The sequence below is a fragment of the Pseudorasbora parva genome, chromosome 1 (assembly GCF_024679245.1).
Source record: "Pseudorasbora parva isolate DD20220531a chromosome 1, ASM2467924v1, whole genome shotgun sequence".
Taxonomy (NCBI): domain Eukaryota; kingdom Metazoa; phylum Chordata; class Actinopteri; order Cypriniformes; family Gobionidae; genus Pseudorasbora; species Pseudorasbora parva.
Window position 1 is genome coordinate 63,741,462 of NC_090172.1, and position 144,179 is coordinate 63,885,640.

Consider the following 144,179-nt stretch of genomic DNA (forward strand, 5'->3'; position numbering starts at 1 on the left):
CCCGGTCTAGGGTGCAGGATAGCTTTTACTCCCCCGGGGGCAAACTCCAGGCAAGTCGGCGTAATAGCCAAGGCCTGAAGATCCCCCACTCTCCTCAGAGATGTAATAGCCAAAAGGAAAGCTACCTTAAGGGTCAGAAACTCAGGTTCAACTGTTTCGAGTGGCTCAAATGGAGCCTCAGCCAATCCTTCGAGAACCACCGCCAGATCCCAGGAAGGAACCCTGGTCCTAACTACAGGCCTCATCCTCCTAGTCCCGCAGAGGAATCGTACAACCAATTGGTGCCTACCCAACTGCCCATCACCCAGAGGAGTGTGGAAAGCCCCAATGGCAGCCACATACACCTTGAGTGTAGACGGGGTAAGCCCTGCAGAGAAACGATCTTGGAGGAACTCCAGCACTGAAGCCACCGGGCAGTTAACTGGATCCACCTCACGTTCTCTACACCAAGTGACGAAGACATTCCACTTGAGGCTGTACAATCTCCTAGTTGATGGAGCCCTAGAGCTGAGTAAGGTCTCTATAATGTCTGCTGGTAGCCCCGCCTCCTGGTACCCACAGGCTCCATATTTCTGGCCGGGGGTGAAATATTGTGCCCCCCGCCTGTGACAGAAGGTCCCTCCTCAGAGGGACCTGCCACGGGTGACCCACCAGCAGAGCTATGATGTCTGAGAACCATACTCGAGTCGGCCAACGAGGAGCCACCAAAAGAAGACTGACTCCCTGCTGCCGAACTCTCTCCAGGACTCCGGGGAGCAGAGCGATAGGGGGAAATGCATACAGACGCAGCCTCGGCCACGTCTGTACCATGGCGTCCAGCCCCAATGGGGCTGGATGAGTGAGGGAGAACCACAGCGGACAGTGGGACGTCTCTCGAGACGCGAAGAGATCCACTTCCACTGGGCCGAACCTTTCGCATATCTGCTCCACCACCTCCGGGTGGAGCCACCATTCCCCCGGCCTCAGCCCCTGCCTCGACAGTATGTCTGCCCCCTGATTTTGTATCCCTGGGATGTACATAGCCCTGAGTGATAACAATTTCTCCTGTGACCAGAGGAGGATGAGATGCGCCAGTCTGCACAGAGGGCGCGACCTCAACCCCCCCTGGCGGTTCAAATACGCCACGACTGCCATATTGTCTGAGCGGACCAGAACGTGGTGTCCGCGGAGATCCGGGAAAAAACTCCTCAGAGCTTTGTAGACCGCCATCATCTCCAGACAGTTTATGTGCCAGGAGGAATGACGGTCCTCCCACGGACCTCTCGCAAAGCGGCCTTCCATGACCGCGCCCCAACCAGTGAGGGATGCATCTGTTGAAACGGTCTTCCGGCAACACGATGCTCCCAGCACTGGTCCCTGGGACAGAAACCAGACTTTCTTCCATATGACTAGAGCCCGAAGGCATTTGCGCGTAACTCTGATCATACGAAAAGGGTTTCCCCTGGGGGAGAACCCCCTGGTCTTTAGCCACCACTGTAAAGCACTCATGTGTAACAGGCCGAAGGGAATCACATTGGATGCTGCCGCTAGGTACCCTAATACTCTTTGAAAGTGCTTTACAGTGATATTCTGCCCTAGCTTTATTTTTGAGACTATCGCTAGAGTGGTCTCGATTCGTGCTGGAGATAGATGTGCCCGCATCGAAACCGAGTCCCATATTACCCCCAGAAAACTCGTTTTCTGGGCCGGCTGTAACACACTCTTTTTCGAATTGAGTCTCAACCCCAAGCACTGGATGTGTGACAGAACTACATCTCTATGTTGAACTGCCATCTCGTACGACTGCGCCAGGATTAGCCAGTCGTCGATATAATTCAGCACACGGATGCCCTGAAGTCTCAATGGAGCCAGAGCTGCATCCATGCACTTTGTGAACGTGCGAGGGGAAAGAGCTAGACCGAACGGAAGTACACGATATTGGTATGCTTCGCCCCCAAAAGCGAACCTCAGAAACTTCCTGTGGCATGGAAGGATGGATATATGGAAATAGGCGTCTTTTAAATCTATCGTGACGAACCAGTCCTTGGGCTGGATCTGACTCACGATGGCAGAGATAGTCAACATTTTGAACCTGAATCTCCTCAGAGACCGGTTCAGATACCTCAGATCTAAAATCGGCCGTAGCCCTCCATCCTTTTTTGGAACTATAAAGTACCAGCTGTAGAACCCGGCATCCCTCTCCGACATCGGAACCTTTTCTATGGCTCCTCTCGCCAGCAAGGATTTTACTTCTAGTTCCATTACCCGAACCCGCTGTGGCACCACTGCAGTCCATGTCACCTCATTGAATTTTGGAGGGGGGTGATCGAACTGCAGTCTGTACCCTGTCTCTACAGTACGCAGGACCCATTTTGATATTTTCGGAAGGCATTTCCATGCGCCGAGATAATCTACTAAGGGAATCAGCCTCTCGAGGCTGACCTCGGGTGTTATTTGAATCTCGTCCCCAGCCCCTGAAGCGGAGCCCCGGCAGGGAGCAGCTGGAGTCGATATTCGGTGTGTGGGGACAAGCGCTGTTCCATCGCAGGTCTTTTTTGAGGCGACTGGGACAGCACCTGTCCCAGGGAAAACGATGTGGCCCGAAGCGTCAGTGACGGCGGGATTACCACATCGTTTTCCCCCGAGCGCCGCACGGAGAACAACCTCGGTTGCGTCCGCGTGGGGGGGACCGCTCTTAAAGGTCCAGCCGATGCTAGGACCTCTTTGCAGCAGCCTTCTTAGCCAGAATGACGTTCCTCAGATCGCCCTTCGGCCTCGAAGGCTGCTGCTGCTGTTGTTGAGAGCGCCGCCTTTGTTGCCAGGCTCCCGGAGGAGGGGCTCGAAAAGCGACGCTCTCCTTCTGCACCTGCCTGTGCGAGGAGCTAGTGGACGGCTGAGGCTGCCCACTTTGGGCAGCCTTCCCCTTAGAGCGACGAGGGAGAAACTGCCGAAAAGCTGCCGACTGTTTTTTCGCCTCCTGAAATCTGTCGACGACGTTTTTAACGGCGTCGCCGAACAGACCAGAAGGCGAAATCGGGGCATCAAGGAGAAAGGTTTTATCCCTCTCCTTCATCCCCGATAAATTCAACCATAAATGTCTCTCCACAGTCACCATAGATGGCATGGAGCGGCCGATGGCACGGGCCATCTCCTTGGTGATGCGGAGAGACAAGTCAGCAGCTTTACGGAGTTCTAAAATGTCTTCAGGGGAGGGACCCTCTCCCTCATCTAGCTCTTTGAGGAGGTCGGCCTGGTATGCCTGCAAAATAGATAGTGTATGCAGGGAACTACCAGCCCGCCCAGCCGCCATATATGCCCTGCCCACCAATGCAGATGTATCACGGCATGGCTTGGTGGGCAGTCGCCATTATATAACTCTATATATATTTATTTACTTTGCTAGAAAGACGTACAACAATAAATAGACAGGACAATATACACAGAGTGTTACTGCTGAAGAGCGATAACTAACGCTACTATGCGCCGGACATCCCTTTATAGCTTCCGGTGATGCCGTCACATCTACGTCATGACGTTGCACCAATTAGGATTGGACAAGTTTCATTCATACTTCAGATGCGGTTATGCTTAGGGAGCATCCCCAATTCGTCGTTTCGACGCAGTGCGAAGTTCCCTCGATATAGGGAACTAAAACAATACTAAATCTATGGCTTCAAAGAGACATTTCCATTTTAGGAAGAATTCTTTTAACTAAAGCTGAAGGGATTTCAAGATTTGTCCACCCTGCCCTCTCTCTTAAGGTCCATGATTCAATAATCAAAGACATAAATACCATATTTATGAATTTTGTGTGGAAAAACAGACACCATCACGTTAAAAAAGCAGTGCTCTCCGGATCGAAGGATGAAGGTGGATTTGAACTTTTGGACTTTTGGGACTTGAATTATACCTTTAAGGTGAAATGGTTAAAGGAATGTTTGAGAGCACCAGAGTCCTTGTGGTACTTTATCCCCAACAACATTTTTAAGAGAGTAGGAGGCCTAACATTTTTTACTGAAATGTAATTACAATATTACAAAATTGCATCTGAAACCATCCCAATTTTATCAACAAGCTATTTTGGCTTGGAAGCTTTGTCATTCTCACAACTTTTCTCCACACAAATCTATATTATGGAATAATGAATGCATCACTAAAGGGAACAAGTCATTATATTTGCAGAAATGGATTGATGGAGATATAATTCTTTTAAAAGACCTTTTTGATTGTAATAATCATTTACTTAGCTATGAATCTTTTCTCAGAGAGAAGGCATTCCCAATAACTTTCAAAGAATATAACTCAGTTTTCAAATCTATACCTAATGGCAAAAACAAAATGAAGCTCCTGAATTTAACTGGACTCTTTATATAAATGGAATGGATATTATGAGTTGCAATTGCACTAATAAACATATTAGAAAATGTTTTCTAAATTTAAAGAAAATAATTCTCATTTTACTGAGATTAATTGGCATGCGATTTGGTTTGTTCCTTTTAAATTTTGTATTACAAACAAAGTCAGAGAATCACATCTGAAAATACTACATAATATATATCCCACAAATCTATGTATCTCTCAATTCAAGCCTATTGATAATAATTGTAGCTTTTGTAAGACCGAACAAGAATCGTTAATTCACTCTTTTATGGTTGTTTGTATTGTGTAACATTCTGGAAAAGTGTTGAAAATGATCTAGCATCTAAAACAACACTGGAGGAAAACAGATTATTACATACTTTGATTATAAAGACAGAAATTTATGTAATATTGTAAATCTCTTTATTTTATTAGGAAAGTTCCATATTCATAAAGCAAAATTTTCCAAATCAAGACCAATTTTCAAATTATTCCAAATTGAAATCGACATGTATTTTGAGTCTCTTAAATTGATTAAAAAAAAAAAAACAAGAAATCTTTGACAATAACTGATATATTCTCAAAATGTCAATAATTAATTTCCTTTATCTTTATTAACAATTTGTAAGTCTGTTTTTTTAATTATTTTTTATTTTTATTTTTTATTATTATTATTTTATTTACTTTAATTTGTTATATGTAATCATGTGATGTATTAATGTTGTTTACTACTGTGATGGCTGAATGTTTGTAATTTAATCTCTATAATAAAAAAATAAAAATTAAAAATTTAAAAATTTAAAAAAAAATCCTACAGATGATGCCATACCTGCATTATATCCTGACCAAGCCTGCAGTCTCCCTCTCATTTACTGAAGCTTTCGCGCCTCGATCGCCCCCCGGTGACCGGTCACAGTATAGCCGCCCTCTGTGTTTTCTAATGGACGCGAGACAAACTAAACAATAAAATTACATTTCAAATATTTTTTAACCAAAGTTAGTTTATGTCACTGAAGGCAGTTATCATCACGATGATTTCATTTCAAGTGTTCTTTTTTAAAATAAGTTTACTTTGAGTTAGTTATCTGACGCTTTAAAAACGGGGGGTGTGCCGTCATGATTGACAGCTGAGACTGACGGCTTCTCGGAGTGAAGCTGTCACTGAGGCACTAACGGACTTTTTTCGAAATTTTTGGGAGCAGATTAGAGCTTTAGCTTTAATTTCTACATTTCCATAACTGTTTATTTCACACCAACATAATTAATTGTTCTGCATCTGCGAGAGTGTGGGCGGGCTTTTGATATCGCAGTTGTACTTCCTGCTCTACTTCCTGCGCTCTACTGCGCAACTCCGGTCCCGAAATCGCTACTGCGCAGACTCGGTCCCAAGATGTCAGCGCCGTGCAAGGCCGTCTGAAAGCTTCAAATATGGCAAGCGGAAACGGATGATGACGAGTCGTCCATATTTTTTTACGGTCTATGATCCTGACTGTAGACAGCGCCATCTACTGGTCAGAACAGGCAGATCAAGAACACAGAGGACAGACTGGACACATATATCAGTTTAATTTAGTTTTTAACACCAGTTTTTGATGTAATTATTACAATTGACAAGAAAACTATGTTCTAGATTTATAATTGAATTTATAGTGTTTTCCTCATGAAGAAGCTTTGAGTTCCTGACAGTGATCTGCAATGCTTTTCAATATTTCCTTCTGTTTCTCAGTGAAACCTGTAGTGAAGGTGAAGCCGGATCAGCGAGTGTTCAGTGGAGAGACAGTCACTCTCACATGTGTCATACCGGGAGGAGGAGACACTCAGTGGGCATACAGATGGTTTAGAGATGGAGAACCTGTCTATCCATATCCATCACCAACAGCAGAGATAAGTTTCACAGCTTATGTGTATCTCAGTGTTGAATTCAGCTGTAGAGGAGAGAGATCAGACTCACAGACAGACATCAGTGATGCTCTTACACTGACTGTATCAGGTGAGTCTTCATATTCACATCTGTCTAATGATCATCTAAATCCATATTTTAACTCTTATTAACCACATCTGTTAGAATAGACTGAAGAGATTCACTTTTAGTCATTATTCAGTCACTGCACGTCTTGTGTGTGTCGAGCCATTCTTACTATTCTGTGGCTTTTCAGCATGGTTAACTTTATATAAAAAATGACATTACCATGATTTAATAATTTAATCTGAAGGTCTTGTTGCACAACAAGAAAAACAAATTGGTCTCAGGATATTATTCTTTAATAATTATGATCAAATATTTCACATGCAAATGTCCATCCTCTTAAAACACATTCTCATCTCATGAATATGTGTTTTGAATAGAGTTATTATAATATTTACATTTTCTAAGAGCTCAAATGTGCATTAAACATCACAAGGTAGACCCACTTTTTTAGCAACACAAAGATAATAGATTCGTACTTTCATAATCATGTACTTAATGTGGGCGTCCCATGACGGATCGGAAGAGATATGGACACCGAGCAGTTTAAAGGATAAAACTCTACTAAATACATGTCTGGAAATAACAGAGGAATAAGGACAAGGACTGTTTTGCTCATTCCTAACACTGATGACCATGTCCACTGTCTTAGTTTCATTCATTGCCAATGTAAAGTCCTCTATAAACTATAATACTGATCTGCCAACATTGTCGCTCTGATAAATTAAAATAAGCTGATAACATCACTGTTTTCTCCAGAGCGACTGTACAGCCGAATCTAATTTTGTTGCAGTATTGTCCTGTTTGACACTGTGAAGCTGCTTTGACACAATCGGCATTGTAAAAGCGCGATATAAATAAAGTTGATTGATTGATTGATAGTATAGGTGTAAAGTCGAAATTCACCTTGTAAATATATTTTTCTTATATCACCTTAATATTCGTAGAAAAGCAGTCAATGGGTTTAATGTTTTCACATTAAGATACAAGGTGGACAGAGTTATGATGACGTTGTTAATACTTTGTGAATTTCTAGTCAGATCCATTTTGCGGGTGAACCTGCTGTTCTAAAATTTGTATTTAAAACCATTTTTTTTTAATGTTGGATTCTTCTTTTTAAAAAGTTCACACTTTTTGCAGTTTGATAAGACAAGGATTAAAAAAAGTCACCAGAGGATATGAGGACATCTTCCCAGGTCTCAGTCTTTTGGTGATGGTGGAATCAAATGAAGTAGGAGATGAATTGATCGTTGCACCATTCTAGATAACAGAAGTGACAACTTCAGCAACAAATGCATAAATATGTACAGATGATCTTCTTCTGAACTATAGTGGAACCTGAATCATTGGTTTCATCCTCTTTCACAGCAGATTTCCGTCAGTCAGGTCCTTGAAAGTCTTACAGGGCGATAGAAAATATGGAATGTCCCCACATTTCACAAAAACAAACGTGTGTGTGTGATATCCTCAAGCCTTAACCCTCTGTTTCTGTTTATTTGAGGCTCACACTCGCCACATTTGTGGTCATGACAGAATTGTTTTTGATGAAATGAATGAACTATATTTCTCTTTATTTTGATGAATATTTACCATGTATTGCTTAAATGTATTTCCATTATTGTTCTCTTTTTAAGTGTCAATGAACTGAGTTTAATGTCCACATGAAATAAAAATGGAAGTGTTTTGTCTTTTAGTATGAATATGGTCGTCTTACTGTTATCTATAAGCCAGTGTTGATCCACAACAATGACACAATTCACATTTAGAAGATAACAGTTCAAAACTCACAGTCTCTCACGCCAGCCAATAAGGATCAGTGATTTTGATGACATCACTCTTCAGCTTCTCATCAGATTTTCTGTCCAATCAAACGCTCTCTAGAATCTGTTCTTTAAAATATCTTCTTTTGTGCGGTGACATTTATGAAGAGTTTAGGACAGATCGAGTCAATTCACTTCATTTGATTTGGTGAGATGTTTAATCAGGGCCGTTTCTAGCCTTTCTGGCACCCTAGGCGAGATTCATATGTTGCACCCCATCCCACCCCCCCCCACCCCCCCCCCCCCCACCACCGCTTTTTTTTTTTTAACTACAACTTATTAAGTAAATATGACTCTTATTTCATGGGCATATTGTACATGCATTAATCCAGTAATGTAGCTAGGTTTATTATCACTGAGATCACAGATGTTGGGGGGGGGGGGGGATTTTCCCCCGAGAAAATTTTGATTTCTATGATCTACATATGTGTATTTTAAGATGTTCTGAAGCCCAAAAAATTAGATAACAATAGCTTGAAAACCATGTCACTCGGCGCCGCTGCGGATTGAAGAACACAGCGACACAAAGACTAAAAGCCGGGACGAAGCAGTAGCCGAAGCCTCGCGCCAGTTTCATATGTTTTAAAGGTTAATCACATATTTTTTTTTGGGGGGGGGGTTGCATAAATTCATAAAAAAGGGCCCAGTGAGGCCCATGGTTATGACAGTATTAGCCTACTTGATCAATTTACACTAAACAGCTATCTCTGATGTAAAAAAATATATATATATATTCAAATGAACTGCTATAATGTTCTGCACCTGAAATGAGCATGGCGTGTGGTCCGTCCAGTACTAATATTCATTGTAATGTTTTGCTCAGCGTTATGATAGAGAGACCAGATTAGTAGAGAACAAATAACCAATAATGGCTAACATACCTGTATATTTCACTTTCTTTTTTTTATATTTCCTCTTTTTTCTTTTTACAATACTGAGCCCCTGATGGCTTTGACCTTTTCATGATGAAGAAACTAAAGCACGCTGTAACGAGTAGAAATATAGTGTGGCCCCTTTAAGAGTTGCGCGCGCTCCCTGCAAACGAAGTCTGCATTTTGTGTATGTGCGCAGTCTTGAGCTCCCATGTGTGGGGATTATTTTCTCTTTTCTGTTGCTAACAGTCAGTTAGTTTGTTTTATTAAGTAATGCTGTGGACGAAAAGGGAGTTTGTGATGAGAGTTCAGCGGGGAATAAAGTGCGATCTGTTTGATGTTAATCGCCTCCGTGTTTGCATCCACTCCAGTTACATTAAGTGAGCTATCCGCATTTTTCACTCGGACACAAGCGTTATAACGCCACGGATGACGACGTTCCCTGCCGCCCTCTACATGATTTCATTACAGCAGCGCCACTATCACCATGGCGACTTCACTCCAATAATCGCAACTAGTCATAATGCCTTGAAATAGCAAAAGTACGAAATATTAATAATAAAATATATATGAAATAACTAAAAAATCTTGTTGGGGCGGGGGCTCACTGGCGCCCCCCAGCTGTTGGCGCCCTAGGCGACCGCCTAGTTTGCCTATGCCTAGAAACGGCACTGTGTTTAATCATAACTTCTGTTTGTGCAGTTCTTACAGAGATACCTAAAGCTGTTCTGACTGTAAAGCCTGAACCATCACAGATATTCAGAGGAGAGACTGTCACTCTCACATGTGACGTACAGGGGGAAGGATGGACATACAGATGGCGGTGTGATGATGGTAAAGATCAGCGCTCTAAAGAGAAAGAGTTCAAGATCACTGCAGATCACACACAGAGGTGCAGGTGTTACGGCTGTAGAGGATCAGGATCAGGATCAGGATCAGGATCAGGATCAGGATCAGGATCAGGATCAGGATCAGGATTATTCTGCTCTCACGCGAGTGATGTAGTGACTCTGACTGTGACGGGTGAGTGATCATCACTGACATCACATCAACAGAATTACTAAACTAATAATAAATAAATACATAAATACATACATATCCTCTTGAACACCAGGACCATTTTTTGGGATTTCCGCCTGGATTTGGCCGACCCAAATTGAAAAGCCTCCCATACACACATACAGGGGTCTAGGGTCAAATTCATTTCATTAATTTTGCCGTCATTCAACATTAAACCCTTTAAAGTTACATAAAACACTGCTAAAAGTGATGAACCTGTAAGAATATGTTGTCTAAGCTGTAATAACCCCCCCAAAAGTATTTTTTTTGTTTTGTTTTTGATAAATAATTTTTTGTGTGTAACTCAGGCCCTGTGAGCTCTAGGACCCTGCAGACAGTTTGGGCTGTTTCCAATAAATTACAGAAAATAGTGGAAAAAAGAAGTTTGTCTGTGTCATGTTGTATGACAGATTTACTCAAATGGGTCTGAAGGGATGACTCCCCCCCCCCCCCAACCCTGCTACCCCCCTCCTCCACCATATACAGTGATATAAATGCAATATCCCAGTGTCATTAAATTAATTATACATGCTGGAAACAGCCCAAAGTGTCTGCAGGGTCCTAGAGCACACAGGGCCTGAGTTACACACTTTCAAACATTCATTTATATAAAAAAGAAATCAAAAAGTGCCTACTTATTTATTTATTTATTTATTTAATTTTTTTATTTTTTATTTATTTATTTTTTTTATTTATTTTTTATTTTTTTGGGGGGGGGGTATTACAGCTTAGACAACATATACTTAGAGGTTTATCACTTTTAGCAGTGTTTTATGTAACTTTAAAGGGTTTCCTGTAAAATGACGACAAAATGCTGAATTTATGTAACGCTTGTGTGCACAAGACTCAGTGCGCACATACACAAAATGCAGACCTTGTTTGCTGGGAGCGCGCAGCTCTTAAAGGGGCCACACTATATTTTTACTCGTTACACTTAGATTTGGGTAGGCCAAATCCACCAGAGTAATTTAGTGTAAATACATTACTTTGTGTAAAACAAATGCCAAAGTGATGCCTATCTCCAGAAAGTAGAGACTCTAAGCTTTCAAATGGTACCACATACATCACAGCTTCTCCACAGACATTTAAAATTAAAAGTATATGACAATACCACTCCCGACCCTGTACAGGGTCCTCGGAGTTTAAGAGGATAAATAAATATACAAAGAAAATAAATGCGTATTTTTATTTCCTTTTTATGTATAGATGTATTTCTCCACATTTATTTATTTCCACATTAATTTAGATTTTTTATTTTATTTATTTCATCATTTATTTATTTCCACATTCATTTAGATTTTTTTCTTTTATTTATTTCAACATTTATTTATTTCCACATTTCTTGGTCCGTATGCTAATAAGTGAGTGCTTCACCTCAGACATATCAGTCGAGCTCAGAGTGGCAGAGCTGAAGCTTTGACCACAGCGACCCCTCGTGGTCAAATCCAAACACAAGCCTCTGGAAAAGTCACACAGGGAATGAATGGCCAATATGGGCAATATGGCCAAAATCTTATATCCCGGTTTTAGTCATTTAATATCGCCATACTTGTATTATTGTATATTGGGTCACCACACACTCTTTATCCTGGACAAGGCAGTAAACATTGCCCTGTCTGGATTTCCTAAAATGTCTTAGCATGAACAGAATCTGCATCTTCAACAGATCTGATAATAACAGACCCTTTGACATGGAAGAACGAGAAACATGTAATTAATTGCTCTGGATGGAGATGATAAGAGCTTGTGTTTATTGACGATGAGACTCGCACACCAGTTCAGAACGCGGAGAGAAACCAGCGCACATTTCACTGAAGTCTACAAACATACTAATTTTGAACATATAACACGCCTTAAAGTTGCTGCTCTTAGATAATGATTAAACACAGCACAAGTCATGAATTATTCAGGATTCAATAAAAGAAAAGCTGCTCATGTACATGCAGTGTTAGTCAAACACAATCTCACGTCAGAGGCATCGTGTCCAAACAGCTCCTGTCCTGACCTCTCTGTTGGTTTTGGAAGTTACTTAGTGTGTGTGTTGAGTGCAGTGCTTATGGTGGAGTGAAAGTAATAAAGCTAACAGCAACAGAGCAGTCTGGGGAGGGAAAGTGAAGAATTGCTACTTGTTGGGGATTGCTCCACTGAATGCCAGTTCTTTAATGGTGTTCACCACTTCAGGACTCTGATCAGAGAGGAGGAGGCATCTGATTCAAAAGTTTGAAGGTGCCCTAGAATGAAAAATTGAATTAACCTTGCTATAGTGAAATAATAAGAGTTCAGTACATGGACATCACATACTGTGAGTCTCAAACACCATTGCCTCCTCCTTCTTATGTAAATCTCGTGCATGAAAAACATCACGGAAAAATAAGTGATTCTCAACAAAACGCCAGATGTGACGCAATCGCTGGGGATCATTTATTTGTACGCCCCCAACATTTACATATGTCCGATCATGTGCATTGTCAGGCGGGACTGACGGAGCCGAATCATCAGGATCTGCAGGTAAACAAGACACTCGAGGATAGCAAAAACGGCAGCTCTCATGACACGTCATGCTCCAGGCTGTGCAGGGGACGTGAGGACTTTTCTACCCTTCCCACAGATAAAAAATGTCAACAGTCATGGTTGAGGTTTATTATAATTGAATATCACAACAATTGAATTCAAGATCGTTTGTTTGTTCGGCTCATTTCAAGCAAGCTTCGCTGAACGTCTTAAACTGAAGAAAGGGGCAACTGTATTCCTGCAAGCAGAAAGTAGTGATTTATACACTTATTGACTGTTTAAACAATTTCTGATTAAACTGAAAGTTTCTTAGAGAGACCACATTGCCTAGATCAGGAGTTTTCAATCTTTATGATGCCAAGGACCCTCAAATACGATGAACCTTTATGAGGGACCCCCTTCCTAAAATCTATTTTTATGTAAAAAAAAAAAAAAAAAAAAAAAAAAAAAAAAATATATATATATATATATATATATATATATATATATATATATATATATATATATATATATATATATATATATATATATATATATATATATATATATATATATATATATATTTAAACTGTTAAATAGTAAGTGTGACATTACAATTACAACATTGTTTCCAAACTTAAATTGGCTATTAATGATGGATGTATAAACCTAAAGAAGAATAAGCAACTTTCACAATAAATGTATGTAAGCCTCTTGCGTAAGAATACTGCCTTACAACCCCAGTGAGCGCGATAAAGGGACCTATGGTGAGTAAAACCCACTAAAGATACTGAGCAAACATATACAATTCTGCAATGTATATGGCAGAGAAACATTTACAAATGTAACACATCTAGAATAATAAGTAGCCTTCATTTTTTTTCTCTGTCTTTTAATTCTCTAAAAGTTTCTGGGACCCCTTAGAACCTTCTGGAGGACCCCTGGGAGTCCCCGGACCCCAGTTTGAAAACCCCTGGTCTAGATAACGAAAGATGCTAGTACAGTAACAATAGGACACACCAAGTACCATACAAAACTAAATAGTGTGTCTAATGACAAAGGGTAATATTATTTTGTATTACAAAATACAACCGTATACTTCCCTTCCAGATCGTTCACTCGATCCTTCTAGCAAGCGTCACCTTCTCCACCATATAAGTTAAAACGACAGTCATTTGACAAGGCCATTCATTTTGTAATATATATATATATATATTTTTTTTTTGAGAACTTAAAGGTAGGATAGGTAGGAATTGGTTAAAAAAACATTTTTTCCAAATTTGTGGAAAATAAAGAAAGTATAAAATTTGAGTGTGTGTAGACCTCTCACGACTGTTTTAAAGACAGCTAATTATTTCCATTCACTCTTTCCACAGCCACGCCCCCAAAACACATGAACACGCCTCACCGACCAATCAGCTGGAAGACGCTTTATTGACCTGAGCCGCATGTAGTGACATCATGTCAGAATCACATGTAATAAAACATCTAACTTTATCAGTATTAATATAAACAGATAAGATGTCTTTTAGTCCTCACTATCAAGCTAGAATACCGATACTGGAAAAGTTTAAAGTATATTTTTGTTTGATTCGGTAACGAGCTAGTTATATTTACAAGGCAAAGAAAACGGGTAGAATCATGTTTTTTCCAATAACATCAGTTATACTGTGATGAAGATGAATTTCGTGTAAGATTCATAACTGTGCTTTTCATGTAAGAGTTTTCATGATGAAAGCATTGTTGATTAGCAGCAGCTAAAGCTAACTTAGCTCTAAATAAACGTTCCTGCATGCGGTGTACTAGCTTTCACACATGCATTTTGTTATCTAAAGTTAAATTTGATACATGCTTCATGAAAACATAAACCAAAAAACTGTATAATCAAAATGAAAGATTACCTGTCCAGCAGAAATACATCCAGCAATGAGTCGTTTTTCAGGTCAAAGTTTTTTTTCAAAGTAGAAGTTTTTAACCTTAAGAGCAAACTTAAAAACACAACACTCATGAAGTGATGATGAAACAGAAAAACGACACTAGAGCTGAAGACGTCTGTCTGACACGTGAACACACACCTGAGCAACAGATGAAAACAGTTCTGTGTGAATGATGATAATTACACTTCAGTTTCATCACTTCAATAACATTAAACATCTTTCTGTATGAAATTACTTAATTGCTGCTTGCACGTTCTGTGACTCTGAGTCTTTATACAAATGCAGCTTTGCTTTGCTTTTCAGACGATCTTGTCGCCGTTTTGTAATATTATGATTTACAGTTCTTCAAACAGTCGATTTAAGATTTATATTATTTTATACTCAGTGATGTAGCGCAGCTGAACTCTGACTCTTGAGGATCTGAATCTGTTCTTGTTCTCCTGCAGATCTAAAGCCGAAGCCTGAACTCACATCAGATCCTGCAGGAGCTGCACTGACAGGAAACACAGTGACTTTGACCTGTGGCATGGATCCGTCCACTGGACACTGGGACTTTTACTGGTACAAACACACAGTGAACTCTGAGACAAAGAAGACAGAAACAAACCCCTACAGCCTGAAGATTGATTCAGTGTCTGATGGAGGCCAGTACTGGTGTAGAGCTGGAAGAGGGAAACCAGTCTATTACACACAATACAGTGATGCACTGTGGGTAAATGCTACAGGTGAGAGAGAATGTGTGTGTGATGCAACCATAGACCGTAAAAAAATATGGACGACTCGACATCATCCGTTTCCGCTTGCCATATTTGAAGCTTTCAGGCGGCCTTGCACGGCGCGGACATCTTGGGACCGAGTCTGCGCAGTAGCGATTTTGGGACCGGAGTTGCGCAGTAGAGCGCAGGAAGTAGAGCAGGAAGTACAGCCGCTATATCAAAAGCCCGCCCACACTCTCGCAGATGCAGAACAATTAATTATGTTGGTGTGAAATAAACAGTTATGGAAATGTAGAAATTAAAGCTAAAGCTCTAATCTGCTCCCAAAAATTCCGAAAAAAGTCCGTTAGTGCCTCAGTGACAACTTCACTCAGAGAAGACGTCAGTCTCAGCTGTCAATCATGACGTCACACCACCCGTTTTTATTGCATCAAATAACTAACTCAAACTAAACTTATTTTAAAAACGAACACCTGAAATGAAATCATCGTGATGATAACTGCCTTCAGTGACATAAACTAACTTTGGGGAAAACATTTTGAAGTGTAATTTTATTATTTAGTTTGCCTCGCGTCCATTAGAAATCACAGAGGGGCGGCTATACTGGGACCTGTCACCGGGGGGCGATCGAGGCGCGAAAGCTTCAGTAAATGAGAGGGAGACTGCAGGCTTGGATGCAACATATACAGATCAGAGACCATATCTACACAACATCTTAAACTATAAATGCAATAATCTGTGTTTGTACAGAGAGTCCTAAAGCTTTGGTGACGGTACGACCTGATGAACGAGTGTTTAGAGGAGAAACAGTCACTCTCAGATGTGATATAAAGTGGGGAGGAGACACTGAGTGGACATACAGATGGGAAATAGAGGAAAACAACAGCTGGTATAAAAACACTGTCAGCCGAACCTCAACACAAGAGTTGATCATCAGCGGAGTTGAAGACTCTCACAGCGGTAAATACACCTGTACAGGACAGATGAAGACTCAACGCTCTCAGCGCAGTGATGCTGTTACACTGACTGTATCAGGTGAGTTTGTGTTTGTTGTGATCCGCTTCTCCATCAGTTTCTCTACGGCTCTGTAACTCATGATGTTTTGTTCAGCTGAAGCTCAGGCAGTCGTGCGAGTGTCTCCACAGCCGTGGCTGACTGAAGGAGAATCAGCGACTCTGATCTGTGAGGTTTCAGGCTCCTCTACAGGCTGGACGTTCAGCTGGTTCAGAGATCATGATCATCTGTCAGACAGCAGCAGAGGAGCTGGAGGATCTTACACTCTCAGTCCTGCGTCTCCACCGCACACAGGAGTTTATACGTGCAGAGCAGAGAGAGGACGACCAGCCTATCACACACACACCAGCAGCACACAGCCACTGTGGGTCACCGGTGAGGATTTGTGTTTGTGCTCGTCCGTATTTCTGTTTCATTGCAGTCTCTGTGTGTCAGTTTAGATTGAGATTTTGCTTTTTTCAGGAGTTTCTGCTTCAGTGTCTCTGGTCATCAATCCCAGCAGAAGTCAACACTTCTCATCTGAGTCTCTCGCTCTGAGCTGTGAGGATCAGAGTAACTCTGCTGGATTGACAGTGAGAAGATACACAGACAAAGGCACACAAACTTGTTCAAATCAAACAGGATCTTCATGTGTAATGGACTCTCTCAGCACATCTGACACTGGAGTGTACTGGTGTGAGTCTGAATCTGGAGAGAAACGCCGTCCTCGAAACATCACTGTACACGGTGAGTCCAATCACAAGCACAAATATAAAACATAATAAATAACAAAATATAATTATTTCCTGGTCTTTATATATTAAACAAACTGAAAATGTCAGAATTTGTATTGTATTTTTTTCAAATTGAGTTATGGTTAACACAATATTAAAAAAAACTTGCATCTTATATGAATTCACACTAACAGTTAAACCACGCCTTCTTTTGATTTGATTGGCCATCTCACTCATCCCAACCTAAAAATGTAACATTCTACTTTTGTCATCATATCAATATACAGAGAGGTGTGTGATGGAGTAATCAAGAAAATCTAACATTGGGGGAGACAATTTGGCCTTTTATAATTATTCGGGGGGATATTATAAACATTATTTTTGATCAGGATATTTTGTAATAACTGAATATGGCTCTGATTAAGTTCAGCCTGTATGATCACTGCCGTCTGTTGGTGTGTGTCTTGTGTTTGTAGATGGTGAAGTGATTCTGAGTTCTGTTGATCATGTGATTGAGGGAGAGACTCTGACTCTACACTGTTTACATCGATCTACAAACCCCTCGATCCTCAGCGCTGGTTTCTATAAAGACGGATCACTGATCCAGAATCAGACGACAGGAGAGATGAACATCACTACTGTCTCAAAGTCACATGAGGGTTTCTACTACTGTAAAACAGAGAGAGGAGCGTCACCCCACAGCTGGATCTCAGTCAGAGGTGAGAGTCAATGAATGAGTCAAAGAAAACAGGGCAAGGCTGAGACGTGCCGCAAATCAAAGGAAGCGGGCCCTTCACATTTTATAAAGGGTTGTTTTTGCCTACATAAGACACAAAAACTTGTTAGAATTAGTGCAAAGATACTTAGGGTGCTTTCACACTAGCACTTTTGGTGCGCACCCGGGTTCGATTGACATCAGAGTTCGGTTGGTTTGGATGATGTGAACGCCGTCTTCCGAACTCGGGTGTGCTGATGTTGAACGCAATCGTACTAAATCGCAGAAGTGAACGGCTATTAATGACATATGAGGAGAAGGGTCCAGCTGCGGCTTGGGCGTGTAAGGCCGCCCAAATCGTCCCAATGGAGGCTAACGATCGGCGGGTGAAGGTCGCTGCGCGTTCGGTCTTTTCAGCGGGGGAAAAGGGGATTTTATTCCAATTCCTCGTTATCTGACTCCATTTAATGATAATTTAGATTTTGGGTTAGAATGCCAATTGTTTATTTGGTCATTCATTTTTAATAGTTTAAGTACACATTTAATTATTCCGTTTAACCCTTTGTTGAAATTATACCCAACCTGAATAATTCCAGAGCAAGTCAGAATCAATCAAAGTGTAACAATTTATTAACAGTCAGGTAAATGTAAAAAGCCAATTACATAGTCAATTCAAAGGTAATCCATATAAAACATCAAATACTCTGAAGTAAAGAATGAAATGTATACCTGACTTCTGAAAACTACATAATGCTGGCTATCTTGAGACATCCAACATTACGGGCTGACCGGTTTAAAGTGTCAAGCCCTGAGCTCTTTGCAACATTTCCTTAAATACCCAGAAACAAATGCACAAACTCTTTCAAATGTAAACACAAGCTCACAATGGGAATTTGCATTGATCAAGACTTGTATTGATGCAAAGGCCAAATGGTTGAAAGCCACACCCACCAAACTAAGACAAGATATCTTTAAACTCTTAAAACATTAATTATCTTTTGGTTAACTTCTGTGGAGTTGAGATATTTGTACCAGTCGCACTGAAACATTTCAAATGATATCAAACACATATAATACTGTATCGTGTGGATTGACATTGTAATATAGAGATTTTGTGTGTATTTTCAGGTGATCTCAGCATGAGACAGGGAAGGAATTGGGGGAGAGTGGGTCAAAAGGGAAAGATGTAGATTAGCTGATAGTGAGGTGAGACTTGCGTCTCCAGTGGTGTGTGAGGGACAGTTCAGATGTTAATTTCCTTTATTTTCTCAGAGAGTCCTTGTTCCTCATTCAGACAATTCGGCATCTACTAGTTTTTTCAGTCTTACAGGCGTTCCCATCATGAAACAAGAATGCCTATTGCGTTCCTGGTAGCGTCTCATCGACCAATCGTGATGAGTTTCTCAAGCCACACTGGGTACGATCAGGGGTGGTAAGTAATCAAGTAAAAATACTTTGATACTTTACTTAAGTATTTTTTTCGGGGATCTGTACTTTACTTGAGTATATTTTATTTGCATCTACTTTTACTCTTACTCCACTACAATATTAAAGGCAAAGTTTACTTTTTACTCCAATACATTTCCCCATGCCCGCTCCAAGTATTAAGTATTTATTACACTTGATTTCCAAACCGGTCTGGTCGGTCATGGATGATCCAGTCGGGTATAGACTTGGAAAAGCAGACAAGTCAGGTTTGCCACACTAACGTTAGCTCAGTGTTTCCCCAACTTTTTTATTTTGCGGCACACTATTTACTATGAAAACATCAGTAACATTTTACAATACAGGTGCACTATTATAATTCATGCCTAATGCACAGATAATCATGAGTTAATGTATTACTAATGAAGAACTAAACCATTTATTAATGATCACTGCATCAGCAATTAATGAACATTCTCTATGATTAATAGATTAAGTAATATATGAATTGCTATTGACATCATTAATTCCCTAATAACATATTACATGAACTAATAATGTAAATTCACGTATTCAAAGCCATGCATTCCGACTCTCAGTTGTCTGTTTAATTAATCATTAATCATAGCAATTGGCAAAATTATATTATAACTTTACTTGTTGAGGCACATGAATATTAACTAATTGTTACGTAATATGTCATTGTGGTTATGGCTTTTGAATTAATATTGAATTAGTTAATAGTATCTTGCTCCTCATCTGTTTTATGGAGCTAATGTTATGGAACATGTCTATTTTAAGTTTAACCCCTATACTGCGTTAAGGTGCTTTATTGTCTCCTATTAATTGCAAATCTAACAAATTCTTAATTGCAGTATCTAATCTTATCATTTGTTCAATTAAAGCATTGCATATCAGTCCCAAAAGATTTTATCTGCTTAATTATTGATATTTACAGTTAATTTGAATATTTACTTTTGACTTTCGGTACTTGAGTACGTTTTAAATCTGATACTTTTGTACTTTTACTCAAGTGATGTTTGAATGGAGGACTTTCTACTTTTACTGGAGTATTTTTTTATTTAGGTATATATACTTTCACTCGAGTATAACCTTTGAGTACTTTTACCACCTCTGGGTACGATGTAATTTCCTCTTCCATATGCGTGAATTTTTTCCCGAACCAGTTCAGCGGAAATGCCCTGCAACCGATTCTAAACATTTCATTGGCCATGTCAATCCCAATAACGATTGCCTCCACCCAACCCTGATCTCTAAACCTACCCATCACAAGACACATTCTGCATTTTTACATTTTCAAAAAAACATAATTTAGTATGTTTCATTGTGGACACACACACACACACACACACACACACACACACACACACACACACACACACACATAATGATTCGGTTAGGCGTAGACATTCACGCGGATAGCTCAAAAGGCGTACAGATAACATGCCACTTGGCTATAACGTCATGCTGTCATGTTACAAGATGCTAGATCTTATTTTGAAGCTTCTGTTTGAGAAAAACTAACTAGCGAATGTTGAACAAATGAATCCGGATGTTGACAGCTAGCAGTTCAGCAGAAGAGGTGAAGAAGAAGAAGACGAAGACGAAGACGAAGACGAAGAAGAAGAAGAAGAAGAAGAAGAAGAAGAAGAAGAAGAAGAAGAAGAAGAAGAAGAAGAAATTCTAGTCTGAGAAAGCGGTAACCTTCACCAGCAAGAAAACACCCATTTGTGGCCGCAGTTGGATGATATTGCATATGAGCAGATAAAAATGTGTGTTTTGTATGTGTTTCAGTCATTTACCTGACGAGCCTCACTGACATGCCTCAAGCAGAGAGCTGTAGATCTCGTTTCTGCTCGTCTTCAGCATTCTTCAGAGCATTTGCAGGGCATTCGCGGCCTTCATTTAAGGCACATTTCGCCTCCTTCACGCTCACTGTCGTTACTAAGCAACCGGGTAAACAGCTGCTGCTTTGATGACGCAAACGAACCCCGGTTCGGACCCAAATAATATAATATGACCACAGTCCAGCAGGGGCAGGAGGAGGGGGGAGCAATTGAACTCAGGTTCGTTCCAGGCAATCGAACCAAGTGTGAAAGCACCCTTAGTGTTTTATACAATCCCGATCCCAAAAAAGTTGGGACATTGTACAAATTGTGAATAAAAACAGAATGCAATTCTGAACAAATTTCAGAATACAACATGAGAACACAAGATGACATATTAAATGTTTAAACTGAGAAAATGTATCATTTTAAGGGAAAAATAAGTTGATTATAAATTCCATGCCATCATATCTCAAAAAAGTTGGGAAAAGTTTACCCCTGTGTGGCATCCCCTCTTCTTTTTATGACAGTCTGCAAACGTCTGGGCACTGAGGAGACAAGTTGCTCAAGTTTAGGAATATGAATGTTGTCCCATTCTTGTCTAATGCAGGCTTCTAGTTGCTCAGCTGTCTTAGGTCTTCTTTGTCGCAGCTTCCTCTTTATGATGTGACAAATGTTTTCTATGAGTGAAAGATCTGGACTGCAGGCTGGACATTTCAGTGCCCAGATCCTTCTTCTATGCAGCCATGATGTTGTAATTGATGCAGTATGTGGTGCAGTATCTTGTCATGTTGGAAAATGCAAGGGCTTCCCTGAAAAAGACGACGTCTGGATGGAGCATATGTTACCTTTCTGCATTGATAGCGCCTATCCAGATGTGTAAGCTGCCCATGCCACACCATAGACTGTAAAAAAATATTGGACGTAGTGTCCGTGACGTCACTCATAGGATTCCTATAAGCTGTTCTGAAGCTTAAAGGTGCACTATGTAGTATTTTTGCAGTAAATATACAAAAAACACTAGGCCAGTGTTATATATTTTGTTCAGTTGTGTACCTGCAATATTCCACATGTTTCCAACTATTTGTGCATTGTGAGAAAATTGCTATTTTAACTAAGGACTGGGACGTTTCAGCATAGCGTTTGAGGGAGTCGCCTGTCAATTGCGTCATATCTGCGCTACCCTCGGTTTCGGCTTTTATTTGGCAGGAGCGCTTTACTCTTAGCAGTGTGAACAAGTGAACGCACAGAGTAACGTCATAACATAATTTTCAACACACTTAAATGTATCTTATATGATAAACAGAGCTGCTTTACCTCATAATCATGGCTGGAAGAGCAGAAAGAGTGTGTGCGCCCGGCGACTGTGTCCCATCCAGTCATAATAAAAGTCCCGGTGTTCACGAGCCGGGTACTTGTGTAAATATCGCTCCAGCAGCCGTGTTCAGCTTCACAACACTCGGTCCGGCTCTGCTTCATACTACAGTAACTTTAATAACCGCATCCATCAACATAATCTCCACGTCCCAAGATACTGCGCTCAAACTTTGCGTCATCAAACTACGTATTTGTTTTAAATAGGCGCCCTCCAGTGGACGGAAAGTTGCATAGTGCACCTTTAAAGTAGGGGCGAGCTTGGCCTTGTCATCTTGCGAGCGAGTCATCGCGTGTCACTCCCGGATAACAGAAAATGGGCAAAAAAGGCGAGATGTGGGTGGAGCTTAGGTGACGCAATGACTATAGACTGCGGACAAATGGCTATCTACCTGTCACTCAAAGTAACCATGCCTTAATTATGCAGAACTTTAAGGCTTTATATAACGTAAGCGAATGAGTTATAAAAAAAATTCACCTCCTCACAGTTGTTATGAAGGGCAAAATTAGCCGTATAGGCCAAAACCACAGTTTGTACCAGGCTGTAAACATTTTTTTTTTTTTTTTTTTGCTGTAAAGTTGGGAATTTTAACATGGGGCTCAATGAGATTCTGCTCCTTTTGGAACCAGTTTAGGAATTGCAGTTTGCATTACTTCCGTATTGGCTTCAAGAGAGATTGCGGGAGGTTGCAGGCTTCTGAACTGAGTGCTGATAACAACTTGGGTTGTCCTTGTCCTCTTTAGTCCCGATGAAATGGTGTCCCAGTTTTCCAAAAAGAACTTCACATTTTGATTCGTCTGACCACAGAACAGTTTTGCACTTTGCCACATTTTAGATTAGCCTTGGCCCAGAGAAAACGCCTGTGCTTCTGGATCATGTTTAGATATGGCTTCTTTGGATGATATTATGCACTTTAGATGATGATAACTTCAAACTCCTTGCAATTTTTCTCTGAGAAACTCCTTTCTGATATTGCTCCACTATGTTTCGCCGCAGTATTGGGGGAATTGGTGATCCTCTGCCCATCTTGACTTCTAAAAGAGACACTGCCACTCTGAGAGGCTCTTTTATACCCAATGTTGCCAATTGACCTAATAAGTTGCAAATTAGTCCTTCAGCTGTTCCTTATATGTGCATTTAACTTTTCCGGCCTCTTATTTCTACCTGTCCCAACTTTTTTGGAATATATAGCTTTCATGAAATCCAAAATGAGCCAATATTTGGCATGACATTTCAAAATCTCTCACTTTAGACATTTGATATGTTATCTATATTCTATTGTGAATAAAATATAAGTTTTTTAGATTTGTAAATTATTGCATTCCTTTTGTATTCACATTTTGTGCAGTGTCACACATTTTTGAGAGTCGAGTTTGCTTATATAAAGGTGTCCTGACCTCGGAGAATGTTTCTCTTTCCACGCAATGTTCGCACCTTTTTTCACCCATTTCCATCCCTAAAAATCAGGTCAAACATGTTAGAGACTATTATTATTTTCTTTTGAAAGCAGGAAGGAATGAATCTGATTGAGCTCATGTGTGTTCAGTGTCAAACATTGAGTTTTGATGAAAATAAAAGGGAAACGGTGGAGGAATAATACGAGACCGGAGGAAAAACCTTTAAAAGCTTTTATATTCACTGACAATAACTTTAGGTTCCTCGAGAAACTTTCTGAATGGCCTTCAGATCTCCGTAATGTTGCTGAATAATGTTCTTGTGTTTGTGTTTCAGTGTCAGCTCAGATTTCTGGACTCAAAATCCTCAGTTTTCTTCTGGCAGCTTGTCAGTATCTGATGGCCACAGTCGTGCTGCTTTACAAATGTTACAGAGCGAGAGGTAACACTTCAGTCTGATCTCTCTCTCTCTCTCTCTCTCTCTCTCTCTCTCTCTCTCTCTCTCTCTCTCTCTCTCTCTCTCTCTCTCTCTCTCTCTCTCTCTCTCTCTCTCTCTCTCTCTCTCTCTCTCTCTCTCTGACAGACGCCATTGCTGTTTCTCTTTTTATATTATATAGATCAATATTTTCACCACCTGATGGTCATTCACTGAGTCAATAATGTGTGTATTTCAGTTTCATCTGCTGAAGATCAAAGTCAGTTCGCCGTAACAGAGGAAGAAACTTCAATCTGATATTAACATCTTTAAAAAGACTCACACTGTTCATTCTGTCCACATGCTTAAATCTTCTGTCAGCATTTATTATCCTTGTTGGAAATATTGTAGTTTTTTCTTGTTTTATGAGCTTCATATTTAATTGAAGTTTTATAAACTAATTTCGAGAGAAGCACGCGCAGACAAATCTAATTAAATGGAGCAGGCTCAGATAATTAAACCTGGGGGGGGGGGGGTATTCATACATGGGTTTTTTTTGTATCAAATGTTCTGTATAAACGAATAACTGTTTAATTGATTAGCGTGTATTAGTGTTTCTTAGTTTTTCACCTTTATCATATCAGATATCTTTTCGTGTGTGTGTATGTGTGCCTGTGTGTGTGTGTGTTTTCTTCTTGTTTTAAAAGCCTAACCAGGGACTGGGGCTGTAAATTAGTCTTTGGCTATAAGCCTATGTGGAGTGGTCTGTGCGCGTCCACGAGCTCCTCACGCTTGCGTTTTCTTCTCGTACATTTAAGAAAAAACTGAAGCAAGTGGTAAAATAGTTTGTCACAGTCTAATCAAAGTGAACACCAAGCAGAGGTTCTGGCCTTTCATCAGAGACTCAAATACGCGAAGAGGAAATGTTACTTTTGCCTTCGTCAGGTCAAATCCAAGGCGAGCATCAGCCACGGCGAAACTCTACGTGTAAACCCGATGGATAATTTGAATGAAAACGTTAATAAAATCCTAAACCCGTCCTCTGTGTGTCCAGCAAACAGTCTGAAAGAGACTTTAGTGAAAGCAGCATCAGTGAGGGTGTGAGGAGGCTTTCATACAGCTGTTGATTTGGGCAGCTTGAAGCACACAAACATCATCCGGAGTCTCGAGTCTGTCTGTGACTCTCATGTCCGGCCAGCAGAGTATCCATGGTTTAACTCCTTAACATTGTTGATGTACATCATGATATAATCATGTTAACTGGAATAAAGGATTTTGTCTCCTGATTCGTCATTCATCTCATATATTGAACATTGTGAATAGAAACCATGGAAATTTTTGCTCATCATAAAGCAAGAGACAGCACAGGTCATAATGTCCTTTAATCACTGCACATGCGAATCCACAACACAGTCATGACAACTGCCCATTATGTTTGATATGTTTATTCAGGCAGAAAGCTATAGGATTCGAACAATAGGGCGAGTGACAGATTTATTGGTGAAGCGACTGTATTAGCCTATATTTGATATACGCTACAAATAAGCCTTTAAATAATAAACCTGTTGCACATAATCTACTACATGCTTTCTGTCATTTTATAGTTTAGACTATAGTTCAGAAAACGTCAAGATGGGATGTAACACACGCTCTCATACAAACAAACATTGAATTATGATTCCAGCTTCTGAAGAATGACAGATCATCTGTGGAGCTAATATGAGACACACACACACACACACACACACACACACACACACACACACACACACACACACACACACACACACACACACACACACACACACACACACACACACACACGTGTTAATGTTCATGTGCTTCAAACTGCACAAAACAAAACTACACCTGTATATGAACGCCATAATAAAGAGCAAAACTCTTCAAAGAAGTGGCCAATCTTTGACTGTAAAAAAAAACAAAACAAAAAAAACAACGCTTTTTAGCTGTATTCAGAGTTAGTGTGTTTTTGGTAGTTTTCGTTTTTCAATGTATCTTCATTATGGTAAATTATTGTGTTTGTGGAGTTTGCACAAGCTCAGCTCCAGCCTGTCAGGACATCGAGTCCACAGGTTTCATAAGAAGAAAAAGGACATGATATCTTCTGTTCCTGGGTCACTTGTCATTCTGCTTTTGGGTCATATTTTTCTAGTAGATTCCTGAGACAAAACCCTGACACGGAGGTCACAGATAGAAAAGGGGAAATAAAAGGAAGAAGAGTAGAACATCAGTGTGTTTCTCTCTTTCTCCTGCTCACCTTTTACATCACTTTCAGACACACACACTTATGAGGCGCCACGTAGGATTTAAATCAAACTTCGCTTATCAATACATACATAACACACGTGCATATACACCTATACATTACTCGCATATACATGTATACTATTGGATGTTCAAAATACATATATGAAATACACGTGCACACTAATATGAAATCCATACCAATACATATAATGTTAATAATGAATGCATACACACTTGTGAATAACTTGCATATACATATACACTTTCATGCATATACACCTATAAACACTCACACATACATATAAACTTCCATGCCTATACACCTATAAATACTCGCATATACATATAAACTTTCATGCATATACACCTATAAACACTCGCATATACATATAAACTTCCATGCATATACACCTATAAACACTCGCATATACATATAAACTTCCATGCATATACACCTATAAATACTCGCATATACATATAAACTTCCATGCATATACACCTATAAACACTCGCATATACATATAAACTTCCATGCATATACACCTATAAACACTCGCATATACATATAAACTTCCATGCATATACACCTATAAACACTCGCATATACATATAAACTTCCATGCATATACACCTATAAACACTCGCATATACATATAAACTTCCATTCATATACACCTATAAACACTCGCATATACATATAAACTTCCATTCATATACACCTATAAACACTCGCATATACATATAAACTTCCATGCATATACACCTATAAACACTCGCATATACATATAAACTTCCATTCATATACACCTATAAACACTCGCATATACATATAAACTTCCATTCATATACACCTATAAACACTCGCATATACATATAAACTTCCATTCATATACACCTATAAACACTCGCATATACATATAAACTTCCATTCATATACACCTATAAACACTCGCATATACATATAAACTTCCATTCATATACACCTATAAACACTCGCATATACATATAAACTTCCATTCATATACACCTATAAACACTCGCATATACATAAACTCACTGCACGCAGACACACCTATACTCACTCGCACATACATATAAACTCGATGCGCGCGTACACATCCATAAAACACTCGCGCATACATACAAAATAAAATGTGGATGCAAGCTTTAGTTCGATCTCAAAATGGGCGGGCACAAAACGCCCTTTTCCTCTGATTGGTCAGCCAAAGATCATGCCATTCTTATCTCCAGAACTCCGCTCCGCGCAATCTTCATTTATAGGCCTAGCGCTTCTTACAATACAGATTATTTCAAAGCAGCTTTACAGATAATATAAAAATTAATAGACATAATTTTTTTGGCTTTACCAACAGTTCTAAGACAAAGTTTATCGAGCTATTAAAGTTCTTGATTGAATCACTTTCGTTGTAAAAATCATTAACTCAAGACGCTTAAATTACATCTTTTTAACTGAAAACAGAACAGAAACAGAAATGTTTAATCCGCTCTTGCCGTTCATTTGCATGTTTTAGAAACTATCAATTAACACATTGAAAAAAAAAGCCAGAGATGAATATATATTTCGATATTTATTGCCACCAATTAGCATCATATATAATTAGTCAAACAAGGCTACCTTTTTAAAATAGCTATATCTTATTAAATATAGGCATGCCATCTTTTAATTTAAAATCTCAAATTTATTCAATACAGTTAGAGTTTGAAACTATATTGTTTCAGCCCAATATCCTGCGCTGCAGAGGTGGCAATGCAGCATCTGAAGTTGCTTATAGATGTATTTACACAATTTAATGCTGAGAGAGTTCTGTTCATTCACACAGCAGAGCAAATATATAACCTAATGCAATGACATTAGTTTTATGTTTTATACAAAATGCTTTGAATACAGAAATATGAAATAGAATTACAAGATGAAACGAATATTAAATATTGCCAGTAGGTGGCAGCAAGTCACTGTGTTAATGAGTCATTTTGTTCAGTTGATTCGCTCGAACCGCTGATTCATTCAATAATACAAAGGCTGTATAGCTGGTGAGTCACTCAACCGATTTGTTCAAAGACTCGGATTCATTCATGAATTAACTAGCTTACTCTGTGCGCCTTATGTTGCAAGTCGCACAATGATCTGGTTTGCTTTAGAAATTAAGCTGGCAGAAAAAATAAAGCATTGTTTTTATTGGACTGCTGATCACTTCACTGCAACATTCTCTCTTTTATTAGTCTGGCTGTTTGATGAGAACAAGATTAAATGTAGTTGCACTAAACTCTGTTAATAATCTGTACAAGGATATATATATATATATTCTGTTGCGCAATGCGCGGAGAACTGAAGGCGCGGCTTGATCTTTGGTTGACCAATCAGCGGAAAGGGGCGTTTTGTTCCCGCCCATGTTGAGATCGAATATTCAAGCTGTTTATCCATTTTTTTTATTTTTATTTTCACTTGGCGGATTAGAACAGAGTGATTAAAACAAAAATAAAAATATGAGGGGGAAAAACGACTCAAGGTTTGTTTATTTATTCTCATAGGGAGGGTCGAATATATGATAAAGGAATGCTTTCTTATTTTTTCCGTTTGGAAGACAAAAAGGAAAAAACAAATTATCCGAAGGTACACGGACCGCCAAGTAAGCACGTTTCGCAAAATTCTATTGCTTCAGTTGTAGCACGATCCTTCTCCATGATTGCAAAGTTGTAAATGCGGTTAATATAGGCAGGTTACTTCCGTGTACACACAAATGACTTCCTTTTACACTGAAATGACTTCCTTTTACACTGAAATGACTTCCTTTTACACTGAAATGACTTCCTTTTACACTGAAATGCCTTCCTTTTACACTGAAATGCCTTCCTTTTACACTGAAATGCCTTCCTTTTACACTGAAATGCCTTCCGTTTGCACTGAAAAGTTCACGCACAACCACATATGAAACACTCGCACATCCACATATGAAATCACTCGCACATCCACATATGAAATCACTCGCATATATATATACACAACTAAAGCATGCATCCACGTTTTATTTTGTATGTATGCGCGTTTTATGGATGTGTATGCGTGCATCGAGTTTATATGTATATGCGAGTGTTTATAGGTGTATATGCATGGAAGTTTATATGTATATGCGAGTGTTTATAGGTGTATATGCATGGAAGTTTATATGTATATGCGAGTGTTTATAGGTGTATATGCATGGAAGTTTATATGTATATGCGAGTATTTATAGGTGTATATGCATGAAAGTTTATATGTATATGCGAGTGTTTATAGGTGTATATGCATGAAAGTTTATATGTATATGCGAGTGTTTATAGGTGTATAGGCATGGAAGTTTATATGTAAGTGTGAGTGTTTATAGGTGTATATGCATGAAAGTGTATATGTATATGCAAGTTATTCACAAGTGTGTATGCATTCATTATTAACATTATATGTATTGGTATGGATTTCATATTAGTGTGCACGTGTATTTCATATATGTATTTTGAACATCCAATAGTATACATGTATATGCGAGTAATGTATAGGTGTATATGCACGTGTGTTATGTATGTATTGATAAGCGAAGTTTGATTTAAATCCTACGTGGCGCCTCATACACACTCACACACATGCACAGATCTCATCCTCGAATTACTGAAAATGCTCTGTGACGTTACAGTCAAAATATTTGAACAATAACCAGTCCATCCAACCACAATCAAAATCACGTTATAGACAATGTGTGACAGCATATTCACGCTCATCTGTACATATTGAGTCTCTGATGGTTTGAGTGTTAAAAGAGAAGTGACGCTGAATTATATTAAGAAGTCTAGTTTCTTCATATTGTGTCCAGGGCTCGGGGTGTGACCCAGATGAATTCAGCAAAATAAATATAAATCAAACTCCAGAAAAATACATTTAACTCTAAATATTACATAAATGAAACTTAGCCTAAATCAATACAATATTTCACAAGGTTAACTAATTAAAATTATAATAGATATAAAATTAAAATACATAAACAATAAATCGATTCCAAAACTCAGACTGAAATTGGCACACTAAAGAAAGGAAAAAATAAATCAGGTAAACTGACAACTACAAATAAATTAAATAAATGAAAACTCACATTAATGCACTCAATTACAATACGTAAGAAAACACACTGAATCAATACAAGAGATTTACAAAACCGCAACCAAAAGAAGATTCAAACTATACACAAAATAATCCAAACTGATTTGAAAAGAGGAGCGGAGAAACAAACAAAAGTTTGAAGGAATTGAAAGGAACACACACATTTGGACGTACACATGGACGTAGTGTCCGTGACATTACCCATAGGATTCTGAAGAGCAGTTTTGAAGCAAAGTAGAGACGAGCTGGCATCATCCCACGTCACGCCCGGATAACAGAAAATGGGCAAAGAGGCGGGATGTGGGCGGAGCTTAGGTGATGCGATGACTAACAGACAGCGGATAAATGGCTACCTGTCAATCAAAGTGACCACACCCTTAATTATGCAGAACTTTAAGGCTTTATATAATGTAAATGAATAAGTTAGCTATGAAAAAAATTCACCACCTCACAGTTCTCATGAAGAGCTAAATTGGCCATATAGGCCAAAACCACAAATGTACCAGGTTGTAAATATGTTTTTTTCTGCTGTAAATTTGGGCATTTTAACATCGGGCTCAATGAGATTCTGCTCCTTCTGGAGCCTGTCTCTAGTGGCCAGTCGAGGAATTACAGTTTAAGTTACTTCCGTATTGGATTCAAGAGAAACTGCGGGAGGTTGCCGCTTGGTCCATACCATAGACTGTAAAAAAAAATATGGACGTATCGTGTCCGTGACGTAACCCATAGGATTCCGGTAAGCCGTTCTGAACAGTAAAGTAGGAGCAAGCTGGGCGTTGCTATCTTGGCAACGCGTCATCACGAGTCACGCCCGGATGACAGAAAATGGGCAAAGAAGTGGGATGTGGGCGGAGCGTTTTATAATGTAAACGGATGAGTTATAAAAATAAAAATCACCTCCTCACAGTTGTCATGAAGGGCAAAATTAGCCATATAGGCCAAAACCACAATTTGTACCAGGCTGTAAACATGTTTTTTTTTTTTTTTTTTTTTTTCCTGCTGTAAAGTTGGGCATTTTAACATGGGGCTCAATGAGATTCTGCTCCTTCTGGAGCCAGTCGAGGAATTGCAGCTTAAATTATTTCTGTATAGGCTTCAAGAGAGACCGCGGGAGGTTGCCTCTTGGTCCATACACACCATTCTCATCTCCGTGTGTGCCATAACTCTCTCTGACACACACAGCGCTAGCCTAGCTTAGCACAAAGACTGAAGATAAATGGCTCCAGCTAGCCGACTGCTCAAAAAGTGACAGAATAACGCCAACATTTTCCAATTTACATGTTGATATGTGTAGAGTTCAGGGATGCAAACAAATGTATGGTCAAAAAAAGAAAGAGAGAATCGAAGCCCTCGCCCGCAGCAAATATCAGATACTTACATCGCCACCAACCCCGGCCCACCCCTATAGACACAGGGTCTATATTATATATTATATATTTTTTATTTAGTTTTTGAAACTCTTATTGAACTATCTAGCTGGCCCTGAGGCTGGGGCTCGGTCTGGTGCTCTGGCATTGTCGTCGTGGAGTTCCCTACAATATTGTATGTGTATGTTAATTTTCAATATTTCCCCATCATAAAAAATAAATAAAAAACATTAAAAACTGTCATGACTTAAATTACACAACTCCTACCTTCTTTGTTCAATACATAATTGTAGGCCTTTCTCATGGTGGCCACAATGTTTAGGTTATCCTCAGTGTGTGGCAGATGAGACACCACATCGGCCGCTCACTTTCCAGAGACCTTATCCTTGTTGGCGAAAAATAGAATTGGGACACAGCCCAGTGCACATAATCTTTACTCTTCTTAACTGATGTAAGTGTGAACTCTGTCCTCTATTCCAGTGGTTCTCAAAGTGGATTTGCTTTGAATAAGTTGTGCTTTATCGTTGTGTAATGATCTAGAATCTAGATATAAAATCTTGATTATAAATGCACTGATAAATTAAAACATTAACATTTAACTTTTTTGTGATTATGACTAATCAAGTCAATCTGTTTATCTCTTGAATCACTTCACTCAGGTCATGATGAACCGTTCTTCCGGCTGCTTAGCTTTGCTTATTTGATTTAAGATAGCTGATGAACGTGGATAAATGTTTGAGTCAGTCAACATCATTAAGTGATTCAAAATCCAAAGTTGACTAAAGACCAAGTTAGTACACACCAGCTAGAAAACACGGAATAGTGAACCCGGACGGACACAACTTCGGAGAATAGAAATGGCATCCAAGTATGCAAACGGTAGCAAGCATATGCTAAATGTTTTTATCATGAGAGGGTCCTTGGACATTGTTCTCCCACACAAAGGGTCCTTGGCACAAACAGTTTGAGAACCCCTGCTTTAAACAACCAATATTCATGTAATGTTGTGCTGGATGCTGGTGGTCTAGTAGTTAGAAATCTGGGTTTCTAAAGGGAACACAAAGTCCTGACACCCTTCAAAAATAATTATATTGACTGGACACACACAAAACAAAATATGATAACAAACATTAATTTTGTCTGACTCCCTCTTTGGCCACCTATCCCCCTGATCCAAACGCTTCAGTGATAAATGGATAATTTAAGTAACAGATTGTTTTGGCTTTATAGCGGTTCTTGAATAAAGACTGATGGCATTCACATGCGTATTCTATTCCATGCATATCAATAAAATTACAAATTAATTAAAATAATGTTACACTAATGCCATCTATGACTTCCTCAAATTCATTCACTGACAGATTAAACTTGTTTTTGTAAAATGAGGCCCTTGCCCTATCACACAATATTAATGAAAGTGAAACAAATCATATTGTTTAATGAAATATGAGCATTTCTGCTTACTGCAATATGGGCAGAGTCCACACTCTTCCTGCATTTCTATTTTTAAGGACCCTTTTCCCCCACTTCCTGTCCAGGGTTTTTTTTTTTTTTGGCCGCTGGGAGATGGCTGCGAAACGAGCGGCAGGTTTTGCGACTCACCTGTGTTGGTAAAAGTATACCAAAGTGAGATCATCAGATCCACAGTAACAGAAAAGAACAATCAAGATACAGTTTAATTTGGCTGTTTACAGGAAAAAGAGGAACACACGAAGAACAATGCAATTCAGAATATGCATCTCTAGACTGACACAGGATTATTATTATTATAATCATACAGTGAAAATGGCAGATGTAGACAGGCTACTCTAATCAATGTTGCCTTATGGCGTTTGGTGCAAAACAATCGATCAAAATTTATATCAACCAGACGCCTTACATTTCCACACAGTAACACAGTACAGAATCATACAGCGTCATTTAGTAAGAGCATACTTTAGTGTCCAATTGAGCTGATAATGAGAAATGTAGAACATTAAAAACACATATTTGAATTATGGACATAATGCTCTATTCAACTTTCCCTCACCTGGTTAGGTGCTTGGCATGAGGGGCAAGGCTTCAACTTCTTTTGAGACATTTTGAAATCTACATCACTCACACACACACACACACACACACACTCGCTCGCTCGCTCGCACTCGCACGCACACACACACACACACACACACACACACACCCAACTCGTCACATATGGACGCTTGACCAGGACCCCTTGTCGTCACTTTTCAACGAACTGGGCGTACCTTTATCATCAATTTTCGACGCGCTGGGTGCTCCATTCATTAAAATGAGAAACCTTTGGCGTCATACACAGACGCATTTAATTATTTGTGTTTGTAAAAGCAGACATGATTTTATTAATATTTAAAGGCTACTTTTATATTTTGGAGCAACTAACCCAACTCCTACCCTAAACCTACCCACATCTTAACAATATAAAACACATACCAGGCAAATAAATGTACAGTCACAAGAATTTATTGCAAAAACTGACCAAAACAGTATAAAAGCATTAACTCATGTTGCATTCCAAGTCTTCTGAAGTCATATGATGTCTTCATGTGAAGAACAGAGTTGATTTTGATGTTTTAATCGCTGAAATGATGATCCCGCTGCCCCGTGAACGAACTCATTCAAATAATTCAAAAGACTCCTGAGCATGACGCGATCAGTCACAAGACATACGAGAGCCAATGACATTTTACAATCAATGCTGACGTAATGACGCAATTGGTCTTAAGACCTACGAGAGCCAATGCAATTTCACTATGAAATCTCACGTAACGGGCGGCAATATTTGAAATTTGATGTGTTCATGATCTTCGGCGGATGGAGATGCTGATCGCTTTTGGAGATTTTCTTCATGCAAATCAATCGTTTGGCCTCGGAAAACTTGGATTATTTAACTTTTTTGAATAACTTATGGATGCAGTCGTATGTTATATCCTGTGTTTGATATCATGTTCACACAAATGGGTAGGTTTAGGGATGGGATGGGGTTGGGTTACATGTTAAACATGTCTAAATAGCGTACATAAGATAAATGTAAATAAAATTATGCTTGCTGATTAAATTGAAAAATACACTCCAACATGTCATAATGGCAAAATCATAAACTAATACAATTTCACCATGACGATAACATTCCCAATACCCAGTGCGTATGTGTATGCCGCCAAAGGTTTCTCACTGAAATTAATGGAGCACCCAGCGTGTCGAAACATGACGCCTTGGGGTACCTTTAGCGTCTTAATTGCGACGCGGAAGGCACTTGACCACGCTTCAGAGTTCTGTAGAAGTCTTTCAGACTACCCTGCACATCGAAAATTGACGATAAAGGTACGCCCAGTTCGTTGAAAAGTGACGACAAGGGGTCCTGGTCAAGCATCCATATGTGACGAGTTGGGTGTGAGAATGTGTTGCATGCAGACACACACACACACACACACACACACACTTTCTACAGTGCACTTTAGACAGCGTCAACAAACACAACCCAACTTATGACATAATCGATCATTTTCCATAAGTGTCATTATTATATATTTTCTAATTTACGTATTTTGGAAGCTACACTGTAAAAAAATATTTAGAAAAAAGTTACCTGGTTGCCTTAAAATTTTGAGTTCATTGAAATTAAAAATTTGAGTTAAAGGTGCACTATGCAACTTTCCGTCCACTGGAGGGCGCCTACTCTAAACAAAGGCGTAGTTTGATGACCAAGTGTGAGCGCAGTATCTTGGGAAATGTGGTCTTCACCTCACAGCCGGTGGTAAAGAATCAGGATAGGACTCAGGCAGAAATCGTGTTGATGGATGCGGTTATTAACGTTACTATAGTGTGAAGCAGAGCAGGACCGAGTGTTGTGGAGCTGAGCACGGCCGCTGGAGTGATTGTTAAACAAATCGTCCAGTCAATTGTTATACTGGACGCGATATACAGACGACTCGCTCAAACGCTATGCTGACACGTCCCGGCTCCTGAGTTAAAATAGCAATTTTCTCACAATTTACAAATAGTTGGAAACATTTGGGATATTGTAAGTATTCAACTGAACACAATATATAACACTGGCCTAGTGGTTTTTGGATATTTTAATGCAAAAATACTACATAGTGCACCTTTAATACAATGAACATTTTTTTGAGATTCAACAACCTTTATTAAAATATTATTAAAAGATTTTGTAAAGATATTGGGTAATTGTGTGTTTTATTTGTGAAGATGCAGTGAAACATGCCAAATTGTGCTATTTTCATGATTTATAATTTTTTTATGTGGTTCAGATACAATAATATTTTGAGCTTCTATTTATTAAACCAATTTCCTTCATTGTATCAATTCAATTTTTTTTATTTCAATACACTCAAAATTTTAAAGGTGCCATGTGTAAAAATGGAGGTAAAAATCTCCAAAAAAATGACCTACACGCATCAAAAGAATGAGAAGAAATAAGGGCGGTCATTAAAAAAATGTCACGTTATAGTGCTGCAGAGATATCAACCTTAATTAGCAGTAGCATTACTAGCCCCGGCCCGACAGGTGTCGTAATACCAGTCTCGGCCATGGGAGGCGGTATAAGGGCAACATAACCACCAGCCAACCTGCCATACACGAATAACTCGCACGGCTTGTGGGCGTACTTGAACCTGATGTCAATCGTGTGGAAAGTACAGTCCTCTGCTTCATTTCAGTTCAGGGAAGAGAGCGGACGGATGGCCGAAGCCCATGGCCCCATAAATGTATCTGATATGATAAAAATAGCTGCTTTACCTGACCGGAAAAAGCGGAAGTGTGCGCGCCCGGCGACTGTGTCCCGTCCCGTCATAATTAAAGTCCCGGTCTTCGCGAGCCGTGTGTTTGTATAACAATCGCTCCAGCGGCCGTGCTCAGCTCCACAACACTCGGTCCTGCTCTGCTTCACTACAGTAACGTTAATAACCGCATCCATCAACATGATTTCTGCCCGTGTCCCCACAATATAAACAAGGACACACACACACACACACACATACACACACACACACACACACACATATATACAAAAATGTGTGTATACGTATTTCCTCCACTAAACTATGCATGCTCATGTTTTCACCATGAAATAAACTTTAAGAAATTTATTATATTTAGTCTGCATTTTATTTAATTTTTTTAAGCTATTTTAGATAAACCTGTATTTAATTTTTTTTTTTTTTAACGCCATATATCCCCTTATAATTGCACAACTGAGTAAAAACATTAGGCTATTAAAAAAAAAATGTTTATAAACAATTGACCACTTTTTTTTTTTTTTTTTACAGATTCTGATCACCGAGAACAGTTGCTTACATAAAGTTTAAGATAAAAAAATAACTGGAATTATTCAGCAAACATTCATATTTAGATAATGCATTTAGATAAACTGTTCATTTATTTCATCACTTTACCTCTGTCTTTATCCCCTTTTTCCTTTCTATTCCTGTATCAGAGGGCTTCGGTCTTTTTGACACATTGGCCATCCGTCCAAAATAATTATGCAACTTTCCAACTTTCACTAGCGCGAGCAAACAAGCACAATCCTGTCTGTTAGATGTGCGAGAGGCGACGCAACGCAACAACAAATTCCCAACGTTAAACTGATCGCGCGTTCAATGTCGGACACACTAAAGCACTCGATGGGCAGGAGGAGATTGATGCGGTGGTCTGGGAAGAGTCTGGGGATTTGTTTAAGGTTTTTTAAAAGTAGTATTTCGAATTAATATTAATAAAAAGTAGCAGTAATAAAACCGGAAAAAAATCACTCATTTTGGCGCCCCTATGGACGAGTGGCGCCCCTAGCATTTGCCTATTCCGCCTATGCCACGGGCCGGCCCTGATATTAATGAACCCTTCTACTTACCGAGTAGAAAAATCGCAATAACCCTTGGGATCGCCCATATGGTGACATCAGCGTTATTAATTTAGAGGATTTAATAATAAATAAAAATAATAATAATCAAAAGAAGATTAATTGAACTCAATCATAGCATATTATATATATTTATTATAATCAACAAACCTCTGATAAAAATACGTTATCCAGCATGCTGTAAATGAAGCAGTGTTGTACCTGCGATAAGAAACGCTTAAACTGCTTACTTGCACGCGCCTTGGAGTGTAGTTAAACTCACCTTTTAATGCCCTTTAACCTGCAGTTGAGCGTTGCTTTGATCAAACTCACCTTTGAATGCGGTTTTACTTGCAGTTGAGTGTTATTAAACTCACCGCTGAATGCGGTTGTACATCATGTGCGTTGTTAAACTCACCACAGATGAACACACCAAACCTTTATGCAGAGGGCACTTTGATATCAGATTTCGAGGGTTTTTAAACATCAAAAACCAGTTGGAGTGCCAGATAAAAATGATCTGGGGGCCAACATTTGACTCGCCCTGGCATAAATATTTTTTTGTAGCCTATTCCTTTTTATTTTTATTGATTGTACTGTCGACCTAGCCTAGAAATCTAGATGCACCCTAGCGGCAGCAAATCTAATTTGCCGCGAGTGTCATCTAGCAACTCTCAATACACTTCTGAGCTGTAAACACCAAACTCTAGTCAGGCCAATCACATCGTGTACAGAGTCGGTGGGCGGGGCTTAACATAATGACGGCCGAGTTGCGTGCTTCTAGTAAACACAGAAACTGGCGAACGGCGGTCGAATCAGCTGTGACCGCGACTCTGATAAGACTTGGAGTTAAGCTTTTCTCTGAGAAAAGAACAAAGAACGGCACTGAAGTCATTCTTAAGAAGGGAAGATGTGCTCTGAGTTTTGCCGACCGGATACGGCGAATGTTTAATCCTTCAACTAGCTCTGGTTGAATGTAGCGCTATCCGATCGCGTGCAGAGGGAGTTTGAAAGACAACCGTTTATCCCGCCCCTCGGATTGACCTGTCAATGGTGAGTTTCCAGACCAAACATCTTGATGTGGGTCCGGCTTGTCAGGCTACTGTTGACCCATAAGGCAGACAACGGGTTGCGGTGTGCTGACCCAAGACGCCAAATTTCTACACTGTTGAGTTCTATAGAAGTCTATCCTGCACGTTGAAAAATAACGCCAAAGGTATACCCATTGAGCTTCAAAGTGATGCCAGGGTCCCTTGACAATGCGTCAGACATTTAACGAGTAGGGAGTGAGACTGTGTTGGTTATTCTTATTTATTATTAGGGGTGTCCCCGACTAAGGATTTACACATTCAAATCAGAATTTTCGAATCTCTCTATAGTCGACCGATAGTCGAATCATCTATGTGTGTGTAAACCATAGACCGGAAAAAATAAACGGTATAAACGGGTTGGGAAGGGCAGGACACTAGTCAGCAGGAGGCTAAGACTATTTTTATTTTACTTTACACACGGCACACAGCCACCACTTTTAATAAAGTGATCAAAACTATACACTACACATTCGTAAATGAACTGCTCTCTTATAACATTTAAAGGCCGCGATCGAAACACAGAACATCACACAAATATATAAAAGAACATTTTGATATATAAACCTAAAAACAATACCTGCCTAGAGAGGAAAAGAACACTTTGAGTGCGTTTATATGCGCGTTCTTAAGCCGATTGTGCCTGAAGGGGGTCGCACACCGGACTGAAGCTCAGCGCCGTGTCTCAGGATCTCACACCGGAATGAAGCTCAGCGCCGTGTCTCAGGATCTCACACCGGACTGAAGCTCAGCGCCGTGTCTTAGGATCTCACACCGGACTGAAGCTCAGCGCCGTGTCTCAGGATCTCACACCGGACTGAAGCTCAGCGCCGTGTCTCAGGATCTCACACCGGACTGAAGCTCAGCGCTGTGTCTTAGGATCTCACACCGGACTGAAGCTCAGCGCCGTGTCTCAGGATCTCACACCGGACTGAAGCTCAGCGCCGTGTCTCAGGATCTCACACCGGACTGAAGCTCAGCGCCGTGTCTCAGGATCTCACACCGGACTGAAGCTCAGCGCCGTGTCTCAGGATCTCACACCGGACTGAAGCTCAGCGCCGTGTCTCAGGGATCTCACACCGGACTGAAGCTCAGCGCCGTGTCTCAGGATCTCACACCGGACTGAAGCTCAGCGCTGTGTCTCAGGGATCTCACACCGGACTGAAGCTCAGCGCTGTGTCTCAGGATCTCACACCGGACTGAAGCTCAGCGCCGTGTCTCAGGATCTCACACCGGACTCAAGCTCAGCGCCGTGTCTCAGGGATCTCACACCGGACTGAAGCTCAGTGCCGTGTCTTAGGATCTCACACCGGACTGAAGCTCAGCGCCGTGTCTCAGGATCTCACACCGGACTGAAGCTCAGCGCCGTGTCTCAGGATCTCACACCGGACTGAAGCTCAGCGCCGTGTCTCAGGATCTCACACCGGACTGAAGCTCAGCGCCGTGTCTCAGGATCTCACACCGGACTGAAGCTCAGCGCCGTGTCTCAGGGATCTCACACCGGACTGAAGCTCAGCGCCGTGTCTCAGGATCTCACACCGGACTGAAGCTCAGCGCTGTGTCTCAGGGATCTCACACCGGACTGAAGCTCAGCGCTGTGTCTCAGGATCTCACACCGGACTGAAGCTCAGCGCCGTGTCTCAGGATCTCACACCGGACTCAAGCTCAGCGCCGTGTCTCAGGGATCTCACACCGGACTGAAGCTCAGTGCCGTGTCTCAGGATTTCACACCGGACTGAAGCTCAGCGCCGTGTCTCAGGGATCTCACACCGGACTGAAGCTCAGCGCCGTGTCTCAGGATTTCACACCGGACTGAAGCTCAGCTCCCCAAATTTTAGAAGCGCGGCGCGCCCGGTGTGAAGCTCAGTGCCCTTAAAGGGGCGATCCCTCAGTGTCGCGACACGTCTTTATAACACTAAGATTGAGCACACCCATATTGCCAAAATGGTATAATCCTCGTTTCATAACACCCGCGAAGATTCGACCATGAGATCAGTGTTCGAATCCAGTCCTGCATATCGATGCATCGAATCTTCGACTATTAGGGGTCACCCCTATTTATTATGCATGTTATCACTATTTAAATCATTTATACGTAAAGCACTTTGAATAGTACGAAAGAGGATTAGGGCCAAGCTAAAAAAAATAAATAAAAAAAGCATCTTGGGATTAAAGTAATTATAATGCGAGATTAAACTCGTTAAATCCTCTTCTGTAGAATTGCCATTGTGTATGAAATGTGCTATACAAATAAACTCGCCTTGCCTTGTCGTCACCCGATAGCGAGTACAACATGTTCAGAAACAACTATAAACTCCAGCAAGATAAAGTCATTTTATGCAATTCCACAGCCCTTTACAGATCCAGTATTATAACGGGAATATATAATCTAAATAACGCGACGTGCAGTTTAAATGCCCTTACTGAAAAACCACATGAATTTCACGTGATCATGTGTCCACATTGAATAAGCTAAAGTCCAAAAAGTCAGCGTGTTTCTGTTTATGTAAAAAAAGAAAAGAAAAAAATTGTAATACAAAAATCAATGGTAATGGCATTGAAGCAGCTCTCCAACAAGAGCTCAGAAAAAATACATACGCAAATCAACTAACACACCAAAACCAGGATAAAGAAAAAGAAAATACAGCCCATACTGCATTAACCCCTCTACGTTTTGCACTTTGGACCAACGTAGTCAGGGTACACTTTTACCCACTGGGTTGGCATTAACCCAGCCTAACTGAACCGCAGACACAGGCTCGACAACTGAAGCCAAACCACATTCAGGAAATGACGCGTACATGAGGTACATCCACCAATGGCCTAAATATACAGCCACCATTAATGCCCATCCTCAACCATTAACTCAGAAACTCAAGCCTATCATACCACAATATATTTCTAGAGGAACAATCACTCTGGGCTTTAAATGTTGACAAATCACTGTAAAGTCTTCTAGGTGAAGAATTATGATGAAAAACACTTTCAGGACAAGATTTTCATCAGAAAGAAATATATATTCAGTATATATCAGTCCTCAAACACTTTATTAAACAATCAAGCTCAAATGAATCCACTTTATTCTACTTGATTTTGCAGATGGCTCTCAACAGTGTGTCTCTCACACACATTAACTAAACTTGTTATAAGGACAGGACTTATTTTCCCACAGCCCTATCATTTGTATTCCCTTATTACACTAACCCTAACCCAAACTTAATGAACTCTGACCTTTTGTTTCTTTAGATCATCGACTCAAGGCCTGTTATACTGAGAGCCGTACGGCAGATCTGGAGAACAGAAACACCTTTGACGAGTTCACACAATAACCCGCGTCATATTAAGAAAATACTGAGTGTGAGGACATCTCTCAGTTTCACACACTATAAACATATCAGATAAAGAAATATACAGACTTTATGATGTATGAGAAAGTCTGCATATTTCATTATCTGAGCCTTACATTAGACACACATTAGACGTCACGTGTCTTCTGTGTGTGTGTGTGTGTGTGTGTGTGTGTGTGTGTGTGTGTGTGTGTGTGTGTGTGTGTGTGTGTGTGTGTGTACGATCAAAATAACTGTGAGAACGATCATCATCAGAACTTCGTGTCTCCTCCTCCCTCATCCCTTCTTCAAACACAGGAAGTGTCTGTTTTAGCACACAGAAAACAGTCGATTGATGAGACAGTATGGGCTCCGGTGCACTGCCTCTCATCTGTGAGTATTTGATCATATTCTGTCATATCTTCTGTTTAGTTTTCTCTTTTTAATTCACTGTATTCAGATGAAGACAAGATAAAAGAATGATTGTTGTGAAGGAGAGTCTATGATCCCACAGTCTCACTGCTTATTGTATTATTTCTGCTAGTTTTTGCTGTAATACTGTTTCTTCTCTTGTCTAGTAGTTGAGATGAATCTGATGTGTGTGTGTTGATATGAGTTAGTGTTGAATGATGCTGTATCTTTAAATAAACTCTCCATCAGAGGCTCAGAGAGCTTGAGAACAGTGACCGAACACACAATCAGCTTCTCTATCACTTCTCATTCTCTTGAAAAATTATTACTAAATTTAATTTTTCAAGAGGACACATTCATTTCATTGTCGTGGACACACAGTTTATGGTAAATGAACAGCATTTATATAGCGCTTTTAACAGACCCATGGCCATCCAAAACGCTTTACATCTTGCCTCACATTCACCCATTCACACACCGACGGCAGTGTCTGCCATGTAAGGCCCATCCAGCCCGTCAGGAGCAGCTGGGGTTCGGTGTCTTACTCATGGACACCTCGACACTTGGTCAGGTGGAACCGGGGATCGAACCACCAACCTAGACAATCTACATGAACCACTGAGCCACTGCCGCCCCATCAATGATGCTCGAGCTTTTCTCAGAACTAACTTCTCTTTTCTGAGACTCTTCTCAGTTATTTTTAGCAGTTGGTCTCAGCTTCATGAGATACAGATTTATTTATTGATATTTTGCAAAGTGGATACATTTTATTTTGAGAAATGTCTTGATGTAAAACTATACTTGAGCTATATCTTTTTAAATGTTCATTTTGATATATTGTAGATATATTAAACATTTTAAATGTGGTTTAAAGGTTTATTACAGTTGTTTGTTTGAGCACTTCAAGCGGCCGACACATTCAAATGATGTGGTCTGAATATGGTTTGTTTTTGGGTCCTTTAAGCTGGAACTGAGATCATGTGGTGTTGACGTATGAACTATTTCGGCCTAAGAGCAATAGGTGTGAAAATGATCTTAGACCATCAAAAGCATGAGCTCACTCGCAGCTGCTTCTCTTTCTGGTTCACTGTCACTGAACTGGGTTTGGGTTATTTATCTGTAAGAATTCAAAATAATCAAAGATAGTTGATATTTGAAATTGAACAAAGACATTTGTTTTACTGTTTTCCAGCCCCTCTCTCTTATCACTGGGACCGTTTGGGATTCCTAAAGACAAAGAGATGCTGAGGGCCTGTAGGCCAAATGGTGCCACACCTGTAGTACAGTGGGGGAAGTCTGGTCTGATTGGTCAGTTTGAATGTCTCAGGGTTTCAGTCACATGGTCAAGGGATAGATAAAAGAAGATTGCAACTGTTGCTCGGGGTCTCTCTGATCTTGGGGGCCTTCTCTTTGGCTCTTCTCTTTGCTCTCTTCTAGCCTGCCGTGGTCATACTCAGCTCTAGTCAGAATATGAGTCTGATGCTCCATTGGGCTGTGATTATGGGGCGTTTCAACCGAACCAGGAAAGACCTCAATTGGATAGACCAACAACCAATCAGAGCAACGAAGCGACGCATTGTCAAATGTCAGCAGAGCTCAACTGCACTGTGTTGCCAAGTCTGCGTTTTTTCCGCGGGTTGTTGCCACTATTATGTGATATATAGACTAGAGGATGGATACCCGACGGTACCCGACGGGTCGGGCCGGGTTCGGACAGATATTTAGAAATGACGTTCGGGTTCGGGTCGGGCTCGGTCACGTCAGCGTCAAATTTAAAACTGCTTGTTATGCAAGTAGCCAATGGGCCTGTTTAACTTGATGCAATGGTTTGTTTTTGTGATTAAAATAAATGTAAAATATTACCCTAACATACGTCTTCCTGCATGCAGAAATTTGTTTATGTCGCTGTGACAACAACGCGCAACACGTGCGTGCATATTGCCCGCGGCATCCTCGTTATTCCAGTGAGCGCAACTTCAACTTCAGGACAGCCTTGAAGCCGTCCACAGTTGATGCAATCCTTTTTCTGCATAAAACCTCGATTAGCCTAAACTTTGATGGATAGATTATGTAAATAGATCTCATGTTGCAGTTTAGGAACCATACAGTTTGAGAAAATTGGTAAGATGACTTTCATTTCAATAAGCATTTCAATTGTGTTACGTTAATGTTTTGTCCTGTTAGCTTGGGCCATTTTTAGACCTTTGTTCATTTAATTTCAGTTGGCTATTTGATTGGGCTCTGTGTAAGGTTTGATGCCCCATGTGCGTGCTGATGCGCTCGTCTGTAAACATTTCAGAATGCCTTCCTACAGCTGCTTAATAAAAGCGGGTTTTCCACACAAACAAACGTACGTGTCATTAGTATTATATGAGGAAAAAAAATAGATTTTAACTGTCGGGCTCGGGTCGGGCTCGGACAGAAAAATGCGGCCCGATCCGCACTCTGATATAGACCCATGAGTGCGAATTTTAGCAGCAACCTTGCCAAAATAACACATTTTACCCCCAAACGCCATTTTTTTTCTGGAGAAATCCCCCCAGAAGCTATTGTTTAGGGCTAGTTGTTGGCGGGTTTTGTTGTAAACTTGGGAACTCTGTCTGCACACGCGCTGGAATAAACGATCTTAGCCGGTGTCTTAGAATTGAATAATACACTTACCCAACATGATCATCATTTTTGAGAGAAATTGTGAATGTGATGCATATAAAAACAAGCTCTCAATTTAGGATTCAAACAAATATAACCCAAGCCCCTTTGATGACGTGATGATTATGTATTGACTTTGAAGTGTTACCTATTGCAATACAATCTAGTCACATTAAAGCAGCGCTGTCCCACATATTTTGCTATTGTAACTGCGCTTATTTCTGTCGTTGGTATAAGTTGCAGTGGGTGGTTATAGACAAGAAATGTACAGTATTCTACCATCACGCTGATAACGTTTCTTTTGTCATTTGGCAACCCTGCAGTCAGAACCACTGTAGGCGATCCACCCTTACAATCTGTGAACCTCAGAACTAAGCCAGACCCACATCAAGGTGAATTTGGGTCTGGGAACACACTGTTGGCAGGGGGGCGGGAGGAACGGTTGTCTTTCAAAGTCCCTCTGCACGCAGTAGGATAGAGCTACAACCAACCAGGGGTGCATTTCCTGAACAACGACCAAACTCACTGCTGAACTACTATATTACAATGAACCGTTGAAGAAATCAACTAGCCACGACTGTTTCCCGAAACAGTATTGTCACAAATCTGTTGTTTCATGTTGGTTAGGGGTGGAGTAAAAACATATTTTAATGAATTATTTTGAGATTTAATTAATTCTAGATTTTTTTTTTTTTGCTATAAATTATGGACATCTCAGGATTAATTCTAATTTTTTTTTTCAGTTATTTAGCTTTATTTCCAGATTCAATCATCAATTAGTTCTTACGTAGCCTATTAGAGGACGTCCACACATGCGCACTCTTCAACAATCTTCAACCTCTCTTAACAAATGCGTGTATTCTAAATAAAATATATAGATTGTACTAAATGTCAGAATTTATTTAGTCCACGTCATGCAAACAAGAAACTCTACTTGTCACCACAGGTCACGTGACATATGAACTATTTCGGCCTAAGAGCAATAGGTGTGAAAATGATCTTAGACCATCAAAAGCATGAGCTCACTCGCAGCTGCTTCTCTTTCTGGTTCACTGTCACTGAACTGGGTTTGGGTTATTTCAGCTGTACTATCTGTGAAACATTAAGCCTAGTTCACACTGCCCGATTTTTGCCCCGATTTTGAGTCGCCGACAGGTTTTGTGAAATCGCCGACAAATGCCCGAGATCACAGGCAAATCGGTGCTCGTGCACGCGAGTGACAATCCCGCAGTGTGAAGAATCAAAGACGCGATCAGAGAGAATCGCCGACGAGTCGCCGACGCCGGTGAGATATTTGGCATGCTAAATATCTGGACCTGTTGGCGATTGAAACTCCTGCTGTGTGAAATGAGTTCTGACTGAAAATTACATCGGCGGTGACCGACAGCCAATGAGAGAGTGAGATACAGGGCAGCAGGAGGTTCAGGGAGGATTTATAGAGCAGAATATCAGTATTTTAATAGATATATTTACAATTCTATCAAACAGAAACAAAGGCCAAACATGTGCACATCCAGCCACAGCAGCAGCACATTACAAAATTGTTTATTTACCTCAAACTGTCTTTGCAGAACACAATCCTGGCTCCCTCTGTCTCTCCAACAATTTCTTCCACCATAATCTTTTTTTCTTTTTCTCCACAAATCAGCGCACAGACAATTTGAAGCAAACTTTGTGCAGTTTATCATTTTTAATAACAATTCCAAGTGACGCGCGAGAACTCTCGCGTTGTTTACTTGTCACATCACACGTGTAGTTGGGAAACGTAGTTTGCGCACCGGAGAGAGAGAGAGTTGTCGGCGATTCTTCCTCTTGTTCAGTCATGCAGTGTGAACTCCTCTGTCGTCAAACCATCGGTCAGTGTGAACACAGCAGTGACTGAATGATAGCCCAGATAGTCATGCAGTGTGAATAGAGCAGTGACCCGACGAGTTTGAAAATCGTGCAGTCTGAACTAGGCTTTAGGGCCCTATTATACACCCGGTGCAGTGCGACACCATTAAGAGAATATAGGGACAACCCTTTTGGACCAAACTCTGTTTTATATATACTCTGATATATACAGGTCCTTCTCAAAAAATGTGCATATTGTGCATACAATATAAAGTTCATTATTTTCCATAATGTAATGATAAAAATTAAACTTTCATATATTTTAGATTCATTGCACACCAACTGAAATATTTCAGGTCTTTTATTGTTTTAATGCTGATGATTTTGGAATACAGCTCATAAAAACCCAAATTTCTCAAAAATTTAGCATATTTCATCCGATACCAATAAAAGAAAAGTGTTTTTATACAAAAAAAGTTAACCATGAAATAATTATGTTCAGTTATGCACTCAATACTTAGTCGGGAATCCTTTTGCAGAAGGGTCAGGTCACCTCTTCTCGTTGTGCAGCGTTTTTTGCCACACTTTTTCCTTCCCACAGACTTCCCACTGAGGTGCCTTGATACAGCACTCTGGGAACAGCCTATTCGTTCAGAAATGTCTTTCTGTGTCTTCCCCTCTCGCTTGAGGGTGTCAATGATGGCCTTCTGGACAGCAGTCAGGTCGGCAGTCTTACCCATGATTGCGGTTTTGAGTAATGAACCAGGCTGGGAGTTTTTAAAAGCCACAGGAATCTTTTGCAGGTGGTTAGAGTTAATTGGTTGATTCAGATGATTAGGTTAATAGCTCGTTTAGAGAACCTTTTCATGATATGCTAATTTTTTTTAGATGAATGAGTGTGCAGCAGAATGTCTATTGCTTTTAATGTTTTACGTATTAGATTCACGTAGAACCACGCATAAAAATACAAATAACTGCTAAACAATAAGAACTTATCTTTAGAATAGAGGGTCAAATTTCCTTTATTAGTACTGTATTAATGGTAGTTAGGCTTAATTATTGACTTATTCTGGTTAGTAAACTTAAATATCATTCAATAAGTGCCATAATTAATGAGGATAAAACTTTCACTTTAGAATAGAGGCTCAAATTTCCTTTATTAGTTCTGTATTAATGGTAGTTAGGCTTAATTATTTAACTATTAACTATTTGGTAATTCTTCAATAATTATGAATGGGTTTGTTTTCACTTTAGAATACTGTTCCAGGTTCTAAGTAACTCCTTGAGAACTATTTGGTAATTCTTTTTTAATGACTCATAGGTTCCCTGTATTCTCATTTTCCCCTCAGTCATTGCCTTAAATACAGAAATCATTTGGTATCACATAAACATAAAATGCCTGAGCCATGTTGGCAAGGCACTTAGATTGGGGATGGGGTTCCGTCCTGAACTTCTGGTTGCAGACAATACTTACATTAAAAAAAAGAAAAAGAAATCATCAACATCCTCATTAATGTAGTATTAATATTGTACCGCGAGAGCACATCAAGTTTACAAGCAATGAATCTCTGCTTACAAGCGGAATCTCAATCCATTCTCTCGCACAAAACTGGACTCACAGAAATTGCGTGTGCGCTCACATTTTGTGCACTCTGCATGTGCACTCATGAATCTGTGTACTCTTTCACTAGAATTGTTTTCTCTGATTTAATGCTGCAAGAACTGCAACATTATAGCGTGGACACACACACAGACAGAAACATTAATCGGCACATTTGCGAGTGAATGTAAATGAATATAGTACACATAACAGTAGTACATTTATCTAACAACATTAGTACTAAAGAAGAAGAAAGGGCCTCGATCTGATACTGTGCATCACTGTTAATTAGTAGTTACTCAATAGTTATTCCTTGTGAAGCTGAATTAGTAGTTACTTAATAGTAGTTCTTAAGGAGGCATAACTGAATTGAATAGTTACTGATTAACTAATTGATACTTAACACAATTAAAAAATGCTATTACATATTGATTAGTTAACACTCATTCCTTAGTAGTTAATATTAGTGACTTAAGTGTTAATGAAGAATTATTCATTAGTACTGCAGTAACTCTTTATTAGTTATGCATTAAGTAAGAAACAGTATTCTAAAGTGTTACCACATTTTTTCTTAAACCAAAAGTGCAGTTATTGCCTACAAAAGCTGCCATATTTTCTGTTTACATTTTATTAGACTCCAGAAAGAAAAGTGTGTTTTTTCACATTCTCTGCAGTCTGAGCGCGATGTACTGCAGCTCACTCTCGCTCATGTCTGAGGTAAATCATTAACACCATCACCGCTTACAGTACACGTGTTTTATTGAACTAAATACATTACAATCGGCTAAAACGAATGCTCAGGTTACTGTCCTGAACAAGTGCGCTCCCGAGTCGTCCGTGTTCTTCACACTGTCCACGTGAATCGCGGCCCAGTTCGACGTGCACACGCAAAATACAGTTCAATAGGGAATGCGGATCTCTTAAAGGGGCCGCACTATATTCCTACTCGTGGAATATGGACCTCCTCCAGGTATGAATATAGTTCCTACCATACCACCACCAGGTACCATACCACGACCAGGTACGGAGTGGTTCTGGTGCACTCACTGGTACACATTACCAATTTTTCATACGAACTGTGCCCTGCTCTGAATTAAACTACCAGTGTAAAAACTCCCTTTATATTCTTAAAATGAGAGAAATCACTGCTTACTCTTAATTTTTAAGTTTAGGCTTAAGAGACATGAACAATTTCTTAGATAAACATCTATGACCTTTGATACGTCTAGTCTTCATGCTGTATTGATTATTATTGAATAAGTATAGTTTCACTAATAATAAATGTACATTTGTATAAAGCATGCATATTTGTCCATACCAGTGTTGATTAGAGTATTAAACACTTAATGTAAACCTAATTTAAGATACATTTACAATTGCTAAAAATGTGTGATTAAATTGCGAGTTAACTCATGACAATCATGAGATTAATGTGTTTTGGAGAAAAAAACATTAATGTGATTATCCCTCGACTTTTCATTACTTCAATAAAAGGTTAGATTATTGCTAATGTTTTGAATGAATGATCAAAAGAATAAACAATGAGGATTTATTACTACAGCCATCTTTGATCATATTTACTGGGGTGCCAATAATTCTGACCGCAACTGCGTTTATACTGCATGAGTAAATATATCTGCATTATATCTATACTAGGGGTGTAACGATACGCGTATTCGTATTGAACCGTTCGGTACGAGGCTTTCGGTTCGGTACGCGGTACGCATTATGTACCGAACGGTTCTTGGACTAATTAATTAGATTTGGAAAATAAAAAAGTGTGTGAAATATAATAATATGCGTTCAACAAGGTAGCCCAATAAACAAAACGACATAACAGGCAATGCCCCTGACACCGCCGAAGTGAAAGAAAAAGAAAAAACACCAAATATGTTTTAGGCTGCTCAGTCAGGTGCTCGCTTACTCAGTAGGCTACGCGCTGAATGCTCGTGGCAAAATGGCTATTGCGTTTAACAAACCAGAAATAGAAGATCCTCCAATAACCAACAGGTCTGGTGTTTGGGTGAACTTTGGATTCTTGGTAAGCTATGATGGTGTTGGCAAGAGTGATGGATTAAAAAACAACGGTATGTCGCATTTGCTACATGATGGTACAGCAGCGGGAATAATTCATGTCATGTCAATCAAAGCCGACAACAAGACGATAAAAAGGAGAGACAGCCACAAACTATCCCACAAACTATCCCCGCAGCATTTAGACAGACATTTCTAACTTATTCAAATGGCAAAAGACATCACCGCTGCGAGTGGTCCATTTATAGCCGCGGATATGAGACCTAACGCCCGTTTCACACACACTCCGTCTGCAGTGCGTGTGCGGTGCGTATTTTTTCCGTACCCATGTTAACGGATGCCAGCTTTCACACTGCACGCGGGTGCTGTCCGTCAGTCCATTCCAGGTGCGCTGCGTCTGCAGCAGTGCACGGATCGTTTTCGTACCGAGTCTATTTTTTGCTGTGCTGCGTTGCTGCATTAAAGCGACAGAACATTGTTCGCATTAAAATAAACATGTACTGACATGAAAATCTAGTAATTTCACCACAGATGCATCTCATTTAAAATATACTCTTGTTTCAAAGTCAACACATGGCTTTTTTTTTCTCAAGTAAAGCAACAAAACGACACCATACCTGGCATTTAGGTTAAAAAAATGTGCCATAATGGAGAGCACTCGTACTTTCTTGGAGGTGAAGTTCTTTTTGACCTGCAGGATTTCTTTTAAAAGTGTGTAAAAACGAAAGAAAAGATGAGAGTCGGCTGTTTTTGAATAGACTATTGTAAGTTTCTAATTTAAAATGTTTGTGATTTAAGGCTATAAACTATGTTTAAATGTTGTGCCACTTGTGTGAGCTAAATCTAAAGTATATAAATATGAATAAATGAATTTAATAAAATGTTGTTTAAATGTAGTAGGCTACGCAACCTGACTTTTATTAAAGAGTAAACAAAGAAAATTGGAATTCTGACGAGGCATGTTCAGTAAAAACTTTTGGATTTTAAATAAAAAATAATGAATAAATGCTGTATTTGTGGTATGCAACAGCGGATCAGTTGCGGACTGCAAACGCAGCATATGTGGAAGCACTACAGGGTGTGGGGCTCCTGCAACGCGCACCGCACACGCTAATGTAAAGAGCTAATGTCTTATTCCTGTAACTACATAGAAGATGGGTAAAATCATACAACAACAAAAAATCATACTTTGTTAGTTTTAATAAAATAATAATAAAAAAAGGTAATTTCTGCCAATTTTTTTCTTTTTGCTGTATCTAAAACATACCGAACCGTACCGAACCGAACCGTGACACCAGTGTATCGTATCGAACCGAACCGTGAATTTTGTGAACCGTTACACCCCTAATCTATACACATGCATATCTGATCACACACACACACACACACACACACACACACACACACACACACACATCAGAAAACATACCAGAAAACCATTGATGGTTTTGAAGAAAAAGTGCAATATCATTAAGGGGAATAAAATGGAATGGAATGGAAGAAGCCTCTCCGTTTTTGAGAACGCAGTATTGGTGTATTTAAAATCGTACATTTTGAGGTTGAAATCAGCTTGTTTTCGGAGATTCTAGCACCCAGTAGGGGCGTCATTGTCCCCGCCCTCCGAGGGAAGCGTGGCTACATCTCATGCAGCGCTCTGGCCGGCTCTAGCTGATATCAAAATTCAATGAAGATGGACGCCGCAAAGATGATCGCAGACGAGCTGAACCATGGCCGTTACACCGAAAATGTTTCGAAGCACTTCTTAGACAAGCCGGATGCTTATGAACAAGCGCTCACTTGATGGGCATAAAGCAACCCATTCTCACCCCCAAGGCGTCAAAAACCGAAGCATGGTCAAGTGCCTTCCGCGTCACAATAAAGACGCTAAAGGTACCCCAAGGCGTCATGTTTCGACACGCTGGGTCCTCCATTCATTTCAGTGAGAAACCTTTGGCGTCATACACAGACGCGCTGGGTATTAGTAATGTTATCGTCATGGTGAAATTGTATTAGTTTATAATTTTGCCATTATGACATGTTGGAGTGTTTTTCAATTTAATCAGCAAGCATAATTTTATTTACATTTATTTTATTTACGCTATTTAGACATGCTTAACATGTAACCCCACCCCATCCCATCCCTAAACCTACCCATTTGTGTGAACATGATATAAAACACAGGATATAACATACGTCTGCATCCACGAGTTATTCAAAAAAGTTAAATAATTCAAGTTTTCCGAGGCCAAACGATTGATTTGTATGAAGAAAATCCCCAAAAACGATCAGCATCTCCATCCGCAGAAGATCATGAACACATCAAATTTCAAATATTGCCGCCCGTTACGTGAGATTTCATAGTGAAATGTCATTGGCTCTCGTAGGTCTTAAGACCAATTGCGTCATTACGTCAGCATTGATTGTAAAATGTCATTGGCTCTCGTGTGTCTTGTGACCGATTGCGTCATGTTTAAGAGTCTTTTGAATTATTTGAATGAGATATGAATGAGTTCGTTCACGGGGCAGCGGGATCATCATTTCAGCGATTAAAACATCAAGATCAACTCTGTTCTTCACATGAAGACATCGTATGACTTCAGAAGACTTGGAATGCAACATGAGTTAATGCTTTTATACAGTTTTTCGTCAGTTTTTGCAATAAATACCTGTGACTGTACATTTATTTGCCTGTTATGTGTTTTATATTGTTAAGATGTGGGTAGGTTTAGGGTAGGAGTGGAGTTAGTTGCTCCAAAATATAAAAGTAGCCTTTAAATATTAATAAAATCATGTCTGCTTTTATAAACGCAAATAATTAAATGCGTCTGTTTATGACGCCAAAGGTTTATCATTGTAATGAATGGAGCACCCAGTGCGTCGAAAACTGACGCCCAGGGGCACCTTTAGCGTCTTAATTGTGACGCGGAAGGCACTTGACTATGCTTCGGATTTTGACGCCTTGGGAGTGAGAACGGGTTGCATAAAGGCAGCGAAATGGGGAAAATCCGTAACTTTGACTGTAAATGCTACATGAGGAGAAAAGAGAACTCTCTGCATGGGAGACAGTCCTGTAGCCATAAACTTTCTCCAGACATTACGTACAACATACGGCTGGATTCTTTAGCTGCGGGAAAAGAGTGGCAGGACATGCAAATTATTGGACATTTAGAGGCGAACAGACACACAGCGCAAACTTCGGAGATGGTTACATCCACAAAGAAGACCCTGACAAAGAAAAAGTTTGCCCGAACGGCATCGAGATCTGCAAGAATACTTTTCTGTTTTCTGTACTTTTCTAAGAACACGTAGCCTACACGTTATCTCATGTTTAGGCCTTCCCATATCTACCTATTGTTATTAGCTAGCTCAGTTTTAATTGTAATTGTTAGCATCGTATCACAGGGGGTGTGGCTTATCTAAATGAGATGTAAATGAGCCCTATTGTCACTCCCAGCAGGTGAGAACAGGTGAGAACTGCAAAAGTTTAGAGGCTGTTTTCTCTCATTTACACTTTTCTAAAGGCCTAACTTCAGATGGCCACAACTTCTCAAAATATCAGATTTCATGTGTTACACATCGTTGGAAAGCTTGGAGACTACACTTTCAGAATCTGAATAACTCAAAATGCCCCAGAACCGACTTGTGTCCCTACTTTCCGTGACTGGTCACCTATATGAAAAGCAGCAATTCCTTATTTATTAATCAAAATATTGTAATATATTAAACACAATATATTTTTGTATTTTCAAATAAACTGTTACATCTTTTAATATATTGATTATTCATATAGAGGGAAATATATTGTAATGACCCGGCTGTCAGCGCTAGCAGCCAGATGTATTGTGGATATTTGTTTGTTTGGAGATTACTAATGTGTAATTTTAGCAATATGGTTAAGTTTTGTTAGTGTAGCAGTTTTACTGTGGTTGTGTTTACTGTGGTTACGCTCAATGAAGACAATGCGTATGGAAGAGGCCTCAGGATGATTTATTCTGCAGAAATACACAGAGCACAATCATTTTTCTGAATACACGTCTCTCCCCTTCACTCTGCTCGTACAGCACGGACAAGCAGCACGCTAGAAGAGCGAGAGAGAGCACATTTGACCCAGTCTGCAACAAATGTGTGTCTGAAGTTATGTGCAGCAAATGTTACTCAAATTAAAGTTGCAAAACATAAAATAATATTATAAATGAATTAAAACCACAAAATATAGTAAGCCATGAAAGAGTTCACCATATGGCAAATTAAATAATATAAAAGTGACAAGATTATGTCCCCATTGCTTGTTCGTATCAGTAAATTAATTATCAGTAAACTAATTTCATTTTAATTTCAACATTAATTAAATTTACATATTTCAAACAAATAAAATAAAAACATTTGATATGAATGACATAACTTTTGCGACCAGACCTCACTCTCGTTTCTGTATGTAACTCAGACTTGATATTAAACTCATTTCAAACATTTCTCAACATATAACAAACAATCGGACATACCTGCAGAAATAGAGCACAGTCAACTTTCTGGAATACCCGTCTCTCCCCTTCACTCTGCTCCTACAGCACGGAAAAGCTAGCAAGCAAAAACATTTCTCGGTAAAACATTACATTTGATAACATCACAGCCTTACACTACATTTAAACATTCTTTATCTCATGAAATAAATTCATGATATCATTTAACACACTTTAAAACGTCCTTACAGCTCGTTAGAAGAGCGACAGAGAGCACGTTTGACCCAGTCTGCAACAAATGTGCGTCTAAAGATGGCGCTGTTCGCACATCGCAAAAGGTATCGTGCGTCACCGATATGTGCTCCATACAAGACAATTTCTGCATGAATGGTTCCCACTAGAGTTTATTATGTACACTGAACCATTATGCCCCAGAAAGAACATATTTAAACAAATATAAAAGCACAAGAAATAAGTTTTGATAAAGTGCATTACATTTTATTTTATTTTTTGAACCAGCTACATTAGCAAAGTTATGCGTGTTTATGTTCAAGTTAGTTTGGGTGGGTTTGGTTCATTACTGAGAGAGAGAGGTGTGTATGGGGAGGGACATGGGCCCTGACTGTGTTCTGAATAAAAGGATAAAGAAGACGATATTTCCTGCTGGTCTGTTCTGCTGTGCTTCTATTCTCAGACACACTCATGGTCGTGCGATGTATGGGACGCGTGTGCTCATATCTTCTGTTAGCAATTAACTTAGTGCAAGTTTATTAGCTCAGCTCACATCAGACCAAAGTTCTTCAGAATAACTGCCGGTTATTACAATATTTTCTTTGCATAAGTGCTGTGTGTGCCTCAAACACTTTGACCTCATTTGGTTTTGACTTCTGAAGCTTGTTCTGTTCCAGTGAAGAATCAGCGCTCTGAAACATTAATCACATTAATATTAATATTTGCTTATAGGACATACATGTGAGTTACTGTACAAAGTGATTTTTTAATTTGTTTTATTTACCACAATATAATAGTCATTAAAGTGTGAAATGTGCACAATTTAATATTATTTATACTAATTTAATAGTGGCTTTCATGTAAGGGGTTCAAACTATGTTGCTTTCGTTGAGTATCAGTGAATCCATCAGTGAATCAGTGAATCCATCATTGAATACATCAGTGAATCAGTGAATTCATCAGTGAATCCATCAGAAAATCCATCAGTGAATCAGTGAATCCATCAGTGAATCAGTGAATCCATCAGAGAATCCATCAGTGAATACATCAGTGAATCAGTGAATCCATCAGAGAATCCATCAGTGAATCCATCAGAGAATCCATCAGTGAATACATCAGTGAATCAGTGAATCCATCAGAGAATCCATCAGTGAATACATCAGTGAATCAGTGAATCCATCAGAGAATCAGTGAATACATCAGTGAATCAGTCAATCCATCAGTGAATCAGTGAATCCATCATTGAATCCATCAGTGAATTCATCAGTGAATCAGTGAATCCATCAGAAAATCCATCAGTGAATCAGTGAATCCATCAGTGAATCAGTGAATCCATCAGAGAATCAGTGAATCCATCAGAAAATCCATCAGTGAATCAGTGAATCCATCAGTGAATCAGTGAATCCATCAGAGAATCCATCAGTGAATACATCAGTGAATCAGTGAATCCATCAGAGAATCCATCAGTGAATCCATCAGAGAATCCATCAGTGAATACATCAGTGAATCAGTGAATCCATCAGAGAATCCATCAGTGAATACATCAGTGAATCAGTGAATCCATCAGAGAATCAGTGAATACATCAGTGAATCAGTCAATCCATCAGTGAATCAGTGAATCCATCATTGAATCCATCAGTGAATTCATCAGTGAATCAGTGAATCCATCAGAAAATCCATCAGTGAATCAGTGAATCCATCAGTGAATCAGTGAATCCATCAGAGAATCCATCAGTGAATACATCAGTGAATCAGTGAATCCATCAGAGAATCCATCAGTGAATACATCAGTGAATCAGTGAATCCATCAGAGAATCCATCAGTGAATACATCAGTGAATCAGTGAATCCATCAGAGAATCCATCAGTGAATCCATCAGAGAATCCATCAGTGAATCCATCAGTGAATCCATCAGTGAATCCATCAGAGAATCCATCAGAGAATCCATCAGTGAATCCATCAGAGAATCCATCAGTGAATCCATCAGTGAATCAGTCAATCCATCAGTGAATCCATCAGTGAATCAGTGAATCCATCAGTGAATCCATCAGAAAAACAATAAGAAAATCTATCAGTGAATCCATCAGAGAATCCATCAGTGAATCCATCAGAGAATCCATCAGTAAATCCATCAGAGAATCCATCAGTGAATCCATCAGAGAATCCATCAGTAAATCCATCAGAGAATCCATCAGTGAATCCATCAGTGAATCCATCAGAGAATCCATCAGTGAATCAGTGAATCCACCAGTGAATCCATCAGAGAATCCATCAGTGAATCCATCAGTGAATCAGTGAATCCATTGGAGAATCAATCAGTGAATCCATTGGAGAATCAATCAGTGAATCCATCAGTAAATCCATCAGAGAATCCATCAGAGAATCAGTGAATCCATCAGAGAATCCATCAGAGAATCAGTGAATCCATCAGATAATCCATCAGATAATCCATCAGTGAATCCATCAGTGAATCCATCAGAGAATCCATCAGTGAATCCATCAGAGAATCCATCAGTGAATCCATCAGATAATCCATCAGTGAATCCATCAGAGAATCCATCAGAGAATCCATCAGTGAATCCATCAGAGAATCCATCAGTGAATCCATCAGAGAATCCATCAGTGAATCCATCAGATAATCCATCAGTGAATCCATCAGAGAATCCATCAGAGAATCCATCAGTGAATCCATCAGAGAATCCATCAGTGAATCCATCAGTGAATCCATCAGTGAATCCACCAGTGAATCCATCAGAGAATCCACCAGTGAATCCATCAGAGAATCCATCAGAGAATCCATCAGAGAATCCATCAGTGAATCCATCAGAGAATCCATCAGTGAATCCATCAGTGAATCCATCAGAGAATCCATCAGTGAATCCATCAGAGAATCCATCAGTGAATCCATCAGTGAATCCATCAGTGAATCCATCAGTGAATCCATCAGAGAATCAATCAGTGAATCCATCAGTGAATCCATCAGTGAATCCATCAGTGAATCCATCAGTGAATCCCTACTTTCCGTGACTGGTCACCTATATGAAAAGCAGCAATTCCTTATTTATTAATCAAAATATTGTAATATATTAAACACAATATATTTTTGTATTTTCAAATAAACTGTTACATCTTTTAATATATTGATTATTCATATAGAGGGAAATATATTGTAATGACCCGGCTGTCAGCGCTAGCAGCCAGATGTATTGTGGATATTTGTTTGTTTGGAGATTACTAATGTGTAATTTTAGCAATATGGTTAAGTTTTGTTAGTGTAGCAGTTTTACTCTGGTTGTGTTTACTTTGGTTATGCTCAATGAAGACAATGCGTATGGAAGAGGCCTCAGGATGATTTATTCTGCAGAAATACACAGAGCACAATCATTTTTCTGAATACACGTCTCTCCCCTTCACTCTGCTCGTACAGCACGGACAAGCAGCACGCTAGAAGAGCGAGAGAGAGCACATTTGACCCAGTCTGCAACAAATGTGTGTCTAAAGTTATGTGCAGCAAATGTTACTCAAATTAAAGTTGCAAAACATAAAATAATATTATAAATGAATTAAAACCACAAAATATAGTAAGCCATGAAAGAGTTCACCATATGGCAAATTAAATAATATAAAAGTGACAAGATTATGTCCCCATTGTTTGTTCGTATCAGTAAATTAATTATCAGTAAATTAATTTCATTTTAATTGATATCAGTGAATCCATTAGTGAATCCACCAGAGAATCCATCAGTAAATCCATCAGAGAATCCATCAGAGAATCCATCAGTGAATCCATCAGTGAATCAGTGAATCCATCAGAGAATCCATCAGTGAATCAGTGAATCCATCAGTGAATCAGTGAATCCATCAGTGAATCCATCAGAGAATCCATCAGTGAATCCATCAGTGAATCCATCAGTGAATCCATCAGAGAATCAATCAGTGAATCAGTGAATCCATCAGTGAATCCATCAGTGAATCCATCAGTGAAATGAGAATACATCAGTGAATCCGTCAGTGAATACATAAATGAATCCATCAGTGAATACATCAGTGAATCCATCAGTGAATCGAGAATCCATCAGAGAATCCATCAGTGAATACATCAGTGAATCCATCAGAGAATCCATCAGTGAATCCATCAGAGAATCCATCAGAGAATCCATCAGTGAATCATTGAATCCATCAGAGAATCCATCAGTGAATCCATCAGAGAATCCATCAGAGAATCCATCAGTGAATCCATCAGAGAATCAATCAGTGAATCCATCAGTGAATCAGTGAATCCATTGGAGAATCCATCAGAGAATCCATCAGAGAATCAGTAAATCCATCAGAGAATCAGTGAATCCATCAGATAATCCATCAGAGAATCAGAGAATCCATCAAGGAATCCATCAGAGAATCAGTGAATCCATCAGTGAATCAGAGAATCAATCAGAGAATCAGAGAATCCATCAAATAATCCATCAGAGAATCAGTGAATCCATCAGTGAATCAGAGAATCCATCAGTGAATCAGTGAATCCATCAGTGAATCCATCAGAGAATCAGTGAATCCATCAGTGAATTAAGAATACATCAGTGAATCCATCAGTGAATCCATCAGAAAATCAGTGAATCCATCAGTGAATCAGTGAATCCATCAGTGAATCAAGAACCCATCAGTGAATCCATCAGTGAATACATCAGTGAATCCATCAGAGAACCCATCAGTGAATCCATCAGAGAATCCATCAGTGAATCCATCAGAGAATCCATCAGAGAATCCATCAGTGAATCCATCAGAGGATCCATCAGAGAATCCATCAGAGAATCCATCAGTGAATCCATCAGAGAATCCATCAGTGAATCAGTGAATCCATCAGAGAATCCACCAGTGAATCAGTGAATACATCAGAGAATTAATCAGTGAATCCATCAGAGAATTAATCAGTGAATCCATTGGAGAATCCATCAGAGAATTCATCAGTGAATCCATCAGAGAATCCCTCAGTTAATCCATCAGTGAATCCATCAGATAATCCATCAGTGAATCAGTGAATACATCAGTGAATCCATCAGAGAATCAATCAGTGAATCCATCAGTGAATCAATTGGAGAATCTATCAGATAATCCATCAGAGAATCAGTAAATGCATCAGAGAATCCATCAGAGAATCAGTGAATCCATCAGATAATCCATCAGAGAATCAGAGAATCCATCAAAGAAACCATCAAAGAATCAGAGAATCCATCAGTGAATCCATCAGAGAATCAGTGAATCCATCAGTGAATCCATCAGTGAATCAGTGAATACATCAGTGAATCGAGAATACATCAGTGAATCCATCAGTGCATCCATCAGTGAATCCATCAGTGAATACATCAGAGAATCATTGAATCCATCAGAGAATCAGTGAATCCATCAGTGAATCAGTGAATCAATCAGAGAATCAGTGAATCCATCAGTGAATCCATCAGAGAATCCATCAGTGAATCCATCAGAGAATCCCTCAATTAATCCATCAGTGAAATCCATCAGTGAATCCATCAGAGAATCCATCAGTGAATCAGTGAATCCATCAGTGAATCAATCAGTGAATCCATCAGTGAATCAGTGAATCCATTGGAGAATCCATCAGAGAATCCATCAGAGAATCCACCAGTGAATCCATCAGTGAATCCATCAGTGAATCCATCAGAGAATCCATTGGAGAATCAGTGAATCCATTGGAGAATCCATCAGAGAATCCATCAGAGAATCCATCAGAAAATCCATCAGTGAATCCATCAGTGAATCCATCAGAGAATCAGTGAATCCATCAGAGAATCAGAGAATCCATCAAAGAAACCATCAAAGAATCAGTGAATCCATTAGTGAATAAGTGAATCCATCAGTGAATCAGAGAATCCATCAGTGAATCAGTGAATCCATCAGTGAATCCATCAGAGAATCAGTGAATCCATCAGTGAATCCATCAGTGCATCCATCAGTGAATCCATCAGTGAATCAGTGAATCCATCAGTGAATCCATTGGAGAATCCATCAGAGAATTAATCAGTGAATCCATCAGTGAATCCATCAGAGAATCCATCAGAGAATCCATCAGTTAATCAGTGAATCCATCAGTGCATCCATCAGAGAATCCATCAGAGAATCCCTCAGTGAATCCATCAGAGAATTCATCAGTGAATCCGTGAATACATCAGTGAATCCATTTGTGAATCTATTGGAGAATCCATCAGAGAATCCATCAGAGAATCCATCAGTGAATCCATCAGAGAATCAGTGAATCCATCAGAGAATCCATCAGTGAATCCATCAGTAAATCCATTGAGAATCCATCAGAGAATCAGTGAATCCATCAGATAATCCATCAGAGAATCCATCAAAGAAACCATCAGAGAATCCATCAGAGAATCCATCAAAGAAGCCATCAGAGAATCAGTAAATCCATCAGAGAATCAGTGAATCAGTGAATCCATCAGTGAATCAGTGAATCCATTGGAGAATCCATTAGAGAATCAGTAAATCCATCAGAGAATCAGAGAATCCATCAAATAATCCATCAGAGAATCAGTAAATCCATCAGAGAATCCATCAGTGAATCCATCAGAGAATCCATCAGTGAATCAGTGAATCCATCAGATAATCTACCAGTGAATCAGTGAATCCATCAGTGAATCAGTGAATCCATCAGATAATTAATCAGTGAATCCATCAGAGAATTAATCAGTGAATCCATCAGTGAATCAGTGAATACATCAGATAATTAATCAGTGAATCCATCAGAGAATTAATCAGTGAATCCATCAGTGAATCAGTGAATCCATCAGAGAATCCCTCAGTTAATCCATCAGTGAATCCATCAGAGAATCCATCAGTGAATCAGTGAATACATCAGTGAATCCATCAGAGAATCAATCAGTGAATCCATCAGTGAATCCATCAGATAATCCATCAGAGAATCAGAGAATCCATCAAAGAATCAGAGAATCCATCAGTGAATCCATCAGTGAATCCATCAGTGCATACATCAGTGAATCCATCAGTGCATACATCAGTGAATCCATCAGTGAATACATCAGAGAATCATTGAATCCATCAGAGAATCAGTGAATTCATCAGTGAATCAGTGAATCCATCTGAAAATCAGTGAATCCATCAGTGAATCCATCAGAGAATCCATCAGTGAATCCATCAGAGAATCCCTCAGTTAATCCATCAGTGAAATCCATCAGTGAATCCATCAGTGAATCCATCAGTGACTCCATCAGTGAATCCATCAGTGAATCCATCAGTGAATCCATCAGTGACTCCATCAGTGAATCCATCAGTGAATCAGTGAATCCATCAGAGAATCAATCAGTGAATCCATCAGTGAATCAGTGAATCCATTGGAGAATCCATCAGTGAATCCATCAGTGAATCCATCAGTGAATCCATCAGAGAATCCATTGGAGAATCAGTGAATCCATTGGAGAATCCATCAGAGAATCCATCAGAAAATCCATCAGTGAATTCATCAGTGAATCCATCAGTGAATCCATCAGTGAATCCATCAGTGAATCCATCAGATAATCCATCAGATAATCCATCAGATAATCCATCAGAGAATCAGAGAATCCATCAAAGAAACCATCAAAGAATCAGTGAATCCATCAGTGAATCAGAGAATCCATCAGTGAGTCAGTGAATCCATCAGTGAATCCATCAGAGAATCATTGAATCCATCAGTGAATCCATCAGTGAATCAGTGAATCCATCAGTGAATCAGTGAATCCATCAGTGCATCCATCAGTGAATCCATCAGTGCATCCATCAGTGAATCCATCAGTGCATCCATCAGTGATTCCATCAGTGAATCAGTGAATCCATCAGTGAATCCATTGGAGAATCCATCAGAGAATTAATCAGTGAATCCATCAGTGAATCCATCAGAGAATCCATCAGAGAATCCCTCAGTGAATCCATCAGAGAGATCATTAGTGAATCAGTGAATACATCAGTGAATCCATCAGAGAATCAATCAGTGAATCCATCTGTGAATCTATTGGAGAATCCATCAGAGAATCCATCAGAGAATCCATCAGTGAATCCATCAGAGAATCCATCAGTGAATCCATCAGAGAATCCATCAGTGAATCCATCAGTAAATCCATTGAGAATCCATCAGAGAATCAGTAAATCCATCAGAGAATCCATCAGTGAATCAGTGAATCCATCAGTGAATCCATCAGTGAATACATCAGTGAATCAGTGAATACATCAGTGAATCGAGAATCCATCAGTGAATCCATCAGTGAATACATCAGTGAATCCATCAGAGAATCAGTGAATCCCTCAGTGAATCCATCAGAGAATCAGTGAATCCATCAGTGAATCCATCAGTGAATCCATCAGAGAATCAGTGAATCCATCAGTGAATCCATCAGTGAATCCATCATTGAATCAGTGAATCCATCAGTGAATCAGTGAATCCATCAATGAATCAGTGAATCCATCAGTGAATCCATCAGTGAATCAGTGAATCTATCAGTGAATCCATCAGTGAATCAGTGAATCCATCAGAGAATCCATCAGTGAATCCATCATTGAATCCATCAGTGAATCAGTGAATCCATCAGAGAATCCAGCAGTGAATCAGTGAATCATGTTTCAGTGTGTGATTGACATTGTGTTGAATGAATTGAAATGATTCATATCTGTGTTTCTTCTGCTTTCAGTGCTGATGGCCCTCGTTCATTCTGGACTCACTCAAGGTACTGTACATCACTGCAGTATTTTTTTAACCAATATGAATTTTGTTATAGTATTTTATTTGTCTTCATGGATACATCAGGATTCCATATTTGTCTCTTTGCTGATGTTTTATGTCCATATTATGCATATTTCACAGAATCATCTGACTGTATTTCCTTCTGCTGCAAAACATTTCAGGAATTTGCTTTTTATTCAATCAAACGTTTCAAAAGATCTTAATTTTCAAGAGATTATAATCTACTGTATGAAACAGAAATGATTTCTGCCCAGTGTCATTAAGATCTTGTGCACTAATGCTTCCAGAGAAAAGAGCTTGAGAACAGACAGAGTTCCCCATAGAGTGTGTATGACGTCACATTAAAGGCCAGCCGGCAGTTCACATCACACGGGTTACCTCAATAAATACCCAATAGGATTTCTCATAGGCTTTTGGACAATCGCTAAAACAAAAATGTTTTTGATAGTTTCACGCAGGGCCAGCGAGTGTTCAGTGGAGAGATAGGTCCGTCGCTCTGATTATTACTCTGTTCAAAACGTTTTGGACGTGCGGAGGACTTTTTGTTACCAAACAGGGCATTGATTTCATAAATGTCGACTGTAGAGGACACCAGGACTTAAATCATGTTTATCAGGCATTTTGGAGAGACAACAAGTGAATAGGGGAAAAAAAATCAATATTCCTATGAAATATTACATATTATTATGAAAATGTTGCCAGTTATTACTATTATTACACTTCTTTTTTCATTACATGTTTCATTACAGAACACAATAATATGCAAATTAGATGCAGTGTATCGATACATTGTATTAAATGGGGAAATCCAAGTCCATTTTACCCACATATTGCATAAAGTAAGATGGTATATCAAAGCATTCAGTTATATATTTTATAACATAACTCAGAATCATCTTTAAAAAAAGTTTGTTTTAAAAAAATCCTGAAACTTAAAAATGTATTCGTAAATTAGAAATTAATCCCATTGCTTTTGCCTTTACATGCAATTTAATTTCATTAAACATGCTAACATGTTAATCGTGTTAACATTATGCTAAAAACATGCTAATTATGTTAACATAATGCTAACAAAACATGCTAATCGTGTTAACATAATAACAACATGTTAATCGTGTTAACATCATGTAAACAACACGCTAATCGTGATAGCATAATGCTAATAAGCATGCTAATTGTGTTAACATCTTGTTAAAACATGTTAATTGTGTTAACATTATGTTAACAACATGTTAATCATGTTATTTTAATCGTGTTAAGATTATGCTAGCATCCTAATCATGTTAACATCATACTAATCATGTTGACATTATGTTATCATCATGTTAATCATGCTAGCAAAATGCTAACTGTAGGGTAACAACTGAACATGCACCATTTCTTCAGGAATTGTACATTAACTCTTTCCCTGCCAAAGTGAATTTTCTGTTTCCGTGTTTTCACTGATAAATGCTAGGGGGCGCTATTACACATCGTCTGAATGAGTACAGAATCTCCTGATTAAAACACAGGCGAAGAAGACGCAAAATAAAGTTTTCGCATGTAAGCAGATTCATATGTAAAATAACGGGATCATCAACATTAAAGGATTAGTTCACTTTAAAATGAAAATGTCCTGATATTTTACTCACCCCTCATGTCATCCAAGATGTTCATGTCTTTCTTTTTTCAGTCGAAAAGAAATTAGATTTTTTGAGGAAAACATTCTCCACGTGATGGACTTCAATGGGAACCGAAATATTGAAGGACCAAAGGAAGAGCTTCAGAGGCTCTGACCGATCCCAGAGGAGGAATAGGGTCTGATCTAGACAAACCATCTGCCATTTTCAAGAAGAAAAATAAACATTTATCTACTTTTTAACCCAAATTGCTCATCTCGGAAAAAGTAAAAAAAAAAGAAAGAAAGAAAGAAAGAAAGAAAGAAAGAAAGAAAGAAAGAAAGAAAGGCAGGCAGGCAGAAAGAAAGAAAGAAAGAAAGAAAGAAAGAAAGAAAGAAAGAAAGAAAGAAAGACAGACAGACAGACAGACAGACAGACAGACAGACAGACAGACAGACAGACAGACAGACAGACAGAAAGAAAGAAAGAAAGAAAGAAAGAAAGAAAGAAAGAAAGAAAGAAAGAAAGAAAGAAAGAAAGAAAGAAAGAAAGAGGGCAGCAGACCAAATCAGTCTCCAGGCCAGCAGGAATCCACCCGGTGCTCCCGATGGTCAGTCCGGTTCTGCTTACATTTGTCCGTCAAGATCATTTTCAACTTTTATGGATTTTGAAGCCTAAATGCCGTCGCCAGAAGTAAAAAGCAAAAGGTCGTCTATAAACGATTTACAGCACAGTCGCTCGTCTTCAACGTCACCATCACTAAGTTTACGGCAAGTCTTCAGCTTGAGTTCACCACAGACATTATTTCAGTCATTTACACAAAACCCCATTCAAAAAAAAAAAAACCATCGACTTCATTATGAGGGAACCAGAAGTGCTAAAATCCTACAGATGATGTCATACCTGCATTATATCCTGACTGTAGACAGCGCCATCTACTGGTCAGAACAGGCAGATCAAGAACACAGAGGACAGACTGGACACATATATCAGTTTAATTTAGTTTTTAACACCAGTTTTTGATGATTATTACAATTGACAAGAAAACTATGTTCTAGATTTATAATTGAATTTATAGTGTTTTCCTCATGAAGAAGCTTTGAGTTCCTGACAGTGATCTGCAATGCTTTTCAATATTTCCTTCTGTTTCTCAGTGAAACCTGTAGTGAAGGTGAAGCCGGATCAGCGAGTGTTCAGTGGAGAGATAGTCACTCTCACATGTGTCATACCGGGAGGAGGAGACACTCAGTGGACATACAGATGGTTTAGAGATGGAGAACCTGACTATCTATCATCAACAGCAGAGATCAGTTTCACAGCTGGTGTGTATGACTACAGTGGTGAATTCAGCTGTAGAGGAGAGAGATCAGACTCACAGACAGACATCAGTGATGCTCTTACACTGACTGCATCAGGTGAGTCTTCATATTCACATCTGTCTAATGATCATCTAAATCCATATTTTAACTCTTATTAACCACATCTGTTAGAATAGACTGAAGAGATTCACTTTTAGTCATTATTCAGTCACTGCACGTCTTGTGTGTGTCGAGCCATTCTTACTATTCTGTGGCTTTTCAGCATGGTTAACTTTATATAAAAAATTACATTACCATGATTTAATAATTTAATCTGAAGGTCTTGTTGCACTAAGAACAACAAATTGGTCTCAGGATATTATTCTTTAATAATTCTGATCAAATATTTCACATGCAAAGGTCAAATGTCCATCCTCTTAAAACACATTCTCACCTCATGAATATGTGTTTTGAATACAGTTATTATAATATTTACATTTTCTAAGAGCTCAAATGTGCATTAAACATCACAAGGTAGACCCACTTTTTTAGCAACACAAAGATAATAGATTCGTACTTTCATAATCACGTACTTAATGTGGGCGTCCCATGACGGATCGGAAGAGATATGGACACCGAGCAGTTTAAAGGATAAAACTCTACTAAATACATGTCTGGAAATAACAGAGGAATAAGGACAAGGACTGTTTTGCTCATTCCTAACACTGATGACCATGTCCACTGTCTTAGTTTCATTCATTGCCAATGTAAAGTCCTCTATAAACTATAATACTGATCTGCCAACATTGTCGCTCTATGATAAATTAAAATAAGCTGATAACATCACTGTTTTCTCCAGAGCGACTGAACAGCCGAATCTAATTTTGTTGCAGTATTGTCCTGTTTGACACTGTGAAGCTGCTTTGAAACAATCGGCATTGGAAAAGCGCGATATAAATAAAGTTGATTGATTGATTGATAGTATTGGTGTAAAGTCGAAATTCACCTTGTAAATATATTTTTCTTATATCACCTTAATATTCGTAGAAAAGCAGTCAATGGGTTTAATGTTTTCATTACTAATGCCGTTTAATCCCACCGGTCACAATTGTGACCGTAAATTTTCCTCGCATATTTTAGTGTGGTATTAAAAAGCAACTTCTATTATGAAGCAAATTTTCATTTATAATACACATTTAAGATGTCTACATGAGTTCTGGGCAGGTCTAACATTGTTGTGTAGTTTGGTCGTGTGACCACACACACTTATTTCTTGGTACTGCCATCTTATGACAACGTGAAAGCTCAGAAATGACAGAAAAATTTAATGAATTAATCAAAGTTAATTTTTGAATAGCTCATTAATTTTTTGCACACATCATCATGAAAGGGTTATCTATACATACATATTGAAATTATATTTATACATGGTTTATTCTTTTGTCAGGATGCAGATAAATGAAGACGGGTTGTGACCGGTAGTATAACACAGAATATGTTCCTGTGTAATAATAATGTCATTCTGTGTTATTCATAGGGACTCTCTCTCAGACTGAACTGAAAGAAAGAAAGAAAGAAAGAAAGAAAGAAAGAAAGAAAGAAAGAAAGAAAGAAAGAAAGAAAGAAAGAAAGAAAGAAAGAAAGAAAGAAAGAAAGAAAGAAAGAAAGAAAGAAAGAAAGAAAGAAAGAAAGAAAGAAAGAAAGAAAGAGGGCAGCAGACCAAATCAGTCTCCAGGCCAGCAGGAATCCACCCGGTGCTCCCGATGGTCAGTCCGGTTCTGCTTACATTTGTCCGTCAAGATCATTTTCAACTTTTATGGATTTTGAAGCCTAAATGCCGTCGCCAGAAGTAAAAAGCAAAAGGTCGTCTATAAACGATTTACAGCACAGTCGCTCGTCTTCAACGTCACCATCACTAAGTTTACGGCAAGTCTTCAGCTTGAGTTCACCACAGACATTATTTCAGTCATTTACACAAAACCCCATTAAAAAAAAAAACATCGACTTCATTATGAGGGAACCAGAAGTGTTAAAATCCTACAGATGATGTCATACCTGCATTATATCCTGACTGTAGACAGCGCCATCTACTGGTCAGAACAGGCAGATCAAGAACACAGAGGACAGACTGGACACATATATCAGTTTAATTTAGTTTTTAACACCAGTTTTTGAACTGAACTGAAAACTATCCATCCATCCATCCATACGTCTGTCTGTCTGTCTATCTATCTATACTTCTGTCTGTCTGTCTATCCTTCTCTCTGTATGTCTATCTATACTTCTGTCTGTCTGTCTATCTATACTTCTGTCTGTCTGTCTGCCTGTCTGTCTATCTATCTATACTTCTGTCTGTCTGTCTATCTATCTATACTTCTGTCTGTCTATCTATACTTCTGTCTGTCTCTCTATACTTCTGTCTGTCTGTCTGTCTATCTATATCTATGAGATATACCTTCTAAACGTCCAAATTTCGGATTTACCAATTGGTGCTTCAATGTTTAAAGTTGCTCTTCCTAATATTTAGGAGTAATAACTCATGTAAGTGCCTAGATCTTTTTCAGCCTGTCCTCCTCCGAAATACGACCATATAGGTCGTATGTGCATGCAGCGTATTACGACCTATAGTCACGTTTAAAAATGAAGCGCCCTCTAGCTGTCTGATTAATAATGACAGTCTCGTTTGTCGGGTGTGTCGTCATCAAATGAACTTTGACCGTCGTTGTCAATATAAAAATGAGATGAGAGGAAGGAGTCACCCTGAACTTTGTAATCCAGGTGGGTTTATTTTTGTTCTTTTTAAATTATCATTCTGATTGTCTGCAATTCATGTGTAAGTGCAGTATGATGTTTACAAATCAGTTGCAAATGCCACCGAACGAACGCGATTTTACCATAGTAACGTTGTTGCTCAATCCTGTTAGTAAAAGCCAGGTGACCACAAAGCTTACCATGTTTTTACCACAGCAACTGTGGTTTCACTGTCTACTATTTGAAAAGCATAACACAACACTTACTATTGTTTTACCTCAGTATCCATAGTTTTACTGTAGTATTTGTAGTTAAAACATGGTACCATACCATGATTTTAACACAGTAACTGTTTTCACTGTGTACTATTTGTATTTAAGCACTATGACTACAACACTTACCATGGTTTCACTACAGTAATGTAGTTGTACTGTGGTACGTGTAGCTAAAGCACAGTAACCATGGATCTTACCATGGTTTTACCTCAGTAATCATAGTTTTGCTGTGGTGTTTGTAGTTAAACAGTAACCAAAACATATACCATCGGTTTTACCACAATAACCAGAGTTTTACTGTGGTATTTGTCATTAAAGCACTGTAATCACGACACTTACCATGCTTTTAAAGCAGTAACCATAGTTTTTTTCTGTGGTAGCTGTAGTAAAAAAGCATAGTAACACAACATTTTCAATATTTATGTTATTGTATTGTTATTGTTAATATTTTTCTGTCTTCCAGTTTCTTCAGATCACCTGCTCCTCCATCTCCATCTCCCACAACAACCTTAAATACAACAGTTATTTTAAGAAGCCATTTCTTGCAAAAGCTCACTAACTGTCTGTCTGTCTGTCTGTCAGCTTTTTTTCTGAACAGTATTTTGTAAATCATCTACACATATCTTGGCATATTTTTGTTATTTTCATATTTTCTACACATTCTTGGCAAAACTCAAAATCTAATTTTGACCAGTTATGTCAGAAAGCTGCTAGTATTAACAGGGAACTTGGACTCAAAGCTCCCAATGCTGATCTTGAAGAAGCTGCAATGGAGGCTGAACAAGTCCTTTAAAGGTTCAGCCCTTCACAGGTAAAGTTGAACACATTTAGCTTTAACAGATTTGTTTTTAAGGAATGTATCTTTATTATGTTATGTGTTATTAACTTTCCTTAAAGTCCTTCCTCTTATATATATTGGTCACAGATCATTTTTAAAACTGCCTCAACATGTATATATTTCTCTTTGTTTCAGCTGAAAAGAAAGTGATGTCAAGGGCTTGTTTAACCTGTCTTGTTCGTGGAGTGGGATGAATTTGGCGGTTTATGGAGAAGACGAAAATAAAAGAAGAAAAAGCTGCAACGGTAAATATTTCCAGTGGTATGTCTGTTTTTGTCGTAACCCTTGATTGAACATCACTGCATTTACATTTCGCACAGCATTGGAGGTTTCTTAAACTTTACATATCACACTGCTCCATCAGTAAGATGGGGATATCATGTCGACGAAGTAGTAGTTCACACAGATTGTTTATATATGTAAATACGCACTACACCTTACGTCTTTTGCAATGTCTCGTGCATGACATAACATTATAAAAAGTCGGGGCTCAAGTTAAAATCATTTCAACTTCTCATCTCGAGACCTTGCGGGTTATTTTCCCATTCCACTGCCCGCGACTCGCGTTTTTCAAAGCAAACACGCTTTCTGTGTGAAAAAGGCCATGATTCATTGTCTCGCTATCTCCAGAACAAGCTCAATTTAAGATTGAACATTGGTCTGGGGAGTCTGCTCAGTATTTTCTACTGCACTAGAGGCATGATCAATGGGCCTAATTCAAATGACTTTGTTTGCAATTGATAGTCCATCAAACAATCAGACCACAAGAGGCGTGAGCAATAAGCATCGACCTATCGCTTCTCTATCCGTCATGGTGTTAAATCCACCAATAGCCCACCTGGTGGATTAGCCAGTCTGTGATTGGTTTCCGCAAAAGTGTGTAACAGAACCAGTAGAAATTAATGTGCAGGTTTCCAGACTGAGCTGCAGGGTGAAATCAAATCGCTGGCAGATCGGGCTGGGTTTATCCAGTCTACATACTTCATACAACCGCAATAGGAATATTAGAAAATGTCTGCAATTTTAAGTGATAAAGCTTTATAAAGTCAGGATTCTGATTGATTGTCAATGTTTTTATTGTTTCTCATTTATTTTAATAAAATTATCTTCCATCCTGTCTTGCAGGTTTTCTCATGGATTGGTTATTCTCTATCAGCTCTCTGCATTATCAAACCCAATGGCCCCTTTGCTAACAGTAATCACTCACTCACTCACTCACTCACATACACACTCGCTCGCTCATACGCTCGCTCGCTCGCTCACACACACACACACACACACACACTCACTCACTCACTCACTCACTCACTCACTCACTCACTCACTCACTCACTCACTCACTCACTCACTCACTCACACACACACACACGCTCATACACTCACTCACTCACTCACACACACACACACGCTCATACACTCACTCGCTCACTCACACACACACACACACGCTCATACACTCACTCGCTCATACACACACGCTCATTCACTCACACACTCGCTCATACACTCGCTCACTCACTCACACACTCGCTCATACACTCGCTCACTCACTCGCTCACTCACTCGCTCATACACTCGCTCACTCACTCGCTCATACACTCGCTCACTCACTCACTCACTCGCTCGCTCACTCACTCACTCGCTCACTCACACACACACACTCGCTCATACACTCACTCACTCACACACTCGCTCATTCACACTCACACACTCGCTCATTCACACTCACACACTCACTCAATCACTCACTCGCTCAATCACACACACACACATTCGCTCACACACACTCACTCACACACTCGCTCATACACTCACTCACACACTCGCTCATGCACTCACTCACTCACACACTCGCTCATACACTCACGCACTCACTCACTCGCTCATACACTCACTCACACACTCGCTCATAGACTCACTCATTCCCTCACTCGCTCACTCACTCATTCCCTCACTCGCTCATACACGCTCGCTCGCTCACTCACTCTCTCTCTCACTCTCACTCTCACTCTCACTCTCACTCTCACTCTCTCACTCACTCACTCACTCACTCACTCACTCACTCACTCACTCACTCACTCACTCACTCACTCACTCACTCACTCACTCACTCACTCACTCACTCACTCACTCTCTCACACACACACACACACACACACAAAAACACTTTCTGCCAACTTCTGCTTATAGCATCTCTACTTGTATTAATTTCTCCTCTACAGTGAACAGTCCAAAATTATAAGCAACTTTTTTTGTTTTTTCTTTTTTTCTTCTTTTCTTTATAGTGGCACAATCTGGAGAAGTACCTGGGTGACAGAGGATGCTGTGCTGGGCACTTATGTTTGTCTTTAAACAGTTTGACATATCAATAAACATTGTGAAATGACAAAATGTGTGCATTCATTGTTTTGTTTTTTACTTTTAACTTTTTTTTAATTCTTATAGTTAAACTAGTAGAGCTAAGAATGGCAAAAGGTTTTCAGGAAACACAGTGATTAAATGTATACTGTAAATACACTGTAAATATTACATAAGCACTTTATTTAAATATTAGCTGCACTTATCTTTGGTCTTATCTTTAGATTAGTTGTTTTTTGTAAAACAAAGGACTTTTTTTTATGTTTATTTGTCATACAGTATACAACTGCAGAATGTTTGAACTTAAAAGTTGTGCATTAATTAATAGTTGGGTAATGTATACAATGGAAACCATTAGGCCCTTGCTTGGGGTGAAAAAAATCACTATAATCAACAAATCTATTGCTGCATCAGGTAAACCCCCCAAATGCAATCTGTCATTTTAGTTGTATTATATTTAATGGGGACAAATACATGTTTAACTGATAATCTAAGTCCCTGAAAGAACGTGTCATAAAATACCATATATGGGCAAGGAAGTGTGACGCATCTCCTCAACTGAGTTGTCATTGGCTTTGACATTTTCCGGCACCGACAGGACTGGTTGTGGTTGGACAATCTTTAAACCCGTATTAAAAAAAAGTTAATGTTGCAAAGTACGTTTTGTTGTTATTATTACGTCAGTAATGCATTCAGTTAACAATGCGGTGTTGCTATGTTGTGAGAAATTACCTCTTTACCAAGATCCTAACCCTAACCCTAAGTGTAACTTCACTGAACTACAAACTAAGACAATGGCGTTCCATCGATATAGTGACAGAGGCTTATGGGTAATGCAGTTTAAAACGTGTAAGAAAGAAATTGGAAACATTACTATCTTTAATGAGCAAAGGGATATCTAATCATGTTCATTGTGTAAACCTCTATGAGGTATTTGAGAGGCAGGCTGAATTTGGTATTTTACTTGAGCATTTAAAAAAAAAAAACCTTTATATCACCTTTTGATAGATAGATAGATGTTAAAACCATATGATGTTTATTAGTTCACAAATGAAGCTGCCACACAAATTCATGCATTGTGAAATCACATCCAGTTTCCTTTTCATTATCAGAGCTATACTGGTTTTATTCCTCTTGCTTGGCTGTCCATATCTCTAAACAATTTGCAATTGTTATCCATCATTGTACAGAACAAATGTTGAACAAAAGACGTGACCAATTCAAATAAAATCCCTTTATTGTCACAATACCATGAACACAAGTGTACAGTTGATGAAATTATTTTGTGCAAACTCCGCAGCATGACAGTATGGATGACAAGTATAGAACACATATACAGTATTAACAATGTACACATAAGGGACTCGATACAGGTAGAGAGAGAACAATATACGGTACAATATTATACTATACAGAGAGCACTAAATGAAAACAATAATAAACACAATAATTACAGTATACATATACCACTGTCGCCTTTTTCAACTAAATATTCAAATAAATTTTCAACTAAATTACTGATCTGCCTGCATTGTCACTATATGATAATTAGTTTTCTTCAGAGCGGCTGTATAACCAAATCAAATTCTGTAGCATAATTTTTTTGTGTTAACACTGTGAAGCTGCTTTGAAACAATCAGCATTGTAAAAAGCAATATATAAATAAAGGTGACTTGACCATTGCAAAGCAGCATGAATTAGTGCAAATATATTGTTAGGGTGCAGTATAATACTATGTCAGAGTCCAGTCAGTGTAACTGATGGAGAGCAGTGCATATGAGGTGTGCTGTGTGTGGTGTTACTGGTACGAGTTCAGTAGTCCGATTGCCTGTGAAAAGAACTCGTCTCGCAGTCTGCTGGTGCAGGTTCTGCAAGAACGTCTGCCTGATGGTGATGGTGAAAGCAGGCCATGGCTCGGGTGGCTGGAGTCTGATGATCCTCTGTGCTTTCCTCACAAACCACCTGGTGTAGCTGTCCTGGAGGGAGGGAAGCTCACCTCCAACAATGTTCTGTGCAGTTCATACCACTCTCTGCAGAGCTTGGCAGTTGAGGGTGGTGCAGTTCCTGCCAGGATGCTTTCCACAGTGCATGTGTAACTGATTTTAGGGTTTTGGGGCTCACACTGAACTTCCTCAGCTATCTGAGGAAGAAAAGACACTGATGAGCCTTCTTTAGCACAGCATCAGTGTAGATGGGCCATGTGTGGTCACTGATCACTGGAGATATGAACACAGAGCTCAAATAGTTCCTCAGCTCTACTGATCCAGTGTAGCTTTTTCTCAACCAGGGGATGAAGACCTAACATAAGAAAACATGTATTTAGGAGGTGGTAAATAAATAAACAATATATTTTATTATTTATACACATTTTATATATATATATATATATATATATATATATATATATATATATATATATATATATATATATATATATATATATACACACACATATATATACACAATATATATACACACATACATATATATGTATAGGAGGTTGTTGGAGGTATGGGCCAAAATAATTCTTTCATAACTGTCTCTAACTGATGATTTAACTGATGACTTGGTGCCTACAGATTCCCCCCGTCAACAAAGACTACACCATATCTGGCCTCAAAGCCGCTTCTCTTTAGTCTGGGCCATACAAACTGACCAACTGTGTAAAGACTGCCCTGACCATTGTGTGTGTTCAATGCCAGGTAGCAGCTCCTCTACTTCTTGATGTACTATTTCTGTACAAGTAGAAAATGAGAACATAATACAAGTAGTCATAACAAATCAGTAATCTATTGAAAACTCTTTAGTACATATGTACAAAATGCATATTTCTTTATCAACTGGCTTTATCCTCCTTCAAACAAACAGAGAAAATAATAAGTCAATAAAAATTCTAGAAAAAAAAGAGTTTTGGTGAATAACAGGTGTCTCACAATATTAAGTAATTTCCTGCCCAAATTACAATGATAATGGCACAGCTGATTTGCTCATTCTATAAAAAAGATTTATAAGTGAAAAATGATAACTGCTGACTTGAACAGTCCTTTGAGAGATCAACATCAAATGCTGTACTACATATAATTGCATTGCTTGAATACAGACATACCAATGGAAATGTGGACCTTTTCGTCATTCTGTCTTTTCTCTTCGGGCACAAGATGGCCATGTTCATTCTTCATCCCCAACAGGACTGGTTTGGATTGCTGTAAGCAGTTTGAAGGCCTTTTTACACCAAGGAACAAGTCCACACAGCAGCTATATAACATTTAATGACACAAAGGAACAATATCGTTGGAATCATTTAAAAATATTTTTCCAGCTGATGAAAAATAAAAAACTTGACAGCCAATTAGATCACTTAAAATGGCAGACAACATAACCACAGCACGTGCTTATAATAAACAGAAATTTATTGTCCGTTGGTGTTGATGTTAAAATAGTTATCATTATAGTTACTGGTCTTGGTGTGAACAAACTTCTGATGTGTCATGTGACATGTTAAACTATTATTTCTAGACTCTTGCTTCTTAAACAGATGTGTTCAATAAAAAAAAAAACATTGAGAAAAAAGGCAGACTATGAGGTGTGTGCAGATATCATGTACTGTTGGAACGGAAGAAACATTTCCTATTTGTAAAGGTTAATATAGAATAAAATGGACTTAATATAAAATGTCTGATATAAACTGTCTGACTACTTACAAGGGGCACAATCGGCACGAGACTTGAGACAATAGCCAATGACAGCAGCAGGAATAAAGCCATAGAATTTTGTACAAGTTTGCTTGTCCAATATCTTATGAATTTGCTGACTTGGTAAATTGCATGAAGTATGTAGACTGGATAAACCCAGCCCGATCTGCCAGCGATTTGATTTCACCCTGCAGCTCAGTCTGGAAACCTGCACATTAATTTCTACTGGTTCTGTTACACACTTTTGCGGAAACCAATCACAGACTGGCTAATCCACCAGGTGGGCTATTGGTGGATTTAACACCATGACGTAAAGCCCTGCATTTATGCCCGAGCCCGACGGGCCCCGACTTTTTTACGCCCCTCGGGCCGGGCTTCGGGCCAATTTTCACGTCATACCTAAAACGCGGGCCGGGCTTCGGGCCTTTTTATAGGCTTCTCCTTCGTTTTATATTTATTTTATCAATTAAAAGGAACAATGAGTTCTGCGCTGGTGGAAACAACACGAGACCATAATAGCTAACGCGACTGTCAAGATGGCTCGCACAGTGTTCAGAGCATAGGTTCAGAGTCCGCGCCAGCAGCAGCGCGCGTTTCTTCAGCACGGAGACACACTGCAAGCGTGGTGTGAGCGTGGCGTTTCTGTTGCGTGTCATCCGCGGGGCGTCTGGTGCTATTAATGTACAGGGAAGCCCTATACTTCATGTTAAATATAAATATATTGCCTATTGATACAGCAAAGACAACTTCGGCAGTAGCCGGCCCATGCCATTTCCATGGTATTGACGGCAAAAGGCTACAGAATAATTCGTTCTGTATTGACTGGTTTAATATTTCAAAATCGATAATTAGGCTATGTTGTCTTTTATTATTACAATTAGGCCTATCTGCATTTATGTTAACCTACAGACTTTCAAACATTATGTCATTATGTGTCACAATGTTTTATGGGCTATATGTTGTAGTCAGATAGATATGATGGTGCTGCAACACGCATCGCCGCAAATGACTAATGCAAGCCAACGCAAATGGCCGTAAATGAAACTTAAAATAAGTCTAAGATAGTCAAAAACACCATCATCTTCAATAAAAATGAATGAGATGAATGAGATCATTATCTTACCAGTGCGTCGCGCTCTCTTATGTGGTATTTGAATCTGAAATAAGCTGCTAAATAAAATGCATCTTAATCTTTTGCTTCCGTTGCTGTAAACTCCGTTAAATGAGCATATACCCCGGGAATTGAAGATGGGATTTATATTCATTTGCGTAGGTGTAAGGTAGGCTATAAGGCAACCTGCATGTGCTTTTTTTATTTTATTTGTTTAGCTCCGTTTGCGAGAGCTGCGAGCAGAATCAGCCTGCCTCAGCTCGTCAAAAATGCCTTTTAGGCTACTGGTGGTAATAGTTGGCGAAATTAACTAACATTATGATGCTTGAAGTGTTTTATGGATTTTATTATAGGCAAGACAAGTCAAGAGTTGATTTGAGAGACTAAATTAATTAAATGTGCGGTTAACTCACTGTCGGCCGCTGGCCGCTTTTGGTCGTCACTTAAAAAAATTAAAACTTTAATTTAACAAACAAAAAAATGCTCTAAACATTTTTCTAAATTAACGTACTAAAGAAACGAAACGAAAAATAACTACTTTGACATTAAAAACAAAACAGAACTATTTTAATGGCTGAAAAAAAAAAAAAAAAAAAAAAACGGGCTCCAATCGGACTCGGGCCGAGAATTTTGATAAGCTGTCGGACACGGGCCGGGCTAGGGCCTCAGCGTCTCGGGCCCGGGCCGGGCTAGGGCCTAGATTTGAGGCCCGTGCAGGGCTCTACCATGACGGATAGAGAAGCGATAGGTCGATGCTTATTGCTCACGCCTCTTGTGGTCTGATTGTTTGATGGACTATCAATTGCAAACAAAGTCATTTGAATTAGGCCCATTGATCATGCCTCTAGTGCAGTAGAAAATACTGAGCAGACTCCCCAGACCAATGTTCAATCTTAAATTGAGCTTGTTCTGGTGATAGCGAGACAATGAATCATGGCCTTTTTCACACAGAAAGCGTGTTTGCTTTGAAAAACGCGAGTCGCGGGCAGTGGAATGGGAAAATAACCCGCAAGGTCTCGAGATGAGAAGTTGAAATGATTTTAACTTGAGCCCCGACTTTTTATAATGTTATGTCATGCACGAGACATTGCAAAAGACGTAAGGTGTAGTGCGTATTTACATATATAAACAATCTGTGTGAACTACTACTTCGTCGACATGATATCCCCATCTTACTGATGGAGCAGTGTGATATGTAAAGTTTAAGAAACCTCCAATGCTGTGCGAAATGTAAATGCAGTGATGTTCAATCAAGGGTTACGACAAAAACAGACATACCACTGGAAATATTTACCGTTGCAGGTTTTTTTCTTTTCTTCAGTCTTCTCCATAAACCGCCAAATTCATCCCACTCCACGAACAAGACAGGTTAAACAAGCCCTTGACATCACTTCCTTTTCAGCTGAATCAAAGAGAAATATATACATGTTGAGGCAGTTTTAAAAATGATCTGTGACCAATATATATAAGAGGAAGGACTTTAAGGAAAGTTAATAACACATAACATAATAAAGATACATTCCTTAAAAACAAATCTGTTAAAGCTAAATGTGTTCAACTTTACCTGTGAAGGGCTGAACCTTTAAAGGACTTGTTCAGCCTCCATTGCAGCTTCTTCAAGATCAGCATTGGGAGCTTTGAGTCCAAGTTCCCTGTTAATACTAGCAGCTTTCTGACATAACTGGTCAAAATTAGATTTTGAGTTTTAAAAATATGCCAAGATATGTGTAGATGAATTACAAAATACAGTTCAGAAAAAAAGCTGAGAGACAGAGAAAGACAGACAGACAGAAAGATAGACAGACAGATAGTAAGTCAGCTTTTGCAAGAGATGGCTTCTTAAAATAACTGTTGGATTTAAGGTTGTTGTTGGAGATGGAGGAGCAGGTGATCTGAAGACACTGCAAGACAGAAAAATATTAAATTACAATAACATAAATATTGAATTACAAAAAAAAAAAAAAAACATTAAAGGCATGGCAAGTGTTGGGGTAATTGTGGTAGAACCATGGTATGCAGTGCTTTAACTTCTAATAGAACACAGTAAAAGTACAGTTACTGAGGTAAAACCATGGTACGTGTCATAGTTACTGTGCTTTAACTACAAATACAAAAGTAAAGCTATGCTTACTGTGGTGAAACCATGGAAAGTATTGTGTTTACCGTGCTTTAACAACAAAATACCACAGCAAAACTATGGTTACTGAGGTAAAACCATGAAAATAGTTTTTTATTGAGCTTTAACAACAAATACCACAGTACAAATATGGGTACTACTACTGTGGTAACTTTAATAGATTAGCAAGTGTTGTGGTTATCGTGCTTTAACAACAGATACCACAGTAAAACTATGGTTACTGCATGTGGTAAAAGCATTGTAAGTGTTGTGGTTACCATGCTTTAACAACAGATACCACAGTAAAACTATGGTTACTGTGGTAAAAGCATTGTAAGTGTTGTGGTTACCATGGTTTAACAACAGATACCACAGTAAAACTATGGTTACTGTGGTAAAAGCGTTGTAAGTGTTGTGGTTACCATGCTTTAACAACAGATACCACAGTAAAACTATGGTTACTGTGGTAAAAGCGTTGTAAGTGTTGTGGTTACCATGCTTTAACAACAGATACCACAGTAAAACTATGGTTACTGTGGTAAAAGCATTGTAAGTGTTGTGGTTACCATGCTTTAACAACAGATACCACAGTAAAACTATGGTTACTGTGGTAAAAACATTGCAAGTGTTGTGGTTACCGTGCGTTACCTACAAATACCACAGTAAAACCATGGCTACTGTGGTAAAAGCATTGCAGGTGTTCTGGTTACCCTAACTACAAATACCACAGCAAAACGGTTACTGAGGTAAAACCATGAAAAGTGTTTATTGAGCTTTAACAACAAATACCACAGTAACACTATGGTTACTGTGGTAAAAGCTTAGCAAGTGTTGTAGTTACTGTGCTTTAACTACAAATACCACAGTAAAACTACAGTTACGCTGGGAGAAGCATGGGCTGCTTTTACTACACGACATGCTCGATATACTATGGTAAAAACATGGTAACATCGTGTGCACTTTTAACATGATCCCTTTCCCATCACTGGGGAATTTCAAATGAATATTACAATGAAATCTTACTATGCTGGCATCCATATTAATGATTTGAACGTCACCGTGCTTGAAAAATCGGACAAAATGTCCCATATTTAAACACGACACATGATTTCATACGTGACGATCGACTACTTTACGGGATGTATGGAACCCCTACCTGTACGTGTCTCGAAGTCATCTAAAATCCATATTTTTATAGGAATAAACAAACCACTTCGAATAGCTGCAAGAGTTTAACAAAAGAGCAAGTAGATAGAAAAGCCACAATGAATTGAGGCGAGAGTTTCTTAAAGTGACATATCTCCAGCTGCCGGTAGGGGCACTATTATAGGAAACGCTTGTATTGGTCGTATTTAAAGGTATGGACACACGACTTATATGGTCGTATGGGTTGGAGGACTTGTTGATCTTTTTGTTGGTCACCTCTTCTCCTCTCTTTGGCCGGACACGTTAATTCAGTGAAGATGAACGTGTTACCTAGATTTTTGAATTAATTTCAATGGGTTGCAATTTTCATACCCAATTTTCTTTTTTTTTTATTGTGTATCATGAACAATAGAAATAGTTTTGAAGTAAATTCTAATCATATCTCATTCTTATATGTTGGATATGTTATTGTTATTTTAAGTTTTAAACGTGTAAATAGGTCTAATAGAAGAATTTGTATGAATTCTATCTATGATGTTTCCCACCGGTCACTATTGTGACCGAGAATAAAACCTAATATTTCACTAACTTAACCAACATAAAATCAAAGAAGGCATAACGTTTGTGTGTTAGGGAGGTCTAAGGAGTAAATTGCATGTACTCACATTGCAGGAAAACATTTGGGATTAAACAGGTTAAGATACAAGGTGGACAGAGTTATGATGACGTTGTTAATACTTTGTGAATTTCTAGTCAGATCCATTTTGTGGGTGAACCTGCTGTTCTAAAATTTGTATTTAAAACCATTTTTTTTTTTAAATGTTGGATTCTTCTTTTTTTAAAAATTCACACTTCTTGCAGTTTGATAAGACAAGGATTAAAAACAGTCACCAGAGGATATGAGGACATCTTCCCAGGTCTCAGTCTTTTGGTGATGGTGGAATCAAATGAAGTAGGAGATGAATTGATCGTTGCACCATTCTAGATAACAGAAGTGACAACTTCAGCAACAAATGCATAAATATGTACAGATGATCTTCTTCTGAACTATAGTGGAACCTGAATCATTGGTTTCATCCTCTTTCACAGCAGATTTCCGTCAGTCAGGTCCTTGAAAGTCTTACAGGGTGATAGAAAATATGGAATGTCCCCACATTTCACAAAAACAAACGTGTGTGTGTGATATCCTCAAGCCTTAACCCTCTGTTTCTGTTTATTTGAGGCTCACACTCGCCACATTTGTGGTCATGACAGAATTGTTTTTGATGAAATGAATGAACTATATTTCTCTTTATTTTGATGAATATTTACCATGTATTGCTTCCATTATTGTTCTCTTTTTAACCCTTGTGTGGTGTTCATATTTTTGTTACTCAGCCAGTGTTCGTGGGTCTGGTGGACCCGCTGCATTTTTGGGTTTTTAATTCAACAAAATCAAAAATGTTACGTTAAAATACTCAACAGATGTTTACTCCATCCCAATTACAAGCCATATATACAGCATATATCGTTAATATTTTCTCTTTACCTTTGTTAGATCACATTTAAGAATTGCTACCTCATGTGGGAACGGCAGGGGTAGAAACAAAACTCACTCTTGTAGCTACTCTCTCACACTTACACACAATCTCTCTCCCACACGCACGCAAACACACTCATGCACACACACTCATGCACACACACACACACACACACACACACACACACACACACACACCCATAACACACACACACGCACGCAAACCCCCCCCCCCCCCCCCCCCACCCCACACACACACACACTCACACACACATACGCACACTTGGATATGTGGTGTATGGTTCCTCTCCATAGGCATACTGTTTTTTCTAATGTACAGACTGTATAATCTATCACGCTACACTAACCCTACCCCTAAACCTGCCCATCACAGAAAACTTTTGGCATTTTTTGAATTTCAAAAACACCATTTAGTATGTTTTAGTGTGAGGACACAGATATCTTCATAAACCATGTTTACGTTGTAATACCCATGTCATTATACATATTTGTGTCCTCATAAACCATATACATAAACACACACACACTAACAGCAGGTCCTGACAGGAGGAGGACAGAGTAAAGGTACACAGGATCTACAATTCCCACACTTTTATTTGCCCCGGGTCCAGTGGACCCGAACATCCTGTGTGTAATATAAATGTGTATGGGGGGTGTACAGTGTGTGGTCAATGAAAATGTGTTCTGATAAATATTCCTCACAGAAAATGAGCCAAGGCCAATGAGTCTCAGTTTGAAAAAATAATTAATCATATATTTTTTCTTTCGATAAAAAAAGAAAACGGGTCCAACAGACCCGAACACCATACAAGGGTTAAGTGTCAATGAACTGAGTTTAATGTCCACATGAAATCAAAATGGAAGTGTTTTGTCTTTTAGTATGAATATGGTCGTCTTACTGTTATCTATAAGCCAGTGTTGATCCACAACAACGACACAATTCACATTTAGAAGATAACAGTTCAAAACTCACAGTCTCCCACGCCAGCCAATAAGGATCGGTGATTTTGATGACATCACTCTTCAGCTTCTCATCAGATTTTCTGTCCAATCAAACGCTCTCTAGAATCTGTTCTTTAAAATATCTTCTTTTGTGCGGTGACATTTATGTAGAGTTTAGGACAGATCGAGTCAATTCACTTCATTTGATTTTGTGAGATGTTTAATCATAACTTCTGTTTGTGCACTTCTTACAGAGAGACCTAAAGCTGTTCTGACTGTAAAGCCTAAACCATCACAGATATTCAGAGGAGAGACTGTCACTCTCACATGTGACGTACAGGGGGAAGGATGGACATACGGATGGCGGTTTGGTGATGGTAAACATCAGAGTTCTAATGAGAAAGAGTTCAAGATCACTGCAGATCACACACAGACGTGCAGGTGTTACGGCTGTAGAGGATCAGGATCAGGATCAGGATCAGGATCAGTCTGCTCTTACACGAGTGATGGAGTGACTCTGACTGTGACGGGTGAGTGATCATCACTGATATCACATCAACAGAATTACTAAACTAATAATAAATAAATACATAAATAAATACATATCCTCTTGAACACCAGGACCATTTTTTGGGATTTCCGCCTGGATTTGGCCGACCCAAATTGAAAAGCCTCCCATACACACATACAGTGGTCTAGGGTCAAATTCATTTAATTAATTTTGCTGTCATTCAACATTAAACCCTTTAAAGTTACATAAAACACTGCTAAAAGTGATGAACCTGTAAGTATATGTTGTCTAAGCTGTAATAATAACCCCACAAAAGTAGTTTTTTTTATTATTATTGTTGTGTGTAACTCAGGCCCTGTGAGCTCTAGGACCCTGCAGACAGTTTGGGCTGTTTCCACTAAATTACAGAAAATAGTGGAAAAAAGAAGTTTGTCTGTGTCATGTTGTATGACAGATTTACTCAAATGGGTCTGAAGGGATGACTCCCCTCCCCCAACCCTGCCACCCCCCTCCTCCACCATATACAGTGATATAAATGCAATATCCCAGTGTCATTAAATTAATTATACATGCTGGAAACAGCCCAAAGTGTCTGCAGGGTCCTAGAACACACAGGGCCTGAGTTACACACTTTCAAACATTCATTTATATAAAAAAGAAATCAAAAAGTGCCTACTTATTTTTTTATTTTATCTTTTATTTATTTATTAATTAATTAATTAATTAATTAATTAATTAATTAATTTATTTATTTATTTATTTATTTATTTATTTATTTATTTATTTATTTTGGGGGGGGGGGTTATTACAGCTTAGACAACATATACTTACAGGTTTATCACTTTTAGCAGTGTTTTTGTAACTTTAAAGGGTTTCCTGTAAAATGACGACAAAATTCTGAATGTATGTCCGCGGATAGCTCATTTAATATAACTGGAGTGGATGCAAACACGGAGGCGATTAGCATCAAACAGCTCGCACTTAATTCCCGGCAAAACTCTCATCACAAACTCCATTTCCGTCCACAGCATTACTTAATAAAACAAAATAACTGACTGTTAGCAACAGAAAACAGAAAATAATCCCCACACATGGGAGCTCAAGACTCAGTGCGCACATACACAAAATGCAGACCTCGTTTACCGGAGCGCGCGCAGCTCTTAAAGGGGCCACACTATATTTCTACTTGTTACACTTACGCCAGCTTCACACTGCACGCATAAGCAGGGCGTAGGCAGCGCCGAAGCAGCGCGTGTGTAAAGCAGTAGCAGCGCGCACACTTTTTTGTTTCACTTGTTTCTGATGTTTTTTTTTATTTCGTTTAGTGCGAGTTTTTGATAGAAGAAATTAAGGCCATCGCACTATATGTCCATGAAAAGCACACTGCTAAAAAGAGAAACTTCAGGAAATTGTCTTGAAATTTTGGATAGGCATCAAATTTACATGCATTACTCATCATAAACCTCTTAAAGATAATTTATAAATGACTGTAATAACTAAGAGGAAACTTCTTAATGATATATTGTAGGCTAAATGAGCAAATTATCTAAAAACTTTTTTTTTAAAATGACAAAATAACGCACATCATAGTCTATCTACATGTCTATACTGTATGTGTGCTATATTAATGTGTGTATGTTCTATTAACCTATCCATATTTAGTTGTTCGTTCGTTCGTTCGTGAGGCAACGAAAGATTGTCAAAAACACTTTAAAATGACTTACTATCATTCACTTGCAAGTCTTTATAAAGCTTATTGTGTGGCTCATAGAGAACTGTGTGCTTCTAAACCTCCACGATGAGACGAGTGTCGTCCATTGCTGTCTTTCCAGGACAGGTGCACTCTGAAGAACACTGCCTGCGACACCACGTGCGTTTGTTTATCCTTTCTGTTTTTATGCCAGCATATAGTTATAATATATACATAATTTAATTCATATTTAATTTAAGCTAAACTGGCATACATCATTTAAAATTAGTTTTGTAGTTCAGGCAAAAACTTGTGGCAGTGACTTCGGTTTTTGTTACTTCACCAGAGTAATTTAGTGTAAATACATTACTTTGTGTAAAACAAATGCCAACGTGATGCCAGATCTCCAGAAAGTAGAGACTCTAAGCTTTCAAATGGTACCACATACATCACAGCTTCTCCACAGACATTTAAAATTAAAAGTATATACATGACGATGTCATTCCTGACCCTGTACAGGGTCCTCTGAGTTTAAGAGGATAAATAAATATACAAAGAAAATAAATGAGTATTTTTATTTTTATTTCCTTTTTATGTATAGATGTATTTCTCCACATTTATTTATTTCCACATTTATTTCTGTTTTTTTTTTTCTTTTATTTATTTCAACATTTATTTATTTCCACATTTCTTGGTCCGTATGCTAATAAGTGAGTGCTTCACCTCAGACATATCAGTCGAGCTCAGAGTGGCAGAGCTGAAGCTTTGACCACAGCGACCCCTTGTGGTCAAAACCAAACACAAGCCTTTGGAAAAGTCACACAGGGAATGAATGGCCAATATGAGCAATATGGCCAAAATCTTATATCCCGGTTTTAGTCATTTAATATCGCCATACTTGTATATTGGGTCACCACGCACTCTTTATCCTGGACAAGGCAGTAAAACATTGTCCGGTCTGGATTTCCTAAAATGTCTTGGCACCCATGAACAGAATCTGCATCTTCAACAGATCTGATAATAACAGACCCTTTGACATGGAAGAACGAGAAACATTTAATGAATTGCTCTGGATGGAGATGATAAGAGCTTGTGTTTATTGACGATGAGACTCGCACACCAGTTCAGAACGCGGAGAGAAACCAGCGCACATTTCACTGAAGCCTACAAACATACTAATTTTGAACATATAACACGTCTTAAAGATGCTGCTCTTAGATACTGATTAAACACAGCACAAGTCATGAATTATTCAGGATTCAATAAAAGAAAAGCTGGTCATGTACATGCAGTGTTAGTGAAACACAATCTCACGTCTGTACACAGAGGCATCGTGTCCAAACAGCTCCTGTCCTGACCTCTCTGTTGGTTTTGGAAGTTACTAGAGCCCCTTTCACACTCCACGTCGGACCCGCAATATTCCCGGAACATTGCCGGGTCGCCTTCTGTGTGAAAGCAACCACGTCCCGGGATTGATTACCGAATTGCCTAGTATTATTGCGGGATTCGACCCGGGATCGCTCGCCATTATACGTCACATCCGGATGTCACGTGTCAACTCGACCTGGGACCGTTACGGGTTGTGTGTGAAAGCAACCACGTCCAGGGATTGATTACCGAATTGAACCGGGGTCGGAGACCTACTAACATTGCGGGATTCGATCCGTGACGAGCACTGTGTGAACAAAAGCCGAAACTAATGCCGCAACGTGTACGTAGTTATCGTGCGACTCCTAGAGCTTGTTTTTTCAATAACACAACCCTGCAGTGCCAGAACAGCTCGACGATGAGACTCGCACACCAGTTCAGAACGCGGAGAGAAACCAGCGCACATTTCACTGAAGTCTACAAACATACTAATTTTGAACATATAACACGCCTTAAAGATGCTGCTCTTAGATACTGATTAAACACAGCACAAGTCATGAATTATTCAGGATTTAATAAAAGTAAAGCTGCTCATGTACATGCAGTGTTAGTGAAACACAATCTCACGTCTGTGAGGCATCTGACGGGTTGTGTGTGAAAGCGTACAGGGGCGTAGCCATCTTTTCAGAAGTGAGGGGGACAGAAATGTCGTAATACCCCCCCCCCCCCCCCTTTCTTTTTTGGACCAATATAATTTATCGCATCTCTTGCTTTTAATTGGGCAAGATATCAAATACACTACTGAACAATAACCACTAATTAATATCTATAATATTATTCTCCTATTTTTTATGCCAATTGTACTGCTACAAACAATTGTGCATTAAGATTCCATAGATTTTATGCAATGTAAAAAAATATAGATATATTCTGATGTAAACCATGCTGTTCTCCATCTGAAGATATAGTAAAGTGTCATTTATTCCTGTGATCAAAGCTGAATTTATCGTCATTACTCCAGTCTTCAGTGTCACATGATCCTTCACTAATCATTCTCATATGAGGATCTGAAGATCAACACACATTTATGATTATTATCAGTTTTGCTGCTCAAGGTGCTGCTTAATTTTTGTGGAAACCATCTAAACATTTGTGGTAAAATTTAAAAAGAGAGAAATTAATACTTTTATTGATCAGGCATGCATTAAATTGATCACAAGTGATATTTGTAATATTAAAAAAGATAATGTATTTAATAAATGCAAATAAATGCTGTCCATTGAACTTTCTATTCATTAAAGAATCCTGAAAAATAACATGTAGGCTATTGTGGTTTCCACAACATTTTTAAGCAGCACAACTGTTTTCAACACAGATAATAATTATAAATGTTTCTTGATTATAAAATTATTTTTTATATCTTATATCTTGATTATATCTTGATTATTATATCCTGATTATAACGATTAGTGAAGGATCTTGTGACACTGAAGACTGGAGTAATGATAAATTCAGCTTTGATCACAGGAATAAATTACTATATATATTCACATAGAAAAAAAAGCTGTTTTAATTTGTAATAATATTTCAAAATAGTACTGTTTAAACTATTTTTGATTACATAAATGCAGCCTTGGTGAGCAGAAGATACTAAACATTAAAAGCTGCATTATTCATATAGCCTACTTTATTGTCAATAAATAGCCTACATTGAAAAGACTTGAAAAACACACATAAAGCATATATTGTCGCAATCGTCTGATTGTCGTCGTCACGTTTCATCATCATAACGATTGTTTTCCTTCAGCTCAGCTACAGCTCCAGAGGTATTACCTCTACGAATCCGCTTTTGGACTTTCTGTGAGAGCGCCCTCCTCATATTCAGATTCGAATAAAATGACAGGTCCTGCATAGATTATTTTTTGTCTCTGAATTTAAATCTTGATGTATTCACTTTGGTTTCTATGTAAATACATTTGCCCGTGACCTCAAGAAGCGCGCTCTCAACCGAGATTAGAGAAGGCTGTTTTTTAGCATCCCTGTTAACTTGCCCGCCCCCGCGCAGGTTCGAATCCCGCTCGGAGCGAGTCGACTAGGATCGGTGAGACCCAGTAAAAGTGCGGGGGACGAAAATACATTTTATTAAAAGTGAGGGGGACACGTCCCCCGCATCCCCCGCGTAATCTACGCCCATGAAAGCGTACATATTACGGTATTTCGCTGGCAGTGAGAATGGGCCAAATCTAGCGGCCCGGGAACAAATGCCGGGTCGCATTATCCGTGTATTTGCCGGAATCGCAGTGTGAAAGGGGCTTGTGTGTCTGTTGAGTGCAGTGCTTATGGTGGAGGGAAAGTAATAAAGCTAACAGCAACAGAGCAGTCTGGGGAGGGTAAGTGAAGAATTGCTACTTGTTGGGGATTGCTCCACTGAATGCCAGTTCTTTAATGGTGTTCACCACTTCAGGACTCTGATCAGAGAGGAGGAGGCATCTGATTCAAAAGTTTGAAGGTGCCCTAGAATGAAAAATTGAATTAACCTTGCCATAGTGAAATAATAAGAGTTCAGTACATGGACATCACATACTGTGAGTCTCAAACACCATTGCCTCCTCCTTCTTATGTAAATCTTGTGCATGAAAAACATCACGGAAGAATAAGTGATTCTCAACGAAACGCCAGATGTGACGCAATCGCTGGGGATCATTTATATGTACGCCCCCAATATTTACATATGTCCGATCATGTGCATTGTCAGGCGGGACTGACGGAGCCGAATCATCAGGATCTGCAGGTAAACAAGACACTCGAGGATAGCAAAAACGGCAGCTCTCATGACACGTCATGCTCCAGGCTGTGCAGGAGACGTGAGGACTTTTCTACCCTTCCCACAGATAAAAAATGTCAACAGTCATGGTTGAGGTTTATTATAATCGAATATCACAACAATTTAATTCAAGATCGTTTGTTTGTTCGGCCCATTTCAAGCAAGCTTCGCTGAGCGTCTTAAACTGAAGAAAGGGGCAACTGTATTCCTGAGAGCAGAAAGTAGTGATTTATACACTTATTGACTGTTTAAACAATTTCTGATTAAACTGAAAGTTTCTTAGAGAGACCGCATTGTCTAGATCACACTGTAAAAAAATTCCAGACTTTCACAATATTTAACTGTGTTTTTTTACAGTAAAATACTGTTTTGATTGTTTTACTGTAATATCACTGTAATGTGGATTCGCTCACTGACTATTAAATATCTGCAGTGATATGACCGCAAATTACTGTAAAAATAGGGTTTTCAGCTGAGAAGGAAGGCGCCATCTTCAGGCTATTTTATGTAACTGGCTACTTTACATGTAAGTAACAGCTCTCTCTTAAAAAAAAAAAAAGTATTGTAATCGTTGAGCCTATTTAAAATTATTTTATAAGGTTACAACAGCGAAAAGTCGATACTTTAAGTCTAATATGCTCTCTTTGATCCATCTCTTCTCACAACAGCTCTCAGTTTGCAAGCGCTGACGACGCAGGAAGTACACTGACGATATCGGATGGAATTAAGGTAGGCTACGAGGTAAATATAATGTGCCTAGTTAAAACAAAATATGGCTTTCTAAGCAGTTATGGAATATCAATGCAACGTTAGGCTATGTGGTGTTAGAAAGCTGCATGGCTATAGCTAGCAAGTGTTTCATAGTGTTTGAAAATCCCTGACAAGCTGAAAGCAGAAAAGGTTTAAACTATATTTTAAAGAAAGGTGCTTTTTCAGCCATTGGTATGAATTATGTTTTGTGACCAAGTTGTCCTACAGCTTGCAAATAGTTTTTTGAATGAATCTTTTTGTGCAATTCTTTTAAGTGAACGAAATCGAAATTTATGAAGTTTTTAGAAAGAGGGGAATAAATCTTGAAGTTTTTTTTTGGTGAACAAAATCAAAATCAAAATGATGGATGGTAATTCTCATCACTAGTTCAGGGCGGAATGAGCGGGATGTCTGATGAGTGTAGCTCGATCAGCATGCACCGTCATCCATTTTGCATTCCTGTGAACTGACTCATCACATCACACGTGGAAAATTGCACGAGAAAAATTGCTGAGATATTGTTTGCTTCAGAGGTAAAATTGAGTATTTCTGTCGTACATGCATTTTAAAAAATGTATTAAAAAATATTCTCCCCGCTGTTGAAGAAAAAAAACTCGTTCATCATCCATTTGATTAATTGTGAACTTCAATTCAAACGTTAACTTACACGTGCCACGAAAAGATAATTTCCGAGAGATCGACTGTAACGTAACTTGCACTTCATAGGTAACAGACTTGTCTTTGTACTTTTATCATTTGAGTTTTAAAAATGTGTTTATTCTCCCCGTCGATCTTCTTCGTATAGCTAACGTTAACGTTACCTTATCTAGAAAAAAATTAGGGTTATCCATTTTGCTTCCCGTGAATTTCGATTTAAAGACGACGCACGCCACGATAAGATCGTTTTTGGGATACTATCTGTAATGTCACTTCAAATATAGGCTACTTTTACATTTACTATAGCCTCCTAGCTTTTTCTTTGGTATCTTTCTATTTATTTTATTCTGTTTTCCTCACCCTTTCAGTATGCTTTGTTTCATGAAATAATTTATAAAGTCTTAGGAGAGAGGTGAATAAATATTGAAAACATTTTTTGGTGAACGAAATACAAAATCTTTGATGAATCGTAATTCTCATCACTCAGGGCTATCGCGGAATGAGCGTGATGTCTGGTTATACCTCAGGCACCGTCATCCATTTTGCATTATTCCTGTGAACTGACTACGCAGCACACGAGAACAATTGCACGAGAAAACTTGCTGAGATATTTGCGTCAGAGGTAAAATTGAGTATTTCTGTCGTAGATTTGTTATATGCATTTAAAAATGTATTAAAAGATATTCTCCCTGCCGTGGAACGGTGGAAGAAAAAAACACTCAGTTTTTCATCATCCATTAATTCCTGTGAACTTCTCAAAGACTACGCACGCCACTAAAAGATAATTTCCGAGAGATCGACTGTAACGTAACGTGCACTTCATAGGTAAAAGACTATTATTACGTCTTTTTACTTTTATTATTTGAATTTTTAAAATGTGTTTATTCTCCCCGTCGATCGTATAGCTAACGTTATCTGGAAAAAATCAGGGTCATCCATTAATTCCTGTGAATTTCGATTCAAAGACGACGCACGCCACGATAAGATAATTTCACCAGAGATATTATTCACCATTTTCTGTACTGTCACTTCAAATATAGCCTCCTTTTTCTTTGGTATCTTTTTATTTATTTAATTCTGTTTTCCTCACTCTTTCAGTTTGCTTTTTTCATGAAATATAAATTTATAAAGTCTTGAGAGAGGTGAATAAATATTAAAAACATTTTTTGGTGAACGAAATACAAAATCTTTGATGAATCGTAATTCTCATCAGTAGTTCAGGGCTATCGCGGAATGAGCGGGATGTCTTGAGTGTAGCTTGACAGCATGCACCGTCATTTTGCATTATTATTCCTGTGAACTGACTACGCAGCACACGAGAACAATTGCTGAGATATTGTTAACCTTGTTGACTAACTTTGCTTCAGAGGTAAAATTTAGTATTTCTGTTATTTGTGTTTAAAAATATATTAAAAAAATATTCTCCCCGCCGACTTTCGTATTTGGAAGAAGAAAAAAACTCAGTTGTTCATCATTTTGATTCCGGTGAACTTCAATTCAAAGACTATGGCGCACGCCAGTAAAAGATAATTTATGAGATATTGACTAACTTGCACTTCATAGATAAAATGGACTATTCCGTCTGTGTACTTTTATTATTTGAGTTTTAAAAATGTGTTTATTCTCCCCGTCGATCGTATAGCTAACGTTATCTGGAAAAAAGCAGGGTCATCCATTAATTCCTGTGAATTTCGATTCAAAGACGACGCACGCCACGATAAGATCATTTCTGAGATATTCACCATTTTCTGTAATGTCACTTCAAATATAGGCTAACTTATTACATTTACTATAGCCTCCTTTTTCTTTGGTATCTTTCTTTTTTTATTCTGTTTTCCTCACCCTTTCAGTTTGCTTTTTTCATGAAATATACATTTATAAAGTACTAAGAGAGAGGTGAATAAATATTTGAAAAAAAATTGGTGAACGAAATAAGTTACAAAATCTTTGATTTATCGTAATTCTCATCACTATATCGCGGAATGAGCGGGATGTCTTGAGTGTAGCTCGTCAGCATGCACCGTCATCCATTTTGCATTATTATTCCTGTGAACTGACTACGCAGCACACGAGAAAATTTGCCGAGATATTGTTTACCTTGTTGACTAACTTTACTTAAGTTGCTTCAGAGGTAAAATTTGTTATTTCTGTCGTACATTTGTTATTTGCGTGTAAAAAATCTATATAAAAAATACTCTCCCCGCCGACTTTCTTATCTGGAAGAACAAACAGTTCTGCATCCATTTTGAGTAATTCCTGTGAACTTCAATTCAAAGACTACTATAATTTGCTTGACTGTAACTTGCACCTCATAGATCAAATTAACTATTATTCCATTTTTTTACTTTTATTATTTGTGTTTTAAAAACAACAACCTTATCCCCATATAATATGTGATACAACTCAGTTGTTCAATATCCATTTTGATTAATTCTGTGAACATAATTTCTGAGATATTTTTTACCATTTTCTGAAACGCCTTTAACGCCTGCAACTTAATGTAAAGTTTTACTATACCCTTTTTCTTTGGTATCTTTCTATTTATTCTTTTTTTCCTCACCCTCTCAGTTTGCTATGTTTCACTGTAAATTCAGTCAGTGTGAGCATGTGTCTGAAACTGTTGTCCAGTTTATCCAGCACACAAAGCTCCACAGTAATACTCCAAATTACAGATATCAGTGTGGCATTTCTCAATGTACTCGCATGTACCATAAAGATAGCGTTCTGAAAGCACATATGTATAGAGATCATAGAGGATCGGGCCCATCTCTTAGCAAGCAATTTGACACTCCTTTCAAGTGTGTGGCTCAAGCTTGCGAAATTGTGTGTAACAGCTTAACTTCCCTCATTAAGCATTTAAAATCACACATAAGAGAAGGACTCGAAATTAAATGCCCATTCAGAGAGTGTAGTTCTAGCTTTACAGTCGAGTCTAGTTTAGCAGCTCATATTTCAAGGAAACACAAACATGTTGAAGATCTTGATTCTTTGGCAACTGTATCTGCTCCAACTGAGGAGTTATGCATTTCTAATCAATCTTGTTTAGAGACACCTGATGAAGAAATATTTGAATGTGAAGAGCCATTTGCTGTCAATGAAACATTGTTCCTGCAAAATAGTACACTTCTGTACTTGAAATTGCAGGCAAAATTGTTGTTACCAGCAAGTACAATAACACAAATAATTGAGGACTTTCAGAATGCCCATGAAATTGGTCTGTCACATGCACTTAAGATCCTGAGTGAGAAACTGAAGGCACTCGAAATTTCAGAAGCTATTGTTAGCAACATCATTGAGGAAATGAATAGGGGTGATCTGCTGAGGCTTTATAACAGGGAGCTGTTGAATACAGACCATAAAAGAAAGTCTGTTTTTAAAAGTCATTTTGACTATGTTGAACCTGTGCCATTGTTTTTAGGCAATGATGAAAATGGCAAAGAGCGTTTTGCCCAGTATATACCTATAAAGGAAACATTGGCTGCACTGTTCAAAAGCACATCTATGCAAGAACAACATGCTTACACACGTTCTCAACCACCAACTCCTAAAAACGTTTTACGTGATGTTAAGGATGGTGAGGGATTTAAGAGTAATGTTTTAATGAACACAGCTTCTGATTCTCTTGGCCTCATTTTATATCAGGATGCCTTTGAGGTTGTAAACCCTCTTGGTTCAGGGAAGAAAAAACACAAGGTTTTAGCAGTCTACTGTACTCTGACTGATATTTTGCCACACAATAGATCCACTACAGATCACATGCAACTTGTGCTTCTTTGTAGGGAACTTGACTTCAAATACTTTGGTATAGACAAAGTTTTTGAGCCATTGATTAAGGATCTTAAATTTCTAGAGGAAACGGGTATTTCAATGCCCAATGGTAAAATTGTGAAAGGGACTCTTGTTGCCATTTCAGGAGATAATTTGGGATCCCATTGCATAGGGGGTTTTTTGGAAAACTTCAGTCGTGCAGATTATTTCTGCCGATATTGTGAGATAAACAGAACCACATTTGTGAATGAGCCAAACCTGTGTGGTACTGCAAGAACTGTGCAGTCATATAAAAGTCATGTGCAAGATCTAGACTGTGCTGCTGTTGGATCTGTATTTGGTATCAAAGGGGACTCTCCTTTTAACAAGCTTGCACATTTCCATGTTTGCCAGCCTGGGCTTCCACCATGTCTAGGGCACGATCTATTTGAGGGTGTTGTTTCTTATGACCTTGCTTTGTTTGTTGGTCGTTTAGTTGAGGAGAAGCATTTTACATACTTGCAATTGAATCGGTGCAAAAATCAGTTCAAATACAAAGGAAGTGATGCATATGACAAACCAGGAGACCTCTCCCCTGGAAGTGAGCGGCTAAGTGGAAATGCTGTTGAGAATTGGTGTTTTCTTAGGTTGCTACCTCTCTTGATTGGTGACAGGATTAAAGATCCATGTAGAAATGAGGTATGGCAACTGATTTTGCAACTGAGAGAGATAGTGGAGCTTGTCTGTGCACCAGCGGTAACAACAGGGCAGGTTGCATATCTCAAAGTTTTAATCGAAGAATACATTTGCACCAGGCAAAAGCTTTTCCTTGATAATCCCTTACGACCTAAGCATCATTACATGTGTCATTACCCTGACCTTATACACCACTTTGGGCCACTAATTCGCCTCTGGACTTTGAGATTCGAAAGCAAGCACAGCTATTTTAAAAAGTGTGCCAGAAAACTGCACAATTTTAAAAATCTTTGCAAAACTCTTGCAGAGAGACACCAACTTCTGCAAGCTTACCTAGGTGCAGGCAGCATGTTCCCTCCAGTTGTACAGATACAAAAGGGTGTAGAATTCTATGTTGATGATTACAGTGACAGGATTAGAGAGGCAGTAGCCAGTTACAATTTTGATTCACAGTCTACGGTGGCATGTAATGAAATCACAGTGAAAGGCACATTGTACAGAAAGGGGATGTTTGTTTTGCTTGAAAATCATGATGGTGAACTTTATGCTGGAAGGATTATTCTGGTGGTTGTTGTACATGAGTCTGTGTACTTTGTTATAGAGAAACATACCTTTGCTAAGTTGAGAGACATTGGCGTCTATTGTGAATTAGGAGTAGCTCAAGATGATAAATCTTTGTGTTAACCAAGAACATTTGCTTGACTACTATCCTCTTCCAACTTATGAGAAGTTTGACTTGCTACTAATTGCTCTTCATCATGCTTTTCCAGAGGTTTATTGAGCAATATGTCACAGATTCATTTGAGCTAAACAGACAACTTTACCTTTTTTGTTTCAGAAAATGGATCAAGGCATTAAGGATTTAGTGATCTCAATTTTACCAAGCCTCTCAGATGAAACAGTGGCATGTCTGTTGGAAGTTCTGGAGGAGCTGGGAGTCGAAAACAAGGAAGACCTTAAGCTGGTCGAAGAAAAAGACATTGAAAAATACTTGCGTCCAATACAGACCAGAAAATTGTTGGCTGCCTTTAAAAATGAAGGTAAATCTACATGATCACAATTGACAAACAAGCTGACTACAATGAGGGTTTAAAATGTAGTTATATGATTACTTTAGAATTTAATCTATGACAACTTTATGAAAGATGTAATTCTTGTCTTTTTCTTCCAGTAATTCAGTTAAACTTAGAGGCTGTCCCCACTCCCTCTTCATCTCATAACCCTTTGGGAAGCGCATGCAGTCCACCCTCACACTCCTCATGCACTGAAAGCTTTGTACCACATATTGGAAGGCCATGGCATGTGGACTTCAGAGTAAACTGGGAACAGATGCCTTCATCTGTTCAAAAATATTTGTCAAATCAGTCAAGGCCGCTCCCAGTAGACAGAAAAAACATAGTGCAAGCAGTGGTAGAACAGATCTTAGAACAAGATCCTAACCCTACTAGAGCAACATGCCACAGTATAGTTCGGGGCATCATTAGAGAGTTTCCTAAATGTTTTGCAGATATAGGCAAAACAGGAGACATTATTGGAGATGGCTGCCAGTCCCTTCTTCAACAAATTAAAACAAGGGTTGAGTACAAAAATAGAAACAACACTCTTGCACGACGACGGAGGGTGAGGAAGGCTTGCAGTGGAGGAGGGGCAACGGCAAGAGGCCCAGTGGATCAGTATGGATGCGTGAGATGGGCTCCTTCCGATCTACCCAGTGGCGAGACCGAGGCTACATTGGGTGAGATGAAAATGCACCTGCACAGCATGTTTTCACAGGATGGCTTTGAAGGGGCAGAAAGAGCTGAGCCATTAATGGAGAAGACTTATATACTGCAACGTAGGTACCTCAATCAGGTACCTGCGCCACCCATTGAGAAAGTCATAGAAGAATGGCCCTTCCTGTGTTCACGAAGATGCCTTTACGCACACTTTAAGCTGCTCACAGATGTCTCAATCATCAGCAAGCTTAGAGAGGCCATCCACAGTAAAGGCAGCACAATTGTTAAGTTCTGCCAGGGACTCAGCCGTTATCCAGGGATTGCTGAAGTCCTGGCTAGTTATGACGTTGAAGCTTCAGACAAGGCCATGTGTGTTCTCCAGCTCCTAAGGACATACTTTAAAGAACCACAAGATGCCATCATGCTTGAAGCTGATGTAAGTTCCGTTTTGCAAACACTTATTCAGCTATTGGCAAAGTTTTCTTTTAAAGTACATTCAGTAAAGTTCTTGTTGAATATAAGTCAAAGGCAGTTTACTTTGCACCCCATTGCATCTATACAACATTTTCTGTAAAAACTTACTTTACAGCCATCTGCCACAGCCGCCGACATCCAAAGGATGACCAAAGGATTGCCGAACACACCTCGCCTGATTTTCCAAGGTAAAGCCTAACTTAAAGCCTTATAAAATCTGTTTGATTTTTGCACAAATTTCATTTTTTCTGTTTTAATTTTCATGGATATAATTTTAATCATAACTGCAGCCTTTGCCAAATCGTGTGCGGTTTTAGTTTGGCAGGGTCGCCGCTAGCTTAGCTTAGCCTAATGAATGGAATCCTATGTTGTCAGCTTGCATGTCCCGAGTAAAAGTGATAAAAAAAACTTAAAAAAACACCTAATTACATCTTGTGGCCTTGCATATTCACAACGAGTACAAATAGCGGTACAGATTAAGACTAGGCGATTTCCTAGGAAGATATTGATTTGGGACTATATTATGGGGACCCACAGACGAAGCACTGCTACTTGGACGCAGAGATATCACACCTCTCATCCTCCGGCTGTTGAGCGATCGCGATGTGTTGTGTGATATCTCTGCGCCCAAGTAGCAGTACTTTATCTGTGCATCCCCATAATATAGTCCCAAGTCAATATCTGCCTTGGAAATCGCCTATAATCTGCATCAATATTTGTACTCGTGAATACGAAGGCCTCAAGTAATTAGGTGTTTTTTTTTTATATCACTTTTACTCGAGACATGCTAGCTGACAACATAGGATTCCATTCATTATGCTAAGCTAAGCTAGCGGCGACCCTGCCAAACTAAAACAATGCATGCACTGAGACAAAAATGCATTTGCCCACATATCTAAATGTAGGAAAGAGGTTGAATAAGCTCTATTTCTAAAAACGGTGGACTGTTCCTTTAATACAGAGGTCTTCAACCCTGCTCCTGAGGTAGTGCAAAGTTTATTTCCAACCTGCTTTAGCACAGCGGGTCCCCAGGAGCAGGGTTGAAGACCTCTGCATTATATTGTCTAGGAATTCTATTGGCAGTGAGGTACGTCTTGTTAAAGGAATAGTTCACCCAAAAATCTAAATTTGCTCTAATTTACTCCTCCACAGGTCATCCAAAATTTCTGAGTTTCTTTTTTCATCAAATTTTTTTTAATTTCAGGCCTCCACCTTTAACATTTAAAGAGATTTTTGACGGTCCAAAATGCATTAAAATATTCCTTACGACTCCAGTCGACAAATAAAAGTCTGAACTCAAACGATTGATAATTTTTTAAAAACAAAACTATTCGTATATAATTTTAACTACAAATCTTAATTTTCATCCAGCTGTGCAGTGCTCGTTCATGAGAAGGTTTTGCACAACTTGCGGTGGCAAAAGTCACGCCTGACATCAAGTAGCTAAAATCACAATTAAAACAGGAGCACTGTACAGAAGTTGAATGTTCTTTGCTGTAGATTTATATTATTATTTTTCAAAATTACACCTTCATGTGTTTATCCTGGATGACTATGCCTATGTGATGACGTCACGCATAATTTTTTACCAGGTCTCCTTGTACAATATGTTGTGCAATACCTCTAACGAGTACCTCGCACGCTGGACAGAAGTGTAGATTTGCAGTTAATACGAATTTAAGTGTTGTTTTGTTTTTAAAAAATGATCAATGGTTTCGGTTCAAAAGACTTCTTGATGACTGGAGTCTTGTATGGGCTGAGGGTAAGTTAATTATCAGCAAAGATTCATTTTCAGGTGAAAACTTTTTATTTTTTATAACAATGCATGTTTGTACAACATTAAAAGGCTTCACCATTTGTTCCTCTTGTTTTGTGAGTACAGGTATTACAGGTTCTACATAATGTTTGGTGCTTTTGTTTATTTCAGGTGATATGATTAAGCCTACTGCATGGATGCTGTCCATCGAAGGACAAGTTGTCATGGGGCCACACACAGACGTTATCACTGGTATTGCTTCGATGTTTTCCAGTTACTACTGTTTTAATCTTCAATATCCAGAAGAGTCTGCATGCACCCTTGAATTTATTCAAAGGTATTTATCTCATTTCATTGTTTCATTTGGGATTAAGACCTGTTTGATATGGTCTTCACTGAGGTCTGATCTCACCTTCTCAAAAAATTGAGAGACACTAACTGTGGCAAGATCTTTTATGGATGTAGTCTGTCTTAGTTGTTTCTATCTCCATGTAATCCGAGACATTTACATTTTACATTTACATTTAATCATTTAGCAGACGCTTTTATCCAAGGCGACTTACAAAAAAGGGTAGAGCAATAGAAGCAACGAAACAAACAAGGCCAACACAACAACCTGTAAGAGCTGTGAGACTGACTAGGTGAGATGAGATCTCTGTGTGGATCATACAGTCTGTTGTTGCGCTTTTCCACTGTACTGGCTCAGTTTGCTGAGTTTCTTTTCTTCATCAGAACAGAATTTAAGATTTTTAGGATTTTATTTCAGGCCTCCAGGTAAAGTGAATGAAAGAGATTGTAGTCCATATTTTGACGGTCCAAAATATATATTTAGGCTGCATCAAAATAATCCACGCAACAAATAAAAGTCTTCTGAATTGAAACATTTACAATAACAAAGCAATACTTGTGTAGTTTTTAACTGCAAATGCTCACATCTGCCCTTGCTCTGTGATGTGCGCTTAGTCACGTGTAGGGTTGGGCATCGTTTTGATTTGAACGATTCTGATTCCGATTCTTACTTTCGATTCCGGTTCTTTTCGATTCTCGATTCCGATTCTTTGAGGGGTGGAGTCAAAACATGTCACATCGATATTCAATGCTATTTTCAATACCACAGGGGGGAAAAACGCTGCATATACCGTCAATTAGACATTTTTTATATAATTATTTTTTTGTCTGTCTTTTGAAAGTCTAGGCAATCAAAAAGTTCTTCTGAAGAGATCACTTTATATGATAAAGTATTTAAGCTTTTTCTCCTATATAAACATTGATCAATTACTATTAAAATTCTCTGACAAATATTTGTTAACTCTATGTATTTTTTACAACGGGGTAATTGTGTTGCAATAGCTTACACACAGCACAAGAAAGCTTGATTTCGAATGGTAAATTGAATTAAAAAAGATGACTAAACAGTAATTAAATAAGAACAAAAAAATATATTACAAAAAATAAATAAAATATAATAAAATATATAAATGAAATAGACTGCGTTATTTTTTCAGGTAGGTCTAACATTCAGGTAAGAAACTGAATAAAAAAATGCAAAGTGGCTAATTAAATTTAAAATAACATTGGATAATGTTTTTTGCAAAGAATTAAATAGTTTCATATAAAACCATTAAAGTTACACTCGTTGATCAGTCAAGAGCAGTGTGATCGTTTGTCTTTTTGTAGTTTGGCTTTGAATAACAAATGAGTGCGGTCCCTTTAAGAACTGCCTCACTCATGGATCCTGAACACTGTTCCTGTTACTCATTCTTCATTTCTTCCTGAATTGTTTACGACTGTGTTTACATGAATACTCTTCAAAATGTGCACTGAGAATTTGGTTGATTGTATTTGACCAATAATAAGATGGAAAAAGAAGCAAATATTTGCACTTGTATGTCAGAGGGGGCTTTATTACGGTATGTGTGTGTGTGCGCTTCAGATGTGAGCTTGAAATCTGAGAGATTCGTAGAATTATGTGCAATCCCGCGCGAAATTCAGACCGATCACACACTAACACTTACACGCTGTCGTGAGGAAAAGTCCAGCAGAACGCGAGTCCGTCGTGTTCAGAGGTTAACCGGGCTGAGTGAAAATATGCGGCTGCGCGTCAACTCGCTGTCGGTCAGAGAGGAGAGGAGGGCGCAGGGGATCGATACTGTAGAAACTGAGCAGGCTATCGTCTTTTCAGATATTTCAGTATCGATATTTTTGACAACACTAGTTGCACTGTGCCGACCCAGGCTTTTTAAAAGTGAAATAAATCCATACTTCAGAGCGCCGTTTACCGGGCTTCCATGGCTAAAAGAACAAGCGGGCGCACAAGCACCGTAAATCAGGTGGCCATGGTAACCAAAACTTGCGCATTTGGAACCGATGATCGGAACCGAAAACAAATTTTCTAAACGATTCCAATGGAATCGTTATTTTTTAAACGGTTCCAAGTTGGAACCGGTTCTCGATGCCCAACCCTAGTCACGTGTCATGTAATCAAGTTCCTGTTTACAAGAGGAGCGCTGTACAAAAGCGGAATTGTCTTTGGTGTCCAGGGTTCCCGCGGGGTCTTAAAAAGTCTAAAATTCAGAAAGTTAAATTTAAGGCCTTAAAAAGTCTTAAAAACGCCCAGGTTTTCATCCTAGGTCTTAAATTTAATTTACCAAAGTCTTAAAACTTTTACTTCCGTTCAGAAACAAAACCTTTTAGTTTTCTTTACCCGACTGCTTCATGCATTTTTACTCCTTACACTTTTCCTTACACGTTAGGTTGTCTGTACTAGTTTTGTGTTGGGAATATGGATGCCAAGTTCTGTCATCTGTCATAAGTATTTTGATATCAGTTTTTGAGTTTATTTAATGTTTCTATAACTGAATCAATAAAAATAGAATGTTTGAGAGTTTTCTGATATCATTTATAATGCCTTTAGTAATGCGTTGTGTTGGTCTTAAATTTAACTTACTGAAACCTGCAAGAACCCTGGGTGTCTATTTGTATTAATTTTGTTCAAAATGGTCCCTACGTTTTCTCAGACTTTGAAAACTTTTTTTCTTGTTTTAGGTGCTTCCTGGGCATCAACCCTGATACAGGATCTAAATCCAAAAAGAAGCAGGGAGGCATCAATCAGCAAGTTTGTTCTCTGCTGCGAAAACTTGTTGATTTTGAATGGATGGCAACATAAGCAGATTTTGTGTTGTGTATGTACTCGCATGAAACCTGTGTGTTGAGGCTCGTGTTGCTACTAATTGTTTCTGTTCTGCCCTGCTGTTTTCGATTGGTTTTATTTTCTTCTTTTTTTTTCATTGTTGGCTCTCTCCATTTTCACCTGCCATATCGCCACTGAATATGTTGGACTGCCCTTCTGGTTGAGACCTTGACTTCTACCTGGCTATGGTTTTGGATTTTCCCTCTGGCTGTGTTTATTGGACTGATTTCTCATTGCCGGCTCCAGCCCACTGTCACACTTAAAGGGTTAGTTCACCGAAAAATAAAAATTCTGTCAGTAATTAGCCTCATGTGGTTGGACACCCGTTAGACCTCCGTTCATCTTCAGACACAGATGAAGATATTAGTGTTGATATCCGATGGCTCAGAAAGGCCTTCTTTGACACCAATGTCATTTCCTCTCTCAAGACCCATAAAGGCACTAAAGACGTCTTTACAAAGCCCATCTCACTACAGCGGCTCTACAGTCATTGATGAAGAGGCCAGAATAGTTTTTTGCGCCAAAAAAACGAAATAACAGTTCGAAACTTTGTTTTGAAATCGGCCCATCACTATATAAGTCGTTATTTAGTTTTTTGCGCATAAAAACTATTCTGGTCTCTTCGTCAATGATTGTAGAGCCGCTGTAGTGAGATGGGCTTTGTAACGACGTCTTTAGTGCCTTTATGGGTCTTGAGAGAGGAAATGACATTGGTGTCAAAGAAGGCCTTTCTGAGCCATCGGATTTCAACACTAATATCATCTGTGTGTGAAGATGAACGGAGGTCTTACGGGTGTCAAAGAAGATTAGGGTAAGTAATTAATGACAATGAGATTTTTCATTTTTGGGTGAACTAACCCTTTAATCTGCCTCATCCTTCTGGGTTTGCCAGAATTTATAAATAATTTTTCCAAGCTTTCTGGCTTGTGGTTATGTAAATGAATAAACATTGTTGTTTCTTGGGTCCTTACCCATTACCTGACACCTGTGCACATTTATATAGTGCCAGTTAAGTTAGACTTTGGCATGAAGTCCTAACATTTTAATGCAACATGTTTGTTTGAAATTGTTGTACCAATTGTAAAAATAAATAAACTGTGGAAAGTATTGTTTGATCTTTCTTTTTTTACTACTAGTCTGTCATATTGCATTACTGTATTTAATTGTAAGTTTACAGTTAATTACTGGCTAATAGCTGCATAAATTTTTACAGCTGAAAAATAAATGACTGTACAATTTACAGCTGATAACTGTATTTATACAGTTATCTACTGTGAAATAACAGTAATAATGTGATACCCTTAACTGTGGAATCACTGTATACAACTGTCATTTTACTGTAATTTACATTAAAAAAATTACTGTAAATTACTGTGAAAGTAATGCAATTAGTAGCCAGTAATTTACTGTAAAATCACAGCAGAATTTTTTACAGTGCAGGAGTTTTCAATCTTTATGATGCCAAGGACCCTCAAATACGATGAACCTTTATAAAATCTTCCCCTTCCTAAAATCTATTTTTATGTAAAAAAATAAATATTTAAACTGTTAAATAGTAAGTGTGACATTACAATAACAACATATTGTTTCCAAGATTAAATTGGCTATTAATTGTGGATGTATAAACCTAAAGAAGAATAAGCAACTTTCACAATAAATGTATGTAAGCCACTTGCGTAAGAATACTGCCTTACAACCCCAGTGAGCGCGATAAAGGGACCTATGGTGAGTAAAACCCACTAAAGATACTGAGCAAACATATACAATTCTGCAATGTATATGGCAGAGAAACATTTACAAATGTAACACATCTAGAATATTCAGCCTTTATTTATTTTTCTCTGTCTTTTTATTCTCTAAAAGTTTCTGTGACCCCTTAGAACCTTCTGGAGGACCCCTGGGAGTCCCCGGACCCCTGTTTGAAAACCCCTGGTCTAGATAACGAAAGATGCTAGTACAGTAACAATAGGACACACCAAGTACCATACAAAACTAAATAGTGTGTCTAATGACAAAGGGTAATATTATTTTGTATTACAAAATACAACCGTATGCTTTCCTTACAGATCGTTCACTCGATCCTTCTAGCAAACGTCACCTTCTCTACCATATAAGTTAAAACGACAGTCATTTGACAAGGCCAATCATTTTGTAAATATATATATATATATTTTTTTTTTTTTTTTTTTTTTGAGAACTTAAAAGGTAGGATAGGTAGGAATTGGTTAAAAAAAAACCTTTTTTTCCAAATTTGAGGAAAATAAATAAAGTATAAAAATTGAGTGTCTGTAGACCTCTCACGACTGTTTTAAAGACAGCTCATTATTTCCATTCACTCCACCTTCACCCTTCTGGGCTCTTTCCAAAGCCACGCCCACAAAACACACGCGCTTCACCGACCAATCAGCTGGAAGACGCTTTATTTACCTCAGAGGAGCAGCGTGCATGTAGTGACATCATGTCAGAATCACATGTAATAAAAAAATCGAACTTTATCAGTATGAATATAAACAGATAAGATGTCTTTTAGTCCTCACTATCAAGCTAGAATACCGATACTGGAAAAGTTTAAAGTATATTTTTGTTTGATTCGGTAACGAGCTAGTTATATTTATAAGGCAAAGAAAACGGGTAGCATCATGTTTTTCCAATAACATCAGTTATACTGTAATGAAGATGAATTTCGTGTAAGATTCATAACATATACTGTGTTTTTCATGTAAGAGTTTCCATGATGAAAGCATTGTTGATTAGCAGTAGCTAAAGCTAACTTAGCTCTAAAAAAAGTTCCTGCATGCGGTGTACTAGCTTTCACACATGCATTTTGTTATCTAAAGTTAAATTTTGCGAAATTCAACACAACAGCGATCAACTTGAGCTAAACATATTGAGTATTTATCATCTCTACTAATGGCTAAGTGTATAATATTGTAACTTTATTCTAAGTGATCTTATGTTAGCTATATTAGGCAGCTTCATGTGCTCTTGATACATGCTTCATGAAAACATAAACCAAAAAAAACTGTATAATCAAAATGAAAGATGACCTGTCCAGCAGAAATACAGCCAGCAGTGAGTTGTTTTTCAGGTCCCTCAGTTCTCACCATCGTTGAAAAGCCACGCTGATATTTACTCGCGTTTGATTTCTTTGTTTATCCAAAGACTTTCTGAGCATTGCCTTTTCTCGTACTGTCTTCCTTTTTTGTATTGTTTGCCTTCGCTGACTGTAAAACCCTGCACTGTGGATTTTGAATGCTCTTTCTCTTTCTCTGCCATTATTTTGCCGAGGTTTCTTGCCTCTTGAACTGGTCGCCATGGTAGCGAGAGAGAGTGACAGTCGCCCAAGCCAATAATTTGTTACGTCCCGAATGGAAATAATAAGCAGTGTTTATTGCAGATTAAACATTACATCAGAGTACATTATCAGATATTAGAAATGAGATGGTCTGCTTCGTGTCCTACATCGCTCTCAAAAGATGAGCTCAAAATGTGACGCATCGTGTGGAGAAATATAAAGTATATTTATGTGAACGTTTACAGGCTGTTGTTGTTTGACTGACAGAAGTGCTCAAATAAACACGCTCGTCTGTTACAAAATGGGACAAAAGTTTGAGAGCCTCTGGTGTAAATCTTCCATGTTCAGTTCATTTGTGAGCTGCTGTCCTTCAGATTATCAGATGAATGAAACCGTCAGTGTAGAAAACAAGCTCAGAGACTTGATCATCTGTCACCTTGTGTTTGTGTTTCTTCTCAGATTTACCCGAATCTACAGTGACTGTGACACCAGACAGATCTGTGTTCACTGGAGAGACAGTCCATCTGAAGTGTGTGATAGAGTCTCATCTCAGTGAATGGAGATATGAGTGGTATAAAGACAGAGTAAAGTTACAGACGTCTGAGCGTTACACTGTAGACGGAGACACTCTCACTATCAGAGGAGCTGCTGAGTCTGATAGGGGTCAGTACTGGTGTAAAGGACAGAGAGATGGAAGACCAAACTCATCACAATCAAGATCTGCTGTTTCTCTCTCTGTGACGGGTGAGTTGAACATCATTGTAACTCTCTCTACAGGATTTCACAATCAATCAATACATTAAACTGAATGCAGACGTCTGAAAATACATTTTAAAGCTGAAGTTTTTAACCTTAAGTGCAAACTTAAAAACACAACACTCATGAAGTGCTGATGAAACAGAAAAACGACACTAGAGCTGAAGACGTCTGTCTGACACGTGAACACACACCTGAGCAACAGATGAAAACAGTTCTGTGTGAATGATGATAATTACACTTCAGTTCCATCACTTCAATAACTTTAAACATCTTTCTGTTAGGGCCGGGACTTTAACGCGTTAATTAATTACGCAAAAAAATTAAAAAAATTAACCGCATTTATTTTTGCACCGCGGAACGTTTTTCAGTGAATCAGTTTCGACGGACCGATTATACTGGAACACCAACTAGAGCTCTGGAGTCACGACAACAAACCATGGGTGCATCTCAATCAGCTCCCTAGTTCAGTAGTCAGGGCACTGATCAGGGAGTCAGCCCATTGACTTATGTCTTGATCAGTGCCCTGACTACTGAACTAGGGAGCTGATTGAAACGCAGGGCATGAGTGAACATGAACGAAGAAGCTGATGAGACTGTTTTGCTTGGCCCCGTGGATGGGAAATTATGTTTTAAAAAACGAAAGAATGGAAGTGTCGTCAAGAGCATGGTTGTGTGCAAGCTATACAACAAGGAGTTTGCGTATCACCACAGCACATCGAGCCTCAAATATCACAAATATGCTTTTGCTACACTTAATGGCAAACATTGCGCTGGTCTGCTGGACTGAAATAAATAAACAATATTTTGTTGATTAAGCTTATGTATTCAGTCATTATTCAATGGTATACTAAAAATACATGTGAAAAATTACTTCTCATTGTTCTCAGGTCAAATATTTATATGCAATTAAAATGCGATTAATTTCGATTAATTAATTACAAAGCCTCTAATTAATTAGATTAATTTTTTTAATCGAGTCCCGGCCCTACTTTCTGTATGAAATTACTTAATTTGCACGTTCTGCGACTCTGAGTCTTTATACAAATGCAGCTTTGCTTTGCTTTTCAGACGATCTTGTCGTCGTTTTGTATGATTATGATTTACAGTTCTTCAAACAGTCAATTTAAGATGTATATTATTTTATACTCAGTGATGTAGCGCAGCTGAACTCTGACTCTTGAGGATCTGAATCTGTTCTTGTTCTCCTGCAGATCTAAAGCCGAAGCCTGAACTCACATCAGATCCTGCAGGAGCTGCACTGACAGGAAACACAGTGACTTTGACCTGTGGCATGGATCCGTCCACTGGACGCTGGGACTTTTACTGGTACAAACACACACTGGACCCTGAGACAGAGAAGACAGAAACAAACCCCTACAGCCTGAAGATTGATTCAGTGTCTGATGGAGGCCAGTACTGGTGTAGAGCTGGAAGAGGGAAACCAGTCTATTACACACAATACAGTGATGCACTGTGGGTAAATGTTACAGGTGAGAGAGAATGTGTGTGTGATGCAACATATACAGATCAGAGACCATATCTACACAACGTCTAAAACTATAAATGCAATAATCTGTGTTTGTACAGAGAGTCCTAAAGCTGTGGTGACGGTACGACCTGATGAACGAGTGTTTAGAGGAGAAACAGTCACTCTCAGATGTGATATAAAGTGGAGAGGAGACACTGAGTGGACATACAGATGGGAAATAGAGGAAAACAACAGCTGGTATAAAAACACTGTCAGACGAACCTCAACACAAGAGTTGATCATCAGCGGAGTTGAAGACTTTCACAGCGGTAAATACACCTGTACAGGACAGATGAAGACTCAACGCTCTCAGCGCAGTGATGCTGTTACACTGACTGTATCAGGTGAGTTTGTGTTTGTTGTGATCTGGTTCTCCATCAGTTTCTCTACGGCTCTGTAACTCATGATGTTTTGTTCAGCTGAAGCTCAGGCAGTCCTGCGAGTGTCTCCACAGCCGTGGCTGACTGAAGGAGAATCAGCGACTCTGATCTGTGAGGTTTCAGGCTCCTCTACAGGCTGGACGTTCAGCTGGTTCAGAGATCATGATCATCTGTCAGACAGCAGCAGAGGAGCTGGAGGATCTTACACTCTCAGTCCTGCGTCTCTACAGCACACAGGAGTTTATACGTGCAGAGCAGAGAGAGGACGACCAGCCTATCACACACACACCAGCAGCACACAGCCACTGTGGGTCACCGGTGAGGATTTGTGTTTGTGCTCGTCCGTATTTCTGTTTCATTGCAGTCTCTGTGTGTCAGTTTAGATTGAGATTTTGCTCTTTTCAGGAGTTTCTGCTTCAGTGTCTCTGGTCATCAATCCCAGCAGAAGTCAACACTTCTCATCTGAGTCTCTCGCTCTGAGCTGTGAGGATCAGAGTAACTCTGCTGGATGGACAGTGAGAAGATACACAGACGAAGGCACACACACTTGTTCAAAACAAACAGGATCTTCATGTGTAATGGACTCTCTCAGCACATCTGACACTGGAGTGTACTGGTGTGAGTCTGAATCTGGAGAGAAACGTCGTCCTCGAAACATCACTGTACACGGTGAGTCCGGTTTATAATCACATCATCTGCTAATGTTATAATCTAAATTATAATTACAGTCTATACACATTTTCCAGTTTTCTCTACAGCTGATCGAAGAGTAGGAAGAGGCCCGTCCACACGGAGACGCGTTTAGCTGTATACGTATACATTTTGTACCGTATCAGTGTTTCGTCCACACGGATCCGGCGTTTTGGAAGCATGAATCCGATATTTTTCGAAACCGGGTCCCAAAGCGGATAAATCTGAAAACGATCATCTTCCGTCTTCGTGTGTACAGCGAATCCATATATTTTCTGAAACGGTGATGTCATCACACTACGTCCGGCACGGTGAAAGAGTTAAGGGATACAACTACGGGCACTGGGCATGCGGACATCAATATCGCGTCATTTAATGACCGTATCTGCGATATTGTAAGGGTATGTCTAGGGTTGGGGTAGGTGTAGGCGTTAATAAAACACATCTGTTAAGTAGCAAATGTATTTATTGTTATTTTATTGTGAGATTTTGCCTCACCTCCGACCACTGATATACCCCTTCCCTTCTAGCCACAACTCTTCTTCTCCGTTTTTAGTGTATTTCTGTGGCAGAAATACAGCGTCACACACTGGCCTGGCATGCAAACTACATCGTTTTTAGTCCGTTTTTGTATTCTCGTGTGGACGCAGATATTTCTTGAAACGAGGAAAAAAAAAAGATCGGATTGGGAAAGCGCTGGCTTCGTGTGGACAGGGCCAGAGTTTCATTTGTGTGCTTGGGGTGGCACCTACCGGGCCGGCAGACCACAAGCTTAAATTTTTTTATATACCATATTCATATATCATACATTCTACATTTAAAATACATTTACAATGAACAGGGACTGTATACAAAGAGTAGTGTTAAAAATATATTGTAGCGCACAGTTAGGCTCTTTATAGTTGTAAAACTGCTGTTTTGTTTCGCATCGGCAGTGATAGGGTTAACACAGGGAGTTCAGAGGTGCGGGAACACAAGCAAGAGAGGGTGCGCTTGTTACTAGTCACGTTTACATGCACTTTTTTGTCATTACGATTAAAATCATTCAGATTGAAAGATTTAATGGACTGTTTACATGAGACGTTATCTAAACCGATCTGGTGTTTACATGTGCTGACTTTCAATCGCAATCATTTTGTGACGTGAGTGCCGTATCAGAAATGTCCACGCTGTCCTCTTCAGCAGCTGATGGAAGTGTTTACGGTTGCCATAGCAACTCTCAACAACCACCAGGATTTATACGGTTTTATAAAACTATTTGTGTGTTTTAAAGTGTAATAATCATGCATACATTCTTCTCCGAGGCGCAGTTGAAGTAAAACGTGGCAGGGACAAACGCTGTCAAGATGAGGGTGCAGCCAGGCCGTGTCTGTCATTATTCCAACATTATCTCCATAACTTCTTACGAAATAAAAAGTTTAACGTTACCCCTCAGAAAATGTATCTTTCTTGTCAACACTCAACAGTACTGGTGTGAGCGCGGTGAGCGAGCTGTATTATATCACGCACACTCAAAAGTAATCCAGTCAGGTCGTTTACATGGTGACATTTTTCGTTTGATGGGTTCATGAAAAGGTTTATCCCTCTCAAACCGATTAACGGATACACTTTCATTCGGTTGGGGCATTTTTATTCCGATTGAGGTGTTTATATGGAGCATTTTCATTCGGATTGGACTTTTAAACCGATTTCAGTGCTCCATAAACGCACCTGTCATTCTTCTGACATTACAATTGGCCTTACCTAATTCAGAAGAAGCCGCCTCTTTTGCGTAACGTTAGATGTCCACTATCTTCTCTTCTGATAGATTTGCAGTCAAATCATTCTCTCTGTGCAATAGGGAACGATCCGAGAATCTCCTGAGCCATTGCAGCCAGTTTCAAATTATTCTCATAACTGAGAAACTTCTTTCTGAGTCTTACGTAGCACAGCCAACAGGCAAGTTGGCAAGTAGTTATTTCCACATGTATCTTGAGATGTTTCATTAACCTGCCGCTGAATGGTACATAAAATCAAAGCCAAATGATTAAGTTCAGCCTGTATGATCACTGCCGTCTGTTGGTGTGTGTCTTGTGTTTGTAGATGGTGAAGTGATTCTGAGTTCTGTTGATCATGTGATTGAGGGAGAGACTCTGACTCTACACTGTTTACATCGATCTACAAACCCCTCGATCCTCACCGCTGGTTTCTATAAAGACGGATCACTGATCCAGAATCAGACGACAGGAGAGATGAGCATCACTACTGTCTCAAAGTCACATGAGGGTTTCTACTACTGTAAAACAGAGAGAGGAGCGTCACCCCACAGCTGGATCTCAGTCAGAGGTCTCTGAATAATCACTGATTTTACTTTTGTAATGTTATCATACAGTATCATGTCACTCACGGACAGATGTGTGTGTTTGTCACGTTCTTCTCAACAGCTCGTCCATCATCTTCTCTTCTGGCCGTTGGTGTGTCTGTAGGATTGAGTGTTTTCTTCTTGTTCTTCATCTCTCTGGTCCTGCTGTGGAGACACAAACACAAGAAAGGTGTGGAGCAGTTCATGACATGATGAAAGATTAAACCTCATGAACAACAACAGATGGAAGATCCAGTTTCTGAAGTCTAGACAGAGACTGCATGTTTATTAATAAATGAGCAGTTAATGCATCAGATAATATGAGTGAAAATACTCTTAAAGTGACCATTATGATCTTTGTCTCTGTTATAGATCAGCACCGTAACGTTCAACCGACGGCAGTCCCGAATCCATCTGGAGGATCGAGAGCGGAAAACTCTCCTCTGCAGTCCGGTCAGACTCAATAACAAACGATTTATATTTATTTATTAATGTGTTTTTTCCTCTTTAAGACTCCTTTGTTTTTCATATTTTTCATTGTTTGCTGTCCTTTAGATTCTGATCACATTTATAATGACGTGACTCCAGTGAGAGACTTAAGAGTCTTAAAAATTAGTATAAAAATAAAAAAAATCAACAGAAATCATTAAATCCTTGACTAGTTCCTCGTTGTGTCTTTTCAGACGTCACATATTCAGAGGTCACTGCTAAGAAAAAGAGACCCGTGGATAAAGGTTAAAACCCTCTTGGACTAAAGTCATCAGTCATCAACCGATAACATTTAATATTTAGTTCATAAAATAAAAATAGATAGTTCTTTCTAATTGACTTTTTCCTTTTTATTTCAGATGATACTGTGACAGAGCCAAATAACGTGATGTACTCAGAAGTCAGACCAAAGAAGAAATGCAAAACCAAAGGTGAGGTCCTGTTTTTCCTATAATATTTCCAGCATGTTCTGCATGATCTGATGATTTTGTTCTGTATTAGATATTAATACTGCCGGACCCAGTGATGTGACTTACGCACAGATCAATATACAGGACCAAAAGAAAAGCAAGGGCAAAGGTAAACGACAAAACAACAAACTGAACAGCTGTCTGAATGAACCATCACATTTACTGGAGAATATATAATGCTTCTATAATATCAGGAAACCCTTATACAATCATAAACTGATTAAGGCAACTTTATTTAGGAAATGTAACAATTCTGTGTTAACTGAAATTAATTAAACAGAGCAAAATTATTGATTATCTGATCGAAATGAAATCGAAGGAGAAACACAGAGGTAAATAAAGAGATGCTGTGAAACAGCAGCTTACAGATCATGTGAAAGTAAAGTATTTAAAAACATATACAATATTTGAACATGTATATATTATGTGTGACATACAGTATCTCTCGTGATATAATGATGTATTGTCAGTTATGAGTGTATCTGCAGATGTGAAGCGTTGTGTGTGTTGTTCACTCTCAGGGAAGAGCAGCGCGTCTGGAGACACTTTATACTCTGACCTGAAGCTCGACACAGATCGAGGTGAGAGAAACACACAGTCATGATCATCACTGTTAAAGTCAAACCACTAACCGTAACTATTACACATCAGCAGATCACGATGATTCATGTGTGACGATCATAACCTTTGTGTTCTTCAGGCGCTGATGCTGGAGCCGCTGATGCAACTTATGCTCCAAACAAGTGTGCTACACAAGTTTTCAAGAAGAAATATTAGTGTGCTTTCAGTCATTCAGTTATTTGAGAGGATCTGTAAATCAACAGGAATACATTCATTCATCCAGAAACATTATTTCCCCATAATCATAATTACAGGGTTGCCAACTTTTAAGTTCAGGCTGGAGTGAGATTTTTTTTTTTTTTTTTTTGGGGGGGGGGGGGGGGGGGGGATTGCGTAATGCTTTTGATCTTGATTCAGTATCAGTTTATATCTAGTATATATACTATACATAATAAGAAAAAATATGTTTGTTTTAGCACTAGTTTAAACATTTCTTGGGTCAAATTATATGTGCCATTCCTTAATATTCACTTGTGAGTGATTATATAAGTATCATTATTCATTAAAAATATATTTCGATGCAAGTTATAAAAAGTTTTGAAATTTCACATTTAAAGAAATCTAGTGTTTGATCATCATATCTAAATATTTATTAGAATGCAAAGACTGCAATACTTTTTTGAGCAACTAGATTAGATACATGGATATTTATTAAAGAGCCATAAGGCACTTACTGGTTAATGGCATTACAAATAAACTTTTTTTTTTTTTTTTTTTTTTGCCACAAAATGACTGTATTTGTCCTCTTTGAATTAAAATTCTATATTTTAACATTAATAACTAAACATATTGTAATATAAATATTAGAAGAAATATATACAAATATTAGAAGAAAAATATTTTAAGTGGTCATTTATTGACAATACTTGTTGCACAAATTTGGTATTTATTACCAAAAGATCTCCTCAAAATATTCAATAAATATAATTTAATGAGTATGAGTGTGACCTATTAGTAAGGAATACCTGAGGGCTAAATACAAGAATAACATTAATATTAACAATGTTGCATCTCTATCACTCTCCATAATAAAACGATCCTGTAAATATGGCTGACTTAATAATCAATACACACTAACACTATGCTGTACTGTTTACCAAAACTTGCAGCAAACATCTATATGGTGAAACTGTTGTGTATCCGCTTAAGCCATTTAAATTCATTGAATCGTGACCAGCGCGCGCCGCAGGGAGACGAGAGCATGCAACTCCGCTTTTCAACGCCTCTGGCTTTAACATTATGCCACATTAGCGCCAAAACGCTATTTATTGTTTGAATTTAAGAGCGTGACACCGAGCCTGAAAGCGTGAGTCTCACGCCAGATGCGTGAGAGTTGGCAACCCTGTAATTAGATCCATCAGTATGATGACAAGTTCAATGATTTCACGCTCATTCACTGCGATCTCTCCACCAGAGGTCTTCAACCCCGCTCCTGTGGACCCGATGTCCTGATAAGTTTATGCCCAACCTGCTTTAGCCCGTGTACTTTCAACATGTGCTCCTGAAGATCTTGATTAGCTTCACCTGTCTTTAATTACGGTTGGAGCTAATGCCACGTCCCGTAACCTGTGTTTTTCCAGCCTTCTACTAGGGCTGTGCAATATATCGAAATATCGCAATCGTACATATCGCAATATGCATATCGCAATGGCTCGCAATATCTGACTGATTTTAATACCCTACTTCAACATTGTGAAAAGTCTAAGTTTTAGGTCACACAATCGGCAGAGAATAGACGGCACATTACTATTACTTATGTGACTTGCTTGATGTTAAAAACAATTATTAAATCCAAAAAATTGGCGAAAAACAATAATTTGCAGTCTGCCGCTCTGGAACGGCCGTTAAACCCGTGACGTCCCAGCCGTGATCGACGTACTCCAAGTTACGAATTGTGACATTACATAGCCTGTGAAAAAACAACGGCAGCCCCTACGGATGCGGTGTTAATGGATTAAAGTGCATTAAAAACCCAATAGTTTATTAAAATAAGGTATTGCTCTAACATTATTATTAATCAGCACGTTATGCATTATCAGCAGCTTTTCTAGCGATAGCTAGTTTTCAGTCCATTGAGTGCAAGAATATATTAATACCAAATATATTTCCAAATATACAAATAATCTAAAATAAAAGGTATTACAGCTTCTCTTGCCTTATGCGCCATTTTTCCTCCTCCGTTTCCCTCAGATAAGCCAGGAGTAAGCACCTTTGGTGAGAGAAATGATTGTAAATGAGCATAAGCACCATAAGGTCCGGATGGTTTGTTTATATCTCGTTACTGCAATTCCTGGAGCTCCGGCAGTTTGGCGTGACTTTGACTAGAACGCTACAAAGTCGTGAGTCATGGTTAAGTCGTAATTTACAGGCTTAAAAACCTGCCTGGGACGCAGCATAAACTCTGCAGGACAGAGGGTCCCAGGAGCAGGGTTGAAGACCTCCGATCTACACCTTCGGTATTGGTTTAAAGAGGTTAGTGACCCCTTGTGGCGAACAAATACATATTGTCGCTTTAAAAGGACATTCAAATGTGGCATCACTTTGTAGGGACCAAATGTCCTGTTTTCCCAGGGCATGGACACTTGGTTATAGATAGTATTTTGTAATATAACAATTTTCTATACATACAGAGGGAGCATACTTTAAACTATTGACATTAATAAGGCATCTTTGAGTAAACTTCGAGTATTTGAGTATCTTATTGCCGGGCCGAGTGTCCTGGTTTTCAGTCATCAAAATACGGTCACCCTAAAGACTTTGCAAACAGACCTCACTCTTTTTTCCTATCTAACAAACTCTTAAACTTTATAGTAAACACATTTCAAACACTTAACATATAACACAGTCAACATGGAAGGAGAAATAAAGCACAATACATTTTCAGACTTATACGTCTCTCATCTTCACTCCGCCCACTCAGAACAGAGAAAGCTAGTCTCAGTAAAACATGCAAAACGCAGTCCATTACATTAAATTATCCTTACCAGACCTTAGAAGAACACCTGAGCCCGTCAGCGGATAATGTGCGTCTAAAGATGGCGCAGTTAGCACAGCAGGAGGTGTCGTGCGTCACCAATATGTGCCCCATATAGAAATGTTCTGCATGAATGGTTCCTACTATAATTAATCATTTACATCGTGCCTTATAACACAAATATAAAAGCAAATTTTTTGATGATGTTCACTAACAATATTAATTACATTTTATTATTTCTGAACCAGCTACAAGTGCACTATATTATCTGCCCATAGGTGATGTAGCAAATGTATCTATTATATAGTAAAGCGTTTTCATTTATATTTAACACATTACTGTATCAAATAGTGTTTTTGCCAAGACAAGATTATGTTACTTATATCATTATATATATATATATATATATATATATATATATATATATATATATATATATATATATATATATAGCCTTATATTATACATATTATTTTCTTGTTTTCATTTATTTTATATTTGCTGTTTTTTTGCTGCAGTTAACAAAGCGTAAGATTTCTATTTGATAAATAAAGAGTGACATAACATTTTCTTTTCATGACTTTCACATTTGTTAACCTAAAGGTTGAAAAATGTTACTAAAACTTTTGTTCCTAGATTGTTGTTATTCTTATGACCAAAATGAATGACCATATGTTAATCAGTTCAGGTTCAGTTCAACACAAAAATAATGTTTGCGGAGATTAAATCACATGTTAGTTTTTTTTTGGTGTAAATCAATAATTTAACACTAAACTGCCAATAATGTAAACCACTGGGAGACCACCGATGGTTGTTGTTTACTGCATTGCAATAATGTATTTTCTGAAAATTTCGACGCGTTCTCACTCCCAACTTCTCACACATTGACGCTTGATCAGGACCCCATAAGCACCATTTTTCAACACGCAGGTACTCCATTGCTTTCAATGAGAAACCTTTAGCGTCATACAGACGCGTTGAACATGTTAATTTCATCATCATTATTTTTTTTTTTTTTATAATTCAAATATTTATTGAGTTTTTAATTTTATAACAAAAAAAAAACAAAACAGATAACAACAGTGAGGATCCATGTAAATCTCTATAAACAGCTTATGTTCAGATTACATTATAGACATGTATGTGCAGAAACTATCCCATTGTTCTTTCATGATTTCATTCGTACATTGTCTTCCCAACATCTTTTCACATGCAGCATTTTCAGTCATTCTTTCTTTCCACATTCTAAGCGTTGGGGCATGAGAGTCCTTCCAGAATTTCAAAATAAGTCGGGCACATGTTACCAAAGCAGTATTTAACACTCTAAAAGTATGTTTATTTAACATTGGCACTTCTCTTTTGTCTCCAAGTAAACACAGTCTAGGTGATTTGGGCAGGATACAGGATAACCAACCCTGCATGTAACTTAAAACACTGCTCCAAAAAGCAGAAATCACCAGACATTCCCAAAGGGCATGTATCAAAGTGCCTTTAGCTATTTGACATTTCCAACAGAGATGTATACCCATTTTATAAAGCCTGGAAGGAGCATAATAATATCTGTTAGGAATTTTGTATTGAATAAACTTACCCCTAGCTTCTCTAATGTGCAACCCATTGTTTGACAGAATTGAATCCCATGTATCATCATCTATTATACAGTCTTGTTCAAAATAATAGCAGTACAATGTGACTAACCAGAATAATCAAGGTTTTTAGTATATTTTTTATTGCTACGTGACAAACAAGTTACCAGTAGGTTCAGTAGATTGTCAGAAAACAAACAAGACCCAGCATTCATGATATGCACGCTCTTAAGGCTGTGCAATTGGGCAATTAGTTGAAAGGGGTGTGTTCAAAAAAATAGCAGTGTCTACCTTTGACTGTACAAACTCAAAACTATTTTGTACAAACATTTTTTTTTTTTCTTCTGGGATTTAGCAATCCTGTGAATCACTAAACTAATGTAAGTTGTATGACCACAGTTTTTTAAAACTGCTTGACATCTGTGTGGCATGGAGTCAACCAACTTGTGGCACCTCTCAGCTGTTATTCCACTCCATGATTCTTTAACAACATTCCACAATTCATTCACATTTCTTGGTTTTGCTTCAGAAACAGCATTTTTGATATCACCCCACAAGTTCTCAACTGGATTAAGGTCTGGAGATTGGGCTGGCCACTCCATAACATTAATTTTGTTGGTTTGGAACCAAGACTTTGCCCGTTTACTAGTGTGTTTTGGGTCATTGTCTTGTTGAAACAACCGTTTCAAGGGCATGTCCTCTTCAGCATAGGGCAACATGACCTCTTCAAGTATTTTTACATATGCAAACTGATCCATGATCCCTGGTATGCGATAAATAGGCCCAACACCATAGTAGGAGAAACATGCCCATATCATGATGCTTGCACCTCCATGCTTCACTGTCTTCACTGTGTACTGTGGCTTGAATTCAGAGTTTGGGGGTCGTCTCACAAACTGCCTGTGGCCCTTGGACCCAAAAAGAACAATTTTACTCTCATCAGTCCTCAAAATGTTCCTCCATTTCTCTTTAGGCCAGTTGATGTGTTCTTTGGCAAATTGTAACCTCTTCTGCACATGCCTTTTTTTTAACAGAGGGACTTTGCGGGGGATTCTTGAAAATAGATTAGCTTCACACAGACGTCTTTTAACTGTCACAGTACTTACAGGTAACTCCAGACTGTCTTTGATCATCCTGGAGGTGATCATTGGCTGAGCCTTTGCCATTCTGGTTATTCTTCTATCCATTTTGATGGTTGTCTTCCGTTTTCTTCCACGTCTCTCTGGTTTTGCTCTCCATTTTAAGGCATTGGAGATCATTTTAGCTGAACAGCCTATCATTTTTTGCACCTCTTTATAGGTTTTCCCCTCTCTAATCAACTTTTTAATCAAAGTACGCTGTTCTTCTGAACAATGTCTTGAACGACCCATTTTCCTCAGCGTTCAAATGCATGTTCAACAAGTGTTGGCTTCATCCTTAAATAGGGGCCACCTGATTCACACCTGTTTCTTCACAAAATTGATGACCTCAGTGATTGAATGCCACACTGCTATTTTTTTAACACACCCCTTTCAACTAATTCAACTAATTGCCCAATTGCACAGCCTTAAGAGCGTGCATATCATGAATGCTGGGTCTCATTTGTTTTCTGAGAATCTACTGAACCTACTGGTAACTTGTTTGCCACGTAGCAATAAAAAAATATACGAAAAACCTTGATTATTCTGGTTAGTCACATTGTACTGCTATTATTTTGAACAAGACTGCACATCCTAAATCTCTTTCCCATATTACTTTCAGACTTTTACTTGTATTGCTTTTAACCCAGACTTTAGTGAAAGCAGCATCAGTGAGGGTGTGAGGAGGCTTTCATACAGCTGTTGATTTGGGCAGCTTGAAGCACACGAACATCATCCGGAGTCTCGAGTCTGTCTGTGACTCTCATGTCCGGCCAGCAGAGTATCCATGTTTTAACTCCTTAAACACATCGTTAATGTACATGATATCACGACATAAAATGTTAATTGCAATAAAGGATTTTTTTGTCTCCTTATTCGTCATTCATCTCACATATTGAACCATGTGAATAGAAATTATGGAAATTATTGCTCATCATAAAGCAAGAGACAGCAAAGGTCATATCCTTTAATCACCGCACATGCTAATCTACAACACAGTCATGTATTTACAACTGGTCATTATGTTTGATATGTTTATTCAGGCAGAAAGCTAGGTTTGGAACAATAGAGTGACAGATAATAAACCGGTTGCACATAATCTACACATGCCTTCTGTCATTTTATATTTTAGAGATGGGATGTAATACAAGCTCCCATACAAACGAACATTGAATTATGATTCCAGGCCGCATCACAAGTCAAATTTGTGAATTGATATCATTTAAACATTTAGTTTGAAATAAAGAAATTCAACTTCTGAAGAATGACAAATCATCTGTGGAGCTAATATGAGTCACACACACACACACACACACACACACACACACACACACACACACACACACACACACACGTGTTAATGTTTATGTGCTTCAAACTGCACAAAACAAAACTACACCTGCATATGAACGCCATAATAAAGAGCACAACTCTTCAATGTAACAAATATGACCTGATTTTTTTAATCAGGGACATTCGATTATATACGGTTTAACAACTGTTGATTAGACTGTGAAGCATCAATACAGTATAACCTTAGTATATGCATCTATGGAAAATAAATACGTTTATGGTTAATGAAACTAATGAAAGTTTTTTCAATAACTTTGAATCAATACAATATTTCACAAGGATTACTAATTAAAATAATAATAGATATACAATTAAAATAAATTAAAAATAAATAGATTCCAAAACTCAAGAGACTGGAATTGGGACACAAAAGAAAGGAACAATAAACTGACAACCAAAAATAAATTAAATAAATGATAACTCAAACTAATGCACTCAATTACAATACATAAGAAAATACACCGAATCAATACAAACAATTTACAAAACCGCACCCAAAAGAAGATTCAAATTGCTTAAACACAAAATAATCCAAACTGATTTGAAAAGAGTAGTGGAGAATCAAACAAACGTTTGAAGGACTTTAAAGGAACACACACATTTTTGGACTTTAGCTTATTCACTGTATCCCCCAGAGTTAGATAAGTCCATACACACCATTCTCATCTCTGTGTGTGTGCCATAACTGACACACACACCGCTAGCCTAGCTTAGCACAAAGACTGGAGGTAAATGGCTCCAGCTAGCAGACTGCTCAAAAAGTGACAGAATAACGCCAACATTTTCCTATTTACATGCTGAGATGTGTAGAGTTCAGGGATGCAAACACATGTATGGTCAAAAAAGAGAGAGAGAATCGAAGCCCTCTGATTCTTACTCTAGGCCTCTTGAATTTACGCAGAGTTTTGTGTCCCACATAATTCCTACAAAGAACATGTTTGGACTGTATCCGTATAGGGAAGAAGCAATGACGATAAGCTTTAATCGATATCGATTTAATTGAGCCAAAAATAATTAAATATAGGGAAAAAGACATAAAAAGGTGAAACAAATGATAACTTAGCTGGATTGGGATGCATTAGGCGATAGTAAAGACTATTAAACATGGCAAGTGTGATACTAGCGTACAAATATTCACAAGTGAAAGATAAATATAATTGTCTTTGTTTGATAAGAAGCTTGATCTGGATCATGATTGTTACACGCCTGATGTGAAACTTTAAAAAGACCTGGGCCTATTCCAACACCACAGAGAAAGTATTTTTTCTAATAGTTTGTCAAAAGAGAAAATAATCTGGTTTAGTTGTATTTTAAAACATCGCTTTTTCTTAAAATCAAATGTATTTGGTAGCGTGATTGTCTTGCTTCATAATGTATTAACTACATATTTATCAGGCTAGTAAAAGTAGCATGAAACGTTGCAGAAATAAGACTAGTACATTTTATAAAACAAAACAATGAATGGCATTGTGTCCGAACACAACGGGTATGAAGATGCATTTGGTAAACTTGTTCTTCAAATTTTAAAGCACGGTTATCTTTTGGAAAAGTGTAATACACTGTTTGATTTTGCTATCTTACATATGTAGTGTATCTTACAGTGGTGTGCATTGCAGCAAACATTATTGTCAACTAGGAGTTTAAATGATATTGAAACTTTGTAGAACTAAGAAAAGTAAAATAAAGATCCATGGGACATGTGCCATCTTAAAAATGTAAGTTTAATTGTAAGGTTTTTAAGCACAATTTGAAATGTTAAAGATTCACTCTGTGCTGTTTTGTGAATAACAATTGAAATGAATGACTACCTTGTAGAGTCTTTAACACCGTGCACAACTGTTGGGGTCAAAGGGCAATCTCCCTGCTAGCGTCATCTGCTCTCTCCAAAGTCTGTTCATGCTGACCAACAGACAAACTGTTACATTTCCAAAACTCTACGCATTTTGAGTAGATAACTAATAGTATATTTTCTGATAAGGGTATGTTTCCACACTGATGAAGGCCAGTTTGGAAGACGCAAGAAAATTAAGATCATGTAAAACTTACAATCCTAGATCACAACGACCATAAAATGTTTGACTATTGTAGTACTACCCCAAATCGGAAAAGGTTGGGACAGTATGGAATGTGCAAATAAAATAAAAAAAGAAGTGATTTCTAAAATTACTTTGACTTGTATTTCATTGCAGACAATACGAACACAAAATATTTCATGTTTTGTCTGGTCAACTTCATGTCATTTGTAAATATGCATCCTTTCCTGTCATTCAGACCTGCAACACATTAGAAAAAAAGTTGGGACAGTAAAGCATTTACCACTTTGTAATGTTGCCATTCCTTTTCACAACACTTAAAAGACGTTTAGGGACTGAAGACACCAAGTGATGAAGTGTTTCAAGTGTAATTTTGTCCCATTCTTCCTGCAAACAAGTCTTAAGGTGGGCAACAGTACGGGGTCTTCGTTGTCGCATTTTGCGCTTCAAAATGCGCCACAGATTCTCTATTGGAGACAGGTCTGGACTGCAGGCAGGCCAGTCAAGCACCCGTACCCTCTTCCTCTGCAGCCAGGACTTTGTAATGTGTGCAGAATGTGGTTTTGCATTGTCTTGTTGAAATATGCATGGACGTCCCTGGAAAAGATATCTTCTTGAAGGCAGCATATTATGCTCCAAAATCTCTATGTACTTTTCAGCATTAATGGTGCCTTCACAGAAGTGCAAGTTACCTTTGCCAAGGGCACTGACACAACCCCATACCATGACAGACCCTGGCTTATGGACTCGTTGCTGGTAACAGTCTGGATGATCCTTTTCTTCTTTGGTCCGGAGCACACGGCGTCCATTCCTCCCAAAAAATACCTGAAATACTGATTCATCTGACCACAGTACACATTTCCACTGTGTGATGGTCCATCCCAGATGCCTCCGAGCCCAGAGAAGTCGATGGCGCTTCTGGACACTGTTAACATAAGGCTTCCTTTTGGCACAGTACAGTTTTAACTGGCATTTGTGGATGTAACTACGTATTGTGGTACTTGACAAAGGTTTGCCAAAGTATTCCTGAGCCCAAGTGGTGATATCGCTTATAGATGAATGACGATTCTTGATGCAGTGCCGCCTGAGGGATCGGAGATCACGGTTGTTCAACTTGGCTTGCGGCCTTGTCCTTTACGCACTGAAATTCCTCCAGATTCCTTGAATCTTGTAATTATGTTATGCACTGTTGAATGTGAAATATCCAAATCTCTTCCTATCTTTCTTTGAGGAACATTGTTTTTAAACATTTCAATAATTTTCTCACGTATTTGTTGGCAAACTGGCGATCCTCGGCCCATCTTTGCTCCTAAAGGATTAGATCTTTCTTGGATGCTGCTTTTGTACCAAATCATAATTTCAATCACCTGTTGACATCACCTGTTTCAAATCGCATCATTATTTAAACCTTTTACCGCATTACTAGCCCTAAATTGCTCCTGTCCCAACTTTTTTTGAAATGTGTTGCAGGTCTGAATGACAGGAAAGGATGCATATTTACAAATGACATGAAGTTGACCAGACAAAACATGAAATATTTTGTGTTCATATTGTCTGCAATGAAATACAAGTCAAAGTAAATTTAGAAATCACTACATTCTTTTTTTATTTGCGTTTTTTCCAAACTGTCCCAACTTTTTCTGATTTGGGGTTGTAGTATAAGATATGACTGGTTATTATTTCAAGTTTAAAGTAAGATCATGCTTAGACATAAGAAGAGTAAAATTAAATATTCTTTAAATTAAACTTTACTTATGCTGTGTCTTTGACCACAGAGGAGGACAAACGTTGCCAATGTGTTTTATAGCATGGGGTTCATCCAAGGTTAATAGTTTAAGACCTGCTTTGAATATTTGTAGAAATAAGATCTAAGGTGGGTGTGTGTGTGTGTGTGTGTGTGTGTGTGTGTGTGTGTGTGTGTGTGTGTGTGTGTGTGTGTGTGTGTGTGTGTGTGTGTGTGTGTGTGTGTGTGTGTGTGTGTGTGTGTGTGTGTGTGTGTGTGTGTGTGTGTGTGTGTGTGTGTGTGTGTGTGTGTGTGTGTGTGTGTGTGTGTGTGTGTGTGTGTGTGTGTGTGTGTGTGTGTGTGTGTGTGTGTGTGTGTGTGTGTGTGTGTGTGTGTGTCAGGTATTCCCCTGATCAAAATTTGACCCATGAGCAAAACGGCTTATAAATTATACTAATAATTTATTATTGAATTATTTTTTAAAAGATGTGAAAAGTTAGATACAGACCCTCTAAATATTATGAATATTATAATCCTAAATAATATCTCTAGATGATTTTTGTGAACCCGTTTCATACATTGTGTTGCTTCATAAGCAGAAAAAGCATATGTTTTTTCTTCAACTCTGTAAACATTTAACGCATGTCGTGACCTGACAGACCCTATAGCGTATTTCACGGCATACTGTCACACGTGCCCAACTCCCGCGGATGAGCTACGTTTCAAAAGGGCCGAATTGGGGCATATATTAGGAGAGATCTGAAGTGGAATGGTTATTTACAGCAACTAGCTGTCAGGAATACACACCCACACACCCCAGCCCATGGGTGAGAGAGGCTGCTTCGGGAGACATTCAGGAAATAGGATGCCAGTGTGGCGGGGCGGTAATTGGTAAAGATTCACACTAGTGCACAACTAGAACAACGCAGACTACGCCACCCCGTTTCTATGAACGGGGAAATTTAGACCCAAAAATAAAGCACACAGGTTAGTTTCCACTAAGCACAAGAGACGGGGGTATAAATACAAAACACTTTTATTTCACAATAATAGTTAAAACTGTAGAAAAACGATTGACCAGACAAATGAAATCAAGAAAATCAAACACTTTTCAGGCTGAGGCTTACCAGTAGGGTGGCTAGCTGCACAGTGAGTATCTTAGGGCACACCACTCGCCCAAGTATGCTCCACACAAAACACTCACACCACACACACACACACACTAAGTGAGGGAGATGCAATGGTCACGGCAAAAACACTCTGTGAGAGAAACACCACCACCACAGGGTCAAACAGCTAGCTTCCCTCACTGGAGGCCTACAGCTCCTGAAATAAACAAAAAAACAAACAACAATTAATCAACACACAGAATTCACAATTTGTATTGGATCAAGCTCAAACCATAGATGATGAATATGGACAAGTCACTGGCCACAATGGTTCAAACGAAGATGGAACCTGTTACGTTTAAGCCAAAAGCTCATGAACCTCATCACAATGACAAATCTTGAGAAAAGAACAAAAGCAAAACTGAAAATATAAAAGAAGCAAAAACAATCGGAGCTCAAATCAAAAATTAATCAAGAAGAAAACATTAAAGACACTAACAAATACTCAAATCAGTACATTTAAACCAACAAAAACAACAAATTAAACCTCCCAAGGGCCAGATCATAAATGTTCTTCCGAGGCGTCCCTAGGAAGAACACAGGCCAAGAGGAAAATAAAAAAAACAAATCAACACGCTGCAGATGGCGATTACCAGTGGAGCAAATGTGCTCTATTAACGGCACATCTCTCGTTAAGTGACGGCTCGAACTGGCCACCGTTCTCAAGCCACCAGCATCAGCGCGAAGCAACAAAACAAACAAAAAAAACAAATCAAATGCCAATGGTCACAAAAATACTACAAATATAGCAGCAGAACAAGCGGTGCAGTCTTCAATGTTGTATAAGGGGTAACTTATTCGCCCTGCAGTCCACAGTGACGAGATGTTGAGCGTGTTGTATAAGGAGTAATTTATTTGCCCCTGCAGTCCAGTGACAAAATGCTCACGAGAAATTGCCCCCACTAAAATAGACACAAATGAAGACAGATCAGTCAGACATCAACCCAATAATGCTCAAGGGACTCGATATACATACCCAGAAGTAGATTGCTAAACACACAGGTTCAGTTTACTCGCGGTTTTTATCCCAAAACTCAACGAACGGCAAATATGCGGGTGTTCCATCAGCGCATACACAGACTGCAATATGATCGAGGCATAAGTTACAAATCACACCACAAATGTTAAATCCACCGGAATCAACATACCTGGAGTGAAAGACAGCCCGTACCCAACAGCAACGTCGCGCCAATCCTAAACACAACCTGGCTGCAAACAAATACACACACTTAACAGTGCATAAACACCAGAAGCAACATTAGCCAAACAGCTACATACCTCCCGCAAAGCTGCGTGCACACAGCCACAAATGACAATGATTGTATCATGCCCATTCAGGTGCGTAAACTACGTCTTAAATACACATGGAGTGACAGCCAATAGGCTCTCACACCAGTCATTCAGGCGATAGTCGCGTTAAAAGGGGCGGTACCCAGACTGCCCCACTACACCTGCATGGTAGGAAACTTTATTTATTTTTAAAAGATCTGGGATGTTAGATGCAGACTCTCTAAATATTACTCAATAATATCTCTAAATGATTTTTGTGAACCGTTTTATTCATTGTATTGCTTACCTGACTCACATATTCTTAGTTAACTTTACTCAGTAATATAAAATACATACTTCTTACTAGGTTTTGTTGAGTTACAGTCAACGTCAGAGTGAAAATAACAATTTACTCAACTGTTTTAGTGACACTTACTTGAAACAAGGAAGTAGTAACAAAGGATGCAATGACGTTACTACACCAGTGAGAGGCAGCAGTGCATTAAAGCGTGTTTAATGTGCAGAAAAAAAACGAAAAAGAAGAAGCAGCACTTGTAAGAGCATGCGCAATCCACAACTTTCCTGCAAGTCTTAGTGGGCGTCGCCATGACACTCGATACTTCCGGTTGACGGTATCTCAGTTCCGGTTTAACACACATAACAGTAATGCTGCGTTCACACCAGACGCGAGTGACGCCAATAAATAGTCCAATTCGCGCGAAGTTGGACGCGTAAACATTTTGAATCCATACGCTTCATTCACTACACAACAGACGCAAATTTGCGTCATGGGAGGGGCTTCTGCCAGGCAGCGGCAGTCGTCAGAAGGACGAGCCGAGTTAAGGCTGCTCTCGCCGGGGCTAATGAGCGCTGAGCGCCTCGGTCTCATACCTCCGAAACCTTGCTTCCATAAACCACACAACATAAACAGACCCGTTTGACATGTTGCCTAGCACCACCCTACATCTTCCATTCAATGCCCAACGAGCTTCAAATAAACTCAAGAAATGTGATGTCGAAGTAATATTTCTATTTTAATTTTTGTAATTGTTGAAATGTTGTTCATGTCAGACATTGTCAGCAGACTTTTTTTAATCAACATGAAAATAGATGCATGAACTTCAATGAATTTAAGTACATTGTAATAAAAATTAACATTTAATTGCTGTAAATGAGTAATTGAGTTTATATATTAGGTAACCTATTTAAAATACTGCAGTAAAACTGTATAATTTTTTTGCAAGGGGTATGTGTATTGTTTTCAATAATTTACAGATTTAATGTGTAGCAACACCGCTCTAACAATAGAGACCTGCACTCCCGCGGGATCCAGCACAACCGGTGCGGCGCGGGATAATATTTGATGGGTGAATGCGGATGCAGGTGAACAAAATAAATAACTAGAAACAAATAAACCTTAATTTATAATAAAATAAAATCGATTTACAGGCGCATGGACAGAAGGTAACTCTCGCGTGGTTCATAGGAACAGCCAAGCCTACACACAGTGGCAAAATGTGTTCACGGCATAACTCAGGTGAACCGCTTAGTGCTACTGATAAGTTCTTGTAAGGTAGTCAGATCCATGCGACCATCTGGGACATGTGATCATTTTGCCTGAAGCGTTGTTATAAAAGTCTACTCCTGAATCCTGATAATACAACCAAGCGTTTAGCTGATAACAGGAGGAGGAGAGGAGGAGGAGGAGGAGGAGGAGGAGAGGAGGAGGAGAGGAGGAGGAAGAGGAGGAGGGGAGGAGGAGGAGGAGGAGGAGGAGGAGGAGGAGGAGGAGGAGGAGGAGGAGGAGGAGGAGGAGGAGGAGGAGGAGCAGAGGAGGAGGAGGAGGAGGAGGAGGAGGAGGAGGAGGAGGAGGAGGAGAGGAGGAGGGTCCTGATTACACCCACTTCAAAACTTTCTGTCATAAACATGAAGCATTATTATTGCACCGTCTTCAAAGGATAAAACATCATATATTCTTATTATTAACGACTTCAAAACATCATATATTATACCCTCTTCAAAGGATAAAACCATCTGTCAAACATTATATATTATACCGGTAATCCCCCATGACCCCGGAAGTTCAAAAGGTCACATCATAAATCATACCGGAAACCCCTCCATGACCGCAACTGCAGAAGTTCAACTGGTCTAAAGGTCAAAGCCAATAATCATTTTGTCATAAGCAGTATTATATTTACTACTCAAATATTAAATATCTTTGATTATTTTCAATAATAATAAATTTCAGTCAGTTTAATAAGAAGGCACTTTATAAACATAGTGCATTACACGTTCACGGACAGGCGCCATCTTGGAAAACAGTCTCGACTAATCGAGCGGCGAGAGCTGTGCTAAGTGATGAACTGTGACTTGGAATCTCATATGGGTCGTTGTTTCCGGAAGAAAACACTGAACGCAACAGAGAAAATAAATAAATAAATAAAAATAAAAATGTCCATGTTATTACATTTCACAAACTTAATTCCTATCGACCAGCTCACTTAGAACAGCGCTCGTGGATCGATTAGTCGAGACTGTTTTCCAAGATGGTGCCTGTCCGTGAACGCGTAAGGCACTGCATTTATAAAGTATCTTATTATTAAACTGTTTGTACTCTTACAGCGTTCTCAATGCTTCGGTTTGCATGTAGGGACCCTCATTATGCTACCGTGTTAGTGTGAGGCTATTTCGAGCCTTGTTAGTGGTGTTAACTAGTGATTTAATTTTACCACCCTGTGTCTACCCTGTGCCCCATAGACTAGTGTTATAAGCTAATCTGTTTTTAAAGATAAAACTCTTTACATTCGATTTTCATTAAAACGCATCCCAGAGAACGATCTACTCGGTAACCATCTGTTAATTACCCCTAGGTTCATTTCTCACCGGAGTTGTCCTTTAATGCCCATCCTCAACCATTAACTCAGAAACTCAAGCCTATCATACCACAATATATTTCTAGAGGAACAATCACTCTGGGCTTTAAATGTTGACAAATCACTGTAAAGTCTTCTAGGTGAAGAATTATGATGAAAAACACTTTCATGACAAGATTTTCATCAGAAAGAAATATATTTTTTAATAAACTAAAGTACGGTGGAAAACATGCAGATTTTGAATGGATTTTCTTCTTTATTCTATCAGTCCTCAAACACTTTATTAAACAAACTAGCTCAAATGAATCCGCTTTATTCTACTTGACTTTGCAGATGGCTCTCAACAGTGTGTGTCTCACACACATTAACTAAACTTGTTATAAGGTGAAGGATATTTTCATTTATTTCAAGGATATGTTCTTTATTTTCATGTAGTCGCATATTAGGATATGAAGTATTAGTCATGTGGCATATTATGATTAACAGTATAAAGTATTAAGTATACAGTATTAATTGTGTTTTTCACCATGGTGGTACGACGTGGTACGAGGTCAAGCAAGGGTTAGACAGAGGGGGTAGGGGATCTCCAAGATGGAAAATACCAGAGCTGTACTTTCTTTGTGTGTATGTGTGTGTGTGTTAACCTATGTTCATAGAAATGCTGCCAGGAGACTGATGACGCGGGACACCCCAATTGGAGGAGATAGTACAGAAGATGAAGGGGACGCAGAACAAGAATATAAAATATGCATGATAAAGTTGTGAAATTCATTCAAGAGCAGCCATTGAAGTCATCAAGATTTTCCTGATGCTGGTCAACCTTTTGTACTCGCTGTTACTTTAATAAATGTATACTTTTGATTGATAACTCGACTCCTGGCCGATCATTGAACTTGGGGAGGACTTTGGGGAAAAAAGTCCAACAAAGGACAGGACTTATTTTCCATCAGCCCTATCATTTGTATTCCCTTATTACACTAACCCTAACCCAAACTTAATGAACTCTGACCTTTTGTATCTTTAGATCATCGACTCAAGGCCTGTTATACTGAGAGCCGTACGGCAGATCTGGAGAACAGAAACTGGATCTCTCTTTCCCTTCTCCGTTTATTTCAGTAAAGTTGTCTCCTCCTCCCTCATCTCTTCTTCAAACACAGGAAGTGTCTGTTTTAGCACACAGAAAACAGTCGATTGATGAGACAGTATGGGCTCCGGTGCACTGCCTCTCATCTGTGAGTATTTGATCATATTCTGTCATATCTTCTGTTTAGTTTTCTCTTTTTAATTCACTGTATTCAGATGAAGACAAGATAAAAGAATGATTGTTGTGAAGGAGAGTCTATGAACCCACAGTCTCACTGCTTATTGTATTATTTCTGCTAGTTTTTGCTGTAATACTGTTTCTTCTCTTGTCTAGTAGTTGAGATGAATCCGATGTGTGTGTGTTGATATGAGTTAGTGTTGAATGATGCTGTATCTTTAAATAAACTCTCCATCAGAGGCTCAGAGAGCTTGAGAACAGTGACTGAACACACAATCAGCTTCTCTATCACTTCTCATTCTCTTGAAAAATTATTACTAAACCTATTTGGACACTTTAATTTCATTGTCATGGACACAGTTTATCAACAAATGATGCTCGAGCTTTTCTCAGAACTAACTTCTCTTTTCTGAGACTCTTCTCAGTTATTTTTAGCCAGTTGGTCTCAGCTTCATGAGATATACATATTTATTTATTCATATTTTTCAAAGCTGATACATTTTATTTCGAGAAATGTCTTGACTGAAAACTATACTTGAGCTATATCTCTGTAAATGTTCATTTTGATATATTGCAGATATATTAATACATTTTTAAATGTGGTTTGAAGGTTTCATACACTTGTTTGTTTGAGCACTTCAAGCGGCCGACACATTCAAATGATGTGGTCTGAATATGGTTTGTTTTTGGGTCCTTTAAGCGGGAACTGAGATCGTGTGGTGTTGACGTATGAACTATTTCGGCCCAAGAGCAATAGGTGTGAAAATGATCTTAGACCAGGGGTTTTCAAACTTTACGATGCCAAGGACCCCCATATATGATGCACCTTTATGGGGGACCCCCTTAAATCCATCAATATATTTTTATGTATGAAAAAAACATTTAAACTGTTAGATAGATAGTAAGTATGACATTTTAAATACAACATTGTTTCCAAATTTAAATTGGATATAGTTAATGTTGGACGTATAAACCTGATGAAGGTGTTCAATTAAAAATTACTTGTATAAGCAAATTTCACAATAAATGTATGTACTTGTAAGCAGATTGTGTACCGCATTAAAAATTCTGCTCTACGAACCCAGTGAGCATGATAAGATGGGCTATAGTGAGAAAAATTCACTAGCAAGATACAAAGCAAACATATACAATTTTGAAAGGTAAACAAGGTGAGAAACGTTTAGAAATTAAACAGTTAGATTGGCCAGTAGACTTTGTCCATTTTTGCTTTATCTTTTAATTATCTAAAATAATTTCTGGGGACCCCTTAAAACCTTCTGGAGGACCCCTGGGGGTCCCCGGACCCCAGTTTGAAAACCCCTGTCTTAGACCATCGAAAGCATGAGCTCACTCGCAGCTGTTCACTCTTTCTGGTTCACTGTCACTGAACTGGGTTTGGGTTATTTCAGCTGTACTATCTGTGAAACACTCTCAGGGCCCTATTATACATCCGGTGCAGTGCAACACCATTGCGACAAAAAATGTGCATATTGTGATAAAGTTCATTATTTTCCATAATACTGATGATTTTGGCATACAGCTCATAAAAACCCAAAATTCCTATCTCTAAAAATGAGCATATCATGAAATGTTTCTCTAAACGAGCTATTAACCTAATCATCTGAATCAACTAATGAACTCTAAACTCTACATTTAAACATTCTTTATGAAGACAATGCGCCTGGAAGAGGTCTCAGGATGATTTATTCTGCAGAAATAAATAGAGCACAATACATTTTTTGGAATACACGTCTCTCCCCTTCATTCTGCTTGTACCATAGACAGTAAAAGAAATGGACAGAGCGTTCCCATTGACTTCAACGGTGGAAAAATGAGGCCAATCAGAGGCACTCACTTCCTGATGGCTGAGCGAACGTGCCTTCAAGACTAGATTTTTTTTTATTTTTTTTATTAAATTAATTAATCAGTTGTCTTTGTGTTTTAACAATAATTTATTTGAAAACACACACACACACACAAAATAATCCTGATCACCTTTTTGGCTGCCTTGGCTGTGTTTTATGATGACAATGATGAGTCATCATCAGATTACCGCGGAAACTGTTGATAGCCGCAACCGGCAAGACAGTGAAAAAAAACATAGAAAAAACAAGGAATAATGGATAAAAAACGGTGGAGCAGTGGAGCCACAAAACGAAAATCTAAAAGGGAGAAGGATAGCAGAGATGATTTAATTAGGAGTAATATTCCAGCAATCTCCAATTTTTTCAAAAGTCGGCTCGACGTAAATAAAGAGCCTGGCGTCGACGGCGCCTACTACCGTGATGCTAGGAAAGAGTGTCCTGAGCAGCACCATGACAAGACAGAGAACCCCAGCCCGGCTGGAGTGACCCCAGCTAACTATCCAGCTTCTGCCAGGGAAAGGACCATTGGTGGTAAAAGGCGTTGCTTCAACAATGACTTACTTTCTTCTCATCTACCAAATGGACAGACTGTATCTCGAGAATGGGTAATGTTCTCTCCATCAAATGGAAATATTTATTGTTTTGCATGTAAGCTTTTCTCAAAAAAGCATAATCAGTTTGTGGAGGGATTAAGTGATTGGAAACATTCGGAGCGCATTGGGGATCATGAGAAGAGTGACATGCACAGGAGCTGCATGCTATCTTTACATCAGTGATGTAAGGGCACTGCAACCATTGACTCATCTTTAATAAAACAAATGGAAGGAGTAAGACAATACTGGAGAGAGGTTCTCAAAAGAGTGGTGACTGTGATCAAGTTTCTCGGGGAGAGAGGACTTGCCTTTAGAGGTGATAATGAATTGCTGGGGTCACCTCTAAAAGGAAATTACCTTGGGGTTCTAGAACTGATAGCTCAGTTTGACCCATTCTTAGCTAGACATATTGAAAAGTTTGGTAAGAAAGGCAGTGGGAATGTTTCTTATTTGTCATCCACAACTTGTGAGGAATTTATTGATGTGATGGGAGACAAAACTAGGCAGACTGTTGCAGATGAAATTAGGGAAGCCAAATACTTTTCTGTTGTTGTCGACTCAACTCCAGACCTGTCCCACGTTGATCAACTTACTTTTATTTTCAGATTTGTTGACAAGAAAGGTAAAGTTGTTGAGCGGTTTCATGCTTTTGAGCCAATTGAAAGCCACACAGGTGAAAGTTTGGCAGAATGTGTTGTTGCCATGGTCGAGAGCGTAGGCTTGGAGCTGTCAAATTGCAGAGGCCAGTCACATGACAACGCCAGTAATATGTCTGGAAAGTATAATGGACTTCAAGCGCATCTAAAGAAGAGGAATCCTTTAATCCATTGTGTACCCTGCGCAGCTCACTCCCTGAATTTAGTTGGAGTCAACAACATAGAGGCAAGCAGTCCAGAAGTTGGAAACTACTTTAGCATGTTGCAGTCATTGTATACATTTTGTTCCTCCTCTACCAACCGATGGGGGAAAGTTTTCCGCAATGCCACCGGAATAAGTTTGACACTGAAATCACTTTCAGGTACACGATGGAGCTGTTGAGCAGATGCCACCAAAGCTCTATCAAAAAACTATTAAAAGATAGAGGAGGCACTTGCAAATATAGCAAGCTCAGATTAGGAAAAAAGAGACACCAGACATGAAGCAGGGGTGCTGTGCACCAAGTTAAAATATCTAGAAACTGCATTTATGGCTTTTTCTGGGATACAATCCTTGACAGATTTCAAGCCACAAGCATAATGCTACAAAAAAGTGACATCAACATTTTGACAGCGGTGAGTCTACTTGAGTCATTGCGTGCGTTTGTTTCCACACAACGTGATCAGTTTGAGGTGTATGAAAAAGCAGCTCTGAATGTAACAGGTGTGCTCCAAACCTACAAGGGTGATCTACAGCGAAGCAGAAAAAGGAAAACCTTTGGAGATGAAGAGAGTGAGCCTAAAGAAGATCCAAGCAAACTACATGATGGGAGGAAGAAATTCCAAATAGACACGTTTTATGTAGTCATAGACAAACTGGTTAGCTGTCTTGATCATCGCCTGTCTGCCTACAAGGAATTGACGGATATATTTGGAGTTTTGTTCATGCCAGAAACAACGAGCAACAGTGAGGTCACAAAACATGCCAATGCTCTACTTTGTGCATATCCGTCTGACCTAAACAGCAGCTTTGCCAACGAGCTAATACAATTGAGATCATTCATGTGTGAGCAAGACAAGTCACCATCGAAGATGCTGAACACTGTGTTGGAACTTGGCCTGCAATCAGTCTTCCCTAATGTGTATGTGGCCTTGAGGATTTTTCTCACTTTGCCAGTGACAAACTGTGAAGGGGAGCGCTCATTTTCCCACATGGCGAGAATTAAAAATGAACTAAGAACAAGGATGACTCAACAACGCTTGAACTCTCTGGCAATTCTGGCAATAGAGTCGGATCTCGTCAGAGACCTGGACTTTACTGAAGTCGTGGAGGAGTTTTCAAGGAGAAAGGCCAGAAAAAAGACTGTTGCATAAGGTCCCAGGCAGTAAAGAGTCCCTTATGTGGATAAACTGGTGTAAGGAATTTAACTGCCAGTAAGGAAGGTGGCCAGGAGGGGAGAGGATGCAGCTATATGGTACGTACAGGCTGTATCCAACTTAATATATAGTTGATAATCTGTTTCTCCGTGATGGGGAGAGACAGTGACAGAGAGAAAAAGAGGTGCTCAACAATTAGCTGTTTTTCCAAAGTCAGTTCTTTAGATAAAATTGTGGTCACTGTGGAAAGCTAGTTCAATTTTGTAGACGTGACTGTAGACATGACTGTAGTTATTCTTAGGGTGTATTGTCATAGGTTTTAAACTGCTTTATTGCAATAAATTCTGTTGATTTTGTTCTGAGATATTTTCCATTTTATTTTATAGATATGTATTGTTTTCTTTTGCGGTTACAGATAACCACAAGAAATGGAGTTGGAGGTTTTGTTTTAAACTAGGGGTGTGCACGAATTGTTGAATATTCGATTTGTAATTAATATTAGAAAACTAAAAATACTATTTGCATTTTACTGTGTTGATTTTCTGGCTGTAAATGCTGTGAATCCATGATAAATCCCTCTAAATCTCGCAGGTATAAGTAAATCCACTGGGTCCTGTGGAGCAGGTTAATAAGTTGATTGTATTTGTTATCACATATTGTTTCATCTGCCTCGCGATGTTTGTAATTACTTATATACAAATTGAAAATGATCTTACAAAATGGAGTTACTTTTGATTAAAAAAAATGTATTAATGAAACTGAGTTATAATATCACCACGACGAGAATCACATTAAATCCAAACACCAGCCGAGTGAGGAAAGACAGCTGTGCATCACTGTGTTCACGAGTGCAGGTAAGCACATCTACCCTGAGTGAGGGCGAGATAACTTTTGAAGCTGATTGCAAAATGATCTCTCGAGGCAAATGCTTCATCGAGGGTTTAAGAACAGAAAACACAGTGCTTCACTCAAACTTTACTTTAAGTAGCCCACACCCTTATATTTGTCTCCTCAACGTCTGTCAGAGGCGTGTATATCATCATCATCATCATCATCATCATCATCATCATCACACGAGAATAATGTCATCATCCAATAATATAATCGTTTCTCTCGACATGAAAATGAGAAACAATCAGGGCTTGACATTAACTTTTTTGCTCACCAGCCACTGTGGCTAGTGGTTTTCCAAAGTTACTAGCCACTCAGCATTTTCACTGGCCACAATTTTGCTGTTTGGAAATTACATTGCATACGTTTAAAGTTGACTTTGGTATGCTTAAATTACTTGACTTTGAGTTATTTTACTTGATTTAGAAGATTTAAAACCCTTTCAAACTTTCAAACCCCCCAAATCAAGACTACATTGTATATCAGCTGGGATGGGCATGTGGGCAAGGGGTGGGCAATATGATAGGCTAATAAGAGAAATATAATATGATAGGCTAATAAGAGAAATATAATATGATAGGCTATGAGTTATTTTAGTTAGGCTATGAGTTATTTTAGTTAGAAAATACCCTAAGCAAATTGCAAAAACAGTAGCAAATAAAAAATAAAAAATCAGATACTAATACATATTTATTTAATATGTATACATTTATTTAACATCTGTAGTTGTTTGATTAAAGGGGGGGATCAGTCAAGGGTTTCAGTCAGTGTCATGTCAATCTTGAGTACCTATAGAGTAGCATTGCATCCTGCATATCTCCGAAAAGTCTTTATTTTTTTTATAATTATATAAGAAAGATGCGCTGTTCCGAGTCTTTCCGAAAAAAGCCGAGCGGGTGGGGGCGTGTCGTGTGAGCGGAGCTAAATAATGACGTGTGCTCGCTGCTGCTATTGTGTTGAGTCGAGTGCGTCGTAAAGCTGTGTCATCCCTAACAGCGGGAAAAAAACTTTATTCAAAATAAAAATATGGCTTTTAATCAGATACAGCCATACATCTATGATCCGGAATCAGACCCAGAGGCTGCAGTTGAACAGGAGCAGCAGCAAAAATGACTAGAGCAGGACGTCTCTATGTGGTACAAGTTATACACTAACTATATAATATGCTTAGCGGCTTGTGTTATTTACATATTTATACTTGAATTATATCGTCGTATTTTTGTCTTTGAAGGTGTACATGTGGGAAGTGCAGTTGTGCACGTGTGTTTGTGTGTTTACGCGTGGTTTGTGTAGACAGTAAGCGGACTGGTTTTGCACGGCAGGCTAGTTAGTGTTTACATAGAAAGACACGGAATAGTAGCGCATTTGAATGAAGAAGCGCGCTTATTTAGTTCAACATATTTCCCCACTCTTTGTGTATTGTTGTTTGGAGTGCTTTTACAATACACAAACATAAAGTTACACATATAGTGGCCAGCTAAACAAATGTACACGCACTACACATCGCATGCTCCATTGATCAATTAACTATACGTGATCATGTTTGGGCTACTCGATGCAAAAACACAGACATTTGAAGCAGTCTCACTCACCGCCTGCGGTTCTAACGTTTGGACTGCTCCATCCTTCAGCATTAGGCGATCTGGAAAATCCGGCGTCAAGCTGGGCCTTGTTTATGAAACAGTCGGCACCGAAATGCAGCGAACAGATATAAACATTCGCGCAACTCAGTTGCTGATCCGGAAAAGCAAATTACATCCACTGTTGCCTTAACGCGGGGTTTTTGGGGAATCTGTGCAGGACTGTCTTGGTCTGGCAACCAAAAACGCACTTTTTTGGTGACATTGTTATGTGCACATCACCTGTTCAGCGCAGCCTACAAGCCAGCGCTTTGATGGGCGTAGCCTGTTACTTTCGCTCTCTCCCTCTCTCTCTCTCACGCGCTTCCGGTTGTCCGTAAGGCCCATACAAGGAAATTCCGCCCCCATTAATGTCAAAGGGGACGCATGATCTCAAAAAACTTGCCGAAACTTATGACTAATTGGAAGTAGTATTTTTGACAAAGAAATACTCCCATCAAACGTCCACCTTAACTTTTGAAACTTTGTCTATGTTTAGTATGGGATTCCAAGTCTTTAACAGTGTAAAAAGATCAGTATGCATGAAACAACATTTCACCCCCCCTTTAACATTAATGACAGACAGGTATTTAATTGGGCTGTTGAATGCATGGATGTAATAAAACTCTGTGCCCAATGGCCTCTGCTTTCTAAGTCCGTGCCTGTCCCCTTCACTCTGCTCGTACAGCACGGAAAAGCTAGCAAGCAAAAACATTTCTCGGTAAAACAATCAAAATGCAATTTGCTGCATTCAGTTTGATAACATCACAGCCTTACACTACATTTAAACATTCTTTATCTCATGAAATAAATTTGTGTTATCATCTAACACACTTTAAAACGTCCTTACCGCTCGTTAGAAGAGCGACAGAGAGCACGTTTGACCCAGTCTGCAACAAATGTGATGCTGCGTCCCAATTCGCCTACTTATACTACGTCCTAAAAGTATGTACTCTTTTTGTGAAGAAAAAGTATATTCTTTAGATTGTGTAGCAGAAAAGTATGCAAGCTTCGGGACATACTACTTCGCCATCTTTAACGGACTCTGTCGCTTAGTTACGTGCATCCCGTCACCGTTTATCTGCCCTGTCAATCATCGTCAGATTCGTCACAGTTCAAATCCTTCACATTCAGTTTAATCTCCTACCGTATCGGAGAGAAGTGTAGCCGCTCGTTGATCTGCCATTTGTGGGTCTTTAATGCAGAGACTCTCCTCATGTGTTTGCAGTTTAAATATAATGATGCATTTAAAAGTTAATGGCCAAACGTGTCATTTCAAAAGTTCTCAATGCTGCTGCAGGAGAAATATAATGTGACAACACTGAATAAATATATTTTTGTCAGGTTAAATATTAATAGTTGGTCACTCAAACCCCTTTATCTAAACTTCTCTACTTAACCGTCGAACTCGCACATCCGTCATGTTTGTAGTTTTTTTACGCTTTTTATCCGCGTTTGTAGTTCTAATCGAATCCTCGGCCAACTCGCGATGGGTTGTGGGTAATATCAGCCGTTAGAGTGCCCATCGATCCATACTGTGAATTCGGACCGGAAATAGTAAACCATCCGGGAATCTTTGGAATACTCTTTTCAACATACTACGATTTGGGACATACTAATTCTATTTTCGAATACTATTTAGGATGGATAGTATGCGAATTGGGACACAGGGTGAGTCTAAAGATGGCGCTGTTCGCACATAGCAAAAGGTATCGTGCGTCACCGATATGTGCTCCATACAAGACAATTTCTGCAATAATGGTTCCCACTAGAGTTTATGTACACTGAACCATTATGACCCAGCAAGAACATATTTAAACAAATATATAAAAGCACAAGAAATTAAGTTTTGATGAAGTTCATTACATTTTTACATTTTTTGAACCAGCTACATTAGCAAAGTTATGCGTGTTTATGTTCAAGTTAGTTTGGGTGGGTTTGGTTCATTATTGAGAGTTACTCTTTCTTAATATAAAGAAAGAGTGACTCAATATAAAGAAAGAGTGACTCTCACCATCACGGGGAGAGAGAGAGAGAGAGAGAGAGAGAGAGAGAGAGAGAAAGAGAGAGAGAGAGAGAGAGAGAGAGAGAGAGAGAGAGAGAGAGAGAGAGAGAGAGAGAGAGAGAGAGAGAGAGAGAGAGAGAGAGAGAGAGAGAGAGAGAGAGAGAGTGGGCTTTTATTTTAAAAACAATTATAAACAACCATATTCATTCACAACAATATGATGATATAAAGATAATCATGCATAAAAAAACAACAACAAAAAAAGTAAATAAACCACCACTAGAAGTTCAACACCAACTCATTTTCATAGACCATGCATAAAACATTATTTATCCCCCAAATTTCCATAAAAAGGGGTAGACGCACAACCAACTTGTAATATGCGTATTCCACTTTTAGACAAGAACTTACTAGGCCCAAAAACATAAAAATTGGATTTAATGTACCTTGCCCTAATATCTTATTTTTTCTGGTTTCCCAGATTGCTAATTTTGCATTACCGAATAAAAAGTTAAGCAAAAACCAAAACATTCTTTCACTCAACAGTATACTTTGGGCTAAAAATAAACACCTGAAAGGAGAAATCTTCCCCCAAAGATGTAACCCATTCTGTTAGCAAGGAAAAAAGATCCATCAACCTTGTACACTGCATAAACAAATGAAAAACAGATTCAATCTCTGCACAAAAAGGGCAAACCACACTAACGTTACGATCAAGATGCACCACATGCCTGTTTGTAGCTATAGATCCGTGTACAATCCTCCACTGGAGGTCACCCGTCCGCTTGTCAACAGGACGTTTGTACAGGATACGCCAACTATCTCTAGGGGAAGAGTCAGAACCAAAAATTTCTGTCTATTTTGTTGACAGAACCCCAGTCAAAGAGCGTCAATTTGACACCTTAACACAGGTGACATAAAGGGCTTTCTTTCCCACCGACTCAAATTCATCCATTTGTGGAGTTTTAAAAGACAACAGGCCTTCCTTCTCTTCCTGCTAGCCCCCACAGCAGCTTTTACCTTCAGAGAGGGAAACAGATATTCATGTCCACTTCTCCATTCATCCATTATAGCTGGGTTGTCCAAGAAAGAACGATATATAAAGTCCAGTTCTCCAAACACCTCTGTGGTGAGTTGTTGTAATACTCGTGTTGACTGTGATGTGTAGTATATGACCCAGCTTTGTGCACCCAGCAGACAGTAAATGTGTTCGCAAAAAGGCTGAGGATAACAGTCTCGAAGGCAGGAAAGGGATAGGAAACAAAGGTTCCTCCAACAGCCACATCCCGGCAGGTACTACTGGTGATCTTGAAAAAGCAAAAACCCTCCAAACTTCCATAACAGATTTGTAGAAAGGAGTAAGATCTGTAAGCTCAGTCTCTCCTAGCTTCATCAGAAACATGTGCTTATCAAGTCCCATTCCACCAGCTCTTCTCAAAAGTACCGCTGCAGTGTCAACCCATGCACTCTCATTGTTGTACAACAGTCTCTGGGCCGCTTGTAAACGAAACGTCATTAGCCTGGCCCTGATATCCACCAAGCTGTGGCCTCCCTCTTGTATTGGAAGAAACAGTACAGAGGCACGCACCCAATGTTGTCCAGACCAGAAAAAAGTCACCAACTTTCTCTGTACTTCTTGCACCAGTCCAGCAGGTTGTTGTATCACATTAAATCTGTGCCACAATGTGGAAGAAACCAGGTTATTTACAATCAAGACTCTCCCCCTATAGGGTAGTTTGGGTAGCAACCAGGTCCAGCGAGACAATCGGGTGCAAACTTTCTCCATAACACCCTCCCAATTTAACTTCTGAAACCCATCAGAACCAAAATAAACTCCCAAGATTTTTAACCCTTCCTTGCCCCACTTAAGCTTTTCTGGCAGCGATGGTAAGCCACATAATGTATCTTGACCTGCCCAAAAAGCCTCACTTTTGTCCCAATTTACTCTTTCTGATGAAGGCTTCTCATATAACTAGAGGACTTCAGACAGAGCATTAATATCCTTCCCATTACCCACCAACACAGTCACATCATTAATCCCAATTACAATTTGATTTTAATATGCTTCAAAAAAACATTAATGATCTAAAACTTGTTTTAAATGCTGAAAAGACAAAAGTAATGCTTTTTTTCAAATCTAAATTAAATCTGCCTTCAATCATCACTTCTCAGGGTAAGAAGATTGAATGTGTTTCTAAATACAGATATCTCGGTATTTTAATAGATGAATCTCTTTCTTTTACTTCTCATATTCAGCAGCTGGCAAAAAGATTAAAACTTAAACTAGGGTTTTATTTTAGAATCAAATCCTGTCTCTCATTCGAATCTAAAAAGAGGTTAGTTGCTGGTACTTTTATGTCTATTATTGACTATGGTGATGTTTTATATATGCACGCATCATCTCAAAGTTTACATGCACTGGATACTATATACCATGGAGCTTTAAGGTTCATCACTGGTCTTAAAGTCCTCACTCACCACTGTGAACTGTATGAACGTGTTGGATGGTCTTCTCTGTCAACCCGGAGACTTCAACACTGGTATGTTTTTATATATAAGGCTATTTTAGGTCTTCTTCCCTCCTACCTTCTGACCTACATCAGTGTAAAAGATATTGGGACTTACAATCTTCGGTCCCAGGATCTTGTTCTTCTGTCTGTACCAAATGTTAGAACTGAGCTGGGGAAAAAGGCATTTAACTTTGCTGCCCCCTTTGCATGGAACAAGTTACAGAAACATTTGAAACTTAATAAGCTTGTCTCATTGGTTACTTTTAAGAGGATATTAACTGACTTGGAAGCAGCCACATCTGGCTGTAGTTGTTATGCATAATATGCTAAGGATTTGTGGTTGTTGTATCTGCTATTTTAGTTGTCTTATGTTATTGTGTATTCTGTGTTGTATGTATGGTTGTACTGCTGCCTATCTTGGCCAGGACACTCTTGAAAAAGAGATTTTTAATCTCAACGAGTACTTTCCTGGTTAAATAAAGGTTAAAAAAAAAAAAAAAACCACCCATAGTGTTTCTTAAAATAGAAAGTAACGGTTTGATAGCAATACTATACAGCAATCCAGACAATGGACAACCTTGCCCTATTCCCCTTTGGACAGAAATTGGTTTACTTAAATTTCCCCCAACTTTTACCATACATGAAATATCACCATAAATGAGTTTATCCAACTTACAAAACCCTCTCCAAAATAAAAAGCTTTAAGCAAATAGAATAAATAACTATGATCTACCCGATCAAAAGCTTTTTGCTGATCGAGGGCAACTAATCCAACTCCTAAATTAAAAACTTTACAAATATCTAGTATGTCTCGTACTAAAAACAAGTTGTCCATTATTGACCTATTAGGTATGCAATAAGTCTGATCTTTATAGACTATTGTATGTATATATTTCTTTAACCTATTAGCAATACATTTTGATAAAATCTTATAATCTTTGGTCAATAAGGAAACAGGCCTCCAATTTTTTAACAAAGACAAATCTCCCTTTTTAGGAAGCAAAGAAAGAACAGCACAACGAGATGTAACAGGCAAAAGTCCATCTTTGTAACAATCACAAAAAAACTCATAGAGATCAGGACCAATAATATTCCAAAAGTGTTTAAAAAACTCTGATGTCAACCCATCAACACCAGGGGAACGTCCCGAGCTGAGCTGTGTTACAGCAGACGAAAGCTCCTCAAAGGATAAAAAAGAGTCCAAAGCAGTCTTTGAATCAGAGTCCAGTTTAGGAAGGCCTTGAAATAACTGTTCAGCACAGTCCGAGTAACAATGTTCTGCAGCATATAAACAGGAATAAAAATCCACTGCATGATGACGCATTTCCTCCACATTTGTGGTGACCCTTCCATCAGGCAGATGGAGGCAAGCCGTTTGTTTATGCTGTGCTACTGAACGGTCCAAGTTAAAGAAAAATGCGCTTTTTGCATCCATCTCTATACTGAGACAAAACGAGACCTCACTAAGGCTCCTTTCACCCTTTCATTTAAAAAGGACCCCAACTCAGTCTTTTTTTGTTGCAAACAATGTGACAAACCAGGATCATGTCTCTCCAACAAATCTTTTTC

General features: G+C 38.8%; 3 protein-coding genes and 2 long non-coding RNA genes across 8 annotated transcripts; all 5 read left to right on the forward strand.

Annotated features, from left to right (window-relative positions):
- Positions 1-5,155: 5,155 nt before the first annotated feature.
- LOC137071965 (Fc receptor-like protein 5) lies at positions 5,156-24,140 on the forward strand. The gene is made up of 9 exons (XM_067440217.1): positions 5,156-5,240; positions 6,065-6,328; positions 9,699-10,019; positions 14,929-15,207; positions 15,949-16,233; positions 16,309-16,587; positions 16,675-16,938; positions 17,402-17,644; positions 24,019-24,140. Exons 1-9 carry the CDS (start codon positions 5,156-5,158, stop codon positions 24,138-24,140), a joined length of 2,142 nt encoding a protein of 713 aa, XP_067296318.1.
- Positions 24,141-69,671: 45,531 nt separating this feature from the next.
- LOC137080243 (uncharacterized) lies at positions 69,672-71,066 on the forward strand. Its single transcript, XR_010906118.1, has 3 exons — positions 69,672-69,811; positions 70,523-70,870; positions 71,033-71,066. It is a non-coding gene; the product is annotated as an uncharacterized lncRNA (long non-coding RNA).
- Positions 71,067-71,070: 4 nt separating this feature from the next.
- Positions 71,071-73,288, forward strand: LOC137080199 (uncharacterized). 2 transcript variants are annotated; one of them, XR_010906079.1, is made up of 3 exons: positions 71,071-71,158; positions 72,023-72,092; positions 73,183-73,288. It is a non-coding gene; the product is annotated as an uncharacterized lncRNA (long non-coding RNA). The 2 variants fall into 2 exon arrangements; XR_010906073.1 differs by having other exon boundaries at positions 71,071-71,142.
- A 1,727-nt stretch (positions 73,289-75,015) lies between these two features.
- Positions 75,016-113,984, forward strand: LOC137072055 (Fc receptor-like protein 3). The gene is made up of 15 exons (XM_067440304.1): positions 75,016-75,310; positions 84,057-84,332; positions 106,935-107,219; positions 108,446-108,724; positions 108,822-109,106; positions 109,182-109,460; positions 109,548-109,811; positions 111,915-112,157; positions 112,256-112,363; positions 112,546-112,626; positions 112,857-112,907; positions 113,022-113,093; positions 113,164-113,241; positions 113,654-113,713; positions 113,833-113,984. Exons 1-15 carry the CDS (start codon positions 75,016-75,018, stop codon positions 113,907-113,909), a joined length of 2,733 nt encoding a protein of 910 aa, XP_067296405.1. The 3' UTR covers positions 113,910-113,984.
- LOC137079526 (uncharacterized) lies at positions 90,872-103,569 on the forward strand. 3 transcript variants are annotated; one of them, XM_067447485.1, is made up of 6 exons: positions 90,872-90,924; positions 96,884-97,085; positions 97,217-98,196; positions 98,350-98,422; positions 100,162-100,327; positions 103,036-103,569. In XM_067447485.1, exons 2-6 carry the CDS (start codon positions 96,887-96,889, stop codon positions 103,154-103,156), a joined length of 1,539 nt encoding a protein of 512 aa, XP_067303586.1. In that variant the 5' UTR covers positions 90,872-90,924; positions 96,884-96,886; the 3' UTR covers positions 103,157-103,569. The 3 variants fall into 3 exon arrangements, with proteins under 3 accessions (XP_067303586.1, XP_067303580.1, XP_067303590.1); XM_067447479.1 differs by lacking the exon at positions 90,872-90,924 and adding an exon at positions 91,349-91,478; XM_067447489.1 differs by lacking the exon at positions 90,872-90,924 and adding an exon at positions 92,149-92,224.
- Positions 113,985-144,179: the final 30,195 nt, after the last annotated feature.

Bases quoted from the DNA above. Each gene is read 5' to 3' on its own strand.
- LOC137072055 (XM_067440304.1), top strand. From the start codon at position 75,016: ATGGAGAGCAGTGCATATGAGGTGTGCTGTGTGTGGTGTTACTGGTAC. The intron at 113,094-113,163 runs GTGAGGTCCTGT...GTTCTGTATTAG, and splicing joins GAAGAAATGCAAAACCAAAG to ATATTAATACTGCCGGACCC. The intron at 113,714-113,832 runs GTGAGAGAAACA...TGTGTTCTTCAG, and splicing joins GAAGCTCGACACAGATCGAG to GCGCTGATGCTGGAGCCGCT.
- LOC137071965 (XM_067440217.1), top strand. From the start codon at position 5,156: ATGATGCCATACCTGCATTATATCCTGACCAAGCCTGCAGTCTCCCTC. The intron at 5,241-6,064 runs GTGACCGGTCAC...TCTGTTTCTCAG, and splicing joins CGCGCCTCGATCGCCCCCCG to TGAAACCTGTAGTGAAGGTG. The intron at 6,329-9,698 runs GTGAGTCTTCAT...CTGTTTGTGCAG, and splicing joins TCTTACACTGACTGTATCAG to TTCTTACAGAGATACCTAAA.
- LOC137079526 (XM_067447485.1), top strand. From the start codon at position 96,887: ATGGATCAAGGCATTAAGGATTTAGTGATCTCAATTTTACCAAGCCTC. The intron at 97,086-97,216 runs GTAAATCTACAT...TTTTTCTTCCAG, and splicing joins GGCTGCCTTTAAAAATGAAG to TAATTCAGTTAAACTTAGAG. The intron at 98,197-98,349 runs GTAAGTTCCGTT...CTTACTTTACAG, and splicing joins CCATCATGCTTGAAGCTGAT to CCATCTGCCACAGCCGCCGA.